The sequence below is a fragment of the Zonotrichia leucophrys genome, chromosome 2 (genome assembly GCF_028769735.1).
Source record: "Zonotrichia leucophrys gambelii isolate GWCS_2022_RI chromosome 2, RI_Zleu_2.0, whole genome shotgun sequence".
Classification (NCBI taxonomy): domain Eukaryota; kingdom Metazoa; phylum Chordata; class Aves; order Passeriformes; family Passerellidae; genus Zonotrichia; species Zonotrichia leucophrys.
In genome coordinates, this window is record NC_088171.1 from 67222111 (window position 1) to 67366289 (window position 144179).

The 144179-nt window shown below is 42.5% G+C and overlaps 2 protein-coding genes across 3 annotated transcripts; one reads left to right on the forward strand and one right to left on the reverse strand.

The window, feature by feature from the left end:
• The first annotated feature begins 3297 nt into the window (after positions 1-3297).
• Positions 3298-27724, forward strand: TXNDC5 (thioredoxin domain containing 5). Of its 2 annotated transcripts, none has more exons than XM_064705308.1 (10): positions 3298-3545; positions 8005-8154; positions 10937-11042; positions 12318-12414; positions 14707-14822; positions 16905-16991; positions 19602-19745; positions 22512-22600; positions 25342-25471; positions 26031-27724. In XM_064705308.1, exons 1-10 carry the CDS (start codon positions 3331-3333, stop codon positions 26151-26153), a joined length of 1257 nt encoding a protein of 418 aa, XP_064561378.1. In that variant the 5' UTR covers positions 3298-3330; the 3' UTR covers positions 26154-27724. The 2 variants fall into 2 exon arrangements, with proteins under 2 accessions (XP_064561378.1, XP_064561379.1); XM_064705309.1 differs by lacking the exon at positions 3298-3545 and adding an exon at positions 4004-4021.
• On the reverse strand, positions 27440-116231 carry BMP6 (bone morphogenetic protein 6). Its single transcript, XM_064705307.1, has 7 exons — positions 115808-116231; positions 52358-52550; positions 40087-40235; positions 38714-38911; positions 31099-31175; positions 29085-29195; positions 27440-28993 (listed from the first exon to the last, which is right to left on the reverse strand). The coding sequence occupies exons 1-7, from the start codon at positions 116229-116231 to the stop codon at positions 28844-28846; spliced, it is 1302 nt and encodes a 433-aa protein (XP_064561377.1). The 3' UTR covers positions 27440-28843.
• Positions 116232-144179: the final 27948 nt, after the last annotated feature.

Here is a 144179-nt window from a genome sequence, read left to right on the forward strand (position 1 = left end):
TAGTTTGGATCAGTCTTTGCAACAATCAGCTACCATCTGTAACTTTGTCTTTCCTAATGTTTTTTACCTCCTGATACATGTTCCCACCCAAAATGGGTTGCTGTGAGCTGCTCACCAGTGAGAAGCAATTGGAGCGGGCACAAGTGGTTGATGTTGGTGGCTCTTCATCCTCGGGGCTATTTGCCCTAAGTTTTGCCTTCTCAGCTGTTCCATAACATTTACTCTGGGACAGGCAGAGGGTGCAGGGAGCTGGAGTGAGGTGCTGGACAAAGTAATTGAGTTTTAATCAAAATGCAAATCAGCAAGCAGGAAACACTAACTTGTATAAGCAATATTAAACTTACAAGCATTTTATGGAGATGAAAGAGGTATTCTCAGAGAAAGAATTATTCTTATTGACAGTCCTAACCTAGCAGTAGTTCTGGCTAATTCACAAGATCTTAACTATAATCTGTACCTGTTCCTCTAGGGAATGTTGTTACATATTACATATTCTACAGGAAATGGTGATGCATTGCTGTCCCTTTCTCTGTGGTATGCACCATAGATAGAAGACTTAATTCCACGTGTTCATTAAAATAATATTCTAAAATAGCTTTTAATTAGTCCATTTTTAATTAAGGTAAGAAGATCTGTAATTTAAATGTCTATTTTTAAGTATGGTAAATGTACAGAGAACAAGCAGATCAAAAATACACTCCTGGGGAAAAGAAACAGCTCTCTTAACAACAGGAGGTACTTTCTGTGGTTAGAAAACTCACCTGGTTGTATCAGCACTTGTAGTCCAAAATGTCTGAGAATTAGTCATTCTCACCCTGTCTGATACTGCCTTTTCCTTTAGGGGATTTGTTGACTTTTTTCATATGCTGAAGAGGGAAGTAATCTGCATTTGTCTTTTTTTTATGCATAATTAGTCACTTAATTTGAACACCACAGAAAGAAATTTTGTTTAAAAAAGGGCTACTGCTTTGTATTTAATCTTAGTGATTTGAAATTAAATTTTGATTCAGGTGATTAGCTACTTTTCTGGACACTCTAGGTTTGTCCTTTTAGCTTGGCAATAAGTGTAGTTTTATCTTTTTGTAGTTGTTTCATGTATATGTAATAAAGAATTTTTGAAGAGTAATTTTGAGGCAGATAATAGCTTTAGAAAGCAATTAAAATTTTTCAAAGAAAAGACATCTCTAATTTTAATTTCTTTTTTTTTTTTGGAGAGGGGGAGGGGTTGAGAAGTGATTCTTGTTGGCTCTAAGGATGGCCTTTGTAGCATAAAAGTGAGCTGTGCAACCAGTCAGCACAGGCTCTAAGCAAAAACCAGCCCAGGAAACGGGATGGATGTTACACAAGTACTTGGGCAGCACAGCCAGCTCCTTCCTTGTGTTAGTCCTGTGGAAGAGGTGATGTTGGAGTGAAGCATTCAGTGATGGGATGATGTGGGGAAGAAGGAGTCTGGAGACAAAATTTGAAGCGAGCTCTGCCTGTCGGGGCACTTGACTACAAGCAGCAGCTTGTCAGCGAGCAGAGCAATGCCAGGAGGAGCCTGTCTTGCTGGTTTTGAGTCCTGACATTGCACCAGCACAGACCACTGCAGGTACAAGGGTCAGATACGTGCCTGCATGCACATGTGCATGATGAATTATTTAGTTTTTCATAGAAATGGACAAGGGGAGTCCCTGATTATTACCCACTTCACTATCACAAGCTCAAAGACTTGAAGTTCAAATCTAAACTAAAAATAATTGAAATTGAAGAGCATATAGAAATACTCTGGGACCTCCAACACAAGAAAGTTATGGACCTCTTGGAACAAGCCCACAGCAGGGCCACAAAGGTGCTGAGTGAGCTGGAGCACCTCTTCTATGAAGGCAGGCTGAGAGAGTTGGGGCTGCTCATCCTGGAGAAGAGAAGGCTCTGGAGGCACCTTGGAACAGCATTCCAGTGCCCAAAGGGGGCCTGCAAGAGAACGTGGAGAGGGACTTGTTACAGGGGCATGGAATGATAAGACAAGGGTAATGGCTTTGAGGTGAAGGAGGGTAGGTTTACATTAGATTAGATTTTGGGAAGAAATTCTTTACTGTGAGAGTGGGGTGGCTTTGGAACAGGTGGCCCAGAGAAACTGTGGATGCTCCATCCCTGGAAGTGTTCAAGGCCAGGCTGGACAGGGCTTTTCTATTGGGAGGTGTCCCTGACTGTGGCAGGGGGGTTGGAACTAGATGATCTTTAAGGCCCCTTCGACTCCAAATCATTCTGTGATTCCATGAAATACAACACCCCTCTCCCATGTTACATCAGTTTGCAGCTACCTCATACTGATCTCCTTGTTGCAGTATTTGCTGCTACTATTACTACAGTTTACTGATTATCATTACTCTGTTGCAGCTCAAAAACCCTCAAGCAGTGCGAGCACCCATTTGTTCCCTTCCCTCAGAAGTAAGGGAACCAAGCCAAGGGAATGGAGACCTCTTTCCAGTTGGGCAGGGAGCTGGGATTAAGAGCCTCAGTGGCCAGGCTTTCTGCCAGAGACACAGCACCATTACTGACCGGGCTGGTACCACCACACCTGCCTTCTCAGCACTCATTTATTGTGCAAAAAGATTCATTGCAGTATATGTGCATGAGTAAATATATATATTCCAAAATTATTATTTGAAACTTTAATATAAATCAACATCATTATAATGAATATAATTAATATAATTACCAGTATACATACTATAATAATTAATAATTAATAGAAATAGTATATATAGTTATATATAATATAATTATATGTATATAATTAATATATACTATAAAACAGATATTATGTGTTATAGAAATAATATAATATATATAAAATAAAGATATTATATTATATTATATTATATTATATTATATTATATTATATTATAATAATATAAAATATATATTTATAAATAGTATATTGAAATTGCTTTGTTTTAAATTCTAATATAGATTTATGGATCAATATAATCAAAATATAATAAAAAAATAGATATTATATGGTATTTAAATAATTTCATAAAATTAAAGATTTCCAGAAATGATCATGTTTCAGTATTAAAACATATAAAATCTGCAATTATTTTAGACTTTATTATGGATGTATAGAGCAATTTAATTAATGAGTAACATAAGAAATAGGTGTCGGGTGCTGCACAGGCAGCACGTTTGCAGAGTGCAGTATTTCCCGGCAGGAGGGTCCGGCTGTGCGTGCGGGGGTGCCGGGAGGCGGAGGGCGGGAGGCGGGCGGGGGCGGGGGCCGCGGGCGGGGCGGGGCGGAGGCGGCAGCGGCCGCCCGGGGCTCGTCCCGCTCTCTCCGCCGCTGCCATGGCTGCGTTCCGCTCCGGCCCGGCGTGGTGGCGCCTCCTGTCCCTGGCCGTGCTCGGCCCCGCGCTCTGCGGCCGCTCGGCGCGGGCCGAGCCGGAGCCGGGGCCGGGCCCGGCGGCGGAGGGGGACCCGCACGGGCGGCACCTCTACAGCGCGGAGATGCTGCGGCACGGCGCCGCCGCCGCCCCCCACTTCGTCATGTTCTTCGCCCCGTGGTGGGTACCGAGCGCGGCGCGGCCCGCGCCCTCCGCCCGCCTCCTCCCCGTTGACGTGGCGGGGGAGGCGGCGGGCAGGGCCGGGCCGGGCCGGGCTGGGGCGGCGGGGAGGCCGCGGGGTCGCGCTGCCCCGGGACTGGGGGCGGACTGGCGGGGAGGGGCAGCCCCGGGGCCGGGAGGGGCTGGGACGGGGAGCGGGACCCCCCGTGTGCTGGCCCCGGCCCGGCGGCCGCCCCCGCCACGGAGCCACGGGCTCGGCTGGGGTGGAAAAGACCTCTGAGATCATCAGGTCCAACCCAACGGCGCCCGAAGCCGCCCCGGCCGGGGTGCGGGGGAGCCGCTCCGGCGCGCCCCAAAGGGACCCAGAACAGTCGCAGCTTGGCCACCGTCACTTACTCACCCTGGGCCCCCCAGCCCAGCTCGCAGATGCTTTCGTTGCAGAATCCATGTTCTCTTTGCATGCACAAAATTTAAGGGTAAATTTGCTGTGGTAACCATCGTGCTGTGTCCCCGAGGCCTCAGGTATCCGTAGGAGAGCTGGAGAGTTATTGGGTTTGTGAGAGACCCACTGGGCTTTTGTCATGGACTGGTGCTTTTGGCTCGAAAATGGTTGAGATGAATGAGGGAGCAGTGCTTTACTGGATATTCCTAGTCAACAGCACTGTACTTCTCATGCCTGGGTCTTTCTCATGGTTGTTCATATTCTTCTCTTTTCTTTGCCTCTTCCCCTACCCTTTTTTGTCTTACTGATATCCAGTAGACGTTATTGGGAGTTCTATTGTTAGGGTTGTTAGGTTTCTTTTTTACGTTTTTATTTTTCCTCCCAAGTTTTCTTTAATCTAGATAAAATAAAGTTAAGGGAACAATGTGCAAAAGTTGTGTTTTGATCCAAAGTTATCCATTGCTACGCGGTGCCATTTAGGCGTATGAGAGTCTTTGAAATCCATAGTAGGAAAGCATTTTCTTTGAAAACTTTTTTTTGTTATTAACATTGACTTATTTATGCCATGTGAAAATGTTAAGTGAAAGCTTGAAAGAGCAGATGCCTTTGTTCTCTGAAGATCACAACAATGGGTGACGCCTGACTTGCTGGTGAAGGACTTTTGCCTGAGAGTGCAGTACGACCTGAGAAATGCCCGATATCTGTGTCTGTGATATCTGTGTCTATTCACACCTTGACTGACTCTTTCACAGGCATCCCTGAAACCAGATGAGCTTTCTCTTGTCCCAAGACACTTTTTGTAGGAGGCCCTCTGCCGAAAGGGCTGTTGCAGAATCCAGTGTATGCTGCACATCCTCAGCACACATCAAAAGGAGCGCTGGCCTTGCCCACTTGGATCACACTGTGCCCTCGGGAGGGCTGGGGATCTCTGCTCAACTTAAGTGTGAGGGAACGGTGTTGTTTACCAGATTTGTTGCAACTTCTCTGGATTTTCTCTGCATCCTTAGCAAATCTCCTCCAGATCTCTGGTCTTGGCCTCAGGGCCCTTGGTCTGGATGTCTGGCTCCTGACAGGCAGCAGTAGGAGCAGGTTTCAGGTCCAAGGGAAGCACAGAGCAAAGGGAACATCCAAGTACCTGAGAGAGTTGCTTATACCACTACACCAGTAGTTTAATTGTCATTGGAATTAGGGTGGGCAGCCTGACAGTCCTGGAGTCTGTGTTAGAGCCTCTTGCCCTGTTCTGAGGTGATGTGCTTATCTCCCAATGCTTCCCACAGGCTGTTGTCTGTAGTTCCTAGGCAAACAGCAAACAGCCCAGCATCCAGCTGGGATTGTCTTTCATATCTATGTGGGTGCTGCTAATGTTGCATCATCAATGCTACCAGTAAGAGCTGGGTTAGAGCCAGCACCGCCCCTCTCTTCCAGATTCTTGAAACAAATGTAGCAGAGGGCCTCACTCAGAAACAGTAGTGGCACTGGTGGGGTTCTACATTATTGGAAGTCCCTTGCCATCAGATGTCATAAGATTTTTGTTCAGAAGGCTGTCTGACTTGGTAGGTACACCTGGGGACAAAACAGGTTACTCTCTTGGTGACACAAAGTATTCTTAAGTTGTTTGCCATGCCAGTTCCATTTCTACAGAGGAGGGAGGTTCCCCTGGTTCCTCAGCAGGAAATCATCTCAACTGAGTAGTTTTACTTCATTATTTTGATTCTTACAGGTCTTTTCAACATATGTTCTTACTTGGTAAATCTGGCAAGCCCACTGAGCTGCAGCAGAATTGATCACCAGAGTTTGTTGCTGTTGAATAGAGCTCTGTTGGCTGGATTTCACTTCAGTTGGATTATTCTGTGCAGAGCAAGAATGGTTCTGGGCTGCTTATACCACGTCTGTGTTTTTAACTGGATAAGGATTTGAGCTGTACCTTACTGTGGAACTGCCTTTGCTGGCTGCAGAGCTCAAGTTCTACTAGTGGCCCCCAGAAATGTCTGTGTTAGTCTCTTTTAGATCTTCTTTTGTGCTTGCCAGTGGAGGTTGTGGATGATTACAACTTTCTAGATCATGTAGGGATAAAAGAGCAGAACTCATCATTGACACCCAGGTCTCCACTGTCCCCAGCAGCTCCTCCAGCCCCACTGATGTGTTGTAGAGTAGCAGCAGTAAAGGACTCTGTAGGTACATGGGGTTGAGGGAAGCCTGTGATATTGCATGGTCTTGTTCTTTGATTTTGCCCTCCTTGGTTTTATATATATTTCCTTGGAAATGTCAGAAAAAGTGTTTTCAGGACCATCATGTATTTCCTTCTATATAATACTGTTTTGGGTTTTTTTTCATACTGGGAATGACTAACTAGTCGATTACTGATTCAGATAGGAACATTTTTCCTGCTTTATTCTCAGTTTTAGCTTCCATAATCCAAAGAAGGAAGGAAAGGGGTGTGTATAGCAGAGATCACAGTGTTAGGTAGCTCAAGGCAGCTCTGTCGTGCTTAAAAAACAGGAGGTTAATTACTTGGGATTCCCTTACCTAGTTTTCCATGCTCTGTTCTCTAACACCAGCTAGTATTCATTTGGTGTTTTGAATCACTGCGTCTGCTAGGGGAAGGGATCAGAGTATCCAAAATCCTCCTCTTAATTCAAGCTCTGCGAAGGAGTTGACTATGGAGGGACTTCAGTCAGAAGTTACATGTTTAAGGAATATTTGATTTTAATAACAACACATTGTATCCCTTCACCATTCAGTATAGAATCACATAGGAGATTGTATTCAGCCACATCACAGGAGCATATGTCACCCACGGTACCTGACTGTTACAGGACCTTATTAAGATCAGGAAAAATTCTTTATCTTAAAGTAAAGAGGTTTTTTTGGTTGGTTTGTTGGTTGGTTGGTTTTATCTCAGGGGTTTTTTTGTTGGTTGGTTGGTTGGTTGGTTTTATCTCTCAATGATCTCAGGATAGAAAGGTGTGAATCCATGCAACTTTCCTACAAGTGTACTAAAAATCATTTGTATGAGTGAAATTATTTTAAGTCCAAGCAAAGTTCTCCAAAGTCCTGCTGGTGATGTAATTGTTACTTACAAAGTAGATGTTGTAGGTCATGCCAAGCAATAACTGCTGTCATACTGTCAGTCTGAGAATGCTTTCTGTTACTCCAGCTTTGTATTTCTTAGATGTCTTGGAGGGTTGGCAAAAGCAGACATTAAAGAGAAATGAAAATCCATTCCTTAAAACTTTCCATCATACTTTGAGGAATAGAGTATTGCTATAATGATTTGAAAGACTGGGAAAACAGTGAGAAGAATAATAGCTATTTTTTGCTTTTGGGTGGTGCTGTTGCAGGAACTGTATGAGGCCAGTTTTCTGTGTGTCTGCAGATATAAAGAGTTGATAGTGTCCGGCTGGGGCAGGAATGGGAGCATAGAATGGGAGGATTTTCACAGAATATTCTGAGCTGGAAGTGACCCACAAGGGTCATCAAAATTTTCAGAAACTGTATCACAAAATTGGATATGATGTTTCTTGACTTGTGTGTTACAATTCCTCTGAAGCATGGAAGTGCAAGTGGCCTTACAAAGTGGCTAGAAACTAATATGTTCTTATCTGCTGCTAAAAAAGGGGAATTTTGAAATATTAGAATGTAAGGAAAGCTGGGCACCCTTGCAGGTTTTTTCTAGAATGTTAGAAGACTGACAGGGCTTTGGTTAATAGCCTTACTAAGTTTGGGGGGTATTCATAGGATTTGTACTGTAAAAAGAGAGTAGCAAGAGATTCTCAAATCTTGATGATTTTTACATGAGATGTGTTTGCAGCATGCTGCAGTTCTTAATAGCATTTGCTGTTGCTTAGTGTAACAGTGCTTGAGTATGGAAGATTTTTGATGTAACTGATTTTACTTTTGATTTAAAGATTTGTTTAAATTTATGGAAACCACCATTCTGCATATGACTTTTCCATGGGATTATTTCCCTCTAAGTGGGAGCAGATATTAAACAGTATCATGTCCTTTCTGTCACAGGTGTGGACATTGTCAGCGCCTCCAGCCAACTTGGAATGACTTGGGAGATAAATACAACAACATGGAAAACCCACAGGTCTATGTTGTTAAAGTGGATTGTACTGTAGATCTTCCACTGTGCTCTGAATTTGGCGTGCGAGGATACCCTACGTAAGTATAGAGAGAAGTCTGCTCCTATTTTTCTTGTTTTAGTTTTCCATGATCCTCTGCCAATTTCTTGAAGCTGACTTCTAAGCTGTATTTTTGCTGGGTTTCTTTGTAGCCCTTTGGACCTGCTACATTCATTTGAAGCCTGTTTGCAATGTTGCCAAGTATCATGTGATACATAGTACTCTTAGGCTTTTTCTTTCTTTTTTTTTTTTTTTCTTTCAAGAAGCGGTTTTATGTCTTCGAAGGTGGCTGTGTTTAACTGAAGTCCAGAATTTTCCTGTTCTTTTGTGTGGGGGGAGTACCTCTTTCTGAAGCAACAGTACATTGTGCAGCTGTGATATGCATGACAGAGCTGGTTTCTACCAACAGTACTTTTGAAAGTAACTTGCCACAAGTTTTTCTGCCACAAGATTTTTTGTTCGCTAAAAATCTGAGACCACCTAAAATGCAATTACAAATGCACCCTTTGTAATTGTATTATAGGTGGTCTCTTGGATTTTTAGTGAACTAAGTGCTCGCAAAGCAATAAATGAATAGTATCACTTAGCATAGCAGTTGTGATACTGTGTGGATTTTTTTCTAGCTAAATTTGCTTATATTGGTCTAGCATTTTAAGGTTGCTGTGTTTATGCTGTTAACAAGGATGTATGTCTTACTGCCTCAGCTTTGGTGTGCAGAGCATGGTCTAGAGTATCTATGAGAGGTCAGTGCCTTTGGGTTAGATGTGTGTTCCCTTTTAAACTGACAGAAAAGGAGCAAAAGGATTTATTTTTCACTTGTGTCTTTTTAAACTTCTTGCAAATATTGATGGGATGCTTTCTGCTGCTTTATTAATTATTCATCCTAGTGGGGATAAGTGGAGATTGTAACCATGATTATCTGTAGCCCTTCCACAGCCTGTATTTTTCAGTTTCCTTCCCTTTGCTCACTTTGTCTGGTGTTTTTGCCAACCCCAGCAACAGCCTGAACTTTTCATTTGCTCCTGGCTGCACCCACTTGGACGCAGATGAGTGTGACTGAGTAGAAGTTGAGTTATAAATAGCACAGTCCTTGTTGAGATAGGAATTGCCCTTAAGGGCAGTGTGTGTCTTGCTTCCACTACAAATACCAAGAAAGAATGAATGTTACAGTTCTGTTTTCATATCTGCAGAAGTGAGCATTGCTTGTCATTGCCTGTTTGCATAGATTATATTATGGCGCTGTTCCTCTTGAAACAGAATGGCAGAGATTTTTGAATAGGAAAAAATCAATGGATGTGTAATTGCTGGAGGGTTTTTTCCCCTCCCTCCTCTTTAAGGTCATTGAATACATAGGAATAGTTAGTGCTTGCTTTTATCTATTCAAAAAGTTAAAAATAATAAGGCAATCATCTGCTAGACATAGAAATATAGCAATGAAGGGGAATTCATGGTAACAGTTCTCTTTCTATTTGAGTCAGGTTTGAAGTAGCTTGTTTCTAAAAACCTCCAGCAAGGGAACTTTCACAGTTTCCTCAGGCAGAGGTATTGCTGGAAGTCCAAGTTATGTTGATCCCTACACTGCTTTCCTAAACACCTGTCAAAGGAAAGGCTGCATTCCCTTTCTATCCCCACAGAGAAAAAGTGTCTGAGCATGTCCCTGCACTTTCTATCACAGTTGTCTCGGGACTACTTGGTGGTGCAAAATAAATATTCTCTCAACTGTACTAGAGAAATTGTACCCTTGTTTGCAGAAAATAAAGGTGCAGCTAGCTTTTTTTAAGATGTTACCTGAATTTGTTTTGTTACTTTTCAAAAAATATTGCCAGGGTGTGTGTTTTAGATATTTTTCTTTTTAATTTTTTCCCTTCCTTATTATTCTGATTTTCTGTTATCACAAGGAACATTCAAGAGTATCTTGAGAAGAAAATAACGGTGGGAGCTCCTATCTCTTTTGAATGTATTTGCATTATGTGGTTTTTAAACACTTTTCATATGTTCATTTCTTCCAACTGTGGAACAAGAAGAGAGAGAAAAACATGCCAAGAAGTTAACGAAGCAGTACAAAATGACAGCTTGTCAAGGGGAAGTGAGGGCTTGGTGACAGTAGTAATTGAAAGTCTGATTTTCTTTAAAAAATAAGACTAGGTCAGAATGCAGTATCATACCTTTATTAAACAGACTTCCAATTTCAACTTAAAATTTGCAGTAGAAGCTTTACGCAGTCTATGAAAATGTTTTGATGGCGATTAATGAATGTTGTAATCATGAAATCTGGATGCCTGGAAGAAGTCACTTATCCTCTTGTCCTATTGACTTGCCTCAGTGTGTTTTTAATCAGTTTAATACCACATGACAAGCCCTACACTGCAACAGCAGTCAGGGAACAAAAGGTGAGAAAGAAATTCCTGGGAAAATAAGTGCTAGATATTTTTCCTTTGGTGATGGAGAGAGGTGGACAAAACAAAATTGATGTTCTTTGATAAACTGAAATAGGATTAATAGAACTGAATGCTGCAATTTTAAAATTGCTTTTTCTTATTGATCAAAGTAATATTACACTATGCTGATTTTTAACTAAGTATGTCTTATTTTCTCTTTTAAAAATTTCCTTAAAGCTTACATGGGAAAGAAAAGGGGTCCTAAGTTCTAGCCATGACACTTTAATCTGAAAGGGGTGCCTGATGCTGATGTTAATAGTCGAGAGACCTGGTACTGCAGCCTGGGATGCATTGCCATGGATTAGCAAAGCACATTATCTTTCTGAGCATGTTTCCTGTGTGAAAAATTGTTGCCTCACTCTTCTCTATATTTTGACCCTTTAGGCTAAAGTTGCTTAAACCAGGACAAGAACCTCTGAAATACCAAGGCCCTAGGGACTTCCAGGCACTGGAAAACTGGATGTTGGAGAAACTAAATGAGGAACCATCTGTAAGTGAAAAGGAAATAATCTTTTCTGCAGGCTTACTTATCTATCATTTCTCTAAGTTAGGTTTCAATTTCCAGGAGGAAATCTGCTCCTGAGAATAAAAGTCAGGTTGCTGTATCAATCTGAAACAGCATACATGTAAGTCAGAGTAGTAATTAAAACTGTCATCCTGTGACCTGCTCTCTGTTTCCTGCTTTTAAAATTACAGTACATAATGCAGTTTTAATGCCTATACATTTGACATTTTAAGATACAGTCCTTGCTGTCAATTCATTTGACACCTGTACGCCATAATGTTTCTAGAGTGAGAAAAGCAATTTAGCTCTAATACATTATAAATTGCATTTGTGTTGGGCTTAATTACCTCTTAAAACATGGATGCCATCTTTAGCTGAGTTACTTTCTGATAATATTGTGCCTAAGAAAAGATTTAAAATGATCAGTTAAGTAAGATAGGCTAATACCATCACGAGGAAAATCCTTAAGTTTAGGGGTATCATTCACATACGGGAGCCAAGCCTTGCCTAAAATTAAATTTTTGATTGCTGTTTCTCATGAAGAGAAAGCTTTAGTGATTGCTGAATCACAGTTAGAACATAATTACATTTAAACAAACATTATATTTTTAATAATTGAACATTAAATACTAAATTATTTTAAGAAATACACGTTGAGGCTCCTAAAAATTCTTTTCAGCTCTAGGGTTAGAGTCTGGAAAATATTCACCTGCTTTTGCTGAAATGCTCATGAGTTTCTTGCAAGTTAAATGTATTAAGTGTTTGCTCCATTTCCACTGTTGCTGTTTTCCTGGAGCCATTAGGTAGACAGCATTCCTTCTGATATTAGGGGAGCAGAAAATAACTTTTGCACTATTTTTAAATAGCCCAGAGACCACTGAAATGGGTGTGATGGCAGTTGTGGCTGATGTGTGATGCTCTGGAGGCACTGTTATATAATTTAAGTGTGTTAATATATGGTGATGCAACGAATGCTGCAGCAATTACTGTGCCCTGTGACTGTACTACAGCACAGTGAAAGACTGGTATTCCACAGGCTCTGGTATCTCTCTTTTATGTGGCAGTCCTTTTCACCTTTTGCTTTCATGTAGTTGTTTTTAGGAAACATTAGGTACCTAAATCAAGCTAAATAAGGACATTGCTTTAGGAATTTAAAATTTCAGAGTCTATGGCACTATCAAGCAATGGTGTGATACAAGAAAAAAATTATTGTGTATTTACTGTAGAAGAGAAATAAAAGTTAATTTTTCTTGTGAATAGGACCCTGAATCTGATGTGGAACCACCAAAAGCCCCTGAACCTAAGCAAGGAATGTATGAACTCTCAGCAGACAATTTCAAGATGCACATAGCAGAAGGTAACTAATTTTTCCAAACAAGAGAAATTTGGTTACAGAGACATTAGTAGTGGGAAGTCTACACCAGAAATGTTCATTTTGAGGGCACCTCCTTCTCACTTTTATTTTCCAGTAATACCTAGTGAAAGAGGTAACTACATAGCAAACTATGTTAAAATGCTCTGGTTAAATTACATGTTGCAGACTGTAAGAAAGTTGAAGCAGAGCACTCAGAAGGCAGTAAAATTATGGTTGCTAATCCCAAGGAAGAAGCTAGTGGGGCTTGCTCAACTAAACTGTCTCTTTTCCTGAGCTCCTTGCTCAGTCACAGCCTTGTCACTTTGTGTTTTTGCAAGTCCCATTTCCTCCTTCCCTAGGTGCTGGTTTGTTCTTCCTCCCAGGTTGTTATTCTGGATAAGTGTAATCCACCCGCTTCCTCCTTCCAGCCCCCATCCCACTCCAGTCTGGCTCTTTATTTGATATTGTTTCATTTCCTTCCTCCAGAATTAATGTGGGCAAAACAGTTTGTCTGTTTGGCTATTTTAAAAAATATTTTGTCTGGAAGCTTTAAAATTAATGCCAGGAGGGATACCTAATAAGGGAAATTTCACCACTCACATGATGTTTTTTTAGACAATGAGCAAAATCTTAGAATACAAACGTTGGGCTGGCATGCCAACAGAGGATCCTACTTTCTCCATCTGTTATCTGAAAAAGAAAGGCTGGATAAAATTGTTTGCCCATTTGAAATCACTAGGGAAGTCAAACTAGAACTTCTTAAAGTAACCATTTGCTCATTAGAAACATTTTCATGTGTAAAACAGCATTTTGTGCAGCTAACTTAAAATTTCCCAGCATGTCTGATTTAATGTAGAATTCAAACAAAATTCTCAATTAATTTTCCTCTAAGCCATCAGGGATATGCTAAGCATTTGTCAGCTTAATAACCTTCTCAGACTGTAAAATTCAGTGCATTGTAAATGTTTTAAGTGTTTTTATTATGCACCCATTGGCCTTCATAGAGGAGACATTCTTATGGTCATATTACAATCATCTGTAAATGTGTTGTCCTCTCTTGACTTCAGTTATGAGAAATTCAGTGCTTAAATTTAATGTGACCCTTAGCAGTTACACCAGCAAAGTTGACCTCTGTTCTTAAACAGCCTCCTTTCACCTTTTTGCTCTCTGGGAAAAAAATAAATTATATTGTTTTCTATTGAGGAGAGTATGTCAGAGTACATGGTAAAGAATAGCTGATTTTGACTAGTGTTCTTATTAATTCATCGGAAATTTGATTTTGCAGTTTACTTAACCAGTACAGAGCATGTCAATCAGTTTGAAAGTCTTCCACATGCAGACCAGTCAAGTTAGAGTACACTATTACTGCAGTTTGTTTCCTGGTTATTTTGTATTGCCTTTCCTCTGACCTTCCTTTGTGGACAAGCCTTCAAACTAGAAATTATTTCAAGTAATATCATCCCCAAAGCAGTCTTCAAAGGATTATGAACAATTCTGTTAAAAAGAGCTTTTCTCCTGTTGCTGGTGTTTCCTGCAAATTAATTTTTTCCCACTTATTTTAATTAAGTTCATTTTTATTTCATTTAACAGAGCCTTGCCTTGATGTATGCAAAAATGTGCAGCAATTTGAATTAAATAACCTTAATTGAAAGAAATTGCATATTCTGGTACTCTTCAAACAATAATATATACTTTTTAACTAAACCTTAGTAGGAGATAGCACAGGAACCCTTCTCTGTGTAAAATGCCATGAACATCTTCTAAAGGCAGAAACTTCTGAGTAGTTGACATGAAAATTCAAAGAGCAGGGCAGAAAAAGAAAAATGGAAAACTGAACAACATTTTTCAGGTAATTAATGGACTTAATAATTTCTTAGGAAACATCATTGCATAAAGTTGAAATTTAATACTTCAATTTATGCTGCTATCAACATATATTCCTTGGTAGTTCTTTCTACTCTGTAAGAGAGCAACTGGTAGAATTAAACACTAAGGTAAATGGTTAGATTAAAAGTATCAGTTTTAATACCTCACTTGTTGGCTTGAGATTGTGAAGCTGTTTGAATTTTCAGGAAATTTGGCAACGCTGTGGGACTGCATACAGTATTGAAAACCTAACTGCTGAAGTATTTTGTCCTGGCCTTTGATTCACAGTGTTTCCTATCCTTAACTCAGGAAATACCATGATAAATTTGCAGCCTGAGATTAGTACCTCGGCTTTAATTGCAGCCAAGTTCATTCCAAATTAGCTAATTTTTTTTTCTTTTTCTTTTTTCTTTCTTTTTTACTTAAAAGGTAATCATTTCATCAAGTTCTTTGCCCCTTGGTGTGGTCACTGCAAGGCTTTGGCCCCAACCTGGGAACAGCTGGCTCAAGTCTTTGAGCATTCGGAAACTGTCAAAATTGGTAAGGTAGGTGAAACACTCTTAGTTTGAAAATATGGTTTGTGTCAACATATGTTTCAGCCAATAATCATGCCTTTTGTGCTATGATTTGCAAATCACAATTGTCTTGTTTGTCACCTCTTAAATCCTTTTATAGTCACAGTTTGTATTTTTGTTTTGAGACGGTCATGGTTTTTTTTCTCACACATCCACAGTTAACAGGACCTCCCCCATTTTAAGCAAAGCCTTGTTACAAACAGAGCTGCCTCTCTGCATTTCAGAGAGCTGGGAATAAGTCTGATACATCAGATGCAGGGAATAATATTTTGAGATTTGCTTTTTATTATTCATTTGCTTTGCAGAACTTGATAGACTTCAGCATTTATTTTGAGCGGGAAAGTGACTTCTAATTTGTTCTTTGCAGCATTAGATTCCTTAGCAAGCCTTAGCCCTACTGAGTATTTATGATGAGTTATTTCTTTGTTGGTTTTGGTTTCTTTTCCTCTTTTTCCCCATAAAACTATTAAAAGGTTTCAGGAGGGTCTTACACCTTAAAAATTGATATCTTGTCCTGCTTTACTATTTCCCTTAGGGTTGATAACCAGGTTCTGTGGTGTATTTACCATGGGAGCTTGTTACTTGTACGTGGAGTGACTACTGTGCAGAGGTATGGAGGTGGTCTGGCAATTGCAGTTAGTGGCTTTATTTGCTGACCCATACCTAAGTCCAGGTGGCTCATGATGGGAATCCCTCTGTGTCTGCCAACCATGGAAACTGGACTGGGCTCAACTTCCACGTCCCTAAACTTTCACAGTGGTTCCACTGGCCTGAAATACTGCATGGCAGTGATGTCAGTGCTGCAGAGGGACTCTCCCTCTGCTGCCTCCCCTGCCTCTGCCCTCACAGCACTTTCAGCTGCAGTAGGAGGGATGAGCTTAACTGTTTTTTTTTAATGCTTTTGAAAATCTCTTAATTCAGGTATGCTGTACGTGTACAGCACAGGCCAGCAGAGTTGAATTTTAGAGGAGACATACATATAGATATATATAAGCAAGTTGAACTTCAGAGAAGACACACAAATATATATATATGTTCAGATCTGGTGGTTATAAAGTTAGATTCCCTCTGAGAATGAAATATCAGAAGCTTTTTCTCCTTTGAATCTTTCTGCACTTTTTGATACCTTTGTTTGCTGTCTGATGAAGTTGCTTAAGTATCTTTATGAAGTTACCATTTTATGGTACCCAGAGAAAAACAAACAATAAATTTCCAAAATTTCAGTTTTAATCAGTTGTCTGTGGTGTTTGCAGTTTGTATTACTGAGAGCTGCTGTTTAATACTTCCACTAAGATTCATCTGGATGCCTAGACAATTTTATGTAACTGTATAGCTTGTGAAATATATCTTGAAGCATGTCTTGGCTAAGATTTTAAGTCTGTAAGTAAACAGGAAGCACAACTGTTTCTAAGAAGGTTGAACCATGACCTTCATCTAATCTGGGGGAATAGTGTCTTAACACTGTTTAATCTTTAGAATTGATCTTCGGTGAAAAGTTTATAAACAAGTAACTTTACAGACTATATTAGAATTGAATGTTGCTATGCACTTGGAGCTTCCCTTGAAATACAGTTCACTTGCTAACTGTTGACATGCCTTCTGAAGTCTTTAAAGAGTAGTTTTTTAAAAAATGGGTGAGCCAATATGTCTTCACTTTAAAGCTCTCTCACATTAGTGTTTTGTGTCTCATTGTCCATGTACTGATTTTATTAGCTGAGAATACCAAGTACTTTTTAATTGAAATATTTAATTATGTCTTCATTGTTCTTTGTAACTGCTACTACTTCCTTCTAGCCATACCTCCCTCCCTGATCCCTCCTTAAAAAAAATAAATAAATCAAACACACACAGACCCTCCCAATTATACAACCATACCACTGTTTGGAAGGCAGACATAATCATTCTCAAGACAGTACTTGGTACTGAGTTTTGCCAAGCCTTGTATTGCTTGTTCCTGTATTTTTCTGAGCTTTTAAACAAGGGAGGCTGTGATGCTTGTTGTATGTTTATTTTAGGCGCTGAATAGTTTTGGATTTTATTCCCAAAATGTAGGTCGACTGTACCCAGCATTATGAAGTCTGCTCTGAAGCCCAAGTTCGTGGTTATCCCACCCTCCTTTGGTTTAGGAATGGTGAAAAGGTGAGTCTGCAATTTCAGCAAAAAATCACACCATTTTTCTCTGAATAATATATGGACTATGCTTACATTCTGGAAAAAAAGTCTGCTTGTGAGAGAAAAGATATTGGATGTTAATTTGGGTGCTAGAAGAGGTAGAGTTTGTCCACAGATAAAGGTTTTTTTCTCTGTTTTGCAAACAACTGATACATGTTCATAAATCTGTAAGCAGGATCTCCAGTTATGCTACGCTGTGAGAGAATTCTGGGTTTACTTTATCATGGTATTTTACTTCATATGGAACACAAAAATATACCTGAAATAGAAATATTAAAAAGTATGTAATTTTCACAAAGTGTATCAGAAGGGTCTCATCCCTAAGTGGTGCCCATCTGCTGAGTGGCGTCTAGAGATGCAAATTTTCTTTTTTATATAAACCCAAACATTTCACATGACATTGTGAATGAGAATCTTGTGGGTCCAGTTAACATATTTCCTTGCAGCAATTCAGAGAACTAAATATTGAAATTATGGTAGATAAAATATTTATAAATACCACATACCTGAACAGCAGTAAATAAACATATTATAAATTGCAGAGTTATTTATAGTATATTTCACAATTTAAAGATAAGTTAAATATATTCAATGGATATTCAAAACAGGCGTGCAAGAGAGCCCAGGACTCCACTTGTAGCTCTTATCTGCCAAGTTCTTGGCAGGGGAAAGGATGAGGGGGTTTTCTCTCATTCACCCTGCGTTCCTTTTTAAACATTTACAGTATCAGCCTCGTTAAGTTTTGTTACATGAAACAGTTTAGTGGCCACTGCTTGTGGCAATTTTCTGGCACTCTGAAGAGAAACTGGCTGCAAGCACATACCCTATGAGGTTTGGTATAAGCACCCCTGTAAGATCAGACACTAGGGAATTTAAATGAAGCAGCCCCTGTGTTTTTGAATCCAAACCAGATTCACATTCAAGCAGCACTGCTGGAAGCTGAGGAAGTGCTCAAATCAAGCATGGTGGCAGGTTCAAGGCTAGAGGTTTTTTAGTTAATTAAACTTTAGTTTAAATATTGTAATAATTGGAGTTCCTTGGAGGTATTTCAATCAAGAGTGCAGCAAAAGAAAAAAAAATTACTGCTGTTGTATTTGGTAAAGCTGAACCTCAGCCATTAATCTGAACAATGTATTTCAGTTGACATCAAACTGTCTTTCCCCACTGGCAGTGTGGCATTCCTTGGTGGAATACAGCCACCAAAATCACATGTTCCTCCATGGGCTGATACAACATATCTGAAAAAACACAGAACAATAATCTGGCCCAGAAATTCCTGAAACTCTCTCTGGCAGCTATGATACTGGTCAGTAAGGGGAAGGAGGAGAACTGATTCAGTCATCCAGCCTTGTCTGTAATACCTTCACACCCTTTGCCATTACTGAAGTCTGGCATCACACCACTGCTGTTGGTACAAACAAACAGGTACAGGCTTCTTGCCAGGAAAGGGGCAGTAGTTAGAGGAAACATTAACAATTACAAAAGAAGGAAAATGTGTAGAAGGAGTTCCAATGATAAAGGAAAGCTGAAGAGATGTCAGTTCCTCCTTCTAATGTATGGAAGATTGGATGTTGTTTCTTAAAGAGTCTTCCTCATCTACAAGAGGAAATATATCTTGCAGCCCACACCACATAGGACCACATCTCAAGAATTCTATCCAAAATGGATATGTAATGCCTCAAAGATATGATCTCTCTTCTGAACAGGAAAATTAGTACTAATTTTCACAGACAGCCCTGAGGGCAATCATGCAAGAGCCAAACTGGAGAGGGCCGACAGTGGGTTTGAGACTACAAGCTGCTCACAAGTGCTCTGATTTCTTGTTCTGACAATCTCCTGATTGTCTTGTTCTCTGGATTTGGAAAGTACCTGAAATATGGGGAAGCATCCAAGGTAAACTGTGGCCTCTCAAAGATCTGGCTGGCTGACCGCTTTATGTGCAGGTTAAAAAATAGGATTAACTTGTGGGAGAGTGGTGCCATTGGAAATGTCTGCCCTGCAGCAGGCTGCTGTTGTCTCTTGCACCCTGGTGAATTTAGGTGCCCAGAGTGCAATGCCTTACTATTTGGGTTTTCCAAGGACTTGTGGCAAGTGTGTAGGCCAGAGGAATAACTGTGTAGTCCAGAGACAGGCAAGTTAAATTTTTCAGCCCTGTCAAAGCGCTGTGTAGACCTCACAGGGCTCTACACCCTGTAGAGACCAACAGAGACCACACCCAAACCACAGTGGGTATTGTATTTTATTGTTCCTTGTAGTAGAGTTAGATGCAAAAAAATAACTCTTGAAAAGCTGACTAAGGTGAGACCAGAGGGTCAAAGTGGAAATGTTTCCAAAATTTGCTTCTATGTTTTGAAAATACCTTTCAGTTCAAGGGAATGTTAGATTGCTCCCTTTGGGTACTGAAGAGTCCGTGGCAAAAGCTGAAGACATGGAGTGAATGGAATGTCATAGAGAAGTTTTAGAACTAGATATTTATTATTTGTTTGCTTACACTTGGCAATCATGTCTTACTAGTAATTATTTATTTGCTTTGTCAACTGCATATAGAAGGTTGCACAAACTATTTGCTTATTGTAGGGTGACCAGTACAAAGGGAAGAGGGACTTTGATTCCTTGAAAGAATATGTGGATTCCCAACTGCAGAGCTCTGGGAAGGAGCCACCAGCAGATAAACCTGTTGAAGCCCCCCCACAGCCACCTGCAGAGCCCACCCCTGTTGAGGTAAGTGCTCCAATGTAAGGTGTTGAGACTGTTTTAGCTGCCTGTCTGAGCCCTCCATGTGTTTCTCTCTCTCTGATAGCTTGACAGTTTCTGGAGGTAAACTGTACCAAATAATTCCCTGGTTATTTTTTTTGAGTAACTAATGAGTGGAATCAGATCACAAATCCTAGAGATACTTTTACTACCCTGATGAATTGGAGAAGGAAAAAAAAATCTGATTCCTATTTTATGGTTGCAGTAAGTTACTTAGATACAGGCATGAATGTGGTCTCTTTGGCCTATGGAACTGCTGGCACCTGGGTCTTTATGACAGCGCAGCTCACCACCATAGGGATGAACATTCCTTGCAACATTACCACTTGAATCCAGGGGGATGGGGCACACTGCTAAGCCCCTAAAATAAGCCAGGGTTCTATACTTAGAAATCTATCAGCAGAAGCAATGAACAAAGATTAGGAAGACCAGTACCAATATGGTAAGGTAACATGCCCTGTGACAGGAAAACTCCTTGGCGTTTGGAGACTTATTTTTATCTTGGTTGTTGGGACTACAGGATTATGTTGTGAAGAAATTGGCAGAAATTACCTTTGTACAATTGTAGTTAATGTCATATCATTTTCTGTCTTTTCTAATCCCGTTGGCATTTCATCTGCCATTTTTCTTGGAGATGAATGAAAAATTGGTGAGGCTGAGAAATTAGGGATGGACTTCAAACATAATTTTTCATGAAATGTGCAGAACATTCTTTCTGCCTATAAAATAAGGGAGAGGGATTTACGTTCCCTTGTGCTATAGAATGAACTTAAATAATTAGGCAAAAATATTATTAATATAAATACAGATTCTATGCAGCTTCTTACAGGAAAATATTACCTTTCCCAGCTGACTTTTCCAGCAGCATTACCCATCTTGGATAAAGTGGCTTACCAAACATTACAGACCACATAGATTTGCAATTGTCACACTCTTCAATTTTTATTTTCTTAATTGACCTCATATTTGGAAGATCCCAATGAGCTGGTGTTAGTACAATGCCGAAAGTAATTAGTTGTCTTTCTATTTTTATAGAAATAACACAAACCACATGTGACACAAATTCCCACTTCTGCCTTGCATTCACCAGCACACACACAAGGAAGAAAGGATTGTTGAGGGAATTTTTGCCAAATAATAGCAGACATAGTGCTGGACTCAGCTTGTCCTTACAACTTTATCTTCAGACCCCCTGACTCTGTTTTCATGAATTTTGAAACAAGGGGCCAGCCCCTGTAGCCAGCAAACACTGACTGCATTTGCCAGCAGTTGACCACAGGCAGCAAAGGCAATGAGTTCCCACTCCAAATGTGTGTCCCAGTGTTGAGCCCCTACTTGGATTCCCCCATGTCTTATACAGCCCAAGTACTTGCCAGCTGTAATGTCCTTTACAGCCCAAGTACTTTTACATCCATGAGACTTCTCTACTGCCAGACATGGCTAAAATCATACAAAAAATGATCCTGGTGGATTAAGGCAGCGTGACCAGCAGATGCTCAGATTATGTGATTGCATTAGATGTCTTTTTTTGAGATGCAAAGCTAAAATTGAGATATCTGATATTAAAATTATTTGTGTGGTTATATAGTTCACATTGCTATTCTGATAGTAATCTACAGAGCTTTAAAATTCGTTTTACTGTGCAAATCACGGGGAAGTTGTTACTAATCAGGTTTTCAAATTTTGTATTTTAGATTGTATATTATGTTTGGAACATCAGTTTTAGATAGCCATTTAGGAAAATCAGAGTAGAAGCACAGTGCTTACTTTTTGCTTCATTTAATTATTTCTGATAATTTAATAATTAGAAAGTATAAAAGTATAATTTCTAATTTCTTAACAATTATTTAGAGGTAATAACACTTCAGCACAGTGAAATAATTCCATGAACTAACAGCTATTTACAAAAATGTTTAAAGGTACTGGATAATCTGGATTTTCAAATTTAATTTTGGCTTCACAAAACTTACTGGGGTTAGAATAGAATTGATAATAGTGTTAGCTGTGATCTTGTTTTTCTCTTGCTTTCATTTGATTTTGAAGCTTTTATAGGCATGAGGTACATTTATTTGTTTTTAATCCCTCCCCCCTTAAAGGTCTCACACAAAAAATGAAGTTTCAGCTCCATGCTCTCATGTGAGAATGTAAGCAATGTGCTTTCCTCCCATCATTCCCTTGCTCCTGATAGTATCAGCAGTAGAAACATTTCCTGGCACCCATGCAAGTGTGGTGTTGTGATGTCCTCTTGACAGGCAAATCTGTGTTTCTGGTAACAGATTTTTCTGTGAATGCAATGCAGGGGAAGAAAGAACAGAGAGAGCAGCTCTTGAGACATCACTTGTGTGCCTTGAGTACCTAATTAAAACCTCAGATGTCCATTACCTGCTTGAAGCCTACTCCTCTAAGGGCCGTTCCTTGAAACATAGTGTATTAAAATTATGGTGATTTTTTAGAATTACTGAAAATTTGGATACAGGCAAATCCTTTGAAAATAGGAAAGCTTTGTTTCTCCAGTTATGGATGAGATTCAGTGTAAAACACTCTTTTCTCTGCATCTCTCTAGGGAAGGAAAGTTGCTGAGAAGTAAAAGGCAGGTCTGCTGCTGCTACTCTTGTTTATATTACCAACAATATTATCTTTTCCAATTCCAGTTTCCCTTTTAGGAATGTAAAAGCTTGGTAGACTGATGTTGTACATACAAAATGTTTTGACATATTTTTCTCTTTTTTTCAGGGGCAGGCTTCAGTGCTCGCTCTCTCTGAAAAAGACTTTGATGCAACCATTGCTAGGGGGATCACTTTTATTAAATTCTACGCTCCATGGTAAGCAGTTTTCAGCTGTTGCTGTTCAGGATTATTGCTGGCTAAGATGTGAGTGCAATAGTTGCTGTAGTACTGGATTTGTTGTCTGGATCTAAACTGTGAATTAGCTGAAGAATGTGTGTGTTGGCAAGAGTCACAGCAAAAAAAAAGCTCAGTCTTTTTTAGCTCCCTTGAGCTGCCTCTCTGTGGAAAGGCTGACACAGAAGCTTTACCATGTCAGCCTCCAGGTCCTGCTGGGGTAACAGGGAGAGTGAAGCTTTCTTTGCAGGTGCAGCATGTTCCTATCCCTGGGTTAGGGTTAGATGAGGGGAGTATATCGCCATATCTCAGTGCTGAGAAAGGAGAGGATGCTGGCCTTAGGGCACTCTCCAGACACATTGGGAGCCTCATTGGAGCACCTGAGTTTTGATACAGATTGTTGAGCTATGGATAATTAACTGCCTGTTACTCTTCAAATAACTGTCCAAAAGCTAACTTGCACATGTGACAATTTTAAGATGTTCTTAAGAGTATGTGCAGTATGTTTTTAGAGGGACCCAGAGCAGATGATGTAGGTGGAAATACCCAATGGAATGCCTTGGAGAGGGAAATGAAAGTCACGTCTGGCATCTGCCATTCCTGCTATATCCAGCAGAGCCTGGCACTCCAGATGGGTTAAGACCTCAGTATTACAAACCTGTAGAAGTATTTCCCCTTTTGTCTTACTATTCCCTTTCTGAAATAAAAAGAAAGTTTCACATTTCTCTTTCTGGTTTATAGAATTCATCTTATTTGTGTCTCTACAGAATTTAATGAAACTTGCATGCCATCTTGCTCATCCATTGCTGGTCTTTTAACCAACAGAAGGAAGCCTAGTGTAGTGGGAGAGATTAAAATTAAGTTGTATTTCACTGTGTGAAAGATAGCACATCTCTGATTTAATCACTAGCATTCCATTAACACAGTGTAGAAAATACAAAAAGATGTTTTGTTTATGTTACAAAAGGCCCCATTACAAAGCAACACAAGAAAATACCACCCATATTTAGATGTGCTCAGGCATCTCAAAATATTGCCATTTAACTTCAATAATAAGCATGAATATGTTTCTTAGTGTAGGCAAGAATTACCTGGGAGCATTTAATTTCACTTAAGCTCATTGCTGCAGGCTTTTCCAGTGTTGTCACCCTTTGCTGCTTGAGAACCACTGTTATGCTCTCTTCCACCTGTAAGATCTGCTTTTGGATATGAGCAAATATCTGCCACCACTGGGTTAAGAAATGTCCTGCCCATAGCATGCACACCCCTCATCTTTGACTGCTCTTTCCTCACTGCCTTTGTCCCTTCTGTACTCTGGGAGGGATTTAGATTGTGCCCATGCTGCTTCTGCCCCACCTGCAGAACTGGCTGGGAAATTCACTTCACACCTGTGCTCAAGAGCAGCTTCCAGTCTGAATTCTGAACCCAGGGCTTGCTGGCATATCTACTAGTTCATTACCTGGAGCAACTTTTTCGGGAAGAGTTTGAGATTAAGAAATTCCCCCCTTTTGATTATCTCTTATTGACAATACCACGTCCTCAACGAGATTATCACGGGATGCTGCTGGATCTCACAGATAGGATCAGTGCTGGATGGCAGGGGGAGAAACAGTGGTTTCAGGATGTAGAGTCACCAATGTGTGCTGCCTGGCTGCAATGCTCCGAAAGCCACCATTTAGGAAAATGCTTCCTATATTTATGTAACTCGTATCCTAGTTTTGGCTCTGAAAGTCAGGCTTGTGACTGCCTGTAGTGCTCTGCATGTAAATGACCATATTCTCTTCCAAGTGGATTAACTTATGTAGGGCTCAGCAAACACTATTATGTTGCTTTCTAGTTCTGCCCTTCAGTTAGTTTTGGATAAATATTAATGCTAATTTGCATCGTAAGCACAAAATCATTCTGTTCTCGTAGTTTTTGTGCGTGGTCAGAAATGCTTTTATACTGTCACTGTGCATTAACAAGGTAGTTTAAATATACACTGGCTTGCTTTAAGAAAACTTCTGCTGAGACATCTTTCATTATTTTTGTAAATGCCCTGATCTAGCCTCGAGGCAATTATGGGTCTGTTTTAATAACCCAATTAAGGTGCAGCTGGGTTAGAATAGTATGAGCAATGCAGATTTAAAGGCTAAAGCGCTTTGGGAATTCTTCTTAAAGGCAGTAAGAAGTTCACATTAGGAACTTGACTAAGCCAAGTTCAAAATATAAACAAAATGAATGCTAATGGTCGAGGAGGCCATTAGGAACTGGAAGAAATTTAATAGGGAAATTAAAATCTCATTTAACTAATTAAAACTCGGGCTATGTAGCTTTAGTATGACTGGCATATGCTACCTGAAAAATTAATTCTACAGACATTCTGTGTCTTCCTAAAAGCATTTTTGTTTCCAAGAGATCTTTTTTTTCCATTTAAACATTCTCTGTGCTTGTCTTTATTTGGCTTCATATTCCTCTGTGGGGTAAAATGTTAATGTACCGAGATCTAGAATACCATTCTAGGCAAGGCTAACAAAGGCCAGAAAGTACTTCAGTGCTTAACTTAAATAAAATCACTTCTTTTCTTAGCTCATTTACTGACATAATAGTGCAAGGGAGTTGGGAGGGCGAAATCATTAGGGGATAGGAAAGGCTGCTAGTTAAACTTACAGTAATTGCAGCAAGACAGTAGAGATAAAGTAGAAAGTGTATCTGTTAAACAAATCTCCCTCCTTTGTTTCTAGGTGTGGTCACTGTAAGAACTTGGCTCCAATCTGGGAGAACCTTGCCAAAGAGCAATTTCCAGGTTTGACTGATGTCAAAATAGCAGAAGTGGACTGCACTGTGGAACGTAACATCTGCAACAGATTTTCCGTAAGTGTGAAAGTTCTGAAATGAAGGGGACAGTATTGTGTACCAGATGTTGGAGGCTCCAGTGTGCAGCCCAGTTGGCTGCTGCACTCCAGGTGCCTGGTGACAGTACAGCTGTGGTCTCAGCTAGTCAATAAGAGGCACCTGGTGACATCATTTTGTTACTGAACTGTTTGTTCAGGCTTGGTCATTTCCATTATTGGACAAAGCTGGAGAAGTTCCTACTTTAGGAAGCCTCTCTGAAAACACTAAAGCTGTCTTGTGGTATCCAATGCTGAATTCTGTTCCTAGAAAAAAAGAAGTCTTTCAGAGCTGTTAGGCAGACAATTGAAGATAGAAGGCTGTCATTCCAAGAGCCTAGAGGAACATTCCCCATTCTCTTTAAAATGTTCAGAAATTGCAGGTTGGCATTTAAAGTTCTGCTGGGGGTTTGTTTTTTTAAATTAAAATGGCTTACTGTTTTGAGGGGTTTGATGGCTTTTCAGAATCAGGTAAATATGAGTGACGGATACAAGTTTGAACATTAACAGCAAATTTCGTTTTTCGTGTGTGTCTTTTGAAGGTCAATGGTTATCCTACACTTCTGCTTTTCCGAGGTGGAAAGAAAATCGGTGAACACAACGGAACGAGAGACCTCAAATCACTGCATAACTTTGTCCTGCGTCAGGCAAGGGATGAACTGTAATAAAAGTCTGGATGCTCTGTACCCTGGCTGTCTCTGTACAGTAGCTGAGGGATTTCTATCTTTGCTAATTTTTAAATAGTGTATTTGGGGGGGGTTGCAGCTTTTTTTGTTTCTTTGTTTCTAGGAAATTGAATGTACTAAACTTTGGTATCTTCCCCTTGTGTGTGTGTTAGAGACATGTGTGTGAAGGAAAGCTAACAAGTAGTTACTGTGCAAATCAAGAGTATTTTCAGCATTGGTAGTTGCACTGCATTTCTGCATTCCTGCAATGAAGTGTAAATGGTTTCCTTTGAGACCAAAATACGTTAAGAAAACCAACTGAAGGGCAGCAGTAGAATATTTTTGTCTTCAGGTTAGATCTGGTTAAAAAGTAATCCTTACAAACTGCTTACTATTACTAGAAAGGCAAAAGCTACAGCTGTATTTAGTCACTTTTGCCTCTAAAATCGTATACTTAATCCTTATTTGTCTTACTAGAGCTGCTGAAAGGTTGAAAACACACACACCTTTGGAAGATACCAGGCCACCATGAGCTGGTTGTTTCCTGTTAATCCTCTCAGCATGGGAGGTCTAGCCATAATGAAAGTGATGGTACTGTAACATGTGCCTGAACGTTACTGATGCCATAGTGTACGTGTGTCAGGTGCATTTCCATAGGCTGCTGCCATCCAGCTCCAGAGGCACAACTATGCTCTACTTCTCTAGAGCCAGAGTGAAAAATAGGTGCTGTTATAACTGCCCCGTTAATGGTAAATGATCAGTCAGATTCCAGAGCTAAGGATGTGTTTCCTACCCCCGCCTGAATCCAGACATTGTGCTGACCTGCTCCTTAGTCAGAGTACCTAGAAAACAACAAGTAATACAATGTTTAATTGTTTTTTCCATTCAGCTCTTCTGCAGTAGTTTAAAATAGTTCCCCCCCTCTTCTTGAGCCTTAATGTTTTTCCAAGCTGTAAGCATTGATAAGTTTGAATGCTAGGACCACACACTTTGTGGTGTCTTGGATTATAATATGAATCTATTCTTTGGTGCATAAGATGTTCCATGTTAGACTTAACCAAAAGCCAAAGAATTTACATAGCAGAGACTGTCATGATACAAAGGCAACAGCAAACCAAGGACTGAATTCTGCTGTCTCATGTGCACAGAAACTCATGAGGAATGAGGATTGCTACAGGCTAATTTGACTAATCTGTCAAGATGCTGGGTTTTGTCCATCATATGGAGTAAGTTGGGTTGCTTTTCTTTTTTTATTAAAAAAAAAAAGGCAAAACATCAATGAACTTTTAAACCAGTGAATTTCTCCTGGTTCTTCACTTCACTGTCTGTCCAAAACTTTTGATTCTGTTCAGTCTGAAAATGTGTGAAGATGAAAAAGCCACAGTGAAAGCTAAGTGTTGTACTGGCAGATGTATTGGATCAACATGTGTACTTCTGCCTTTCAGGAAGCCTTTATTATGTTTTTAACAACTTTCTAGTGAAGCACAATCTCATGAGTTTCTTGTATAAAATCAAAGTGGTACAATTGTTTACACTGAGATTTTTCTAAATAAAAACTTTTTAAAAAAGCAGTCTTTCTATAAATGATACAGCACAATGAATATACAGTGACAAGTGCAATAAATTATAGCTTGTATTTACAAGAAGCCTTTTAAATGCAAGTAGAGGTAAGTGCATTTAATACAAGTTTAATATTGATCAAAACAATTTGCTATTAGCTTCTGCTAGACAAACCATGGCTCTACGCTGCATTTCCTTTATACCAGTTTGTTAGTTGCATGAGTTGAAAAGGAAAGATTGCAAATTTTGTTGACATTCTGTCTTCCTGTAAACAAACTGTCCAGCTAGAGGCTGAATGGCCCCTAAGCTTTTACGTCTGAATTACAGCGAAGAAGTGTCCTGACTTCCTTCCTTCCTGGGCAAGTGGTGGTAGATGAGGCAGCTCCACGTGGGGAGTGGAAGGAAGCTGCATAAGAGCAAGTGTATAAATTTGTATTGCTCAGTCAGATGGTGAATTGGGAAGACCAGCCAGGGTCTGAGTTCATGGTAGTGTTTCTAACACAGGGTGCAGCCATGCCATCTTACACTTGCAAGATCAGAGTTAAACGGTGCTGGGAGCATAAGAGAACTGAAACATCTGCTTTGGCACAATTTTAGATGCTTACTGTCACGACAGATGTCAGGAGAAGACTAACAGTCTAGGTGCAGTAACTGGTCCTTCTGGCCAAAAGGATCTTGCATGAGACGTACACTCTACGTCTGAAGTACTAACACCACCTTTCTTTAGCTTCTCTGCCTCTCCCCCTCATCTTCCCTCCCTGCCCCCAAAGAAAGACCTCACTTGTTTTTGGTGTTGAGTGCTCAACTGGTAAAACTGCAGCACATATCCAAGCACCTGCTACAGGTCAAGCTTCTCTGTGAGATTAAGACCATCCCATCCCAGCCAAATAAAGTGTGTGGGCATTTTGCTGCTGCTGCTGCTGAGCTGGGCAGCCACCGTGGTGTAGGGTCAGTCTGTAAGGAGTTCAGCACCCTGGGGGTGGTCCCCACACCCCTTCCTCCCACAAGGCACATACATGGTGTTCTGAAGGATGGTTCATCACGTGGGCTTTTTTCCCCCAAGGTCATGAAAACAGGGAGGGGTGTATCCAAGTTCATGGCAGCATCACAGAGTCCATGTGAAGACTTTGTCAGTGACATCCACAAGCTCTTACTACCATATTCCTGTATTTCTTCAAGATTACATTAGAATTATCATCGAAGTAAAGGACAGATATGGCATTTAGTTTGGTAGGTGCACAGCATGGTTTGGGAACGTAATCAGGATTCATTAGATGAACCTGTTGCCAAGAAAGAAAACACAACTGAGACACTGGTATATTGCTTACAAATTCACCTGGTGCTTTGGCACTGAGCTGCCTGGAGACTTACCAGAGTTTGTACAATGGCATGATTGGTTGCGTTCATATGGGCGTTGAGTGGGAATGAGCACTCCCCATCACAGTAGTTGGCTGCGTAGCCTTTTGGAGCGATTATCCAGTCCTTTTTAGGGAAACAAACACAACGTGGTTCAACAGACAACTGCACACAATTAAGAGCAGCTGAAAATTTTCCACTAACTTCTTCCTTGAGGGTGAAAATGTGTTTTCACTGAAACTGCTCGAGTTTTAGTTGGGGTTTTTTTTTATTTCTTTTTGTGCACCACTTTTTGTGTGTCACTTTTCCATGGACACACTCATTTTAATGTCCAAAGAATTATGCACATCTATGTACAGCTCAACTACCATTAACTAAGAGGGATTTACCCCTAAAACTCTCGTTGGGTTGCATTGTGGGGATTGTGGTTTGGAGGCCTTTATTTCCAGCATTTCCTGCAGGCCCCCTGGCTGAAATACCTTTCCTAGGTTGAGTCACAGGCACAGCTGGTGTCCCTCAGAATGAGCCTAGCTTATACCCTCTTATAGAGGGATACTACTCTGCTAAAGACACTGTGGGAAATCTTGTCTGCCTAACAGCTTCTCCACAGCCAGACTCCTAAAGGAGGGGCAGGACAGCCAGCCTGAGCTGAGGTGGCCCCAGTGGCAACCTGAGTGCCATGCTAGGCAAAAAGGGGACTCTTCACCAAAGGAAGCTTGTCTGCTGCTGACACAAAAGAGCCAAAGGGAAATTAAAAGCAGCACCACAGAACAGGAGACACTTGGCCTCCCTCGGTGTTGGGTCACTGCAGATCACCCTGCAGAAGGACATGTGAGTATGTTTCATGTGCATGTATCTCTTAGGCAGCTTCCACTCTACCTGACAACCCCCTGAGTTTGCCTGAATTTTGCTTCAGCAGAGCTGAGCAGCCACACACTGTTGCTGTAGCTTCGCTAACCAAGTTTGTTCTGAAGGAAATAGCAGTGCCCAACTGCAGGGGGCTCTACCTTGCCTTGATCATTTTCCTACAAAAAGTAGGACCTGGATTCCAGGTCTTAGAATGAGCCCTGCTGGTCTGTGGCCTTCCTTTGGCAGCATCTTACCTTTCTGCAACCAGAATGGTGAAGGTATTACCTTCAAGATCATTAACTTCCCAACTGGAATCCACTTCCTGCCCAAAAGCAGGGCAAGTAAGATTAAGGAAGAGGTGGAATGTCTCTGCTCAAATGAAAAATCACCCATAAGTAATGGGGAATGGAGTCACCCTACAACCACAGTTGCAGCTACTGGGCTGGAGTTGACACATGAGCTACAAAAAATGCAGCTATCCCATTAGCTGAGAGGGGACTTGCATGTGTTGAGTATTACAGAAGCAGCAGGGACAGCCCTGGCATCCTGAATTATAACCTGGTAAAAACATTACCTAATAGAAATGGGACCTCCCTCACAAGTGCTGAATGAAGGAATTTAAAATAAATAAAATAAAAAGAGAAGGTGAGGGCATTCTTTGAAATATGATGTTTGTTTGCACTATAGCCTGGTTCTAAATAACTTACTTAATAATGACTTTCTGGCCTCATGGTGTTGCAACTAAACTCAGTCTTCAGTCTACCTACCGCAGACCATGCTAATTGTGGGGCAGGGATTGTGGAGGATTTCAAACAATGGCCAAGGTTAAAATCAGGGTGATCACTAGAAAAAAATTGAGTTAAAATCACTGCTTAACATCAGATTGTTTTCCTTATCGTTAGAGGTACACAGATATAAGCCCTTGCCCGTACCATGACTCCCATGAGTGACAGAGAATGACTGTATACTTGAATCCCATAAAGTATCAAGCTTTCTCTGGGTCTTATCAAATGTCACAACTATCAATATTTATTTGCCCTTCTCTGTGACTGGTTTTAGTGAGGAGGCACAAGGGACATTTTAAAGCATAATGGCAGACTCGAGTGGAATTACTGTGACACTGTTTAGATAACATTTCATAACAAAATGTCTGGTTTACCCAGAGAGAAACATCACACACCTGCCATCCCAAGTCTTGGAAGCTAACGTAAAGCTCATGCTTTCTGCACGCTGTTTTTAAGTCACTGCTGTTGTAATCTGTTAAAAGAAAAAGAGCAAAACAAGAATTAAGAAAGTAAAACAGGCTGAGCATTGCTGGAGGGTACATCTGGCCGGATGTGTGCATGCTGCGGGCTCAGCAGTGAGAAGTGATGAGCTCCCTCAGCAGCTAAAAGGATAAGGGTGTTGAGGGACATCCAAAGCAGGGCTGAAGCTTTTAAGATGCCTGTAGGAATGGAGGAACCCAAGTAACAGTGACTCAGTTATAGTAACTCAGCTGTCTTTAAAGTGCTTGGAAAACACCTCCAGTAAAATGACTTCTTAAAAATAAATCTACTTCACTACTACCCTGCATAGCCTGCATCTCCACCGAGTACTCACGCTCACCCCACTTCCTCAGCTCCCATTTCTGGCACGTGCTGCCCCAGGTGGGGAGCTCAAGCCGCACACACTCACTGAGAGAGAGAACTACAGCCCCAGGAAGGTTAATCATCACGTTGTGCTCCTGTACCAGTCTGCAGAAGTCCTCAAACAGCTAAGGTGTCCCATAGGCAGGGAAGCCATGTCCTTATTCCTCTCTGTACCTTATCCCAGTTTGCCCCACACTCTCATGTGACCCATGGCACCACCTCTGCCCCTGGACCTTGCTCTGAGCAAACCATGCTCTGAAAAACACATTTCTACTTTCTATAAACTGCTTATTTGCAGATGACACAGCACTTGACGTGCTCTCACCATTCATTTGCTCCTTATTGTCAATAAAGTGAGGACACAGGATGCAAAGACCTTCTCCCTTGCCCATACATTAACAATGTATGGGGATGTTTCAACCATGCAGGAGCTGCTCCTGATGATCCCACAAAGTACAGCTATTGACAGCAAGTGGAATTTCCCATTTATATTTGGAAAGAGAGGCAGCTTGGCATGTGAACACCTGAAACCACAGTGAGCAGAGGAGCTGAGCTGTGACAGAGGAGCCTTTCACCTCCAGGTGGCTGCACACATCCACCCTGATGGGTGGTTGCTGATTTTGTCACACCTCAGGTGGCTGCCGGACCTCAGCAGAGCAGCCACAGAAACCGCCCTTGCACTGAGGTGACTTGGCCACCAGCTACAGCTGCTGATCCTGTGCTTCGTGCCCGATGGTAGGCATGAGAGAAAGAGATGGCAACAAATTCAGCCAAGCAGCTTGGGAGCCAAAGTCACCATCCGTGTTTTCCTCCCATGCCTTTCCACAGGGGCCTTCTCCTCCCTCACAGCTCCCATTTGCAAGTACAGGCACTCCTGTCAGCAGGCAGATGCCACAGGCTGATGCCCCTGCCCCCTGCTGCCCTGGATCTTTCAGCTTACCAGCCCCTGGTGCCCCTAACATGGCTTGAAAGGGCACCCTCCCAGTGCAGCTTTCCCCAGATGCAGCAGCTGGGACAGAAAAATATTTTTAGTGATTTTTTCCTTGGCTCTGAATAAGCCTTTCTTTTTCTTCCCTCCAGCACCATTCCCCCCCCCCCCCCCCCCCCCCCGCCAGAAGTTTGGGAACTACAAATGCAAATATTTATTCAGAAGAAAAACTATAATACTAAAAGCACATCCAACTGACATTAAGGGCAGCACAGCAGTACAGCCGGGTACAGTTAACACTGAGGGCTGAAAAAACCCTACACCTCAAACCCAGCTTCCCAACCACCAAAGATTAGAGAGTTGTTTTTAGAAGCAGTTGGGTTTTAAACTCTGAGGATTGCATTTCAGCCTTTGAATAGCTTCACTTCAATCACGGATTTAATCAGGTGAGCAGAGCTGGTTAACAGCCTGCTGCAGCATAAACATTCGCTCTTCCAGCAGCACGCGGCAGCAAGAACGGAGGCGAGCCTCTCTATTCAAGCTTTCCTTTTTCAAACCAGACATACCCAGTAGAAACCAGGGTGTGGTGGTTTATTTCAGATGAAGCTTCCCAGTCCCTGGCTTAGCCCAGGAGCAAATTTCTACCATGAGATGTTTTGAAATGATTTGGTCATAATGAGGGAAAAAAAAAATATGAGAAGATGCTTTTAGTGATCAACGGCCTTCATTAAAACACCTGAGAACACAACTTCATTGTTCTTCAATGGGATATATAGATTGTTTAGAGGAAAACCATCTGTATTTGACAGTGGAGTTGATCTATTCACAACTGAGTGGGTAAAATTGTGCTATGTTCCAAATCTAGCTACAATTTACCCAGATCTTCTACAGGAAAGGGGAGAAGGCAAGGGAGGCAGAGAAAACAGGAGTGGGAAGGAAGGCTGCAAGCAATCACAAGTTTAAGAAAACACAGGGGTGGAAAAAAAGAGCAGCTTAACAAGGTACACCAAGCAGAACATGCTATGAACGTGTCCTCTCTCACACTATCCCCAAAACCTCGCCTCAGCTCACTGGTCAGAGTCACCTGATTCACACTCTGCAGGGAGCCCTGGCTGCTCTCCATCCAGGGCAGATGCAGACAGCTCTACCTCCTCACTTGCCCAGCCTCAGCCTTTGCTTTTCTAAATGTCAACACATTAAACATCCCCTCTCCCTAGCTTTACACTCTTCTCTGTTTAACCCTCACCCCAAGATCTCCTGCCCTCTTTTCTTGTTAAGTGTTTGACTATGTTTGCTTTGTGGGAGCAGTTTTAGCCCAACTTTAGGTAAGTCACAAACCTTTAAGCAACCCTTAGCAGTGGCTTTCTGAATTGGGAAAAAGATGCAGCAGTACAGATGCACATAATCATGAGCATTCCCTACAGTTAGGGGCCCAGCATATGCCCTACATAGGGCCCACATCCTGAAATCCCATCAGTTATGGGCCTGAAAAGAAGAGGAATACAGAGTCACAGGGTTTTGGCAGTGAGCTAAAGCTCACTGAGCTACTGAAGCTGGCTTCCACAACACATTTTCTGCAAAGCCTGGAAAGCAGCATCAGCCACCTCAGGCCAGCGTGCTCAGCTGTTTTAGACCAAATTGCCACTCGGGGTGGTTTGCAGTGCAAGATCCAACTGCCAAGAGGTGACAGGGATGGTGTCCCTTCCTGTCAGCCTTGCAGCAGGGAGCCAGGAGGGCCAAAAGCAGGCAGCCTGCAGAGGGGAAGTAGCTGCCACAGGGCTGGCCCACACTGCCATGGCACAATTGGCAAGAATTGCTCATCAGAGGCCTTCAGCATCTCTGAGAGCTTAGGGAGCTGCTCTGGGAGCTCCTGTAGGCTCATTGTGGGTTTAGTGAAATTGTCTCTATTTTTTGCCCTGAACATACCAATTCAGAAATGCTAACTTGGCACTTACAAGGCACTGCATTTAATCATGCTGCAAACAATTTTGTCTAAAACAGAGATTCACAAAAAGCTCAAACCCCTAGTTCTACACTTAAAAATAACTCCCGGAGCAGCACAGTTAAAACAGCACAGCTAAGATGGCTTGTCTCTGTGGTGTGTTTGCACTGAATGTTTTCTGCCTTCACCAGGACCCAGGTCTGACTTTCTGCAAGCACAGATGTTTCTCTTAAGGCTGGACACTGGCATGTGTGTTGCTGAAAAGGGTGAGAGAACAGCCTGACCCTAATGGTCTTCCTCCTACAGACACTTATGCACCCACCTTAGATTTCCTATAGCCTCTCCCACATTTAAGTGCTGGCAAAGAACATATAAATATTTATTGGGTCAATCCATCTGAGAACACCCTCGCTGCTCCCAAGGTGCCAGTTTACCAAATTCCACACCGCAATTAATTGCTTCTGTGATTCAAAATAGCTTTGACAGAGGTCTCCAAGGCCAGCCCCTTCTTCTTGGTGTTTGACTTTGGTGATTTGTCCGCATAAAGCTGGTGTAAACTGATCACACAGTTAATAACAGCCCACTTCAGATGAAAGTGATCTGCCTGGGTGGGAAGAAGGGGAGATGTCGGGCTGACGTGAACCTGCATGTGAAGGCACACACACAGAAATGCCAACCACGCTGCTCCAGTCTGCATCCAAACCCTGCACTGAAGGGAAAACTATACTGGAGGGAAGATTGGCTGCCAGATAACAAAGTTTATTAACAAGGCCCTTGCCATCACAAAAGCATTTGGCCTTATTTGCCTTCAGTGTTTGTGCATGCTGCCCTTTGCAATATCTGGTTCCTGTACATATGGGGAAATCTGTCTGGTGCAGTGCGCATCTGCTGGAAGGAAAGGCCACTTGAAGGGCCTCTCCATTTTTCAAGGAGCTCCTCACATCAGTCCAGGCGGCATTAAAGAGAAGGACCTGAAAAGGGACTTGGCTTGAGTTTCATTCAGAGCAGCAAGTGCAGCCCAAAGTCAGGAATTTAAATTCTCCCCACGAGGAGGGGCTGACAGGAAGGGATGTGCCTGGAGGCTGACTTGCAGAAGAGAAGGATTATTGCCACTGGAGAAAGAGATAGCCCTGTGCAAAACCCATAAATCATGGAGGTGGCTGAAGGGCAGAGGTTCACCGCCTGTTATGCTGGACAGTCCCATCTCTTTGTTCAGCTGGAGGGTCAGCATGAGTCTGAGAGCACGAGTTCAAGCCACTGCCAGATTCAGCTGAGCTAGGGCCTCCAGGCCCCGCAGACAAGAGCAGAGAAACACCTGCGGGCTCCTCACACCCACCCTGTCCCTCCATGGCTGGGGCCAGACCTGGCATGTGACTTCCTGCCTCAGCAGATGAAAATACTCCCTTTTCTTCCTGCTCATCCTCCTTCTGCAGAAGAATTGAGGCTCCAGGAACGCACTGACGCAGGACTCTATGTCAAAGCAGTTTGTAACCACGGGGGTTGCTTAGTTCTGCTTTATATGAGCCAGAGATAATTACGTGTTTATAACACATGGAAATAAGCATTCTTGGCAAAAAAATACAGACCATTGAGAACCTTGTGCCACAGACACAACCTTAGCATCTGAGCTCTTGGTACTGACTGCAGGACAACTGTAATTGGGGCTTTTTAAAACATACTGCCCCAAAACAACTCTCAGCATCTTTTGGGAAAGGTGTTCCTTTTTGGACTGAAAAAAGAAAACCCTGTGTATTGATTAACACAGAGGAAGGAAGTTGCAGTCTACACAAAAAAAAAAAAAAAACCATTAAAACTAAAAAGTGCCTTGCTCTGCAGAAGAGAAACTGCTCTCAAGCCCTGGTAGGGAGCAGCAATCCTCTTCCTTGGGGAAGAGCACTGACCAAAAATCTGACAAGATGTGAGATACAATAAGAGAAGAAGATGCACGTGCGAGGAGAGGCACAGAAGGGAACGGCAGCATCCCAGTTCTGCGCCCACTTTGGGTCCACATGCATCAGGGCACCCTAAGAGCTAGGCAGCCTTTAGGATAATCCCTGGGCTTGCCTTCTGCTTCATCCTGGGGCAAATGCTTCCTCAGCCCCATCATCCATCAGGATTCTTTTATCCTCCCAGGTTAAAAAAAAGAAAAAATCCCTGTGATCTCTAACACTAAAAACACTTTTTGGTCATTGGTGCCTCTTGGGCTGTTAAATCAACCACTTCTTAAAGAGAACAGAGTCTGAGAGTGTCACACTTAGAAAGGAAAACAAGATGATGTAGTCTCTCTTTTCTAAGCACAGAAACCAACCAAACATACAACTTAACTTTAAATTCCTCTCCTTTCCTGGCTTAAATCTACAGTCTCAACTATACCTTGTTGACCACTGTGCTGCCAAATTCCAGGTTTTAAATTAAAGCTGGCCCCAAAAAAGCACTCGAGACCACAGAATGCCAGCTATTTTCCCTTTTTGTCATTTTAGAATTTTATGACCTGATGTGTGGTGTAGTCAAGAAAGCAGCAAACTACAAATAGCCCTTTTTCCCCAACATATCTGCTCCCTCTGGGGCTTTGAGTCACATCACCTGATTTAATAGTGTGAAAATTTTGTTTCAGCACTGTGAAGTTTGCAGAGCCAGGGAGAGAAAGCTGGAGCTTATCCTGACTCCAAGTGCCACTAGCACCACAAAACAGCAGTGCAGCACGTAACTTTCCCAAAGCACCATGAATGCATTAAAAAATTGGCTCTTGTGAAGGGAGCACAGAAGCTGAGCCTACCTAAGTGGGAGAACTGCCTGCATAACAGCTGGGCTTACAACACCCAGCTGAATAAACCACCTGTGCCCTTGGCAAGCTCATCATGCGGGAAAATAACTCAGCAAGCAGCTACGATGCCCAGCTGTAAAACTGCAGCACAGAAACCTGAAGGAGGACCAAAGCAGGTCCCAGCAACTTGGATCCACAGAAGGTGTTCCAGTGGCAGATTAGATGATAACTCCTCCAGAAATGCTACGCTGGCACTGGCCAGCCTCCCCCAGGGAGGTTGGGCTACAGAACCAAGTTGTTCCTCCTGCCCTTAAAATCCAGAGGACATCTCACACCCAGCCGAGCCTGGCACTTGCATGGCATGGCATGGCATGGCATGGGAACCCACAGCCACACTGCAGGGTGCACCACAAGGACATGCAAAGGCCACCAGGGGCCAACTGCTGCTGGCAACACTAGCCCAGAGGGCAAGGCCATCACCACAGCGGGCTGGAGCAATTGAGCTGAGTCAACACACGGCCATGCACAAACCCTGGCTGCCAGCCCTGGAAGGGCTCCCAGCCTGGCGCTGCTCCCTGCAGCATGGAGCCACCTTGGGATCAAGCATGGCTCACCCACAATCCAAGCATGCAAGAGCAGGGAACAGCCTACATATTCTCACCAGCTAAGCATCAGCAATGCTGGTTCATCTCCCTCTGCTGTGTTTGGACATAGAATAAAAAATACAACTGCCTCTCTTCCTTGGGGCATAGTCATTTCTAAACATAAGAAAAGCAGGGATACTACAGGAAACAAAGGGGGCAGCATAAGCAAATTAATCAAGCAACTTGGAATAGGCTGAAATGTTTGAGAGGAAAGAAGGTACTCAGCGAATGATGGGCTTGTGGTAATGGAAAAGAGACAAGACTTAGAAGACAGAAAGCTCACAATTTTTGCCAAAATGTCATTGTTACTCTATTGCCCCACCGGCCCACAAGAGCACTCAAAAGGCTTCTGTAACAAACCTGCAACATACAACCTCTCCACAGCAAAACTTCTTTGCCTGCCTGGAAAGGTACTCCACCATGTGTACACTGATAAAGCACCTCATGCTGTTCTTCCATGTTTTTTCCAAAGAAAACTGAAAGAGGACTCTGCTGGGAATGCATACATGCAACACCATAAATCTCAGTGCATACAGAGATAGAGTCTTTGGAATACTGCACATCACAGGGCATAATTCTAGACAAATACTGTATAGCAAGCAACCTACAAGCGCAAGAGTTGTGGTTAAAATACCTCACCACCTTGAATTCAATGGATGCAAGTTCACATGGGGGTCTGGGCTCCATGCTGGGTTCAAGAGGACTCCTGTAAGTTTCATTACGTGAGACCTCCTCTCCTACAACCTTGCAGATGTAACCTATTACCCCAAGGAAGAGCATCCCACCTCACGACCCCCTTCTTGCTTCTGCCCTCCAAAGCATCCAACACCATTGCAAGACATCATCCCAGCTTGTTCTGCATGATTGATTACCCATGTTCCATGGTTACCTGTGACACTGGACACCCTGGAAACGTCCTGAGTCTGGGTGGAGCGGTTCCGGCTCTGCTGCCTGCGCCGGCTGGTGGCTGACCTCGTGGTGCGCAGATGAACCTCGCTCACTTTGAAGAAGGCCACCATGAAAGGTTGCTTGTCATAAGGGCCGTCTCGCCCTACCAGCCCTGCTTCCCTAGGGTTTACACTGAAACCTTCAAGCCAAACAGAAAACGGGGGAAAAGTTTGAGAAATGGTGCAGTTGCACTGCTCCTTTAAGCAACCAGTGTCTCCTCTCTTCTTGCTCATACTCCTCTTTAAACATTGAACATTCCTTTCCTGCCACCACAACCTATGGACATTTTTATGACAGCTCTCCACCCATGCTGGACAAGCCTTCACTGCAGCATCTGGTTCCTTGGTTCCCCTTTGGCACCTCCAGTCCCATTTTGGCAGCGAAGCTATATAGATAGATATGTAAAACACTGAACTTGATGTGTCATGACATCAGTCCTGCTGCCTGTGAAACACAAGCAGCAGACATGAGATTAGGAGATGTCTAGGGACAGCAGAGGGCAAAGAGATGGTGTGCTTTGGCCAGGAGCACAGTGATGGGCTCTCAGCCCAGCTGGGAAGGTAGAGTTTGGCACTAACATTTCCTCAGGGAGAAGTAGACAGCCCCTCTAGTCTTACTTGACATCACAGGTGTACTAAACTGCAGAATGAAGCAATAGAAAAAAACAAGGTTGGAGATTGGTTCCTATAGAAGATAGATGTCAGTCACCTTCTGCTCATCTAGATCCTCTCCATTGCTTATCTTCCAATTTCATGCACTTTTGCGGTCTCTTATTTTCTTTTCTTTTCCACCTTTCAAAGTTTCTGTAGGCTGCGAAATGCTGCTATTACCGCTGCCCCACACAGCAACCACATAGTTTCTCCAGCAGTGCTCCCGTGTCAGCTTTGATGAGATCAACAGCAGCCACAGCAGCCAGGACAGCTGACATAAACCCACATGGGGAGGTACACACCTCTGCCTTTTCTTTTCTTCTCATCCCCAAACCTCACCCCACATGGTATCCCAGTTCCATGCCCCCTTCCACCTCCAAGGAGAAACTGAGGCCCTATCCAAAGCCATCTCCACCAGCTGGCCTGGTACTCCTAGGGACAGCTGACCTCACTTATGGGGAAAGACATGTCCATCATGGGACAGCCAGGAGCCAACAGCCCGCCACCTGTACCCTCAGACATCTCGCTCCTGGTGTTGGCTGCAGCTGCCTTAGGAATGCAGAGTGCCCACCCTGCCTCATCCCAGCGGAGTTCTGCTAGCACCACTCCCAGACAGCATCCAAGAGACTGAGGGGAGACTCGTGCTACCTGGCCCATGACCTACCATCGCGCGTCACCACGCTCAGCTGCAGCCCCATGTTGTGCTGGGGGTTCATCACCCACATGTTGCTGGTGGCAGTGACGTCAAACTCCAGCCAGCCCTCCTCCGAGGCCCACACAGCCCGTGTGTCCAGCAGAAACAGGTCAGAGGCCCTGCAGAGAAGGGGAATGACAAGAATGGCTTTTGCTGTTACAGAAACAAAATCTGCAATAGTTCTAAGTTATGTTAGTGTCTAAACCAAAACAATGTCTCAAATCTGCCTGTTTGTATCCAGAGTTTTGCCATGAGACACACATACTTCCACACATGAAATTCAGGATTATAAAGGTTTTCACCATTTTCTAGGATGGAGGAAAGCAATCCTGCTCCTCAGAGCTGTCCATTTCTTCACCAGCAAGGGATGAGTACGGCACTCTTCTTCCTGAAGAATGTACTGCTAGCCCTGACATTACTTCATTCATACATTTACTACATTAAGAGCCAGTGGAACCACCAGCATGACCAGGCATTCTATGGCTTTTGCCACAGGGGTGTCATGGTTTAAGCTCCCCACACACAAACACAGGCTTACCTCAACTGACCAAAATAAAGCACCAAAAAACAACTGGCCAAGCATGAAACAGTGAAGGAAAATGGACCTCTAAAGGCTTCTAAAGACATTTTTCTGAGACTTATCAACAGCAACTGGATGCCTTGCTTCAAGGCTGCTGGTCTTGTACCACCTTCATGGGCTTCAGCTTCAAATGCTTTTAAGTCAATAACTTTTTTGCAGCACCAAGTACTCACCCAAACTCTATCCAATGAAATCAGCTGCAGAAGCACACAGAGAAATCCCATGTATATTTTCTTACTGTATTAGAGATGTAACTTTCCTGTGCAAGAAAGCTACAATTCCTATCCTTTACCTGTGGTCATCGCCACAAATGGATACTAGGTGTCAATCCCATCTTCCTATCTTTTCCCCCCTGGATGTTTTTTCCCTAACATTTGTAGATGAGGAAACAGGGTACCTGTCTCTCCTACCCACCAAAGGTTAAGTTCAGAAAAAAATTTTGATTAAGTTACATTTTATTTTTGGCCAACTGCTATGTCATATTGCCCAGCAGCTTGGTTTGCATGAGATCACACATGGAAAAAAAAAGCACTTAAGTGTACTAGAGCTCCTATTTTTACAGCATGGAGGCTTTCCTCCACCTCACTGGTAGCTGCACGCTGTGGTTGACTCAGCAGCCTTTCCCACAGGAGTCTTTGCCACCGTTCCTCCAGTGGCAAGAGGGCTCAGGATCAACTCTGACCTTCACCTCCAACAGCAGCAAGCAGCTACGGCCGGTCAGCTGCTCCATGCTTTGGAAACCCTAAGGCTGAGAGATTTGGGCTTTCCCAGGCAAGGTATTTAAACAGAAACATTGCTTCAAGGCAACTGCAAACAGCAGCTGCAGCTGTGACCACTCTTTCCCTCTCCAGTTTTAAGAGAGGAATGAACTTCTACATCATTCCCACCTCTGAATATGACTTAAACATTGGGCCTCTCCAATGCCTGAAGTCAACTATATCTGAAAACGGATTTTCCTAGCACCTGTTCTGACCTTCTTCCTCACACCAGTTGCTTCCTGAACTCTGTAACTCCTCTACACAAGGAACTCTCTAAGAGCAAACCTGAACATTGAAACACATGCACAGGAGTAGTCAGGTCTAAAAAAACACAAAGAGGAGGTCGAAAGTTTACATTCCCACTGCCTTGACCTTTGGGAAGGCACCTGGACATCAGAGAGCTGTAAAGCCAAAATGGCCCACACAGCATCATGTAGGCCACTCTCCTGAACTCCAGGCAGGATCACCTACTACCCATGTTGTTCCTGAGAGATGTTTGCCTGACCTGATCTCCTATATCTCCAGCTTCAGGAACTCTCTCATCTTTCCAGGAAATTGAATGGGCTTCATGTGACCTTTCTCCTCCTTCTTTTATCTAACTTAAATGTCACAACAATGCCCCCTTCTCACTACAGCAATATCTTCAGTCTCTCCTTAACAAGCCCTGGTTTATAGATTTTGACTTCTCTCATTGCTTTTTATTGACCCAGCTCAGATCAAGACCTCACTGATGCTGAGTACGGTGGAAGGATAATCCTGATACATCTCACAGACTGCGCCTCTACTCATAAACCTCAGAATACGATTTTGGCTTCTTCACAAAACTCACACTGTTAACCCATGTTCACCTTGTGATCTACTATAATCCTTGGATTCATGCTGCTGAGCTACAAAGGACACAGTAATTCCCTAGTCATTCAAATTTCAATGATTTTTCATGTCTAAATGCAACTTTTCTTTCCACCAAATCAAATTCCCTCCCCCCCCCCCACCTCAGACTGAACCTCCACAATTATCAGATTACTTAAAATACAGACTTGCCTTCCAATGGGTGTCCCCCATTTCAGTATCCTTCACAAACATAGTAAGAAAACTGCCTGATCAAAGAACAATTCCACCAAACAAGAACGAGCCACTTTATCCCAGTCACTCTCCCTTTGGAAAGATTTTTATTCCTCTGTAAAATGAAGAAAAATGGACCATCAGGCTTTCCAGTCCAGTTAAGTCTCTCCAAAAAGTCCCATACAGGACTGGTTTTCAACCAGCTCTGCTATTCAGATGACTTTTGCATTGTTCAACTGGATGAAGGTTCACCCCACAAGTATTTTAGGACATAGTGGATGTGTAGGCAACATATCTGAATACCTTTTCTTTAAGCCTCTTTTCAATCAACATTTGTTGCCCAAGGCTCAGCAGGCTGCACAGAACTGTGTATTATTACTAATTTCCATTTCGGCATGAAGGTTTTAAAAAAATATTCAGTCACCTATTTCCAAAGACAAAATTAGGGGGGAAGAAGGGGGGAAAAATTTACTCACATATAAAAACCTCCCAACAATTTAACTGTGTGTCTTTAACCACTCCTTTATATTTTTCAGAACAGAACTCTCGCATGTCCCCCCCCGCCCCTTAACAAAATCACCTCAAATTTGGCCAAGCAGTAAGTACTTGAAAATTGCTCAACAGAGATTCAGCTCTTAGCAACAAAATTCTCTGGAGTTCTTTTTGCATGCAGGGAACATACTTTCCCCTCCTTCCCCCCCAAATACCAGATACCATGAATCACCTGAGGAGAATCTGCCCTTTCTAGAGCTGCGTGGCTAAGAGATACCCTTGCTACTCCTGCAAAAAAAAGGCATATGATGTCTGATCTTGAAGTGGACACTGGGAAATCTCCCAGACTAGCCTCTGGCCAAAGAAAAATAGGAAGGAAGGTTAAAAGGAAAAAAAATGTCATCTCAGCCCCTGGTCAAAGAGAAAGAATATCTCATTAGACAGGGAAAGGTGAAGGAGCTTTTGCAGTCGCGAGGGACACAGAGACGTGCAAGGACTAAATGGAGAGACCTTGGATAAAAAGTCTGCAGAGAAAAAGGGATTACAAAGATTTTCATCTGCATAACAAGAACGAGGCCTTATAGCTATGTCCAAAAGATAAATAGTCTAGGAAGCAGTCAAACACCATGCTGAAGAGCACTACACATAAGTAGCTGCAAGCCCACAGTCAAAGCAAAATTTAAGAGTGAACAAGAAAGTGAGAAATATACTGAACAAGTCACACAAAATAAATTATTGAATTTCTAGTTATTAAGTGACAACATTGATCGTGTGCAGTGAGGCAGGCAGTGGCCTGCCAAGAGGAAGCAGCAAATGTGTATGTGGTCACATTCATGGAAGGGTGTCTAAAAGCTTCAGCTTTTGAGAACAACAGAGGCAAGATGGAACCTGAGGAAAACAGAAAGAGAGTGTGAAGAACAAGAAAATCTAGAAAAATAAAGGCTGGAAGAAATGTTTGAGCCAGCATCACTGAAGAGAGAGGAAGAAGTATCTGCTCTTAACATAGGCTGAAGAAAGCAGAGTCAGTCCAAAGGTTTAATGCCCAAGGAACCCCAGATGTCAAGGACATCAAAGGACCTCTGGCACCTCCTTTAAAATTCAGCCCACAGAAGATAAATTTCATCACCAAAACAGGCAGCTTCTTCATGCTCTCTGTCTAAACCTGCCCCTGGGTTTTTACACAGCTACTGCCACCTCATTGTCACTAAAGAGCCCAACAGTCTCATCTGGATGGGTCCTTTTACTGATTTCTACAGGAAGGTATGCTGCAGGCATATTTTTTATTAACTTTTTGTTATTAAAGGGAAGCAAGTAAATGGGAGAAACTGAGGTGAGGAGCTGAAACAACTTTCCTGATACAAGAGAGGATATTAAACAGGAAAATGCAAATTAGAGAGTCCCAGCTCAAAACAGGAGGTCTTTGCTCTGCATCAAGGCCCTGAAATACAGCTCAAGTCTCAAGAAATAGATGGGAGTGTTTCCATGGCCTTCAGAAGGCTTTGGAGAAGGACAGAGAAGCAAAGGTCAACGGAGCAATCACAAGTGGCTGCAATAAACAGAATGGAGTACACAGTTTACTGGAGGAAATATGGCCTGTGTAATTCAGAAGGCAGGATTTAGCTCCAGTGTCCTCAGAGAGCAGATTTGTCAGATATAAATATCAAATATAGCTACTATTCTTAATGCCAGCATCTCAACCATGTGCTCAGGGCATTTTTAGGAGAAACAGCTTGCATTTAGCTTCAGTGCTCTCCCCCTCTAAGAATAATATTTTGTTAACTGAAACCTCTGTGTAAACCTTTCAACAGAATTTCTCTAGGTGTTAATTCTTTTTAATTGAACACTAATTAAATTAGAATTCAGTCAAATTAGTAACCAGGTCAAGTGGTTTCTCTTAGTTACTATACTTAGTGAAATGTTCACATTAAAATAATTTCTCCGTTCTGGATACACATTACAACATGGAACTTTGCTACAGGAAAAACACCAAAGCTATAAAAAGCTAAATTTAAAGAAGCATCTGTTGAACTATTTTTTTTACTTTCCCACCCTCCCTGGCCTTCTTTCCCTGAGCAGACAGAAGTTTTACCAGGGAGACAGTGAGAACAAACAGAAATCTCACCTTCAAAATGACCAAGTTAAAGGTCTCGTATTTTAATTACATGTCTTGGAACAACATTTTTGGCCCAACTTCAAAGCTTGCAATTACCCAGGTGTTTAAAGGATTGTTACGCATCAACAGCCATTTACCAAAACATTAATTACTATAAGTCTCTAAAACTTTCCTCAGCTCAACCTTTTTGTTTACTTTTCTTCAAAGACAAGTTGACATAATAGTCTAGACTGCCTAGCAGCAGTTACTCAAAAGGGAATTTTGCACAGAAGTGTGTGGAATCTACATTTTAATTAATACACTTTCCAAATACTCCATACCTCAGGATCAGTGTCTTTAGTTTGTGATGACATCAACTTTCTCTAAAAATTGCATTATGTTCTATATATAGCAAACTAGCAAAATTATTCGCTCTTATCTACTTTCAATGGGCAAATCACTCTTACCCACAACTGACTTGATCTTGCAGAGTTGGATAGAGCTCCACACAGATAAAACTTTGAAACTACAGCCTCTTCAGACCTGTAGATCCCTCATCTTGCAGTAGATGTAAGCATTGCTTCAAATTTAAAAGTGTTTATTACTTATAGAATGGATTTTATGTGGAGCTCCCATGGCACAAGGTACTGCCAAGAGATGCAATACAAAACCTTAACAACTCAGCGTGTCCAAATGACCAGCACTCCAAAGACCTAACAGCAGCACAGGAAATTTAATCTCTCAGTGCTCCCCTGTACAGAGAGCCTCAGGCAGGGGAATGCCAGCACCTGGAGCCAGCTGCCATGGAAAGCAAAGGCAGTCTATACTGTTCCATGAGAAGTCAGGCTCAGTTTAGCTGCCCTGAAGAAGCAAAGCCACCTGTGGGCCAGAAGGCCAGGAGAGAGGTACACAGCCTGTAAGAGTTTCTTAGAAACAAGGAAGGAAATATGAAGAAATGCCAACCTACAAATGAAGCTGGTTCCATGGTGGAAGAGAAGACCAGCAGCTGGGCACTGATTTGCAAGGACTGAGAGCCAGCAGAGGAAAAAAGCACAGAATGGAGATGTTGGGACATTCTGGAGGAGGTCTGCAATTCAGCATAAGTAAGGGAAAGCCATCCTGGATGCATCCAGATATGGAAAAGCACAAGAAGGAATGGATAAGCTCAGCCTCGCATCTCCACTGCTCCGTTTAAAGAGTAATCCTGTGCTGAAAAGGCTGTTCTGTAACACTGTGTCCATTGCCTCCAGTACCAAAGTCTCCTGGGGCAGAGGGTTAAGTCTTCCAGACTCACCAGAGTGAAACCCAAGTTTCAGAGCTGCTTCTGGCAAAGGAAAATCAGAGCCTAGAACTAGAAGACACCAAGACTATGGGAAGTTCAACCTACAGGTCCATGATAATGCCCAGTAAAATCAACACAAATGTCTGGGTGCAAAGGTGTGCCAACCCATTCAGCTTAAATTCTTGAGCTTTACAGATATGAGGAATTAATATTTTACCAACTGGAACAGTTAAAGCGAAGAAAAAAATCATCCCAAGTCATAGGAATAAGAAATTTTGTTTTTTACTTTTTACTACAATTCTATAAGGAAAAGGGGCATTCCAGCTATAGTGACAGCTATAGTACTACACCTCAGAGTTTAAATGCAGTTTGAGGCATGAAGATGGGGGAGAGGACAAAGGGGTAGTATTTATCTTTGTCCATTAAGTAAAGAAATAAGGCACTGATATGGCATTCTTTAGTTTAGATAGAAAATGCCAGCTGGTTACGGAACCAGTATGTTTCACGCAGAATAACTCTGACTTTCAAACTGCTCTAAACCAACCAGCCTAAAACACAACAAATCACATACCCACAGTGGGAGCTGAACTGAGATGCGGACAGATGCCTCTCTATAGCATCATGGAAACAGCTCCATCATATACAAATATATGCACACTATATACAAATCTGACCCCAACTTGAAACAGATTGATGCTAGCTTTGTCATTTGTATTACACAACCCGTTCCAAAACCCAGTTGAGGAGGGTTATTTATTTTCTAAGCTATAAACACTGCAGTTGAATCAATTTGCCCTTTAGATTAGAAGCTCGGATCACATTTGTATAAATATCCTGTTGCAAAGAGGAAGACTTTATTACCACTATAACTGGCAGCTAAAACCAACAAGCGCTTTAACCCTTAAGGAATTGTGCTCCGTAGAACAGGAACACGGTCCCCAGGCAGTTGCTCTGCAGAGCACATTTGTGTCCACACATGTCTTTTCATGTAGGAGGAATCTTCCTTGACCATCATGTTCCCATATTTCATTCTGGGTGCAAACGAAACTGTTTAATAAACTGACCATTAATGTACCGTATCTTCCTTTGATCACTAACACAGGCCAGTGTGTTTTTCATAGATCAGTTGTTTGGACAGTGTGGGAGTGTTTTGAGGTCTGCATTAGCAGGATATTTACACTTGAAAACATACTGATGATCCAAACCAAGGACTAACATCTTTGATCAACCATAAACTGCCTTCCCTAGTCCTGACCTGACACCTCTCTGGGTGAGGGCATGGAAGTTTTGAGAAAGAAACTGTTTAAATAATGATCGGTTTTCAGGGACAAACTCATTTCTTCCCTTCCTTTGTAAAGGTCTTGTTTACATGGCATTCCACTCCCAAGAGGTACCAGAAATCACAGAGGGCTTTTTCTTCCACAAAATCAGTCCTGCACTTTAGACTCAAGTCCAGGTGCCAGGTTTAGCTGTGTGTTAGTACCACACAAGGGAGGAGAGTTGAGGCTGTGTAGCTCCTGCCTGCTGAAATTAAACAGTCCGCCAGATACAGCCAAGGTGGGACAAGCACCTGGAAGCTGACAAAGCTGACACCACTTGCCTTCCTAAACTAATGCTTTGGCAAAGGTCCCTGTTTCCTGCATGTTCCAAAGGAGGGGGGAAAAAAAAAAAAGAAGAAAAAGGTCCCACCCTAGTGTTCAAACAGCCCAGTCTCTTAAAACTCTGGGGTGTCAGAAGCTGAAGGGCAGCAACACCCGCCAGATGTGTCGCCCATTCCCTCTCCCAGCATCAGCCCCTACAGCCTGCAGCCTGTTCCAAAACCCAGCCATCCCCCTCAAAGCAAACCAGATGTCACCTCAGCCCTGCCTGGTGAAGCCTCTTCTCCACACAATCCAAAATGCACACCGTTGATGGCTGGCCACAAGCTTGACCCATCCATCCCGAGGATTTCATTAATCTCCTCGCAGTATCCCACTGACAGCTCCAGCAGTTTGTGTTATGACAAAACGTGGCCATTAACCACGGTTTGGTTAAAAAACAAAAGCTTCGTTTCTAGGCAGTATTTTTCTTACTTTATGAAAGGGTGGAAGGAATGGGGAGATGAAAATATTACTGACACAAGTGAGTCAGTATTAAAAATGTTTTCTTTTTTGAGAGAGAATGTACATAGACTACACTGTCAGCAATGTGAGTTTCTCTACCTGGAACCCCCAGAAGTATATTTTTCATATTTCTGATGGGACAAAGTCACATTTCTGCCCAGAGGTTTTATGCTATTTCAATCAGCATTGATCTCTGATCATTCATGCTCTCTTTCCATACATGTCTGCCTAGAAGACAGCCTCAAATGGCCCCCTATAGTCCCTAATATTAGCCTTGTCTACAGTGGCAAAAATCAGTTTGGTAATTCAGTAACTGGCAGAAGTTTTAGCCTCAGGCTTGGTTCCATTTTTAGCCATCAGGGAGCAGCCAGCAATGCCTCACGAATCCGTGCAGCAGCGCACATCTGGGCTGGAGTCACACGCTCTCGCTGTTACTGTCCAGATGAGCTTTTTTTTCCCTTTGCTCAAGTAATACTGAATTAAGCCACTTCATTACACTTAATTGGAGCCAAGGGATACTTCCAGGCTCTGAGCTTTGGTGAAGATTTGAGATCTCTTATCTCCTGCCCTGCCAAACTTGTTTCTTTGACAGAAGCAGGCAGGATCCTTTTTCTTTATTTTCCTCCCCCAGAGGTGCATGCTGCCTTTCCCTTGTAGATTCCTGGTTTTAATCCATACATGCCAGCTACCCTCTTAAGAATCATTTGTACCCAAAAGTATTTTAGGAGCTACCAATAATTGCCCCAGACAACTGTTAACCTCATAAACACCACAATTAACATTGTGTCTTTGTCTTTGAACTTTCTCGGCAGACTGAAAATCTTGACTGAACAGGCACCTTCTGCAGCCCTTAGAGATGAATTGTCCTGACCAGAAGGAATGTATGTCAGCACAAAAAGATGAAAAAAAGATGTGACACCGACTCCTCTCTCTCACCTGCTAGTTCACCAGCTAGACTTCAAAATTTTTACAGTCTCCTCCTCATGCAATAAAATGTCATAAAATGTCAGGAAATATCAGGCTTTCATTCAAAACCATTAATCTAAAGGAAGTGTGACCCAACATTTTTAATAGTTTTTGACTTTTTAAGTCAAAGGCAGCTGTTATTTTCTGGCTCATAAGATGTTTTCTAAAATTCAATAGAAGCCTTACAAATATTTAGCAAGTTCATTCAAAACCAAGTGCTTTCTTTTTCTTATAATCTAACTTTTCTTATAATCCAGATCAGTGTTCTGATCTGGAAAAGAGAACACGGTATTCCAAATTAATCCACTGAGACAAGAGGGGAGAAAAAAAAAAATTGGACTTTTGCCCCCCAGTAAAAGCAAGTAAGTGAATGGATGATCAAAACCCATAATGTCTCAAATAATATAGTTTCTTCAGGCATACCAAAATAATCTGAGGCATTTTCCTCCTCCATGCAGAGATTTTAGCAAACAGCTAAATACCATTTTTTAGTATTTGTTTTCAGGAATATTTAGAGGTCATATTCCACCCAGGTCACCAGTGAGGGTGAATGTTTGTAGCCAATGGAGTCAGACCTCAACTGAATGTAACACTGAATATGCAATCTGCAGTTTCTACTATCTTAACTCTTTCAGCATCTGCATATTTTTAATATAAAGGGGACAATTAATAAATATATATGCACTTTTTTTAACATATAATATATATAAAATAGAAAGCCTACAGCCTAAAATAGAAAGCCGTACAGAAAATAAAAGCCTATCCATGTATTAATAAAGAAGCACACATTTTCAAATATGATTTTATATTCTTCACATACATGAAAGAGTCCTTTAAGCTGAAAGGAAAAAAGAATGGAAAAGGGCATGTCCTTTCTACAGCTGCAGGAATCTGTGAGCCACATCTTGTCCACCTCTGTGAGGATGATGTGACAAGTCCCACAGACTCATCTGAAGTACAAAATGCTTCAGCCAAACGTCTCCCTCCTTCCCACCAGTAAAAGTAAATAAATAAAGCAGGAAAAGAAACAAAAAGGGAGCCTTGAGGGACTGGATGAGTCAGGGGTTAGTAATGAACTACAGACACTCATCCCTGGGTCAGCGGTTCACGCCCAGCCCCTGTCAGGAGGGACAGGGAATTGCTGGCAGCAGCCTGGGCCTGGAGGAAGCCGCGTTAGGATTCCCAGTCCCAGCGGCAGGATCCCCTCCGCATGGCCGCCAGCAACGGCAGAAGGGAATGGAAAGACCCAAAATACTCGGCAGCTCTTTGGCAGAAACCACCCTGGGGATTCCCACCAGGTGCTCCTGCCTCTGCTCTGTCCATAGGGAGACGTCTAGCACACAGGGATGGCCAGGACATGCAGATGCCAAAGGACATGTACCAGCTTCACAGTGCAATCCCATTTTGGCGTGCTTCTGGTATGGTGTGTGAAACAGAGATACAAGGTACATTGAGATACAGAGATACCAGCATCATTGCTGCACACAGCCACTTTCATAACAGAAAGTTTCTAAATTTGTTAGGGACAGGGTATACTAGGGGCCATATTCTGTACTTTATCCAATTCTTTATTCTCTTTTCCACATTGCCTTGCTTGCTCAGTTTACTCTGAAAAATGTTATATCCACATAAAAGTTGACAGTTCTACTCTGTGCCCTGCTTTGGTGACTGTCACAGAGCAGCATATCAATTTCTGCTATAGACACTTGGCAGAGGTTTCCTTCCTGCTCCAGAGGTGGGACCTCTACTTCTGCAATCTGAAGCAGACCGACACTTGCCATTTTTTCTGCAGTGTGTCTCCAAATGAACAATATATCTAACATCTATGAAATCTGCAGGACTGTCTGGACTTTGATCAGTTCTTCAACTGGACACTGATATAACTAACATCCTAACCAGCAAGCACAACACCCCAGGAGGCACTCCAGTAATCTCCAAGTTGAAGCACAAAGGGAGCACTGATCTCCCAAAACCCACACCTCCTTCCCCATCACCTACGTACCCAAGTATTTCTCTCTTCTCCTCAGAAGCCACACTCCCCACAGAACAACCACGAGCTATTTGATGTTGCCCTAAGAACAGCCAATAACCAAAGGCTAATCCCTCCAAATGGTACCAGTGGAAAGGCTGGAGAAAGAAGGAGCAGAAAGGAAAATGTCCATGAAGCCTTCCAAGAGAAAACAAATTGAACTTTTTTCAAACACTGCTGGTTTTGATATTTTTTTTTTTTTAATGCCTGCAGCAGAGGAACAGTTACAGTCCTGACAAGTTTCGGTAGAAGTAATGAAACACTTTTGTACCACAGCATTACTCTGACACTTAACTGACCATGTATTTCCATCTTTTAGCCTTACATGATTCCTCCATCTGAAACATTACTCTTTTAAAATTAATCACTCCATTTACACTTGTTTGGATTTTTGTGTCACAGTTTCTACCCTGCCTCTCTCACTTTTCCTCTTCTTATTGCCACTGAAAGACCAGAAATTATTTTGTACCTGTGGTCAGCACGTTGAATTTTCTTCTGCTTTATTTACTTCAATATAAGTCCAGCTGAGAGCAGATCAAGTCTGAGTTAATTACCAGTGTTTTTCAAATAGGCTGCTAGTATTAAGTTGAAAGGGGATATGTGAATTTTAGTACACAACAGCAATGCCAGCAGTGCTTTAAAAATCTACTACTTCTCAGCAGATTCTTTCTTTATTTAAAGACAAAGCTTGCAGCTAAGTCATGCCCTCATTCACACCCTACCATGCCCATTTCCCATAAGGAAAGGACCATGCAATAACATAACCCTGTTAACATGAACAAACCTACATTTATTTTTAGCCTTATCAATACTATTGCACAACCTCAGCCTTCTCCAGGACAGCAGTATGCGGCACAGAGCAAGCCCCTCTTGCATACCTGTTCTGATGTTCCTGCAGCACCTGGTAGATGCTGATAAGGAAGGTTTGGTTTTTAAAGCTTCCCAAAACGCAGTCCTTGTAGATCCGAAACTCAGCAGCTGTGACAGCCTCGCCCTCAGGAATCTGAGACAAATTAAATTTGAATTCCTTGTGGTGCCGCTGGTGAGGCGTGAACTCCTTGTCATACTCAACTGCAGATGGGAAAAGGAAAGAGAAGAAAAAAAAAAGGAACCATGACTAAAATTTAACAACAAAAGGGTTCTACATGCTGCCACCTGTTCCTTCAAAAAAACCAAGAATCTTGTTTTTTTCCTCCAAAGATAGCCCTGGCGAGTGTCAGGAAAACTTGTGCAATTAAAGCTTTTCAAATACAGTACTAAGTGAAGATGAATGTTCCTTCTCTCTAGCCAATTTCTTTAAAAAACAGGAAATCCAAAAGGAAAGTCAACTTTGACAGGTGAAATATGACCATGCATTTTGCTCCTGTGCAAAACTCTGAACCTTGTGATCACTCTCAGCATTTTCCACCTGTGGCTCTCCAGGTTCTTTACAGCATTTCCCTAAGTCTCATAGCTCTTTTCCAAGCAGAGAGACATGTAGCTCCATTTTGCTTTAGCACACACAGGCACAGGCAGAACCAAGTGACAGCACCAGGTCAACCGATTCCCTAAGTGCCCTAACACGTCCTGTTTTTCTGGCACCCAGGTTTGTACACTAGCCATTGGACCATCTTTTGAGTGAATACAATTAACATGACATTTATTTGAGGGTTAAAGCCAACCAGAGCTCCCCCTCCTTTGCAGAAACTTATTTTAGAAGGAGAGAGCTGAAGAGTGACCACTTTTAGTTTCTGGTCTTAGACCTCCTTGGGTACACCCTCAGGCACAGGATTTAAGACAGACACAAAGCAGAATTCCTCCTTCCATAGGATTTGCATTTTCTCTGTTTGAGGCTCCCTTCACAAACTCTGCTTCCAGTCCCACTCTTGTATTACTTGATTACATCTCAGTTTAGTCTGACTTTGATTAATTGTTTGTTATTTTTTCTAATTTTCTACTAGAAATTGCTTAAAACATTAACATATTATACAAACATACAAAATTACATCTTTACAGGCCTGAGGGGACAAAAAGTAAAAACAAAAAGCCATTCCCACCAGTGGAACTGAAGGAGTGGATGTCAGTGATGAATAAGTCACCATTACATTATCATTAGGGACATGATTACGTGCACAGGCAGCAAAGGAAGAACAGATCACTTTTAATGTTTGTCTTTGTGGCCACTTTTTGTTGTTCCCCCCTGCCTCCATTGAATCCATCAGACTGCAAAGGCGTCCACGAGCCTACTCTCACAACATCCCCATGAGGTAAGCAGCAATGCCTGTTCTCCAGCTGGGATACTGAGTCACCGGGAGAGTGACTTGTCCAAGGACAGGCGGCGGAGGCTTGCGGCAGAGCCAGGAATGACAGCCAGCGTGCCTGAGGTTCGGCACTTTACCCACAGGTTACCTCCCTGAAGAACAGACATCTCCCAGCTGCTGGAAACAGCCCATGGAGACTTTCCCCTCCACCTTGCCCAATTGCCTGTTCCTCCTCATTCTCCAGTCACAGTTTCATCCGCCCTCTCCCTTTTCTTTGGCAGCTCTTCCATGTGAGCTGCCTCATCTGGCTGGGTCCATGTCCTGGCTCCTTGTGAGACAGTTAGTCACATCCTTCTCTTTGAAGCTCACCTGGAAATCTTTTCTCCTCTGCATAACTGCTGCCAAGCATTCTGTGGGACACCACACTGGGAAATGCCATGTTAAAGGCAGCCACAAGGCAAACAGGCAAATTCTCAAACTGCTGTCAGAGTCAGACACTGCCGCCAATTTTGTTAGTCTTGCACTGCATCTGTCTGAGCAGCTCATATGTCAAACAACAGACAAATGAGGGTGATTGGGATCTATGGCTTCCACAAATGGGGTTGTGATACCCAGCACCTCCATCAGAGACTGCACCAAGGCCAATGAAGGTAACACACTCAATTCCAGTGCCACCAGGAATTACCTCTCTGGCTGTTGGTTATGGGTGATCTGGGCTTCCCTTTGGAGCACCTGCCCCTGTATTTAATGGGGATTGATTCCAGTAATACTGGACTGGTTGGTGTCACTTGGATGTACGTCCTCTGAGACAGGACCTGAGCTGCCCAATCCCTCCCCATCCTGAGGAAAGCCCCACAGGATGCACTTCCTAAAGGAGAGGAGTCATGTACTTTGAGAAACTTGTAAGCAGAGAACCAATGAGAAATGGTGTTGGGCCGCTTGCAGCAGGACATGCCCAGCTTGGCCCGTTTACTCACTGCTAAAAGACGAGAGGATGTAATTAATGGTGAGGGAATGTCTAAATCCAGGGCTTTGGAGAGGCACACGTATGAAGCAAGAGCTCTTGATTTAGAACTCGCTACATCCTCGCTCATGGGTGCAGTGAGCAGCTGAAGCCCACACCCCCTTCCGTGCTGCCACAGGGATGAGCTGACCTACGGGCGAGGTACAATGAGGCGGCTTCTCCCCAGGCTCGTGGCTGAGGGTGATAAAGAAGAAGCAGGAAGAGCAAGGGGAAGGACACAACCAGGATAAGCAACAGAACTCCATCAGGGTGCCAGAAAGCTAAAATTACACCAGAGACAGCAAAGGAGTCATTGATGCTTCCTGCCAGCTCTTGTCCTACATCCACATGTGATATGGTCTCTCCTTGCACACAAGAGAGCCTGGAGCTGTCCCACACAGCACAGAGCTCAAAATGAGCCCAAATATCACTTTTTGTTGTTCTTTTCTGACCTCAAGCCAGCTACAGTGGCCTGACCTCCACTCATCACCACAAAATGTGCAGTTTAAAAGGGATATAACCAAACTCTAGTCCTTTAAATCAGTATTTTCCCACACTCCTCTCCTAAAACGTCAAACACAAGTCACAAGAGGAAGAAAAGTCCACCAAAACAATTACCACAGAGTATGACAAGTAGCAGCAGGTATGATGCTTGACTCCAATTACCCTTTCTCAGTTTATAACTTGCCTGATATATTCACAATAGTATTTTCCTGTTTTTTTCAAACTTTCTTCCTTTATCCCTGTTCTTACCCAAATACACCACACAATCATAGAAGCTGACTCAACTGATTACAGGGGAAACATTCAGACTGATTTCGTTATCAGGCTTGGCAGAATAAACAACCCGAAACACACAAACAAGGAAATCTTTTTTTAATCCTTCAGATTAAGCAATTCAGCTCATTCTGTTAAAAGAAAGGCAGGTTTCTGTTATAAGAAAGAAATACTGCTAAGATGATGGTGTCCTCCTCCACTGGGATCAGTTCAGAAGTAACCCAACAACATCACAGGATGGAAAAAAGCCTACATTAAGCTTGTATGAAGCAAGTATAAAAGTTTAATGAGTTGGAAAGTTTTTCTGGCTATGTATCTTCCCATGATACAATGGAGGGTGGATATTTTTTTCTTTGTGGGAGTGGTGAGATATTTAAGTTCTATATACTCATTGTCACCCCATCAAGCTAATAATCAACTGTTTTCATTCAGCAAGACAGCTTAAAAATATAAAATGCCAACAGTCTTTCTCTGGGGGCTTTTTGGCCCCCTGGAAACTCTTCATTTTTAACAAAGAAGTCAAGTTTTAGAACAGTAAAAATTTGGAAAGGCATGATTCAAGCTGCTGGTTCCCAGGATTACCCAGTCAGGATTGCTATTGCATTACAATGCATCGGATGAGCTTGTATTTAAAGGACAGACAGCACACACCAAAATGCAAGGCAACAGCAAAAAGCAGAAATCATTTCTCAAGCTGCTTTCTCGTTCTTATTTTTTCCACATGAATACATTCGGGTCAGTCTGACCGGTGATGTGAAATCCAAAGCTAATTTCCGTCTGATGACGGACATAAGAATGTCCCAACTGTGCAAAGCTCTTGCAGGGAAAATCAGGCAGCTCGCAGCTGGGGCAGGTTGGAAGGTAGAAGCCCTGAGTGGTGTTGGGCCCCTGTAACCTTTTCCCAGAGTGCTGGCTGGAACATTAGGACCAAGCCAGGCAGAACCAGTCTTTGTGAGGTCATGGCATGAACTACAGCCTATAAAACTCATCTTCATGGTCAGACGGTATTATCCCAAACCATTACTATCCTTTTACTGGAGTAAGTCCCTGGAGGTTACAAATCCAGGCCTGCACATACCAGGGCAAGTTGGAAAAGGAGATGGCAAACAGACTTTAGCCCATCACGAGCCAGAGGGACTGCCCATTCCACCATGGGGGTCTGCCCCCATCCTGGCTGGTGGCTGCTCCTTTGCTTGCAATGCAAAGGAAGGTGTGAGCACTGGACATGGGACTCATCCCCGAGTTTTCACCAGAGTCCATTTCGGACCAGACTGCCAAAGTGCGCAGAAAGAGTTAACAGAGCAGCCTGCCAGTAGCTCTTTACATTCCCCTTAACAAATATTTTTAAATGCTATACAAACACAGCACTATTGTTGAGCAGTTAAAAAGGCAAGAATGGCAAAATTAGGGTTACTGTGGTTTTGAATTTTGTGTATTCTAATTCTAACCCAGTGTTGCAATAGCCAATTTCAGCACAAAATGTCCCTGGTTTAAAAATAGCGTGCTGCTTACAATACTTGTTACTTTAAAAACACTGCACAGAAAAAAGAATTAATTGAGAAATTAACACTCTATTTTGGCAACTATACCATCCTACTTCCATTTGACTGTGTAGGGCACACCTTGGACCAAAGGAAGCATAAGTCTAATGACAGCCATGGAAATAAATTCTCCTTCTGCATTGGAATTTTAAGCATTTCTTTTTGGATCTAAATCAAACCAGTATGCAGAAATAACAGGTCAAGAGCCTTTCCTGAGGAAACACAATTTTCACTTAGAACAGCAGCACCAAGTATCATATCTGGTGATTTTCTCCAGTTCTCAGCTGCTGAAAAAAGTGTTAGGTCAAGTGTTCAGGTGAGAATTAAAATACTGGCTTAAGAAAATTTCCAGTTCCAACTCTAATAAAACAAAGCCAAAAATACTAACCTAGAGCTCTAAAAGTAATTTTTAAAAAATAAATTTCCTATATAAATAATTATTATTTCCATGACAATGTGCCTCAGAGGGCACAGGGAAGGAGTGGGGTTGCAAATTAATAAGATAGGACTATTTAGGACATTCTGCATCTGTTCTGACCCCAGCAAAGCTGAAACTACTGAAAAATCTTTTGCACATCGAGATCTTGATTGGTGACTTGGTTTGCAGAGCCACATGCTCCAGGAAAAGTAGCCAGGATTCACAGCCTGCTTATGCAAAGTGAGTTTTGCATAAGTGTTCCTGAATTCAGTTTGAGAACAAATGTAAGTGGTTCCTATTTACTTCTCCTCAGCATGACCCGCTCCCAAATAAAATGAGAAAACATCTGAAAACTGGAATTGCTAACAGGAGATTCACCACCACATCTACATGATCAGCACAAAGGCAATTCCTCTGTATTCCATCACCAATTTCTGCTCTAAGTCAACAGCATTTATCACATCTGGAACAATGAAGCAGTGTATTATGCTTCAAATGCTTTAAGCATTACTAAAGCTCCAACAGTCCCCTCTAATAAATGGACCATATACATATGTGACTGATCTACTGCTGTGAACCTACAGTGGCATCACCAGAATGTCTTTAATATTGGCAGACAATAGCTTGCACAGAACAAAATTCATGTAAGCTTAATTTCCCCCCCCCTTGATCTTGGTCCACAGTTGCAAGTTGCTTCTTTTGAAGAAAAAGAGAGTAAGAATGGAGATTTGTACACCCAATCTGAATGATGTCCAACTTTAGAGCAAGACTTAGTCTTCATTTGGATCTTCTAATTTGCCTTCTGTTTCATAGTGGATCTACATGGATGGGGCCTGCAGCGCATTCCTTCTACTCTGAAGAGATGCCCACAATGTGCCTGAAGGCTTGTTTGTGTTTTCCAAATCCATCAGGTCAATCTAAAAAAAGATACCAAGTCTCCCGAACAGTCTCACATCTCTGACAGATGATCACAACTGCAGAAGCATTGTTACTGTTAAAGATTAAAGCTGACATTTCTTCTTAAAATAAGCAGCATTTCCTAAACACTGTTCTAAAAACTGCAGAGTATAACCCAAAGAGCACAATGTACCAGTTAATTGTCTTCAGAGAGGAAGGAGAGAAGACTAAAGGGCTTTACAGGTACTTTCTGCTGTTTAACAAGGAAACAGAAGTTACATTGCTCTAGGTGGACCTGCAGGTTCAAGAGCAGGTCAGCAGCAAAAGCAGATGTCTCCAGAAAGTAGTGAGGATGCCTCAGAAAAGGATCACTGCTGCCTGTTTTTCACACTTCCACGTATACAATGTGTGCCACTGTCACTTGGGCACCAAGATAAAGAGATAAGTGGTCCATCCCACTGCAGTGACATCCTAAATCCACTATGGACAAGACTGATCACTTTCTCTTTACTGTAAAGACCCAAAAGAAAGCAAAACCTTCCCCTTTCCAAAACTATGATTTATTAACAAGCCATTTCACAGGTGGTGAGTAGGACAATTCTTTAAAAGTGAAGACACTCAGATGAGACATTAAAACACAAGGTCTGAAAGCAAACCCTTCCTGCCCAACATGCACAAGAGGTGGGGAGATAATTTCTTCCCACCTTGGTCTCAGCCCAGCAACTTCAACTACCTTCTGCAAACACAGCAACTCTACACAGCCTCCTAGAATCTCCTAAAAAATGACTGTTTCTTTCATTTACCCCAGTCATGATGAGGGATTCATCACCTACATCAAGTCTGCTGCCCATTGCTCCAGCCGCTGCTCTTGTGCATGACAGATCTTCCTAAATTCCCCCCTCCCCCTTCATCCATTTCTGAAAAGCAGAATGAGCAAAAATAACTAACTCCAAAAAGAAGTAGTCCCTCTGCTTCTCAGACATTTCCCCTGGATTTTCAGCACAGTATTCCAAACAAACTGACCAAGGTTTGCTCTCATGAATAAGAGCATGTAAAAGTTAGCTGCAACTCCCTGATGAACTTGTCCCACATCCACAGGGACAAAAGGCAGTTTTTAAACATAAAACAAGGTCAAGATTCCTACGGTTCAGTCTGGCATTGCACCATTTGCTGATCCCTCTGGGTCCAGCTGAGGTGGGTTGGACACAACAACCAGCTGTGCAACCATAAATTTAATGCAATTTTAACTCAGTGCCCAGACACCTTTACAATAATATGAAGATTCAAAGCCAACAAATTCCAAAAGGATGCCTTCTTCAAAACAGCTCTAATATTACATCTGGGCTGACACAATATAAAGAGGAATTATTCCACTGGCTTTGGTGGAGTGATGCCAGTTTACAGCCAATGAAGACCTGGCTTTATGCTCAATAGCTGTGTGGGCCAGAAAATAATGACTCAGAAAATAACCCATCATTAATCTAATCCCAATGTAATTATGGAGATTAAATTTAAACAATAGCAAATCTCTCTCTAAACATAACACTCTACAGAAGAGCTTCAAAGGAGGAGGGGTTTTTACTTTTGGATCAAAAATTCAACTGAGCTCTTCTTTGTTTCTTTGTGCTGGGAATCAAGCTGGAATCGGCTTGTAAAATCAGATTAAAATAGTTGCACAACAGTTTCCTTTCAGGATTTTTGAACCAAAGGCAGTCTAAAAATCAAAATAATGCCCTAATCAAATACATAATACCCATGGGACACCAGAAAGTACTAGAAAGGCATTTTCACAAAGATGCCTACTGTATGGCTTTTCCACTCTGCAATGGGAAGAGGCAGCAGTGGGGACAGCCTTGCTCTAGCACATGATGGGAAAAGCTAAAGCAAAACTGAGGTGAAGGAGAGCCCTTGGCAAAGTGCTCAGGGAGCAGCTAAGCCAGGAGGCTGACTGCAGGCCACCAGCACCTCTGCCACTAGCACTCACTTTGGGGCTTCCTGGGCTGTCCCCCTTGAAATAACAGAGATCGCTTTGCAACTGCTTCCATAGCCGCCCCCTTCGTTCCTTCCCCACAGCTTCCCAACACAAATGTTAACAAAGCTGGTGTTTTCCTTCCATATGCTGGCACATATGGCAGGTCCCTGCACTGCAAACAGTGTTGTATCTTAGGAAAACAAAACATCTTATTGCTTAAGAGATGCCAAACTGCTTTATCAAAGGCACTACTGTTTGCATTTTTGTGGCAATATTAATGCAGTTCCCACTGAGAAGCTGATAAAGACTCTGCAAAAACACCCCTCTGGAAGAAGTGATCTGAAGCTATTTCTGTATTTCGTTTCCAAATAATTTGTGATTAAAATAATATTATGCTTTTCAAAAAGCATTTCTATTTCACAGCCAGGCTTCATGCGAGCACAGCCAGCTTGCAGGAGGGGAGAAGCCGATGCTGCCAGCCCATCAGCACAGAGACACGCTCAGAAGTGCTCTGCAGCTGTGCACGTGGTGGGAAGGGAATTCTCCTACTGCTCCTGCCTGCTTCCTTGGCTTAGCACTGGCTCCTGTGTCCATACCCACACAGCAACTGCCTGGGACACTCAGAGCTGCCTGCAGAAATCTTCTCACAGCGTTTCCCACCCTCCAGGTTTGCCACAGGTCACGCTGCATTTCCTGCTGGCACGGCCACTGGCACGCAGCTCCCTGGAAGCACAGCTGCCCTGGGTGCACCAACTGGGCCTGGAAATATTTTCAGAATTTTTTAAGTGGCACAGTCATCTCGCACCATCTCTCAAAATTATCTGTCCTTCTGCAGGAATTTAAGGCAGGACAGACCAATTGACTTGCAAGTTTGAGTTAAATTTCAAAATACAGGTTGTGCAAAGTGGGGAAGTTTTTTAATTTATGGGCATTATCCTCCCTGCTTTTCTTGCAGGTGAGGTTTTATGTTTGTTGGTATGACTCTGAATCAACAAGCAGTGAGTAGGAAAGCAGGCAACAGATGAATGTTTGCAATTTAAGATGCAAGTTTTCATTTTGTTGAGCACTCATCTCTTGGCATCACAGGCAGGTTTCAACTTTTCATTTAATAGCCCAGCTGAGAAAGATATCTCCAGAGCACAATGCAATCACTCTCCATAAAAATACTGTCCAGAGCATTTATAAATTTTTGGAAAAGATCAATCCAGCACTCAAGACTCAGCTACACAGAAGAATTCAGCCCTGCTCCAGAGGCTGTCAGGCTGTCCTGGAGACTACACCACCACTGTAAGGGCATGGCCATTGCTGACATGACTTGTGACTCCAACTGATACCATGAAATGCTGTTGCCTCACTTATTGTTCAGTATTTACTATTTTACATGGGGTTCCAATTTCAAATGACTGAATTAAGCAGCATCCAGCCAAAAGACCACCAAAGAGCATGGGCTTTGGGGAACGGGCAGGGCACTCTGTGATACAGCATGAAGGACACCAGACTTGGCATGAGCCAGAGAAAAGAAGATCCAAGAAAGGAGGAAGCACTGCCCCTAAGAAGGGCAGAAAGTGGCCGCAGGGATAAAAAGAGTAAAATCATGGTCTGGAGACCCCAGAAATTCCCAACCTCTAACATGACTACAAAGCAAACACTCTTTGTGACAGTCAAGGCAAAGAGATGCTACAGCTCTGAAGACTGAAGAGAGTGAATGCCTGAAGTGCCTGAAGAAACAATGAAGTGTTTTAAAGACTATTACTCCTGGCCATGTATATTTGTCCAAGGAACAGCATGGTGTGCTGGATTAGGACACTGATCCAGAGAAAGGGGTTCCAACATGCCACTGGGATGGGAGATTCTCAACCACCACTGGCATTGAACACGACCATAGCATTAGGAAAACTCCCTGTGCCAAGCAGAAGAAACAGCACCTTGGATGACATTGATCTACACAGAAATACCAGAGTACCTTTGCTAAACCCACTATTTCTCTTGCCACCCTTCTTATTTATCACTCTTTCCTCCCTGTCCTTCTGTCCTGGTCATCCTGACAGGTTCCCTGAAGGTTCAGGCAAGACTCTCTCAGGCCCAGGAAGCTGGCAAAGAGAGAGGATGGGCAAAGAAGGATGGAGGAAGGCAAAGGAAAGTCTCACCACTTCCACAGCCTTCTCCAGCAAAGGCAGGAGGGCCGTGAAGCTGCTCACTGTGCAACTCTAACACATCTGGGAAGTGCTCAAGAGCAGCAACCATGAAAACTGAAAAAAACCCCCCAGAAATCCTAGAATATTTTACAGCCCTTACAGCAATGTGAAGTAAGTGTTCCTCTTTCTGAGGCAATAACATCTTGCAAAGACTCTCCCCACACTACCCTTGTGTCATGATTTGCCCCCACTCTGCACGCAGCTAGAGACAGCCAGAGGCAACTCTTGGCATGCCTGGCTCATAAAAACCGAGATCTCCTGCCCTACCATGCCACTGAACTCCCTTTTTTAAATCTGTCTACTGGCCATGCCAGCAGGGTGCAGTTTGGGAAGTGACTTTTTTACCTCTGAAACCTCATCTGCTGTCAACCAACATAATGACGCTGCGGAGAGCCAAGCAGCCGTCAGACGTTTAAAAATTGCAGCCGCTGTGGGCGGTTGGAGCAGAGGTCAAAAAATGGTCATTAATAGTTTTACCTAACCTGTAGCTTTCAGCCGCTCAAAACACAGCCTTAAAAAGAAAAGAAAATGACATCACATAGCTTTAACAATCTGCTTAGGAGTAAAGAATTTCATTCCTTAAGAACAGAAATTAAGAAAAAAAAAAAAAAGCCTTGACAAAAAAGCCTGGTTTGACTAACAGCTTTGGTCTAAGCCTTCTTTTTTCATTATTTTTTTATATTCCCATATCCCACAGTGACCAGAAGCATACTTGGAATGTCTCTGTCCATCTGATAAAGCCATCAGTGGCGGCAGCCCTGCGCCGGGCCTGCGGGGGACACGGCTCCTATTCCCAGCTGCAGAGCACAGTACCCAGCCCGGGGGAAAGGCCAGGGAGATGCAATGCTTTGGGAATGATGGGAGACTCCCAGGCAGGGCAGGGAATCCTAGGAAAAAAGACTTGAGGAAAAGCACCATTAAAAGAACTATTAAAAGGGGATTTGTGGAATAATCCTTAGTTCCACATAGTTGGCCTGACTTACATACAGTAGCATAGCTGGGTAGTTCACCTGAAAAACATCCAGCAGGAAAAGGGACAGACTTTGCCAAGTACTACTTTTTTTTTTCCCTCGCCTTTCTCCCAACCCCCTTCACTTTCACCAAATACCCAAAGCAATCCTTGGGTCTCTAGGCATTTAAAAATCAAAAGTTGTCTATAAATGTTCTTAAAGTAATAGCTCATAAATTGACTCCAAAAGGTCTCAAGTTAACAAATAGGAAATGAATAAACTTCACTGGTTTAAAAACAACCTGGTATGTTGGCATTTCTGGCTTTCAGTTTATCTTGCCCTTTTTCTGTAAGTTATCAGGTTCCTGGAGACAGAATTTAAAATGAAAAAAAAGAGAATGTGTTAAAATTTTCAGCAGAGCTGCTTGCCCACAAATTAATTTTTAGACATTTGGCTTCTATATCTTCACTCCTTGCAATCATGTCCTGGCTGTTTGGCTACCCCAGCATTTCTCTGCCCCACCCAATCCAGCCTTGTCATCACTGATTTTATTTTTCCGCTCTTCTCTCTTAGTAATGCCCTCCTCTCTTGCCTTGATTGGTCACATGCCAACCTTGGAGAAAAACATCAGAACTCTTTCAAATTTGAGTATACATAAATATATAGAGAGAAATCAATTTAAATAAATGCCTACAACAAATTTCTTCTTAAAATACATCTTTTATCTTTTGTTGTGCCTGAAGTGCTTTTAATGTTGTCAACAACTAAATTACCCAGACACAGATTCTAGTTTATGACTCAGTTTATGATTTAGTTTGTGACTATTTTGCATTATGACTTTAGGCACATTGGTTAAAAAATTACTTTTTTTTTAATTTAAGTCCTTTAAAGAATTTTTTAAGTTACAGCAGGAGGGTAATGCTATGTATCTGACAGTACTAACAAGACTCCATGGAGACAGCTGCCATACTTACTCAGTTTTTATTTGTGTTTTAATAAGAAAACCATCAGCCATAAGAAAGTTTGGATCAGGTTAGCACATTAAAGCACACTTTTTATGAACATATAGACAGTGGGGAGAGTTGAAAAGCACCAGACTGTTAAAATGCAAATTTACTGAATCTTTTTCTCTCCTGCACACCAAGCCACCCTAACAAGTGAGGTTGTGGCTTCAGCAAGTGAATCTTTTTTTTAGGGCTATTCTCTCATAGACACAGCAAGACTAAAGCTTTTATAATGTTTGTAGGCAGAAAAAAAGGCAATTAATTATATGGCATGTCCTAGTGAAGAACTTCCTCCAGTCAAAATAGAACAGGAACCTCAGTGTTATATAATTGATGTTATTAGCTGCAGCTGCTATCATACTTGGAGAAATCTCCAACTCCGAAACAGCAGTGATGAAGTGCTCCAAGATGAGCAATAATATGCTTGATATTAAGGGAGGGGGATAAAAAGGATTCTAAAAAATGTGCTCTCTGGTACAGTAACAGTCTCAGATAATTGCCAGGCAGAAAACACTGTGAGATACCAACAGAAAAACACACCACATTTAAAGTGTTGTCTCCATGAAACTGAAACTGGGGAGGGGAGAAGTGGGTAGAGAGGAAATCCCTTATATTTGCTTAACCTATATGAATGCTAATGCTCACACGTGTGTTGTAACAAGATTGGGGACTTTGAAAGCTCCAATCAGTAGGTGCATGAGCAAATATTTATTCTGATCATTCCAACTCTCTGCGGTTTGTAAATCCCTGAGAAAAAAACCACTGCAGAACAAAGCAGTCTAGACCACAGAATCTGGCTACTGTATGCTAGTTGGAAAATTACAGGAAATAGACCAAGTCAAGAAGGGATTATTTGGTGGATTTTTTGTTTGTTTTCTGAAGACCTGTGACTACCTGATATATGTGCACTTGTTCGAGTAGCTGATGAGAATTCTTTTCAGCATTATTTCAAGCATAATCACTACAATATTGAATTCCACATGCTTGATGTCTTGGTGAGGTGTTGATGTATATAACCTTCCAGATTCTTTCTGACCCACACTTTTCATCTGAAGACATTATAAAAAAACCAACCCTAACCTGAACAATGTCGCCTTTGTATTTCAAGATCCTGAAGAGCTTGTAGCAACATTATTTTTCTCCCTGATACTCAAATGCATGGAAAGAATCACTCGATATCTTTCCATCAGAGGAAAATCTGAGATGGAAAATATTTTACATAGGTTTATCTTACTGGGGATAGCATCCATTCAAAGTATTAGAAGGTCTTTCCAACCAGTATTAGAAAACTTTTTTTGTGGGATGAAAAGAAAAGTTTCTGCCTTTACCATGTGGAAAATATCAATAGCTTGAGCAACTCTGCTTTACGCTGAGCCAGAAAGAGGCTGGGTTAAACAGAGCTCTCAGCTTCTACTGTAGGCACTGAGATAAGGCTGGGAACCTAAAAAAATCCTGGCAAAGACAAAATATTTTCTAATAAGTATTTCCATAAGAAATGCTTTTCTCATAATTATGCTTTTAATATTTTGGAATCTGAAATATATGTTTATTTTCTACTAGGGAAAACCAAAGCAAAAATCACAGTAAGCTTTTTCAGTGGGAAGAAATGTTAACGGCAAGATTTTACTCTCTCTACAAAAAAGCCTTGATACTCAACAACAGCAAAAATGATACAAACCTTTTTGAGTAACTATTTTAGCCTCATACATCTAGCTCAATTTTATGAAAAGTTTCTTTCCTCTGCCACTGCCTTTCTGCTGTTTCTTCAGCAGAGCAGCAGCAGCTGGGATGGCAGCCCTACATCCAATGCATTGTTTGTCACAGGACCAGCCCAGGCTGCATCTCACCCAAAACAGCTCAGAGCATGGGCAGTGACCTGATAACTAACCTTGAGATAAGGTTATTAGCCCCTGTGATTTGCTACACTCAAATGTTTGTTTTGGCTCAGTGTGTCACAGACCAGTCCTGTTTGGGCACCATGGGATTACAAAGCACAAACATCTAGGTCTTTAGTCAGGTATCTGAACAGTAAGATATTTCATAAAGGAGTCAACTGTACTCTGCTCACAGAAGAAAGAGTGATTGAAAGGCTTTGAAGAGACGGTCAAATGTGAATTCTGCTTTCAGAATGGATCAAAGGGAGAAATATTATCTAGTCTATCCATAAATAAATGAAAGTTTAGCTGGATTTGCTAAGGTTTTTAGTTTTGGTTACATTGCTAACAGCATAATGTGCACCGATAAACTTCCCCAACTAGTAGATGTGTAAGTGTGGAATCAAGTACATGCCAATTCCCTTTGAATAAAAAAAAGTTTTGCTATTTTAAAATAAAGAGAACCATGAATGCAATAGTTCAATGCCTTAACACTTACAACCTGCTGTTAGATACAAATAGCCAAGGCTCAAGTTAACATTCTGTGCTCCATATTCATGATGTCCTGCATGCAGAACAGCAGTAGAGGCTAAAGCTGCACTTCTGTACAGCTCAGGTAAAGCTGTGGGACATATTTTCACTATATTCTTCTTCAAAGACTTGCATTTCTTCTATATGTAGTTTTAATCTTTTCTTTTCTGACATGTGTCATGGTTTGAGCCTGGCACAGAGCCAGTGCCCCCCATGAAAATGCCTCACCCTGGTGTCTGCTGTGAGATGTGACCAGGAATAAGCAAAACAGGCTCTAACTTAAACATAAAGACCACTTTATTACTTAAACTACAGGAAAATAGGGAGAGACTATAAGGAAAAAAAAAAAGAAAAGAATTGAAAACCTTACAAAAAAACCATTTTCCTCCTCCCCCACCACCTGACTTTCCCAATCCAATACATTCTCCCAAAACAACTGCCCAGCCCGGCACGACACTTTAGTATACTCAAACATCAGTTCATGAAGAGGAAAGGAGTCCTTCTCGTTCCATAGGCTTCTCCTGGAAACACACTGAAACCTCGTGTGCTTCTCTGTTACTTCGGCACCGCCCGGAAGAAAAAAAGTCCTTCTGCCGCTTGTAACATCGTCCTTCCATGCCCAGTGCTCTCACCACTGACGGCATGGACCAGAGCTGCTTTTAGGGTTGTCTTTCAAGGATGCCTTGTCTCACTCCAAAAAGGCACAGTCTCTGCTTTGGGACATCTGTCCCCCCCATATTTTTCCAACCCCCTGGGGCCGGGGGGTCCTCACGAAGAACCTTCCTGGTTTTGAGGCACTGCCTCCCCCTAAATGCAGTCTGTGTCACAGGAACAACTGAGTCCATAGCCACGAGAAAAGTCCAGCCAAAAGGCCACTCCAAATCATCTCTCCCCATCCAATCATCTCCACATTCTTTGGGCCAGGTCCTTATCTTATCTCATCTCTTATCTCCCTTCTTATTCAGCTTCGAGGAGGATTAGCATTTTTGCAAGGCCCCAATCATGCAAGAAAGGGTTAAAAGTTTTCAGTCTCTGTCTGTCCTGGGACGAGATGATACTCCCACACGTGCTGCTGCTGCGGCCGGCCGGCACTCTCCCTCCCCCCTTCTCCTCCTGGCTGGCTGCCATCACATTCGGTGCCGCCGGCTCTCTCTCTCTCTCTCTCTCCGGGGGGGGGGGGGCGCTGGCTGCCCGAGGGCTCGATGTCTCTTGGGGCTCCGCCACCCTTCCATCCTTGAAAGCCCCTCAACCCCCACCTCTGTCCAGGCCCCTGGCCTACCGCATGGCCGCCCCTCCCCCGCCCAGCAGCAGCGGGCTGGGCGGGGGAAGAGATCTGACCTCTTCGCCCGACGATGTCCCAAAGAGGAAGTGCCAGGGCAGTGCCTTGCTTTTAACCCCTGTGTATTCTCGGAGGTGTGTCCAAACCCCACTGGCTACACCAGGTGTCAGTATGAAACCCAAAACCTTCATTGGTTTGACCACAGCTTCCCAGAATTCCCACTCCTTCCTGGTCAAACCATGACAACATGGAATAGTTTTCTTCTTAAAACTAGAAGTTTCTGAAAGGCTGTATACTCTTACAAAACCAGCACAGGCTGAATCAAAAAGTCTTTCGGACTGATACGTCATATACATGAATATGACATATCAGTCCAAAATACAACATATATTCCTTCTACCCCTACCTTTCATACCTTGTCCAAGGAGATACAGCTTACAAGTTCAAATATTACAAGTTCATGCATTAAGCAACAGCAAGAAACTGCCCCTCAGAACCCCTTTCAAATGCAGCCACATTTGCAAGGAAAGTTATGGTCTTGCTTGAATTCCACATAACTGGAAAACAGAGCTTTCAACAATCAACAGGGAATGTTACTGAATGAGGAGCAAATATTTCTTATTTATATTCCAATCTGAAATACTTCACAAACTTTATGGCTACCATCACAGCTCAGATGCCTTACAGGGAAGCATTAAATGATGAATGTCATAGGAACACACCCAGGGGTCTTGGGATCCTGCAGTTATCATAGGGCTAGAAATGGAGATTCCACTTCCAAAACCTCAACGCTTCCAAATGGATGCTCTTTAATGTCAGACTGGAACCAAAACATCCCAAAGTGAACATACACCACTGAAATCATATTTCACTGAAGAAAAAGGTTTCATGCTAACAGTATATAAAAACTTGTAAGAAAACACAGATTGCTAGATGGAAATATACAAATGGCCTAATTTCACCTCAATAGAGGGCAGAGCAAGCTAAGAGAAAGAGGGCAAGGAAACCTGACCCAGTTTCATAGAAGTTGCTGCTTTATCAGGTAGAATCCAAAAGTACACTTAAGCCATTCCTGGTAATTCACAAAGAACCCAGCTGAGATGAAACAATTATTAGAAACACAGACAGCCTTGGCCCTTCTGGTTTGAGCAAGAAGGCTCAACCAAAACCATGCCTGACACTCCTGAGTTATCTGAAGAACTGCAATCAAAGCAGTGCCCCAATTAAATGCTCTTTAGGACAAGTGCTGGAATAGCCACACCTTTCACAAAACTGCAAGGGGTAGATAAAGACTCATGAAAACCCTTTTCCATTCTTAAATCGTTGTTAAGAGACTTGTGAAAACACCTTCCCACAAAAAAAAACTTCTCTCGAAGTTATTTTACCAACTGCACTTTGCTTTTTTTTTTTTTTTGTCTTTTTTTTCCCCCAATAAAGACCTTGGAAAGACCTGGAAAACCAGAATGTAAATTTTTTTGCAGCTTCCCTTACAATGCTCTTCTTTCTACAAGATGAAATATTTTGCTGGCACCCACAGCAAATCTATATTTTAATACCAGTAGCATGATGGAGAAGCAAGGCAATTTAATGGTGGAAAATATTCTACTTGATTTTCCTCATTTCCCAATAAAATTGGCTGAACTTTATTTGGCTGTTCACCTCCACCAACTCAAGACTAACATCTGCTTTTTGGTCTATGTAGGTAATAGAAAGTTTCCATATATTTGGAGTTCATTTCGCATTCCTATAGATAGCAGAAAACTGTAAAAAAAGTTTGCATTTGCAGAAAATAGCATCCACATCACAAGGTACAGGAGCAGACATTCAGAAAGACTAGAAAATACATTATCAAATATTGCATAATGTACCTTGCTCAATAGCTATTTTAACTCCTAAAAATCTACTCTCCATTGCTTGTTTAGTATACATGCAGGCACTTGGTAAATTTTGATCAGGTTGCAAATGTTACAGCATAAAAAATGTGTTTTCAGGCCATTTCCTAACTTTCCTGTAGATGTAACTGTGTTTTATAGCTGGGAAAGGGCTCTGGGGCAGATGGTATGGCCAAGTACCAGTGTAGGTGCATTAATAAAGGAATGAAACTCTCCTTCTGATTTGATCAACATATGTAATAGGATAATCATGGATAAACTGCAGTTCTTATGCTTCTTTCTCCTGCCCACTGGCTGCACCTTTGCCATGACTCACAAAATATTGTTGGCATGTGGGTTTTTTACCCTCCAACCGAGTTGCTTCCTTCCAAGTGTGCGATCCCTTGCTCTCTCACTAACACCCACTAAACCAGCAGTAGTGGGACGGGGTATAAATGCTTGCCTTCATTTGGGTGATAAGAGACTGGCAGTAGATAGGTCTACACAGATGTTCAAATTCACTATTTTCTTGTTTGTTGAGTTTGCACTCACATCATGAAGGCCTCAGGTCCTCCATTCCACCAGTCATCTTCTAGGGATGGCCATGGCTTTGTATCCACCCAAAGTGCTACATTAGCTCCAGCAAGAGACACTTGCCCACATCAGGAAGGGAGAAAGACCTCTGTGGCACATGCACCCCATCCACTTCTCTTGCCTCTCAAATAAGAGGTCAAGACAATTGTTAGAAAACTAAATTCACATCATGTTAAGTCCTCCCTTTGTTCTAGCTACATGGACCAGGATGTTTGCATACTGCATTGTCAGAGTCTACTGGTGAGACACTGGGAGGAGAGGATGTATGTGTCCTACTCTCTCGAGAACCTGAAAAGTCAGAGTGGGAAACAAGTTACTGGTTCCCCAGTCACCCCCAGCACACTGACCAGGAGAGCAGTGGCAAGGACCTAGCTTTTTCTTACCAAGCACAAAGGTTCATCAAGGGAGTAAGAATTTTGGAAACATGAACTTTTTCTGCATGTTAGATTTAGCTTTGATTAACTGGACAAGGGGAAAAAGGCTTTTATGATATATACAAACCCAGTTGGAAAGCACATAAAATAGAATTTATAAAGCTGACAAAAGCCTCTGAGTGTGAAAATGTGAATTTTAGCCTCTTTTATATGCGCTCAAGGCTAATGAGAGGATTGATGCTAGAGCCTCTTTCCAGAAGTTTGACTGGCCACAGCAGTGTTCACGCAAGCTCAGGTGCCAGTGCTCTGCCAACTCAGCGCAAGCCCTTGGTATGCTGGAGTGCCAGGACATGGGCTGGAAGCACCAGCCCAGATCCCAGGAGGATACAGCTTAACTTCTAACTGCAAGTTTTAAGTGAGTTAGAAACATATGATGTGTTGGAGTTGAATGGGGTTAAGCCACTTGTCTAGACTTAGCCAACCACACTTTGAAATAAAGCCTTTTAAGACTGAGACTATTCAGTGCAGTATTTTGAAAGCTTTATGCTACTGTACTCAAAATGCTGGGGATGGAGTGAAAACAGAGAAGATAAATCCCCTTCCACAGGGCAGCTGAATCTGAGGTTTAGATCTACAAACAGTTTAAATCCCCAGGAAGAACTTGCAAATGCCCAGAATAAACTCCCTATTCTTTGTCTACGGAACCTTTCCCACTCTATCCCAGCCCAGATACAGCCTCAAGTTCAGATATAAACCCAATTCGCCAGCTGCAAAAGCTTAGAAGAGATACTCACAATAAACTGCCCCTCATTAAAAAAAAAAAAAAAAAAAAAAAAAAAAAAGAAGAAGAAGAAACACTAAACAAGTCTCTTGCCACTGGCTTGCTTGTGGACTCTAAAAATCCCTAATGGGTGGTGAGTGGGATGTGGTCAGTAGTCAGCAATGTCTCCTGCACACACAAACTTTCTCTGCAGTCCTCAAAGGAGAACAGAGGTTGTCTGTGTTTGATTTCTGAACCACATTTTCATCCTTTTCTGCCTGCACCCGACCACAAAGAAAAAACAGCATCCGCACAGTGCATTCTTTTCCCAGCTTGAGCTGCTCCTCCACTTTTCCTTGGGACAGCTCATTTGCTAAAAAGTGCTTCATCTCACAGCAAGGTAAGCTGGGATGCAAAAACCAGGACCACAAGCTTTATTTTTTGGGGACTGTCAGCCAAATTAGCTCTTGTAGGGATGTGGATCTATTTCTGTCTGCAAAGGATTATATACTGAAACCACTTCTGACAGTCCAAGTTAAACTGCAAAGAGGAGGAGGGTGGGGATGGGGTAGGGAGTGAGGTCCTTCCCAATGTATGGATCAAAGACAAGAGTGTATATCCTGTCATTGCTTGAAAGCACTGGAATTTATGCCAGATTATATGTGGTTTTCAAATTAAAAAAGAAGAAGATGACTCTCTGCTTTCCTTACAGTCTCAAGATTTCAGAAGTTTAAGGAAGCATAAGAAATAATGAGAAGCGGGTGATGCTGGTTACTGTGGTTCAGCCAATTGTCCAATTTCCCCTGCCTCTCAAAGTAAATAAAAATAGACAACTCCAGTGTTGGCAGGGAGGGGGAAATATCAACATCTTTCTAAGCCTTTCTGTTTCCTAAGAACAAATGTTCAAATAAAAAAAAAAAAAATTCAAAACCAGGATCTCAACTGAGCTATTTGTTCCACTGAGTCCAGAGCAACAGATTGTGACACATCAGCTTAATCTTCAAGACTGTGAAAAAGGCTCCTAAAGAAAGATTTACAAGATTCACAATCCTGTTTTAGAAACATCCCTCCATCAGGCCTTGCTGATCAGAACATTTCCTTTGACATTCAACAACAGAAGCTGTGAGAGGACCTTGAGAGATTCTACACCTAGAAGAAAATTGACCTTAAATTTTGAAACATTTAATTGATTGTGATTCCTTGTACTAAATCATACTAAAAATAAGCCACAAAGCAATATACACTAATTTAACTCATCTTCCCACTGTTTTACACAGCCACAAAATCAACACTGACATAATCCATGCCTTTCTGAAATAAATGTGCCAGCAGTCTAGGTTAAAGGAAAGGTCTGAATGAAGAATGTTACCACCAAAGAAATGTGTTCCTCTTAAGATTTTATACTGTAGAGACTATTGCATTCCTTTAAAGTTATGACTAAGGCAAATTGTCCACATGCCACTCCAAAAAAGGCAGTATATTAAGCAGTTTCTTAGCCAGTCTTTCCTGAATTATTTAGACTTAACAAGGAATGATAAACCATCACCAAAAGTGATATTCCTGACAAGGTAGAAGAAGACATCAGTTTCTTTTAGCTACTTGTTTTAGACATCTACATTTATCTACCACAGTAACAATGCCAGAAGTCACCAGAGATACTGCGTGGTATTTTGGAAAAGTTCATGGAAGGTTTTTAAAATGTGGGCATTAGGAGGGCACTCCATCATCACCTATTTTTTTGCCACTAAGATGGCAATAGAAACTGCAACCTTCACCCTTCTGGGTAAGGGCTTTTGGGGGCTTTGGTTTTGTTAGTTTGGGGGGGTTGTTGTTTTTTTTTTTCTGTTTTTGTTTTTTGGGTTTGTTTGTTTGTTTTGTCTGGTTTGGTTTTGGTTTTGCTTGATTGGGGTTTTTTTCAGGTTTTTTTTCAGTTTCAGTATATGACAGAAGGAAAGTAGAAGGTAAAGTCAGAAATGGGAAACTCCCAGTTGAGAAGTAACAACACTTTCTTGCTTGACTTAGGTTGGACACTTACTCTCCTCTCATAGCCCAAGACTGACATGTTTGTGTAATGTAATTCATCCTGGCAACCTTTGAGGATGCAAGAGAACAGAGACTGCCAGGACCACTCTGTGAAGAACAATAGGGTTTGAAAAAAATATGTTCTTCTGGCTTTGTTTCAGCCCTCCACTGCCAGCAGTAATAGCACACTATATTCCTTGAAACAGCTGAATACCAAGAAGTCCCAATCACAGACGTCCACAGGGTTAATTTTGTATTCTCAAGGACTTCAGTTTAAAATGCATTAAACATTAATAGTTTGAAATGTTATGAGCCATAGTGTTGACCTGACCCATTAAAACAGAGCAATCCCTAGGGGTGAAAAGCGTGTAGTCTTTTTAACCTGACACTTCACACTTCAGCAGTAATGAGACTAAAACCCAAATGAAGTCATGTGTCGCTTTGACTGGAGATAAACAGAGCTAGCTCTGCTTTATTTGATGACCTCCCATAGTGTGGGAAGGCTCAGCCTGAAATTTTTCACATACATATCTAAGGCATTGAAGCTCTTGTGACATTTTTCATTGTACAGTATTTTATGCTCTCATTTGAACCCTTTGATACTTCTCTCTGGGATTCTATTTTGCCTTAAATGGTTCTGCAAGTTCCTTTTTGAAACAAAGGCTGCTAAACTCACTGTTGATGCCATGCTTGTTTTCTTTCGTCATAATGAAGTCCTAAGTAATTGATTCATAGTCCTTCTCTTTACATGAAAACTTCAGCATGACCCTCACTGGGAAAGAGCTGGCTTCATTCCAAAGTATCTGATCCATCTGTATAATTAAAATGCCATCTATTTTGAACTATTTAAAACAGAGATAAGCTGTGAGAAGAAAAGCAACCTGGGTAATGCAAAAAAAAAAAAAAAAAGCAACCAACAACCCAACATCAGCATCTTAATGTCTGAACTCTGTAAAGTTATCGTAGGAAAACATTTAAGTCGAGTCTCCTATTCAAGGTAATCACTCTCTAGATAACAATCTCACCTGTACTCAATAGAGCCAGAGCCTTTCTCATACCTGTATATCAGTATATGATTTCAAAATTCAAAAAGCATGAGGCATGAACTACACATTGTTAGACATTTACAATGAGCCTATGTGTGACAGTCCAACTCACCAAGTGAGTCAACATCTGGCAAAAGCCAGTTTGTTGTATAGGAAAATATACATCTCTCCCTTCCTCTTGCAAAGCAGGAAAGCAATAGGACACTAAATATCACAGGTGGTTTAAGAAACATCAAGTTTTTATAATCATCCCAGAAAGAAAAAAATAAAGGAAAGCCCTCAGTGGCAGTTTCCACCAACACAACCACCAAAGCATCCTTAATAGAAATTATGAAGGAGCAAAGCACAGTTGAAGTGATGCTGGTTACTGTATTTCTTATCAGTTAATGGGAAATAACAAAGATTTTTAAATAAAACAATGCTTTTGAATGGTACAAATATGTGCATGCAGCATAATACAGACTTTTGTATGCAAAAAGTATTTTTGTTTCTTTCAAACAAAGTGAGCGAGGCAGCTGCTCAGCTCTTCTCCTGATATAGAGAGGAGTTTCAGGATGCTTAGTAAGTGATAAGAGGCTCCCCTGCCCAAAACATCACATGTCTCCAGGATACAGGAAAACCATATCAACCCTCCCTCCATTACTCCAAAATGTTCTGTTCCTCATGTGACATTAGCTAGGCAGGCTTTCAACTGTCATTCAGACTTTGGACCAGCAAGGCAGGCCAAAAAAATGAGGAAGGCAAAAACTTTGTTGCAACAGAAACCAGTTTCTAGACTAATGAATGACTCTTCTCTCATTGCTCTGCAAGGAGAAGACGGAGCAGTCAGTTCCCCAACCTGACAGCAAACAAGAATGGCTTCCAGGAGCTGAACAGGAAAGCCAGAAAAGGGATGAGCCAAGAATCACAGGTTCAAAGGGCAAGGTCCCTTATGTTTCTTAGGGGAAATTACATGATTTACGCAAGGTCAGGAGGGAGCCAAGGTCTGAGCCATGATCCAAATTCAGATGCTTTTGGAAGCTTCATTTTTGACACAGTTTAGAGTGTTTCATCTTATCAGAAGAGAGTCTGTGAGTCTGCCTTGAAGTTCCCAAATTATTAAGTGCTCAACTAACCACATGTCCTGCAATTCCTCTTTTCTTTCTCCCTTCAGGACTTTCAGGGACAAGTATTTCCCAGGACCCTCAATCCAGGCTGGCAGTAAACAAAGCAGGAGTGGTACCAATCTCCTGCACCTCAGGAAAGCACAGAGTAACCAGCTGTTGGGGGCAGTCTGTAGCCCACATAATGGCCCTCAGCTTCCCCCAGCACCAGCCAAGCATCAGCACACCCTGGCTCTGCCACAAACCTCCCAGGGCAGCTCTCCATGCCAAGAGGGGAAGGTTGCAACAACAGACACCCACGGCTGCAGCAGCACGGGCGACACCTCAGCATCCTCTGCATCAGCACACAGAGTGCAGAGGAAGTTCTCCTGCCCTTCTGAAATGTAATCTCAGCATGTCCAAGCAAAGACTATGTGCTGTGGCTCTGCAGAGCAATGAGGATCCAGTCCTGGGGAGTAGAGAAGTCACCCATGCTCTCAGGGCTTGTTGCCTTTTTACAGCCCTGATGTATTGAACACTGGAAAGATTTCTTTTTTCCTTGGGACTTTTTTTTTTGTGTGGGAGGAGGAAAGAGTGCTTGTTCTTAGGAAAAAATCTGTAACAGATTTTTGATGTAAAAGACTCTCAAGCATTTAATAAAGTGGAAAGTTAGTCTTTTTTTGGGAAAAAACTCACAGCATTTATAGCCTTCACACATCTATGCCAAAGTTAAACCTCTTCAGAAATAAACTTGGTGTTCATCAGGCAAGGATTAGGAGATCACAGAGAAGAGTGGGGCAAAGATTCTTCTTTACATCTCTCGATTACTATGCAGCTAGTGCAGTTCAGTGTTTACTAACAGTATTTTTACAGGTCATGCCTGAGCACAGCAGAAGACAAGTATCATTCCCCAGCATGGGGCCAGGACACAGGAGAGGAGTGATCACAATTTCTTGTGACATTCTCTCCTTCTCAGCCTTCAGAATATAGTCTGCAAATGGAGATAACTTTACCCCTGTTCAGTCTGCATTCTGCCCCACGGTGTCAGTGGAAAAGCTCCCTGGAAGGTGCTCCTAACCATCACGAGGCAGGGGAAGGTACAGCTGATGCCTGAGAGCACCACATGGGGTATGAGGACATACCATGCCAGAAACCCAGAGACAAGACCCAAAATTCTTGTCTCAAAATGCTCCGCATGACACATAAACAGACTAAAAGCTACTTCAGCTCCCAGCTAGATCAAAAGCAAGAAAAACTTTCTGGCACAATAAAAGAGAAAGCAAGCAAGGCTTTATCATATGATTCCAATCACAGACAAGAGGCCTTTCAGCCCTCCAGAGATTAGCTTGAATGAGCATAGTAGGTTTGGGGCAGAATAACTCTCCATTTCTTAGGAAGTTAATCTGTCTAATTTTGGAGGGGGCTGGTGAGGGGGTTCTCCTCCTCAGGAGATAAGCTGCTTTTATAGACTTGGCAATTCTTACAGCTGCCAGGGGCATTAGCAAGGCTCATACACACAGCGTGATCCCCTCTGCTTTCAGTAAGAGCAAAGCTAGAGCTGCTGGCAGCCCATTTTACAGCCATCGGGTCACACCACTGACAAACAGGTTCCCAAGCATTACCAGATTGTTTGCATTAGTTTACAGGAGACTTTCATTTGTGGTTTTGTTGTTTTGTTTTTGGGTTTTTTTTTAAATAGGAGGCAAGGAATGTATCAGCATTTCCCTCAAGCATAACTACATTTCTGACATGTTAATTGCTGCTCAGAAAGGCTGCAATTAGCCAAGCCTAACTTCATTGCTCTCCATGTCTATCATCGAAATCATAATTTCAGACCAATTAAAGGAGCCCCTCACCCACCTGATGAATCAGGCCAGGCTCCTTTGACACAAAATCCCTTTTGTGGTGGACACAATTACTTGAGGGATGATGCTGGCCCTGTCACCAGTTGGAACAAGGCCCTTTCTTCAATAAAATTTTACTGACAGAGAAGGTCTGCTTCCTGCCCTGATAGAAAGAGTACAAAACTACTTCGAGAGCATCTTTGAATGCCATCCATCCCACCTGCTGACTGGCTATGCTTTATGAGCAAAACCCCCCAGTTCATAGTAGCTAATGCAAAAGGCTACTCGCATTCAAACCTCCCCAGATCATTTGTGTCTTGCCATGCTTCTCATAATCATCTTTCATGTACTAGTGACCTAATATTTTGGCCACATCCTCATGATAGAATCTCTGAACTGTGGAGGTTAGAGAAAGCAGCAACAGAGAGGTCTCTGAACAGATCCCACTACCTTCCCATGCCTACTCTGAACAAGAACACCACATAACATAACATAACAAAGCAGCACAGCATGCCCAGGTGCTGCTTCCCTGTTGTTTGTCACAGATTTATTTCCCCACATGCATGGCAGAGTGCTGCCAAGATGGTCATAGACAGAGGAGAGACCCTGTTAGCAATATCCATTCTAATCAAAGGATTAAATACACAGTCCAATCACAGCATCTACCCTTACTCGTTTTGGATACTCACTGTAATTAGGATATCAGCAAAATTTGTCCATGATGGCTCTTTAGCTGCATGAAGTACATAAAACACCCCTAAATACATTTGCCTCCTACAAACTCTCTGTGTCTCTTGATCCAGATTAAGATAATCCTCAAACTAGGTAGGGGGTTTCAGAAGCTGCTGTCAAAATACAAGGGATTCTTTTCAGCAACACATCACTTCATAAACGTGGTTGCTGTGTCTGCCATAGAGAAAATAAGTTTCCTGAACAATGCACCCCCCCCATAAATTCTGCTTGCAAATTAGAAACCACTCCAGGGAGGTGACTATCTGTGTGTTTTTACTTCATTACTGCAGTCAATATACAGAGCAACTGTGGAAGGGTAGTGAGGTAAAAAGTTCTACTACTTATTTTGTCTCTTTCAAAATTCATATAGTGTTTTACTCTGAATTGCCTGAACAACAGTAATAAAACAATAAACTTACATTCTGGACCTTTTCAGCCATTTCTTAAAACTATTAATGAGTATATTAGGAAAAATAAATATGCATGCAACATGTGACTGGGAAAAATCCATTTGAAACTTGTCTCCTAGTAGATCAGAGCATCAAAGCCTAAATTCTGTCCCCTTCTGCCATGGGAGTAATTGTAACACAGGTACAGCTGAAGGCGAAATTTACTCCTAAAACATGGTAAAGAGGAAACCATTTTCCCTTCTTATCGATTTGCTTCTCTTTAAGAAGCACTCACACCCAACCAGGCAAAAAATAGCTTCACACTGCAAATTCTCACAGGTTTCTCTCTAACACATTTCAACAGCTCAAAAGACAATGACAAAGAGCTCATCTTCGGTCTAGCCAATAGCTGATTGATAACAACCAAAATAATGATCTAGTTGATAGATAACAATCAAAAATGAAGCTTTTAAATAAAACAGAAACAAAGCCTTCCACAGCAACTGCAGCCTAAGTTTGAAAAGCATGAGTATGTGGCCATTTTGATATAGGGAAAAGTAAGAAGGATGCCAAGGTGAAGCCTTAATCAAGGTACACACCTTCCCTCTGGAAGAGGGGGCAGTCTGTCATGTGAGAAAAACTGCTGCTGCTAAAACAAGGGCCTGCTATGGTTAAGGCAAAGTAAAAATGACCCCCAGTAACTAACAGCATCACTCTGGAAACCCACGTTTGGCTGCTGGCCCACCTCTAGAGTCAGGAACAAGCACAGATACAGCAGAGCAACAGGAGGAGAAGACCTTCCCACCTGCTCTGGGTGGTACCAACAGCAGCAACCAAAACTCTCTCTTCACACCACCTTCCTCAGACAAGGGTGCCCAGATTCCCAGCCACCATGGGGGTGGTAAAACTCAGCAGGAAAAAACCAACAATTTCAAGAAGAAAGACATGGAAAGCCTTTAGCTAAGAAAGGACGAAAGAATTACAACATAACTATATTTACTGTGAATTCAAGAACTCTTTTTTTTCTTCCTCCTCCTCCAAAGGCTTACAGGCTGAAATGAGAAAACTTCCCATGGGCCAGTTAAAGGCAGCATGGTTCTGTACAAAATGCAGGTGTTAGCCTGGGGGTATTCCTGTCCCTGAGCCTCACAGCTGAACCACAGGGGATGCTGTGCTGAGGATGACTCCTCCAGTTCACTGGAGAAGCCTAAGCAGAAAATACCACTGTTCAATCATGCCCTTTCCTACATATGACACACCTGCTTCCTCCTGTGACTAATCCCCTTTTCTGTTGTGGAAACATCTGGTTATGAAGACAGCGTGGGCATGGAGAGGCGGCTAACAGCCTACGGCACTTGCTGACAGTCCATAAACATGGGTAATGGGAAGACTGTGAAGAACAAATAGGCTGTCCTGCAGTGACAGCAGGATTAAGTACAGCCTGCCAAACACAGGGTCTAACCCAAAGGCCAACAAAATGAACAGGAGCTTTTCTGTACAAAGATGCCAAAGGCAGCCTTAGCAAGGGCTCAGTTGCACATACCTGGGGCAGCAGTGCCACTTGCAAGTCCCACTGCCAGCAAGGATGGCCACAGGAACCCAGCACCTCCTTAACTCAAGCCATGTGGGCTCAGATTCTGGTGCTCTTAAATCTCACTCTACAGAGTCTCATTTGAAGTCTGGGCAAGTGAAGCAAATCAGAGGAGCAACCATCTGCCTGCAAGCTGCTGCTGTCACAGAGAGCCTGGACTGAAACAGCTTCGTGACAAATCACACCACTTCCTAGATTTCTGTGACAGACAGAGGGAAGAGGTATTTTGGAGGATATTTTATGGGTGGGATTTTAAGAACACCTGAAGCCTTTTCAAGGAGTTCCCTACAATCCCAGTTGACAGAGGTATTCATTCATTCTCATCCGAGCATGTTCCACATCAAAAATCTTAATTCAAATCCTATCTTAGTTGGGACCCAAGATACTGTCCTCATTGTTCATGAAAGCACATGTGAACATTTAACACACAATGCAACACAAAGACAGAGTGAAAAAAGATATACTCCAACTTGCTCTGCCTAATGAATAAAATGTTCTCTGACCAGACAGTCAGGATGATAACAAAAGCTCACTTAATATGCTAACAAAAAACATGAATTTTGCCTTTGGTTTTTTTTACTATTGTTAAAACGTGCTTAGGCCAGTCTTCAAATACTTTTTCTGATCTCCATTTACTGCCTGAAGGCATCTCTCCAATGAGAGTTCTTTCCTCCCCATCTCCAGTAATCGTCCATATTAAAAATACTGGGGGTCTAACTATAAAAGCTGAATATAAGATTAAGTTTGTACATCCAGAGTTACAAGAAACTTCTTACTTTTCTTAGTGACAGTAGGCTTGTTATGATGCAGGTGTTTCCACAAAGATTTCTCCTTACTGGCCCTGCTGTGCTGAAGCGTGCCCTGAACAAATAAACTCTTGATGAAATGTTTGCTACCTTTCTAGAGGGGGACAGGGATGGGAAGGGCAGTGATTTCTCCCAGTTGAGGTTCTAGAAGAAATGTCAACTGGAAGCCATCTCAGGAGGAGTCCTCCTGGCCAATCCCTGTGGAAAGGCTCCTTAATAGACAAGAGGGACACAGCCACCATGTTCCCAGGTGGAGGAGAGAGGACACCAGTGGAACAGCATGGCAGGGTGTGTATTTCTGCTGCTCCTTCCAAACCTGTCTGCAGGACTCCTAAGGAGGACCAGGTAGTGCTTTAACCCTCCTGGTTTTGCAATGCAACACCTACATTTCTCCAGCAGGGCTCACTCCTACCAGCAACATGGGTTGCACCTTGCTTGTAATCAGAGGCAGAGAGAGAACTAGGAGCAGCCTGGAATCAAGGCATGTACTAAATGTCTGATCAAGGATGCCCAGTGGCAGTGTAATAATGCAGAGACCTCTGTTCATTTTCTGCCTGTGTTTCTTTGCAGACTGAGCTGCTGACAGTTGAGGCTGCTGCACTTAGGTCCAAGACTCCAGCAGCTGTGCCTCCATGAGCTTTGCACTTGTCCAGGCTCCCACCAGGAGATCTTTCTACCACTGCAACCTTCAAACCTTCCTCTGAACACAGCTGTAGAAATCCAACTGTGAAAAAATGCAAAGTATACCAGCAAAACAATGAGTTTCACAACTTAAAATACTGCTTTCACAATTTCCTATGAATTTGGGGGTTTTTAAACGTGACTCCAGACACAACAAAACCACCGTGCTTTACCATTTCCCTCTTCCCATTCCCATTTGAATTTTTGGCAAAGCTACTCACTGAATCTAGTTTTAATTAGACTGTGAACTCTCCTAGACAAGGATTGATCCTTATGTACAGTGCCTTGCACAACAGGAGAACGCCAGTTCAGATCAAGGCTTCCAGATGTCAGCATAAACCAAACAAAACAGAATGTTCATAAATTTCAATGCTTGGAGTAGCTCTTAAGGCATAAAAGGCCAGTCATGCATGCACTTATTTCACCAGGAAAATTGCCTTTCCAGTTTCAAGCCTCACAAAAGCAAAGGTAGTCCCTGAGAATTGCTTGAAGACTAAGGAATGGCAAAGATACATATTCATAATTTTACAGCCACCAATTGACATTTTCTTAGCTAATTAATATGCCTGCTACCAGCATAACTGAAAGATACTAGAGCATATATCAAACCGTAATAAGCTTTTACAATCAAACTGTTTGGATATGTAGCTCCCAAGTTCATATTTAATACGGTATAATGTTTCCAAGAGGGAACAATATTTTCTACTCTAATTCTATTATGTAAAAATATGTTTTCGCTGCCAGTGAAGCATATGGGACAGTTTTTCTGTTGTTAATAAATGAAGTCATGCAGTACAGATTTTCACATTTAGTATTCTGAAACTAAGCCCTTTTTGGTAAAAAAAAACTTAGCCAAAAATAATCCTAAACAGAAGTGAAATTAAGTGCTTTCCCATAATCTTTTCTAAAGGGTGAACTTCTACACAGTGTTTTTAAATAGTCATTGAAATGCAACAATCATGGGTAACAAAGCTTCTCAGTGTGGATCTTTCACTGAAGCCAGTTGGTAACCACTCTGTAACAGGAGGGGGTTGCAGAAAGAGGCTCTCAGGAAGATGCATGGTTATGCTTCTCAAGCTACACAGAAAAAAGCAGTGCTCTCATTCACTTGGACCCAAATGCTTCATCAGCCCTCCTAAATGGTATTCACATGCACAGCTTTTCAAGTTGTCTGCATTCCACTCAAATTTTAATGAGCCTTTTCTGAGTACACAGGTTTAAGTATCAGCTTAAGCTTCTGAGGTGTTCAAACCTAGATCAGAAGCAAGTAAATTTCAAAGGGGAGCTGTCTATTTAAGCTATCATATGGGCAGAACTGGTAAACCTGCATTAACTGAAAAAAGAAATCAGACCTCTTTTGTTATTAGGAATAAATGTGCCTCACTTCAGGATATAAAAAAATCCCAACTCTTACTGTTTCATTAACCTTAAAAAGTGGTTTTGCCCTAAAGAACACCTTCAAAAATATGAAAGACAAATACACCTTTCTAGCCTTATAATATTTTTCATATCACATCTTCTAATACTGCAAATGCCATAATAATGATAAAATCATAAGAAAAACTTTCTGCATAACTTTTTTGTGATACCATCTCAAAAAAGTAAACTCTCACCAGTAAACTCTCTGAAAAGTTTACTTCAGCAGCAAATAAGCTCTGAAACAACTGCTACAACAGAAAGAGACAAGAGCTCAAATCCTTCTGCTACAACAGAAAGACACAAGAGCCAAATACCCAAAGTATGGAAATGAGCTAACTAGCAAATGCCATCCCTGTTCTTGGCCCTCCTGACTCAGCAGGCAAAGAAATGGCATTTAATTTTGCATGACACCACATGAGTCTGGCATGTTCAGCTTTAACCCACTTAATCTGGCATGGGAGGTGCAGATCAGTGACAGTGACGTAGAAAAGGCAGTATTGAAAGGAGTGACACAACACAAACGCCAACAAAAAGCAACTTTCTCTTTCAAAAGCTAAGCTGGAAGGTGTTTCAAATGAGAAATCACCTCCAACCACTTGCAGAATGGTAGTCTGCTCAAGTGAAAGAGAGGGAAGGGTCCATCTCTGATGCAGCTGTGGGAGGAAACAACTGGGCAGCAGGCATGAAGGACAGACATGGCGATGTCTCCATCATGATTAGTTGCACGTCATTCTCTTTCATGGGCACTCTGACTGCAGCCCAGAGGGTGAGTGCCACCAGATTCCTGCCTCGACCCTCTTGTCAGGTATCCTTGCAACCTTCTGGCTTCCCTGATGCATGAGCACATATTGAATAGGAGCCCAACCCAATTTACCCAACCTCACGCATTTCATCACTGTCCCTGGACAGGAAGGACCCCAGCTCTCTGACCCTGCTGCTCCTCTGCCACAGGCAACCTCCACTTCACCCTCTGCTGAGGATCCCCAGAAATCAGCTCAAGCAGACAACTATCCTTCAGGCGTTGCTATTCCTCTCCAGGACACAAAGCTCCCTTGCATAAAAAATCTACTCCATTCAGATTTGATTTCTCAGTGCTTCTCCCTTCCATGCCAGAGCTGCCTCCACTCCCTGTGCTCTGCAAGAAGCCAGAGCACGATGGCCATTTATTAAAAGAGAATGGCAGTGTCTTGTACTTCCTTTTGCAAGACCACACAGCCAATTTAACTCGTCATTAGGGGTGGCCAGCTGAGCTCTTTCACAAAAGAATCACAAAATGCAAAATCATTTTACCACTTGTCTCTTTATCCAGCAATCTCTTTGGTTTGACATCCAACCTTCCAGCTGCTGCTCTGAGAGTCTGAACTGAAAAAAAAATCAACCTTATTTCTCAGAGTTGTGAAGATGTCACAAGAAATTATCTGCCCAGTCCAGACTTGACAAAACAATGACAAAAGAGCTGACAGGCGTTTGAGTTAACAAAGCTGCACCGGACCCTCAACCAACCAATTCCATCAGCATCCTCCAGAGACATCTGAAATCTGCTGTTATAAAACTTGAAACCTTGTTGGGAAAAAGCAGCCCCGGATTTATTGGCCCACACAACAGAAGTGAACATGGCAGTAACAACCCTGGAGCCTTCCAACAACATTCACTTTTCCTGCACTCCAATGAAGAAAGGAACTACCAAAAAAAAATTAAAAGAAAAAGCAGCAGATGAAATATATCCGTGATTTTGCAAACAAGTTAAGAAACAAACATCTTTGTTCAAAGGCAAGTGCAGAAAGGATTCATCTTTGGACTTCTTCCCCCAGAATGATCCACAGAAATCTGCCTGCTGAAAGGGAATACAAATGGGAAAAATCCATCTCATGAGCCAAGGACTGGTTATGAACGCCTGGGGATTTTTGTCAGCTGGCCAAAATGGACCCTCTGGCTTGTTTTCATTCTTCCTTCTGCCCACTACCTGCAATCAAAACTTTTTGTTTCAGTAGAGGACAAATCTCTGCCGAAGGCACATGAGGGAACACTGTGGGGGGATGACAGGAGCAGGTGAGCAAGCGTGCACTCCTCTCCAGGATGACAGACAGGTACCTGCCTTGATGTTTTAAGCCAGGGAGCTCATTTAAGGACCTGCAGTTGGACAAAAGCTATTGAGATGTCACTCCCTCAAGGCAGAGGACAGCTCCAGCCACCATAGCAGGGTCCTGGCATGACTGACCCTTGTCTCAAGTGCTTTTCCATCTTTTCCCCAGACCATTTTAGGAGAAGCTGCAGGTACATTAGCCCATCTGCCCACAGCTGAGCCTGCAGAGCCCCATCCCTGGGCCCACTGCAACCTGCTGAAGTGACCCCCCAGCAGTAGCAGGTGCTGCTGGGGGTCTGCCCCCGGGCTCTGTGCTACAGCTCTTATGGAGGGACCCCTGCCAGGGCTGTGAGCAGTCAGCTTTCCTCAGGGAGTTGATAAATAAAGGAAAAACAGACGAAAGAAGGAAAAAGCAGCTGTTCGGAAACGAACTGTAAAAACATCTGTAGTGCACCACCGACTGCTTCTGGCTGTGGCCACAGAGTGCTTTAAAGGGCCATGAAGTTCCTTCCAGCAGAGAACTGGAACCTGAGCACCCTGACTAGAAGGACACAGGACCAAATGGCACCCCCAACAAATAAAACCAGAGCAAATCAGAGGCATGCCACCGCAATGAACCCACTGCTTTTGGGGCCAGGCAAAAGAAGGAAAGAGTAGTTAAAATTATGAACAAGAAAAAGTCCTTAGTAACACTGTAGTTCACCTCCCACAGCCCCTTACAGGTGCTGATCTTTATGGAGAGTGGCAACAAGGGGAGATTTAAAAAAGGCTTTGTGGCGTTTTAGTTTATTGCTGGAAGGCTGGCGGCGGCAGCACTGGAAGTGGTTAGTTCACACACAGATGAACTCCATCGCTGCCTGCACTTCACTAGCTGACAACACACCAAAGAAACTTTAAAATCAATCTATTTGGCTTCGGTGCATATCATTCCAGCACAATTTTATGCATTTGCTTCATACCCAGCAGGAGGGGGAGAAAAAAAATAACAAGGTTCAAGGGTCTAAGTAGCTCAATTTATTTTTCAGTAACTAAGTTACCAGAGACTTGTAGGGCGATTGTATTTACTTTCTAAAGGAGGCTCCAAGTTGGCAGAGAGGTCTTTGGAAGTACATATTTCTTCACGTTCTCTTGATCTCAGTGTGTGGAGATTCACTTAACAGCTGTTTTATGTGCAAATATTTTTTCAGGCATGTCCTCCCCAACCATAAACAGATTTTTAAAGGAAACCCTCTTAAAAGAAGTTAAGAGACAACAAATCTCTGAGCCTGTTCTCACTCAGACCTGGAGAAGAGATTTGAGCAAAGCCCAGAGGGTCTTCACACCACAGAATGTCAAGGGGATATGGAGGGGGGTTGAGCTTTTGTTTGGGATTTATTTTTTCTTTTTTCTCCTTTGTTTTTAATGTATCAATACTGACACAGAAAAAACCAAGGTTCTGCTTTCTGCCCTGCTATACTTCATTCCTTTTTCTACATATACATGCATTTACATGGATTGATACATGCAATATCTCTATTAGGTCTACCTATATTTAACCTTAAAATTACAAAATTAACAAGGTTTTCTGGCAATGCAGAAGCAAGAGACAGTCACCTTTTAAGAGTCACAATGAAATCATGTAAACATTTAGCTGCCACACAAGCGAGGCACATCAGTATATCTGTACACATGTGTGCCTACAAGCAGGAATGAAGAATTCTGGAAAAGACCGAGGCCAACCCACCCTACCATTTTCTGGGGCACAGATTTAATAAAGAACATTTGGGGTAACTGTTTATGAACACATCTAAGAGCCTACAAGAAACACTTGAAGGTTCTTACCTCATACTACAAAATCGTTTATATTAACTTCTTCAGGTTCATTAGAACAAAAAGGGATCTGTAGACAGGACTTCTAAGCAAATATATAATTTGTGATTCTAAGGATAAACTGTCATGAATTCCAGCAGGGAAAAAAAATATGCAAAACTGGTTTTAAGCACCAGAAAAGGGGAAAAAAAAAACCCAAAAAGCAAACAAAAATCTCAAAACGAACAGAAGAAGAGGAAAGACAAAATGTGTTTTGAAAGGAATAACATTCAGCACAAAAGAAGCACCTCTGAAGCCAGCTGGAAAGGCAGATTCTAACTCCGAGAGGGGAGTCCCACAACCTACGTCCCTTGGTGGCAGAGACAGTTTAGGGGTTTCTCTCTGCCTTTCTACTTTCAGGATGCCATTCTGGACATCACATCCTCAATGGCTCTTGTTGGCCCCTTGTTGCACTGAGTGAAGTGTGTGTAAATCCAATCTCCAGGTCAGATCTGCAAAACAATCTAGCTAAACAAAGCAGAAGGAAATGGGATGAAAACCAGTATTAATGCTGATGCTGTGGTTTACTGCTATGGTGAATCCAGTTTTAAAACTCCTACTACTGAATTTTTTAAAAAGTGATAAAAAACCAAGACACAGGAAAACTTTCCTCTGGTGGTTGAAGCCTGCTCCACCTCTTGCTACCTATTTGAACTTGTATTGGCAGACTCCTGGCCAAGTCATCTGTCAGTCTGTGCCTCCCACAGGCAACATAAGGCCAACATAAAAGCACCGAGGCAGCATTATATCCCACGTCATCTGTTCACAGCTGATCCAGATCACATCCATACTGCAGAGTGATCCAGTCTGAGACAGGGACCTGGGGCCAGACCACAGATCCACAGTGGAGTCATTGCCTCACATCAATGAGTAGGCAGGGCAGTTGACAAAGCCCTGATGAAATCTCCTTCCTGCATTTAGCAGCGCCATTACCTCTTCTGTCCCAAGCTGTCAGCCAGTAATTAGGATCTTGCAGGTTGTTTCCATTAGGAGATGAAATTGGAGCCAGGTATAGAGCTGGCAGAAAAACAGCATTTCCAGTTGTCAGGAAATTTTCACTTCTTTTGAGTATGGTTTTGGGCTAAATTTGATGTACTTTTCCTGCAGCTGGGGATCATGGTTGAGAGTCTCCTGTAATACTTGTGCTGGAACTGGGGACCCCAACACTCCCATCACCTCCTGCCATAGGGGGAGGCTGCCACATGCAACACATTTCTCCTGGACTCTAGATTCAGCAGCAGCTCAGCAGCCCAAGGTATTTCAAGCGAAACAATGTAGGGTCAGCTACTCTTATGTCCTCCTTAATCCTTGTAAGTATTTCCTCAAGGTAATACACCTGACCCACAGAGAAGTTATCCCTGTGCAAAGCCCTGCTGTCCTGAGTAGACCAGAGGGCTCTGCTGAGTTCTCCAAAGTGCCTTTCACATCCCCCAAACTGCAATCGAAACTTGTATCATCTATATTCTGAACTCACAGAAGTAATGGGCGGTCAAAACAAAACTCAGCGTCTGAGACAAAATATCAGAACCATCTCTGAGAAGTGGGTATGGAAGAGGTAAATGCTCCATCTTGGAAACCCATCAGCCCAGTGAGTAAAGAGGAATGATACATTTCAGATGGCTCACAGGTGAACCAGAGAATCACAGACTATGCTGAATTGGATAGGACTCATCAGGATCATTGAGTCCTACACCTGGCTCTGCACAGCATTGTCTGCAAGAACCACACCATGTGCCCAAAAGAACTGCCCAAATGCTTCTTGAACTCTATCAGGCTTGGTGCTGTGACCACTTCCTTGGGGAGCCTGTTCCAGTGCCCAATTACCCTCTGGGTGAAAATAACCAACTTAAACCTCTCCTGACACAGCTTCAGGCCATTCCCTTGGGTCCTGTCACTGGTCACCACAGGAAAGAGATCAGCATCTTCCCCTCTTCTTCTCCGCACAAGGAAGCTGTAACTGCAATGAGGTCTCCCCTCAGCCTCCTCTTCTCCAGGCGGCTGAACAGACCAAGTGACCTCAGTCACATTTCATAAGGCTTTCCCTCCAGACCCTTCACCATCCTTGTGTCCCTCCTTTGGATGGTCTCTAAAAGCTTAATGACATTTTTTATATCATGGCACCCAGAACTGCCCCCAGCACTGGAGGTGAGGCTGCCCCAGCCCAGAGCAGGGCAGGACAATCCCTCCCTTGCCTGCCTGGCCATGCTGTGCCTGATGCCCCCCAGGACAGGGCTGGCCCTCCTGGCTGCCAGGGCACTGCTGGCTCATGTTCAGCTTGCCACTGACCAGGAGCCCCAGGTCCCTTTCCATGGGGCAGCTTTCCAGCCTCTCATTCCACAGTCTGTCTGTACATCCAGGGTTGTGCTGCCTGAGATGCAGAATCTGTGACCTTCCCCTGCTGAATTTCATACAGTTGGGGATTGCCTGTCTCTAATTTGTCACAGTCTCTCGGCAGGCCCTCTCTGCCTTTGAGGGAGTCAACAACTCCTCTTAGTTTTGTATCATCTGTGAACTTGCTCAGCATCCTAGTCCTGGATCCAAGTCATTTATGAAGATTTTGAAGAGCACAGGGCTAAGGATGGGGCCCTGTGGAACTCCACTAGTGACAGTCACCTGTCTAATGTCACCCCCTTCACTGTAACCATTTGTGCCTGACCTGTGAGCCGTTTGCTCATCCATCACATGATGTGTTGCTTGCCCAGGAGGATTCTGTGAGAGACACTATCAAAATCTTTACTGAAATCCAGAGGGGTTACATCAGCTGGCTCCCCTTGATCAGCAGGGTGGGTTACCTTGTCATACAAGGAAATCAGGTTTGATAAGCAGGACTCTCCTCTCATAAAGCTGTGCCAGCTGTGACTGATTGACTGCATTGTCTTTCAGGTGTTTTTCCATACCTCCCAGAATAATCTTCTCCATAACTTTACTGGGCACTGAAGTGAGACTGACAGACCTGTAATTTCCAGCATCCCCTTTCTTGCCCTTTAAAATCAGGACATGACCTCTCAAATTCATCAAGAGACATTTTGAGATTCACAGCAGCCAGCTCTTCGAGGATTCTCAAGGGGATGAGGGCAATTCATATCACACTCACTTTTCCTGACAGTTGCTGTGAAAGTTATCTTTCCAAATTTCAACTTATGAGAGGGAAAAAAGCAACAAAGACTCTTGAACTAGTTTCTTTATTTATTTGAAGCAGTCATCCCACCCATCAAGCACTACTGTTCTCAAGGTTAAGAATCCTTCAAGGATTTAACCAGCCAAAAGATCTTTTTCTCTTTTCCAGTTGTCAATGAGAAGCTTGTGAACAACCCAGATCTGTTAGTCAGAATAATTCATTCCACTCTTTTTTACAACTAATTTCCAAGGCCTGTCAGCTGCAAACAGGACATTCACTGCCATCCCATTGACTTGTTCCATGAACACTAAATCTGCAGCTCCTTTTCATTCACATATACAACCCTACTAAAATCTTATGCCAGCAACAGATTTCTAATTTGTCCACTCACTTGACTGCAAAAAAGCCTCAAAACAACAAAATTCTTGCAAGATCCAGAAAGCACACAGAAACACAGCATTGTCTCCCAGAACATAATGCACAGCACATAGACCAGGATCAGTGAAAGCAGCCCCACTGCAGGACTGCTACTTGGCAGTGGATCATCTTCCCTGTCCATTCTGAATCTGTAGGTCAGTGATGTCCATGGGTATCACTACAATTTATGCTGGTGCTCACTTTTTGGGTCATTTGAGGGCTTTCTAAGTCAGTCACAAGATCTTCCCACCAGAACTTGGCCTAAAAGAACCCTGAGCTAGGACTGGATACTTTAATTCAAAACAAAACAAAACCTCGAAACATCTGTTTGCACATTTTTGTTTTTCCAATTGTAGGTATGTCCAAACCAAACAATCTTGCCTCAAAAGCCCTGTTTGTGCTCTCATAACTCTAAGTCCATATTGATAACAGGTTTACTTTTTTCCTAGGTCTGTAGTTCACCCCTTGGGTATCTGCTCAAGGACCCCTAATGAACAGGTCTAGGACTGAAATAGCTGTTACTGGCACCTAGTTTTTCTCATCTGTGTAACACAGCTTGCCTGGTGCACAATCTGTCCAACAGACCAACAGGAAGGGGTTTCCTGCAGCCACAGTACAGCTGATGCCCTTGTACCATCAATATTGCACTTCATTCCATTCCCATATTGAAAATTTTATCATGAGTCTTATATCATACATCTTTATTTGATGTTATATATTCAAAACCCTTGAGTCAGCCACTAAACTAATCACAACTCCTTCTGGTATTAAATGACACATGTCAAGGTATCTTTCCAGACTTCTACAGGAGAATTCAGAACTAAAGAGTGAAAAGCAAAGAACAAAGATAATAACCAGCTTCCTCTTTTCAGCTGAGACAACAACATGAGGAGCTTGATCTTAGTTGCTCATTTCTGCTCTAGACATACACAAAAAAGAAAGGCTGGAAATCCACTCCCTAGAGTTTTCATGTGGGAAAAGGCTGATGGGGGCAAAAATCACAGAAGTGGTTGTGGGTCCCTGGTGGACTGCCCACAAGCTCATGCCCTGGAGGCAGGTGCTGTAAGGCAATAGGTGATCAAAGCTTCTCAGAAAAGAAAACCAGCAACACGCAAGCAAAAGGGACAATTTCCAATAAAGTCTCTTGATACTGCTCCATGACAAGCTCAAAAACTGAAGGATCTTTCTTCTTTCAATCTGCTCAACCAAAATAACAACAAAGGCTGATGGAGGAGTGAGGCTGATCCTACAGTCTGTGATGTGGTACTCAGCAAGTCAAACTTATTTATTTACAGCCCTAACCGGACAGAGTCTGATTGATGAGATCACAGAAAGAGCTGTAATAGACCAGACCAGGAACTCAGGCAGCCCAGAGCCTTGTTTCCAAAGGTGGCCCGTAAGAAATGCTCAGGGACACAGGCAAGACAACACAGGCAAGACATCACACTCTTCCAGCCATCAGAAAGCTTAGCTCTACAAAGGGAGTCTTGGAGGGGAAAGGGGGTGAGGAGGGGAAGGAGAAGAAATCACACTCACAGGACAAACTGAACTGGAACTGATCATAAGACACACACAGACTATCAGCCAACGAAAAATTGGTAAAACAATGAAGGTATAAGAATGAAATTAATGACAAAAACACATGTTCTGAGATAAAAATCAGAGAAAAACAGTAAAGGAATTTCTGAAGAGCTGCACAAGAAAAAGTAATGAAAAGGCAAGGTCAACCCTAAAATACTTATGCGTGACTGTATGAAAATAACTGATTTTTCAATTATTCCAAAAGGGAAGCAAAAAATTTGCTCCAAAGTGCTACAATCTGGTCTTTTTATTTGCACTCTACAAGCTAACCTTCAGAAGATGATACTTTTCACCCCTGGTGTTTTTCACAATGCATGACATGCGTGTTTTCTGCATAATTCATCTGGACTAACAGTTTAATCTATGTGCACTCTCTATCTTTCAGCTGATTCTTTCATTCTAATCCTACTCTGTCCAAAAAAGAAGAAAAACTGTTATGCAGAGATCCACTGATGAAAACAGATTCAAGAGACCAACAAGGTAGCTCCAGTTGGTAAACTGAGCTCACAGCAAGAAAAACCCTCCAAAATTAAGTAAATGAAAAATCAAGTTAATGAAAAATGATGTTTTCCATATTTAAAACATTTCCTTCAAGAAAAAAGGCTGGGGGCTCTTGAAAAATATGAAAGAAACTTTTGCAAATAAGCATCATATATGCCAGTAAAAGGATGGAAAAAAGAATCTTAATGGAAAAGGCACTTCTTTTTCTTCCCATTTTCATTTCTATTTCAATAGAAAGAAGAATGTCCTTAAAAAGTCCAAACCATAACACTTTAGCTCTTTTGTTAAAAAAGCTAAAATGTTATTTTTTTAAAAAAGACTGACCAACAATAATGCTGAAACCCAGCAATTCAACTCATGACAAGTCGTACTTACATAATACCAAAATTGTTATTTACTAGAACTAATCAAAAATACACGAGAAGAGTTACTTTCAAGCCAAATTGCATCTGCTCACTGTTGGCACCTGTGAGCTCAGACTCCAAAGTCACTGCAAGCTGGGGGCCCCCAGCACTTCCAGAAGAAGAGGCATGGAAAGGTAGTGCCCAGCCCTCCCCCTCAATCACATATGCTGCAACAAGGTTTGGAATAATTTTATATCTGTGGCAGGGATGCTCAGGCTGGTCCCAGGAAGTGAAGGGGATCATGCTGGCACCCAGTTCATCCCCAAGGAGGACTGGCCACAGGCAGGACAAAAGACAGCTTGGAGTAGGAACTCTGGCACTCAGTGCTTGCAAACGTGGCTGAGATTAGCTTAGAACACCACTGAAAGTCAACAGTAGCAAAATTACTCCAACTTCCTTTGCAAACTTGTCCACTCCCTCGAAATATCACTTGTAGGGTAATTCAGCATCTCAAACTCTTAAGAACACTCTTTCAATTTGTTTAATGCTGTTTTCACAAACAGCACTGCATTTCTGCAGCACTGTGCCAGCTACAACCAGAAGCTCAGCAGCAGCCTTACACCCCAACTTGCTCACATAGTGCATCAGTAATCCACCTCACTCACTCCTCCACCCAGGAATCTGCGCAGAAACATTCCTGCCTGACTCATCTGTTTCACCAGTCCCACATTTCCCTCCCCTCCAACACTGACCAATGCAGAGTCCTGGCCCCAGCCTCTGGCCACTTTTTCCACTTCAGCCTAACTTAGTACTCATCTGTTCTCACCACCACCAGCCAAGAACACGATTTGCCATCTGAATTCTTCACTGCCACGTATTTCAGAGGAGTCCACAAGTGTCCAAACTCACTCTGGCATCAGCCACCTCTCACCCATGAGGGCTCACAGATCATCAGTGCAAACCACAGCATCTACGAAGCCAACCCAAAAGTCACATTGTGAACATTGGCTGGACTGTGGTGGAGATTGCTGCTTTCTTCAAAGCTAAGAACAGGAAGATCCAGAAATTAATCCCTAAGACTGAGACCTCAGCATGTGTGTAATCAGCAAAAAGGAGGCTTAAATGGTAAAACCCAAGACAGCAAGGGTGCAACGTGGCACACAGCCTCCCACATTCATCCACAAAAATGCAAGCACCTCAGAATTACTTGATCAAATTATGAGCCCTTGCATAGCTGAACAGATAATGTTCTTCCACTGAGGCATGGGCTGTCTTCAAGTGCTGCAGAAAGCCCCCAGCAAACAAACTCAGAGCTAAGACCAATATCCACATTACTGTAAGAAACGGGAATGCATTTGCATTTCCAGACTTCTCAGGAAACTTTTGTCCATGTTCAACCCTCTTGGTCCCTGTGATTTCACAGTATGGACATCAAAATGGCCAGAAAGCCCATTTAGCAGACACAGGAAAATGTTCTCCTCTCACCTCCAGGGAGTCCACAAGCTCCCCTGTAGAATATACCATGAAATGCAAAGCCATGCCTCCAAGCCTCTGAAAGCCACAGCAAACAATGTGGGCAGCAAATGACAGGTTACCTTTACCTCAGTGACTGCTTTTTGTCACAAACCCTATACAAACTCTTGCTATCCTCCAAAAAAAAATATCTTTAAGGGGAAAGATTCCTTTCTGTCCATCTAGGCTTGGCACTGAAATAGAAATTTGCTTGGTTTCCTCCTGTTCAGTTAACTGACTCAATCCCCTACATGCTGTTCTCCAAAAGTGATTCTGAATATTCTGCTGAGACCAACCATCAATACAAGTCCATCACTCAACATATGAAATGATCACTCTGCTCTCCACCAAGTAGAGAGTTCAAAACATCCATTTATAAGCAGATATCCAAGTTAAAAACCCAGGCACCACTGATGTCTCATTTTCCATTTCAGCTGCACCAGCCTAAAAATGATTTCCATGTACACATGCCTCCCAGGGACATGGAAGCAAGATTAGGTACAGAAGACTACTCTGCCTGTACAGAACTAAACTTTGTACAATCCTTAGTTTTCCTTAAAGATTAAAAAACCACATAAATCTCTAAATGTGATATGAAATACTGTAAAATGCATATTCCTGCATATTGATACATAGCACACTGTATTTCAATTAATTTATTTAATGTGGGTATACACATACTTTTCTGTTCATCTCTGAGCATTTTGCTACTCTGTCCTCCACCCCTTTTGTTATTCCTGTCATCCTGTTATGTCCTCTTAGCAGTCAAGGGCAGAGCTGCCTTCTCTGTTATGTATTGGTACAACGCCCAACACAGACTTCTCATTACGAACTCCAAGCCCTGCTGTAAAAGAAATAGCAATTAAACCCATGAAAAAATAGATAAATTTCTGAAGAGAATGAACAACTTACATAATGACACAAATTCACAAAAATGCTGGTTTCGTGTCAGTCAGTGCTGCAGACACCAACTCCCTTGAGAACCTCCATATTTTATAGGGCTTTTTATGGCACGCTGGGACAGAAGTGAGGAGACAACAGCCCAAAGCCAGCTCTTAATTAAATGCAGATTTACCTATGCAGCGCGGACCGATTATTAGCAAGTTGCATTAGGAAACAGCTGGGGAACCAGAATGACTCTTGGTGGTCATGGAACCTCAGGTCACCTGAATTTAAAATAAAACTCTTCAAGAAAAAACTCTTCAGTTAGCCATCATTTTTTATTACCGGTATGTGGGACACTCCCTGCTAAAAATTCCTGCTTCTCTGGGTGGAGACTGATCACTTCTGAGCCATTTCTTCACTGAGTCTGAACCACCCACATCTACCAGGAACATTTATTGTGATGAATAGACCTATTAATACCAGCTTCACCCCACCCTATACTGCTTCAGAGTATGGAAACTCAATGGATGTATCTGGTTTTGGTTAATATGCCATGACTCTCAAGTTTTACAATGGGAAGAAGCAGAGGAAATACATTATGTATTTTATTGTAGAATTCTGGCACATTCTCCATCAAATGGAAAATTCAACCTATCAGGAATGCAATTTTCAGTCTTTGTTTACCAAATCTTACATCCTTCTTCACCCTTTTCCACAACAAATATTTACTCCTTTGTTCTTTGCCTCTTTACCAGGAAGAGCCAAGAGCAAGCTTTACGTCCTCCCAAGCTCAAGTTGAAGCCACATCCAAAAGGACAAGAAAGGGACAGCTACATGTGAGGCTTAGTGTGGGAAAAATCTTTCAGGAACAGTTTTGAATGTGGCATGGACTTGCTTCCACCCCCATTTTTTAAATCCTTCCCACATCTAACATCCCTAGACATCAGAAATTAAATGCTGATGTAAAACTCAAGGGTACTGAAACCTGATGAAAACTCTATGCAAGTTTTTGCACTCAGAAGAACCAAACACAAAAAGGCAACAGCTTGGATTGCTGTGAGCTACCCCACAACTACAGATCACAAATTTGGAGCAAAGAATATAATAATAAGTGAGACAGGGCAACCATCATAACAACAGAGTCAACTCAAAAGGACAGCAGAAGTGAGGAAGAAACTGAACTGCTTTAGTTATGAGCTAAAGGGCAGGCATACCAAGCCTAAGATGAGGGAAAGAAAATGCAACAGGCTTTCAAACCATATACACTTTAAACATAAAGTCTGACTCCTCAGGAAAACCAAAGGGTGAATTTCCTCATTCATAGGACAGCTGAGGCTGCTACAAGGCAGGAATCCAACACTACTTCCAGCACTTCACCAAAATGGCTTCTGGAGAGGGATGCCTCAGGTTCAGGACCTGAGGTGAGCTCTGCATGCAAATCAAAGTCACTTGTCTGCTTCCAAGGTACTAGAATAAAACTCTTCCTTTTCTGTGTTTCCTGGCACTGCAGGAGATGCTTGAAGGGCAGCTCCTTGGGGAACAAGGACTCCTTGACAACCTCTTCCAGAACAACTTCATTTTCACAATTACTAGTGTGACCAGCTCACACCTGTCCCTCCCAGCAAGGCAACTTCTTAACTACTTTGGCAACTCTTGCTCCTCCAGGTGGGAAGCTCCAAACACGTAATGCAGGGAAGGGCAGGAGGAGCCGCCAGTGCTTCATCTGCACTTCAGAGTCAACCAGGACCCTGGGTCAGGGCAGGAGCAGCATTGCAATGACTTCACTTTCCAGCACATCTGATAGTGCCATTAGCACAACTGGCTCCCAGCCACCTGAGTGGGAAAAAAGAACAACTGGACGCTTGTGAGGAATGATCAAATAAAAATTTAACGTCTGAATAAACAGACCAGAACACCTGGCAGAATGAGTGAGGTCCAGCCACAAGCACTGGCGGCTCCAGCAAGAGCTCCAGTGATGCTCAGCACTGTTGTGGTGGGGAGAAGCCCTGAGCTTGCTCCACTGGAGACCCTGTAAACAGTTTTGGGCCACTTCTTGGAAGAGCTCTTCAATTTATTTTAGATTTCCAGCACTTGCCAGAGGGAGCTATTGGGAGGCTCATAAAAATTGAGTTTCCTCTCACAGTGTCAACTGATGAAGTAGTCTTTGCTTCCTGGCCGCAGTCATTGTAGAGCACTACCGCCTGCTGTTACAGAAAGCTGCTGTGTGACAGTAAGCAAGCTGACACCTAATTGTTACATTTGACCAAGGGTTTTAATTAAGGGCAGAGTGTCTTTAAAATAAACTCTTAGGAGGCTTTGGCCCACATTCAGGAAAGCACTTAAGTATAAGCCTTAGACTGTCTCTATTCAGGAAAGCATGTGCTTAAGTGCTTTCCTGAATGCAGATATATTCCTGCCCTGGGGCCTTAAAAGTGCACTAAATAATAACATTTATTGCAATTTGACTTCACTGTTTTCTTGAAATATTTATTTAGCTGTTTCTTTATTAAGAGCAGAGTCACTTGAATTTTGTATCTATTTAACAATCCTTACTGCTTGCTGATTGCATTCCAAGACACAATCTGTAAATGCTGTTCAGTTAAACTCTAGGGCTTTTTCCCCCACTAGCATAAAGCTGTGTCATTTTCTTGACACACCAGTTACTCTAACACAGGGTACCTACTAGCCACATACCACTCAAAATAGTTTTGCATAGAGTTGGAGAACTTTGATGCTGTTCTCCACCAAATACCCAAGAAAGATATAAAGTCAAGCTTTATCTAAACCAACACTCATGCCTGGGGCATTCACTGAACACTATTATATACTATTGCTCCTACAAATAGTAATGCCTGTATTGTTTCACCAACATAGATGTCACAAGCCAGAATAAAAAGCCAAATTCCAACTAGCAGATCCTTCCCCCCACAGACAATACACAGTACCTTTGTTTCACATCTCTCACAAGCCACATCCAACACCTTTGCACTGCAAACTTTAGATTTTCTTTTAGATAGAAAGCTGAGAGGAGGGGAAGAGCATGTGAGCACAGCATGCACACATCCACATGAAAAACCGGGAGAAGAGGTGGGCTGTGCTTTGTCCTACTTAAACACTGATCCTGCAGTTTCTGAAACGGGAACTTGAAACTTGGGAAATGAGGACAGAGGTGTCAAATTTGTCAGTACTGCTAGAGCCCAATGAAGTGGGAGGAGATCATTCTTTTTCCTGTGCTCATCTGGCCCATAGGTACACTGTATCAGTCCCACATTTCCTGACTTACATCAACAATCTGAGCCTTTTCCTGTGGTCCCGTGAAGAAGTATCAGGTATTGATTGACCCAAGCTAAAGAGCCTCAGTGTCTCTACTTTGGGTCAATCAATACCTGATGCTTCTTCACAGGACCACAGGAAAAGGGCCAAGAGCCTGCTCAGACCCCATTACTGCCTTACTGACAATCTCTCACATGCTCAGGCTAGCACCAGTGATGAAATTTTCCTCAAATCAAAGCAGCATGAGGAGTTTGCATGTTAGGTATTTTCCCTCTGTAACACTGAGAACATTCACATCCACCTGGGAACACCACCTAACAGCTGCTGCACTGCTGTGAGGAGACCCAGGACACCAGTGACGCTGCTGATCTCTCCTGCTCCCAGCACATCTTCCCCACAGCTGCAGGCACTGCTTTTCACTTTTTCACTCCTACTTTTTTTTTTTTCCAGGGCAGCTGGCAGGAGTTCTGTGACCTCCTGGACATAGAGGAAAACTGGAATGGATTTCTGTGGAGCTTGCTGGACAGAATGCCTACAACATCTTCGTTTTCAATAGCTCTGAGGGTCGTTGCTAGTCCTAACATGAATTTACCATTCTAGTTAAGACTTGGGCTTTTTGTGTACACCACCACTGCTAATGAAAGTACCAACTGCTGTACTCTAGCTTACTACCTCTGCACTCCAAGCACATAAAGAAATGCCAGAGTGATGTAAAAACAGGACATTGAATGATTTAACATAATTTGCACAATGCACAAAAAAAAAAGTTTTCAAAGGCTGGGAAAAAAACCTGCAGCATTAATTGTCCTCTGGCTACGCAAAGAAGCAGATGCAAATATAGGTGTCCCAACTGTGACCAGCAGGTACTTAATTAAGGGAACATCACATGAAGACACATGCTTAATTTATTCAGGTGGCAAGGTTAACAAAATAAGCTCAGAGAATGAATGCAACACAAGCAGAATGACTTAAAAACTAAGAAAAAGCCAGTCAAGATGAACCACACATCTCAGTCAAATAAAGGAACAGTCTACTTGCTTTAAACTCCATCATAATTGGTTTCCCCTACCTTCCAAAAGCATATTTAAAAAGGAAAATAGTATTTACAGCTCAAGTTAAACCACTACCACTTTAATCAGCTGTTGTTTCAATTTTTCCTTAAGGCTTGTGTTTAAAGGCAACCCAAAGCATCTCAGCAGCCTTTTCACAAAACACTGCATTTAACGAGAAAGAGCAAAAGTCATTATGATGAAGTTTTGTAGGAGAAGACACTGCAAGAAAAGAAAGAGCATCATTTTCCTCTGACTTCTCTTCTGGGCACCACCAAACACAGACATCTGAGCCCTCACTCCAGCAGCTGCTTGAGGATGCACAGGGGATCTCTTGGACAAAAAGGCATTCAGGACAGATCTCCTGCCCCGTAAGCCTTGTCTGTGTCACACAGCACTGCTCTCGCCACAGTGAGGCACCATTACTACTGTTTACATAAGTCTGAATCATGCAAACTAGGAAAGATAGAATAAGAGGTAAAATAATCAAAAGCTGCATCAGCAAGAGCCGTGGTTTCAGTCAGTGGAAAGCCTTATTTTTAGAAAACCAGAATCTCTTAGTCACCATCCTTCAAATTCACTTGCCTGCACAGGCAAGAGCCATGACCCTCTCTCTGGTCCAGTCCATTCCTCCTTCTCCAGAGTTTCTCCTCTCATTCATGCCCATGAAATCAGGCATGCATGGCCAGCCCACATGATCTGCTGGATATGACCCACCTATATCCAGCTGCTGCACTTACTACAGCTCTGGTGGAGTCTCCCATATTTTGCTTGTGATTGTATCCAACATCCCAAGGGCTGGATTTTTTCAGGGGTCTTCCCCAGTTGTGCTTCACATCAGCCTCAGATAACCCAAGCAGCTTTCACAGTTCAGCTGCCCCAGAAAACACTCCAACATTTTTTTTCTCCTCGAGTACAGCTTGGGTTTGTTCATCAAGAAAGGCATAAGTAGCAATGTGTGCCCTTCATGCCACACACAGTGGCAGGCAAATACCCTGCAACCCAGCCAGAAATTATCTGAATTGCTGGATAATTGACTTAAAAGCTTGAATTCAAATCTAGGATGGCAGATGACATGCAATTTTGCTGAGGGTTCCCCTCTTATTCTCTCTTGCTTCTTTGCATCCCAGTTAGCCTGAACACACCCACATGCCCATGGAATTCCTACTGCAGCAGAGGGCAAGGCAAAACCAGTGGAGACCTCTGCTTCAGCAGCTCTGACACGGAGCTTGTGGCAGGGAGCAGTAAGACAGCAACAAGGTGGATCCCACCAGAACACCGTGGCAGAGCACGGGCCAGGTATCTTTCAGCACCAAGCCCTTGTCTGCATGACTTCCTGATGTGATTTTCCCACCTTATCTTTGGGATTCAGAACCGATATCGAGTAGCTTCCCACAGGCAAGAAGGCAGTGAGGCAAGAAAATCCATGACATGAGACAAACCATGAAACCCACAAGGGACAGCAAGCATCTCCTTCCAGACCACTACGACCTGGGCTTACTACACAATCCCTAACCTCAGCTGAAGTTTTGTCTGTATATGCTGAGGGCAACTTTTGCTGTCCTTACTCCTCAAATAGGAGCAGTGAAATATCTTCTCTGGGTAACTGCTGTCTCTGACTCTGGCAAAAAGCTGCACTTCCAGCAGGAGAAACACATTAGAAAACCACTGTCTGATATCAAAGCCTCCACAGTCTCTTAATAGTCCTTCATATTTTTTATAGCTTCATACAGTTTTAGAAAATTTTAATTTTAAATTAATTACTTTATTCAATTATAATATTTCTCTCTTGATTGCTGAGAGGATCTGTAGTACAAATCCAGGTTTTCTTCCATCTCAAATTGGTACAGTGCAAAGCCAAAAATGTATATGTTGCTAGCTGGAAAATAAAGTGCCCTTGATTCCTAACTTTATTTTGGACAGTTCACGCCAAGTTACTAAAAGCCAAATTCAGTAGTGAGAAAATATATATAGCTTCAACTGTTTTGTGTGGGTTTAAAGTACTATTTGCTTTATGAGTAAGAGATTCAATAATGCATATATTTACATAAAAATAGTTTTGACATTTAAGTTTACTTCTTGCCAAGCTGGTGCAAAAATGGAAATGTAAAAAGCATAAGCACAGAAATAAGCCCCTATGCTGTAAGTCTGCTATTTACAGGTAATTTTTTTTCCTTGGCAATAATACCTGAACGGTATGTTTTATAGCACTAGACCTAGCCACTCTGAGTCAATTTAGTGTTTATGGAACGTGCCAGACTGACAGTTTGAGATTTAAATGCTCCATGCCAGCCTGCAGTTGAGCTGGGGTAGGGGCTAGGAGAGTTTCCAGAACCCAGGCCACTGATGGACCCCAGTGGTGTTCTGCAGACATGACAAAATCCACGATGGCACGAGTCCAGCACACAGCAACGCGAACACCCAATTATTCCTCAAGCCCCAGGAGGCTTCTGAAGAGGGTGGCACCAACCTGTGCTGTGCAGGAGCATGGAATGACACACCAACCACAAGTCAAAGCCCCAAAATGGCTATAAAATGCCCAAAACTTTAAAACTGTTGTTCAAAACTGCCCTACTCTGCTAGCTCTGGGGATGACCATGCAGCAGTCCCTAGATAATGGATTTGATGGACAGAAGAGGTTGGAAACTTCTCTACTACAGTAACCAAGAGTCCTTTTTTTTTTCCCCCAGAGCAATTAGTCAGCTCAGGGATGTCAAAACATATAACTGGGCCATGAGACAAATTACAGTGTAAGTGCTGCTACTTTGCCAATGACCTAGCAGGCTTGACCCTGAGATTTCTAATGTTTGAAGTCTCATGTTCCTTGTTCAGTATTGCAGTACTTCTAAAGACATTTTAATTAAGATGAAGTGACAGGCAAAGCTACCTGCATGGATCCTTCACATATATAAACAAATAACAACAAAGCCCAGATGACCAAAGGGGTGATATATTTATATAAAAGAGAGAAATATAAAATAAATACATACAAATTCATCAAGCCTCTGGTGGCTAATTCACTCTTTTGCAAAAGTTCGTGACAACTGGCTCATCTATACTTAATACTCTGCAGCAGCTGAATGGTCTGACAATCAACAGTAATCTTTCCATTCTAAGCATCATAAACAGATGAACAGAAACAATTATTCAGAGCTGAGGATAGTCTTGATCCTTACTACAGCCTCATGTGTTACATATTTTTTTCTGCTGTGATCTCACTAGCAATGCATCACTGTTTTTAACCACTCTGAGCACTGATTCTACGTTCAGCAGCTGTGTTTGTTTACAGGGCTAGAAATTAGCACAGGACAAATGGACTTCATCCAACTGAAATTTTATTTTGGCATTTTCCACTACACTTCACAATATATTGGTCCTCATAGACCAATTATGTATTTGCCACTGACGCTGGCCAAAGAGAGTGCATAAGCAAAGATGGTGCTCACTAATACTACACATGGATGCTTTTATTGCTCCAAATGTGGGCTCCCTAATTACTAAGCACAGCCCAGTCACTTGTAGCCAGGAAAGTCCACTACTGTATTGTCCATACTTTTTTTTCCACTAAGAACATAAAGAATTTCATCATAATCCATCCTGCACTTTGCTAGCTCAGAGCAATGAAAAGAAAAAATATTTTATATTTAAAGGGACCTGCCTGTGCCCTTCGCACTTATAATCGAGTTCCCAAAGCCAACTCCAAAAGACTGTAAACCAGATTCAGATAAGTCAGCCCTAACATCATTTTCCATTTGAACATTCATGTGCTTTTTCATGAACATGTATTTCAAACCGAACAAAAGAGCAGCCCTTTGCCCCTATGCCCTTTTCATCTCCTTGACCATTACCTTAGCACAGAGTTGGGGGGTACTTCAGTTTTCCCCATCCTGCTCTAGAATAAACTGTTCAAGAGGAGCTACTGAAATCACTGAACATTGTGGCAAACACACCTGCCAAGTTCTCACAGACTTGAAGTGTAATTTTAAATGTTCACCCTAGTTATTCAGAATACATTTGTAAGCAATTTCGATTTATGTTAGAACTCACAGAAGAGACAAACATAAAGTGCTGATAAAAATACTCTGGATCTAGCTTTAAAAAATGTATTTTAGAGAAACTACCAAACAGTCCCGCAGGCACCAAATAATTTCTTCAGGCAAATATCCACAGCTAATCTTTCAATTAAATCAATAAGTCCTGATCAAGCATCTCTCTGGAGAGAATAAAGTTAAAAGCACTACGCAAGCTCTTGAAATGTTTTTTTGGGGACTGAAAATGCCAGGAATATTTGCATGGCATTTTATTTCTGAGGAACTGCCTCTCACTATTTTTAACTTTGTTTCATGCAACAAACTCTGATAATTTAAAATAATAGCAATGATGATGTTCTGACATCACAAGATGCATGAAGAACCCTGTCAAAGTAACATATTGCACTCTGCCATGTAATTATGTTATGTTGGAGCAGAGTGTTGGAAAACTTAGTATAATCATTAACTGAGTGCTGAATGTTTTGATTGTCAGACAGGTTGTATATGATGCAAATATATGACTCAGAAATGATTTCACATAAACATTTTGGTAACAGTATTCTGACTCATAACCTCCAACATAGAAAATAACAAGCTGCACAAAACATCTGTGCGCTCTGAGCAACCCCGGCTTGCAGCAACCTTCGCGAGTCTGCCGGCACAGAGAGACCAGAGGTCCCACTCCTGAGGACCTGGAGCTCAGAGATGGTGACACCTACCTTCCCAAAAAGAGCCAAACAAGGAGTGAGAAGTGCTGCCATTCCCACCGGGGATCCCTGGCAGAGAGCTATGATAGTTTATGCCATCTGAGAGCCTGCCCAGTGGGCACTGCTTGGCTTCAGTGCACAATTAACAGGGCTGAGATGGGAGGGAAGGTTTGTTGTTATTCCACCACGGAGCTTCACCATGTCAAGTACAACACAATGCACAGTTGTTCTTCTATTTATTTTTTCATTCATTAAGAGATGGACAGCTTCTTTCACAGCCCCCTTCTGAAGACAAATGTGCAGTCTTGAGTGACAAGAAGGATTTACCGTCTGTTATTTCAGAGGAGGTTTGCTATGTTTATTCTGGAGAGTGCCATGAATTAATGAACTATCTCTTCAAGCCTCAGTGCATCGGAACTGCCAGCTCTCTGGCTGCCAGAAGCAACAGACTGTTTTGGGACCCCATAAAACTGCTTTTACTGAGGCTAGAGATAGCAACAGTATCAGGCAGACCCAATCCCAATAGCTTCTGAAATATAAAGGAGTCATTATACCAACTTCAGCTGTTACTCTGCATTTTTATGGGGAGTTTCTCAACAAAACTGACAGTTAACTTGGAAGAACATCTACTATTAGCTTCCCTGCAGCATGGGCTTTATCAAAAGTCAACCAAACCTTCATTAGGCTCCCCAATCAAATGAAACGTGCTAGCCTGGGACCTCTTTCATCTCTCCTATGTTCAGCCGTTGGCAAGCATGTCTGAAGAGCCATGTCCCTAATGGAGCATGGCTGCAGAAGGCACAGACTGTGCAACACTAATGAGCAAGGTTCAAAGCAGGAAGAACTAAAGCCTAAGCCAAGTGAGAACCTGTCGGCTCCAGCAGATTCATGCTGCCACCTGAGAAAAGCCAGGTTTCGCCAGATAAGACCCTCTTGTTTCACTGGCTCCACAAGACACTGGAGGTCTGGCCAGGTCAATAAAACAGGTGAGATTGCAGGACCAGAAGCAAGAATTTCAGGGATCTCATCACAGCCCTCATCCACTCATAACCCCTGAGCCTCAGCTTAGTTATCTGGAAAATCAGTATGAGTGATTCATATTTGTCAGAGCACATGGAGAGAGTTAAATGATTATGAAGTGTTTTGAGGTTCTGAATAAGAGACAGGGTAGTATCTTGATGTTGTCTAGCAAGTAATGAGCATTACATATCCTGCAGAATGGAACATTTTTGGACAAGACAGCTGCTACAATCATTAAAGTGTAAAAACTATCACATGCAAGAGACAAGACACAGACATCTCAAAGAGAAAATCTAGTATGTTAAACAAATGTATTTTCTCTCCAGCTATCTTCCATAGCATAATAAGTTGGAACTTCCTTAAATATGAGAACTCTCTTTTTTTTTTTAAAGTCTCCCTTCATTTCTCTTCATTCCGTTCCCCCTCTGCCTTTTTTCTTTGTGGGTTTAAAAAAAAAAGATTAAAAAAAAATTTAAAAAATTGAAAGAGCAAGCCAAGAGATTCACAATCACCAAAGCCTGCAGAACATACAGTGAATTTTGGCAGGACATGCATGTTTATCCTTTTCATATGTTGTTTGAATTATTTTTATAAACAAGTCATTATCTTGCCCAGCCACTGCTTGGTCCCTTTCATGTCAAAGATGTTTGATGTTACAATAATTAAGCAAAAAGGTCTGCATGCTTGAAATGCTGTCTCAGGATGATGGTTTGTGGGCAAGAGAGGCTGCTGCTTTTCTAAAATGAAGGGTTTCTTTGCCAACCTTCATCATTTAAGTCGAGCACCTGGATTCTGTACTTGTGAATCAAATCTTTGTGTAGATATTAAAACATGAATTTCAAACCAGGCTTAAATTTTAGAACTATCCTCCTACTTTTTTGCATCAAAATTGTGCACACATGTCAAGGCTTGCAGAGAAGCCTCTCCCTGTTTGCACACAAAAGTTTTGAAGAACCAAGCCTGGCATCATTATGAAGACTCAGGTATATTAAAAGTGTGTAAGGCCTCTTCCTGCAGCACACCACCAGTGTGGCCAAAAGTAGTGAAGAAACATGAATGGGAAGCCCATGGTAAGTGACATGGGAAATGCTTCCTCCTGTTTTCCTGCAGAGCATCTGGCAATTAAAGACTGCTGCCTCTACCTCTGCTCATCTGACTTTGGACTGAAAGAGGGAGCTTGCGCCTCTGTGCCATGAGGAATTAAAGCTGTGACCACTTCTTTAATCCCTGATACAGAATACTTTTATCCAGAGATTTTAAAGCAGTTTGAAAAATATGGAAGTTAGGCTGCAGCAAGCGTTCATGTTCAAACAGCTTTGTATTATTACAGAGTTTACAAAGACAGAGGCAGACAAGTCTTTTGCATGTTGTACGCATTAGTTACAGTTAAACCTCATTTTCCAACTTATTTGGATAATTTTATTCCCCATAAAAATACTGGAATTGACTACTAAGAGCTTTACTCTTCTGGTTTTCTCTCTCAAGTGGTCTGGAAAGCCCAGGAGAGACAAGGATGCAAGGAGGCACATCTGTTTCACACCATAGCTGTTGACCCTTTCCTCCCTCCAACACCTCTTGGCTTGTGTGTGCAACTATCAGACCCTGCTCGTGAGCTCTAATCTGTTCTCATTTTTTAAGTGCTCTTTGTTGCCTGGTGTGGAGCCTAACACTTGTGCTTCAATAGACATTATGTCACCCTTCAGCCCTTGTACAAACAGAGTGTCTAATACCTTGACCATACACGCCACACGATGAGGTGAGCGACAAGATAAGAGAGCTGCAGCAGTACACTTCAACATAAACATCCCTGTGCATGCTTTAAACATGGCACATTTTACAGCGTGCACTTGATAAAAGAAACTGCAGATCTACATTTGACAAGATTTTGGGTTGAACAAATATAAATTCTTTAGAAGAGTGTTTGAAATAGCCAATTCATACATTTCTCACACTGCAAACAACCATTAACATACATGGAATAGCACATCTTTGGAATACTGTTTGAAAACACTCCCTCATTTACTATCAGGAAATTTGACTCTTCAGAACAAGTGTTAACACTGTCTTGTTTAATTTGTAAAGCTATTCAAGCCATGAAGTACATCTGCACATTCAGTATATTTCCAATACTGTGCTTCTGTTTTCATTTTCAAAATGTTTTTATTTATACACTAATATTTGACCTAAGAACGTTCCAAGTTTATATGGAGCCAGCTGTTCTAAATTCTGGTTATACTGAGCATTAGTGCAAAACATCAGGTGATATCATTGGATATTTTTAAGGGGAAAGTTCACAGGAAAGCAGTTATGTATTCTTGTGATTAACACCACATTGGATCAAAACAGTCATGTCTAGCTCTCTGAAAAATACAGCTACTGTTTTAGTTAGCAGAACACTTCGGCTCTGTCTACATTATCCTTTTTTGCCAAAAGTTCCCACTGTTGCTACCACTGATTCAATTCTGTCATTGTGCTATGATGAACACTGCTACGTAAAATAAAAAGAGCTGAAAGCAGTGCTGTCAAAATCTTTGTGCCCTTAACAACAAAATAAAAAAATAATCTCATTACATCACCAAAAAAACCCAACCAACCCAAAACGCAAACAAACAAAAAAATCCATTCCAAAACTCTACCCAACACTACAAGACTGTTTCTTAAGTAACTGAGAGTTCAGGAAATGCCAGCCCCAATCCACAGCAGTTTTTAGGAATCAAAGTCCATTACGAGGTATTAAACACTCCTACAATCCCACAGGGACTCAGTTTCTTTAATTAAGCTTTTTTCTCCTGCAGCAGCTGCAGCCACACGCCCTTCCCAGAGCCCCTGTGTGGGAGCCTGCTCGGGGTGCAAAGCACCAGGCCACTCAGTGTGCTGCTGCCAGCCACCCCTGCTGCAAGGGCTGCAGAAGGCACCACTCCTCATCCCCTGCCAGCCACGACTGAAGAAAAGGTGGAAAGAAACCACCCACTGAATGTTCTCAGGCGTGTCTCCTCACCCTCAGCATACCATCGCTACAGAGTCCCAGTCTCAAGTGCCTTCCCAATTCCCACTTAGAATTCCAGGCAATTTGGGCTAGAATGGATATTCAGAAGTCATCCAGATCACCCCCTGCCATGGGCAGGAACATTGTTCAGTAAAACAGATTACTCAAAGCCCCATCCAACCTGACTTTGAACAGCTCCATGACTGGGACATCTACAGCTCTTCTGAGGAACCCATTTCAGTGTCTCACTACTGCTGTTGGAAAAACTTCTGCCTTCTGTCCAATCCTAACCTGCCCTCTTTGAGTTTAAAACTGCTGCTCCATCAAACAGGCAATCTAGGTGTGAACCAAAACTAGGCTCCAAGAATCAGGTGGGCAGCAGACAGTTTCCCAGTCCTTAACCTCCATCTCCCAGGCTCGGAGGTCTGATACTTGCTGTAACAAATGGGAATCTCTAACCCATGAGCCCTTTTCCCCTTTGGGCAGTAGTGCTTGCTCTTTGCTTCACACTGCTATATAAATGGTCAAGTGGAAATGCTAAATGATTAGGAGGTGGGCTGTACCTTACAGCATAGCTGTGCATCTGCTGGGATACAGCAGAAACACACAATGGGACTGTTTATGTCCCAAGTAAATCATACCTTCCTGTAACCCCCTACAAGTTAGCAATGAAGCAAGATGACCTAAAAAGAATCGTGACTCCATGGCATGGAAAGTCTAAACACCATCTTCCTTCCTCCTAAATCACAAACACTGCTTAGAAGTTTATATTTAAAACTACAAGAGAGAGTGTAACCACTGCAATGCACCAGGCTAGACCAGCAAGGATCCACAGCTCCTTGGCAGAGGTACAAGCCTGCAGCAAGCAGTCCCAGCAGGAGCTCAGCACAAGACATCCATGACAGCTGCCCAAGTGATTTTCTGCTGAAGCCATGTTGAGCTGGAAAAAAATTGCCAAGAGAAACCTTTTTATAAAAAGTGGTTTAGCTTCATTTTTTTTTTCTGAGGGAAAGAACTAGGAAGTTCTGCTTTTATTAAAAAAAAAAAATTAAAAATAACCACAAAAAAACCTCACCAGCCCCATACCTGGGTTTCTAATGGAAAATGCAACTTTTCATTTATTTACAGATAAAAAATTTGGCTTGAAGTAATCAAGACTGGTTTGGCAATACTAGCTTTTTAAATTACAATAAATTGCTGTTGTTATTGTTGTTGCTGGAAGAAAAATTTGTGCGAAATGTTGAAGTCTAAGACTGTAAATTTTGAAGCTCTGAAAAGCTTTCACAAGACAGAAAATGAGCCTACTAATGTCACACTGTCTGCTCCCAGTAGTTTAGTCCAGATGACAATCAGACTTGGATAAATTGCTTACGTGAACATGACTCTCCACTCATTTCAACAGTACAGGTTTTGAAGAGCATTTCCAGGAGCCACACATCTTCCAGGGCTCTTGCCTAAGGCAGAAGGATGACTACAGTCCCTCAAATCCCAAGTCCAGAGGAACTGAGGACTTCTAAAAGACCATTTTCCCTTTCTTTAACTGTGCTGCCAGGCAGCTCCACACTAGCAGGCAGCTTGCAAGCAGCAGCTACTCCAAGGAGATTACATAAATGAGAATCTCAAGCTGCATCAGTTGAACAGCAAATATAAGGCTGTTCTTCAGCATTTGGGAATCTGTCTTGGCATCAAAGCCCACTATACAAGGCTTGGCAGAAGTCAGTAAACTCATTCCCATCATCAGTTTCATGATTTCTAGTATTGGCCTGCTCAGAACACACGTGGAGGACACTGCTCACATGCTGAGCAAGTGAGGCTGTACACAGCCAGCTGGCAGCACAGCCAGATCTGCAGCATCACACACTCCAGTTATTCCCTCTGAGTTGATGTCTTGACCTTTACAACACGTGGCCAAGAGTACAAACAGATGGGATGACACTATGAATGGTACGGTCCCATCAATCCAATCACGCAACGTCCCTGAGACATCTTGGTTGCCTAATTTTGTATCTCCCAACAGCAAGCACGGTGCTGGGAAAGAGGCAGGTGGGCTGATCAAATCCTTCAGATGAAAAAACTCACCTGCTTTAGAAACACATGTAAGGATGTTGGAGCACTGCTTCCCTCCTGTGAAAAGCTGTGCAGAGCAAAGGCATATTGCTTGCACCTAAGGTGCTATGGATTTGGGCAAGATCATTCCTAGAAGGAAATCTGGTAGGTAACCACTGCCAAAAAGATGAAAAGTCTGTTTGTAAGACATCACATCCATAAGATGCTGCTTTATAGGCAAGGACAAAGAGAGTGTGTTTGTACAACAAGTCTTATAGCTACCTCCAAGCAACTTCCTTGCATTGAAAGGGAGCACCCTCGCCCCAGCTGACACTTGAAGTCTTGCAGGGAAGATGGGGACTGCCTGGAGTTTGGGGATTCAAAAATAGAAGAAGAGTCTTTCCACCCCAACCCCAATTCAAATAATGTTGAAGCTTCAGGGCTGACTGCAGGACTGACTGGCAAAAGGTGAGCTTCCCCTCAACCTTTTGCATGAAGCCCTCCCAAGGGATCTGTAGGTCTTATGATAAAAGAGAAAACCCTCTCTCCAAAAGTGGATGTACAGTGAATCAGTGCTGCTAGTCTGCTACAAAAAGCCACAATGCTGAATAACCAGGTACCACACCCCAAAGCACACTTTTTATGATCCTTATCTCTGGCAGGTTTGATGGGTTCAGACTTTTCCTGTATGTCTATCAACAGCTCCAGATTCGGGTCACAGCAGAAACTCAGACTGCCACTAAATTCCTTGGGTTTGATTGTAGGAAGTGCATGGCTTTTTTCCTCTCAGTGTGGATGCCAGGATAGGAAGACATGGGTGAAGACCATGTTCTGACACAGGATTGCTTCACAGAGCTCCTCAGGGTACACAAATAATTCTGGATGCCATTAAAGTAGCAAAGTCTTTGAGAGCCTTGTTTTCTGCTGCTTCGCACAGCATGCACTACTCTGAAGACACCAGCTGGTGAAAGAGAGGATGCAGCACAGATCTCCTTCACATCAGCACTGATGAGCCTGAGAACACTGGGGTCAAGCTGTCAATCCAGCATCACTGCCTCAAGAAGTATCTCCATACCAACCCCACGCTGTTCTGCCAAGAGGAGATAACCTTATCTCGTGCCATGAGGCAGGTACATTTTCCAGATAGGAAACATTAATAGATATTATTCTCCCAACACTACTGTGTCAAGACATGCCACATATTTATATCAAGGCTATTCCTACAAGAAGAGCTGAACAGTTTCACAAAGACAACTGCTGGCCCACAATGCATTCCCCGCCCCAGCCCCACAACCCTGCTGTACAGCCATTTCCACAGCACAGGAGATTGGAACCCTGCTTCCTCAGTGAATCCATGCAGATATTTCCATCTGTGCTGGCTATCCAGATTTCCTATGTGTGAAATGAAAAGAAACAGGCACTTGTCGGACACTTCATCCTAATGAAAACACCCAAAACAGACACTTCTAGGATCATCCTCCCAAAGAAGGGACTAGATTTACCAAGGTCAGGTTATGTTTTCTGTCAAATTATGTTTTGGTATTTAACCTGATAGATTAAATTTATTATCTAAATTATCTGAACTGGTTTATATTTCATGTGATTTTGCTTACAATGGGAACAAAAAAATATTTCTCCTCCCTGATACTGCTGTCCAGGTGCAGTTTTTTTCATAAAACTAAGTGCTAAGCATCTCCTGGAAACACTAAGCTCCCCTATGATCAGTCCCTCTGGGAATCATTGCCCACACCACAATACAGACACCACCAGGTAAGCAAGATAAATCGCAGATTCCCTATTTCAAAGACTGATATTTCTTGTCCTCTCTGTAAGACAGCAACTCCCAGTGTGTGAAGAACCTCCACACTTCTGTGACCTTCCTGTTTCCCTTTAAAAAAAAAAACCCAAAACAAAATAGAAACTATCTCCAAGAACACTATCACCTTTGAGGCTGGGCATGCCTGCACTGCCTGAATAATCCGAAACTTCACCAAAGTCCCTCAGCTTTGCAAGACCTTTGCAAAAAGGACTCATACCCTGAGCACATATGGAAACATAGCCTTCCTCAGAGAGAAAACACATCTGCTGTGTCCCCAGGCTGAAGGATGTAGGTTGGTCAGGAAGGGCTGGAGCCCTGCATGTTTAAAATCAGCTGTGACTACAAGCTAGTGACTCTTTTTGGGCTACAGGGCTGGAAAAATTAAATGCACTTTTATAAGAACATCAACACTTGCAAACTTTCATGACAAAGTAGGACTCCTCTGCACAGCTGCCCTAGATGATGCCTTTCCAGCACAACAAGATGCATCAAACTTTTGTCTGGTTCTGAGCTGCAGCAGAAGCAGCATCAGCACGTGCAGGCAGGTCACCCACACAGCCATATTCACCTGCATACCCAGGTGATACCATACACTCCTCACCCTGAGAGAACAGCAAGGGCCCCTCCTCACATCTCTTTAGCAGTTGCCCCTTCAATAATGGAATGGGAAGTCTTTAAGGTTGAACACAATATTCTTCAGAAGTCAGTTTTAACTGAAGTAACTGAATATATGGCCACATGCAGAAAACCCCAACTAAAATAATTCTGGCAGTGTCCACTTATAAGCAGACTCCAGCTGTGAGTTTTCAGGGCTGTTTGACATGTACTTCATTGGATTAGTCAGTGTGCTTGAAATCAAGAATTCTTCCCTTTCTGCTGTGAACCTACCATCTCTTGCTGCATTTAATGCTTCATCTAATAAGCTGCTTTGACAGTTTACAAGCTGGCTTTCTCCCATCAAACCTTTGGTTTCTATATTGGAATATAACCTTAGGCTTCCTCTAGTTTTGCAAACTGAATTACTGTTAAATGGAAAAGAAAATGTCAATACACAGGTGAAAGACCCAAAAAACTCCCTGGTATGTCAGAGAAGCCACAGAAAACAGCCAAACAGCTGTTCAGTCCCAGCCCATCGATTTGTCAACACTCTGGTAACAAACAATCACGTTAAATGACATTATGGTTTATGACTTGGGATTTGGAAGTTGATGAGAAATTTCTACAGTTGATTCATGCTTCCTGAGACACATAACTAGCATTTCAATTGCACTATTTTACCACATTACATGAATAATTTTCCTTGTTGTTACAGAAGGGTCTAGATCCAAATTCTCAGAACTGATTTGAATCATATGAGTGGAAGGGGTTGTTTTCAAAAGAAACACATACTTTCAGATGATACCATCTAATAATACTCTCCTGGTGCTTTACAAAACAGCTAATTACCTTCTTAAGCACCACATGCTCACACTTATCCCTGAAATCAGCTCTTTAAGGAACTGCCTAGCCCCTCGCAGGCACCTTGTTTCACATCCCTCAAGTGCAATGTGACATGGGGACTGCTTATAGACAACTACAGTGAGCATCGCACTTCTCAAACTCACAGCTCTAAGTACAGCTCCTCAAAGTCCCCAGGGCAAAGAACAGGGACAGCAGCTCTGTGTATTCAAAGGACAGAGAGGTCTGGCGATGCTGGGAGGGAAGAAAAACAGGTGCCCTTTGGATTTAAAACCTGTATAGTATTTCCCAAATGTCAGCTTCTGATCTGAGACCACAGACCATGCCAGTTTCATCCATGACAATTTCAGGATGTCTCAAACACATCCGAGCTCTGAGATGGCAACACCACCTAAACATCCCCGAGCTGACTTAAAAGAAGGCAGATGAGACCCTGACAGCTACACACCTGCAGTACAAGGAGACACCAGGGCTCCAGGCTCCTGGAAGGTCTGAGCACCTAAGGCAGCTCAGCTGTACCCTTACGAGTTGTGGCTGCCTCGGTTTCAATGCAGACAAATCCCTCAACAACTATTTGCAACTCTTCTGACCTACCACGTGATTTCCACCAGGAACAAAAATTAATCAGCTCCTGTTCTCGATGCACAGAGCATGGCACACACCTGTACCAGCACTTAGAGCTCCGAGAAATTTCCTGATGCAGTGACATAGCCCTGCTCCAAACGAGTAAACACACAACAAATTCGGTTTGTTTTTGTTGTTGTTTTTTTTTTTTTTTAAACAAGACAAGCTGTTGTAGTTCTGGCACACAGCTCTGGCAGCACAAGTAAAAAGGCAAAGTCTTCAGCTGACCAGCTAAGACACTTGAGCTTCACAGGAATTCCCTAAAAAAAGGAACTGTTATTTGCCAACTGAAATATTTTCATTCTCCACATTAGGCTGAATCTAATTACACTGTTTCCTTACAATTGCATAGTACTAAGAGCTCCTCTAAGTAAAAAACTTAATGATTTTCCCACTGCAATGCCTGCCTTAGAGCCCTTCACATCGCTGACAGGATGATTTGTTTGAAGAGCAGGTTGACGTCTAACAAAACTTAATTTAAGATTTCCACATGACACAGACTTTTCTCACGTTCCCGTGCTATATCACCAGAATAACCTACACAGAGTAGTGCACATATTCACCACCACGCTAACTCTGACCCCTTAAAATAAAAACAAACAAAAAATATTTAAAAGTGAGAAGACGAGGACAGTGTGAAGTAGTGCGGATACACGTTGTTCAAGCCCAGAGTCTTGAGTCTGGTATCTCTGGGCTGCTGGACCTCGCATAGAGAGAGTGCAACCTGTACTCCGGCATGACCCCAGCTCTGCAAGAAGCAGCCGAAGGTGTGCTTAATTCTGAACTACTACAGGCTCTGACCACTATCATCAGAACAAGGAAAACTAAAAAAATTATTACTCTTTTTTTTTTTCTTCCTTCCTCTCACTCCCTCCCCCCAAGGTTTTGCATGCTGGGGTACATTCTGTTTTGACTGCTTGCGCGAAGTGAGCTGCCCTCCTAGCCGAAACCCGCGCAGTCCAAGGTGGGTCCCAGCCGGCAAAGTCCCGAACCCGTCGCGCCCCACCGGGGAGCGACCGCGCGTCCCCGCTGCCCAGGCCAGGGGTGTCCGCGGGACGGACGGACGGACGGGCGAGCGGCTGGGTGGGCTCCGCGCATCCCAGGACTCCCTCCCTCTCTCCTTCCCTCACTCACCCAGGTTGACGAAGCTCATGACCATATCGGCGTCGTTGAGGAAGGCGCTGTCCTGCGGGCTGGGCAGCGGCGGGGCAGGGGTCGGCGGGCGGCCCCCGCTGTCCGCGCCCGCGCTGCCCTCCGCGCCCTCGGCCAGGGAGTGGTAGAGGTCCAGCATGAAGCGCGGTGCCGCTCTCAGCCGTCCCGGCGGCGGGGCCGGCGGCTCCCGCGGCAGCGGCCGGGGCCGGTGCGGCAGCCCCAGCACCGAGAGGATCTCCCGCTGCATCTCCCGCTTCTCGTGCGACTTCAGCCGCCGGTAGAGGAAGCCCGAGCCGGCGGCGGCGGGCGGCTCCCCGCCCTCGGCGGGCAGCGCGGGCTCGGCGGGGCGGCAGGCGCCGCTCAGCAGCGCCCAGCAGCAGCACAGCCAGGCCAGCCGGCGCGGCATGGCGCTCGGCCGGGCGCAGGCGGGCGACGTCCCCGCTCCGCGCTGTCCCCGCGGGCCGCCCGCCGCCCTCCAGCCCTGCCCCGCCGCGGCGGGTTCGGCCCGGGCCGGCGGGGGGCGGCCAGGCCGGGGGGGCTCAGCGCTCGCCGCCGCCGCGCATGGCCGCCCGCGGGGCAGCGCGCTGCGGAGCCCCCCGCGCCCCCAAACGCCGCTCAGGTGCGGCGGGGCCGCCCCCGGCCCGCTGCGGCCGCTCAGCGCGCCATGCCCCTGCCCGGGGGATCCGCGCCGGGCCGCGGGGGCTGCGGACGGCGGGAGAAGGAGCAGGGTGAAGAGCGGCAAACTTTTCTCGCTGCCAGGGAGCGAGGGAGGCAGAGAGCGAGCGAGCGGCTCGTGCGGCTGCAGCCCCGGTCCCCGCGGGCTGGCCGGAGCGCGGCTGCTGACAGCGAAGGCAAATCAGCAGCGCGCCCGCCTCTCTGCGGGGCGGGCGGCCGCTCCTCCGGGGCGGGGAGCCGGCGCAGGTAGCGCGGCCCCGCGGGGGCGGACCGGCGGAGCAGGAGCAGGAGCAGGAGCAGGTTGAGAAGTGTCAGCCCCGTCGGGTGTCGCGGGCTCGCTGCGCTGGAGTGGCGCTCCGCCGAACTGCGGCTTCTGCCGCCGGACTCTGCCGGCTTGTTACTTGTTAAAGGAAGGGTTTGGGCCACCCTTCCTGCCCCCAGCGGGTGTTGGCTATTTGTCCTGAAAATAGGTGGAGTTTTCTAAATGTGAATAAGCGTTGCGGTTTATTTTAGCAGGTTACGACATATTACACAGCTTTTTTTTTTTTTTTTTTTTTTTTTTTTTTTTTTTTTTCTGGAGTATCTTGGAGAACTGAACGTGAAACTGTGGTACATGGCTGAGACTACCCAGGTACCCCATGCCAGCCCTGATTGATGGAGTATCGGTCTGCATCCTGTGGAGCAGGCTATGCTGCCAGAAATGAACATACCCCCTCCTACAGTAATGCTGCAGCTCTGATTTCATCACTTTCATCAAAGAGTAAAAAACAAACAAACAAAAAAAAACCAAAAAAACAACCACCAAAACCCGAACACCATCCATCATTCCAATAACAGCAGTTTGGTTGAGGGAGAGGCAGCTCTTCCATACCCTGATTTCTGACTTCATGGACCTTCCTCAGAGTGGATGAGTAAAGCCAGTCTAGTCTCACTGAAATCAGTGCAATTGCTCTAGGTTTCAACTGGGATAATTTCATAGGAGTGGGCCCGAGAATAATATCTGGACCATTTGAAGTCGCTGGCAAAATTTCCATTAACTTTATTAGAATCAGAATCTGGCAATAAGCTCATAGTCAGCTTCCCAGAGACACAGCTGAGAATATTCAGGGCAGAACACAGTATTTTCAGAAGTGGAGGTTACACTGAGCCTTCACATCTCTGAAAGCAAGGTTACAGATGTGTGCTTTAACTGCACCAGTCAAGAAACACTGTAATGCTGGATATTTAAAAACTTGTTTTGATAGGAAAAAGGGCATTAATTAGGAGATTTCAGAAGTGGAGGTTACACTGAGCCTTCACATCTCTGAAAGCAAGGTTACAGATGTGTGCTTTTACTGCACCAGTCAAGAAACACTGTAATGCTGGATATTTAAAAACTTGTTTTGATAGGAAAAAGGGCATTAATTAGGAGATTTGAGCATACAGTCGTGGGGGTGGGAGGGAGGGTACAAGTTGCTTTTGCAATTGTCTTTTTTTTTTTTTCCCAGATTGTGAAGAGACTCAAAATTTGAAAATGGGGGTGCATGGGACAGCACAGACCCAGCATGTTCCTTTTGGTGTAGTGGATCCCACTACCTTAATGAAAGAGGTCTGTGTTTCCCGGGAAGGACTCAAGAAGGCAACGTCCAGGGAAATTTTTGTGCTGTTGGTTCATTTATTCACTTTTCTCAACACAGAGCAGTGGGGCTGCTTTTGTTCGATGAGACTAGGGCTCACTCCCAGAGAGGTGGTGAGCAACACACCTTTCCTTCTGTACGGCAGTGTGGGATCCTGCTGGGAAAACCCAGGTTCCCAGGAGCAGAGCTTGGTGCACAAGCTGTCTCCTTTGTGAGCTGAGAGGGATGCAGGACATTTTGCAACTCCTTAGGAAGGGCGTCTGGAGGTTGGGAGGAAGTGCAGGGGCCCTTAGGTGAGTGAGGGACGTTTCCTAGGCAGGTACTTTTCCCGCAGGTGGTGGGGGAGGAAGGAGAACAGCCACTTCCCACAGACATTCACTTCCCGGTCCCCGAGCTCGTTTGGGTGTAGCTCCTGCCGCTGTGTCCAGAAGAGCTTTGTAGCCTCGGCTTCCTGTTTTGACAATGAGAGAGGGAAATGTCCCATTACACGGTTATTGCTGAAGAATGAGCATTTCCATCCAAAGTGTCCCCTGCTTCTCTCCAAGATAGGAAGAGATTTAGCAACAGACATTGCCAAACTCTGGAGCAGCTCTTGCGTGTTTCTGCTCCTCTGATTCTCACACATGTATCAAACCTTCATGGTTTTAATCTGAAATAGTAGTTACTGCAATAAACAGCAGCTGTTATAACAGTTGGAAGCATTTGGGCACCTGAGTTTAAAGTAGTCTGAGGACAGGGACACACAGCAAACCTTCCAGTAGTTCCCTCTTAATTTACTTTGTTCTGGAGGTAAATTCCCTCATGTAGATGGGAAGCTAATGCCCTCCTTAAGAAGTCATTGCAGCTTATTAAGTTTAAGTGCTCCAACTTTTTCTCCAGAAGTGCTCTCCAGAGTTGTACACTGCTTATGCCTGGAAATACCTCTGTTTGTGGATGTGAATGCTTTACTGAGGGATTAAGTTAATGCTATCAGACCTACGAAAGCTACAGTGTCACTCAGCAACTCAATGGGGCTGAAAAGGACTAGGTCTCCTTCCCGAGTCACTCTCTCAGATATTCCTGCCATCTGAAAGGGCAAGTTTCCCAGAAGGATTTTAGGATTTTGGATAAGAGCTGCATTCCTAGTTCTCTGGAGGAGCACACAGGCTCTGTATTCTACAACTACTACATACAGACACACACGTTTTAAGAGTTAAACATAGATTTTAGAGCTACCGGCAGGACTTTGGATTTTTCGCAGCCAAAAAGCCCTTGCAGCATACTTGCCGTCCAAAACTCTATGGTAACAGGTAATTTCATTCGAGTTTTCGCTGTCAGATCTTCAAAAATGCGGCGTCCAGGTTTTTGGGTATAGTGCAAGTCACCAGCTTTCCCTGCTCATGACGGACATCTGGCGGCAAAGCGGAGAAACTCGGGTCTGTTCCTCGAAGTTTCCCTCGTTGGCAAGTCAGCAATAAAACACTTCTTTGTCTCTCAGACAAACAAACAATCAAAACCAAAATCAAACCAAAATGAAAGAAACCGACAAAAGAAACCAACTACCCCCAACCAAAACAAGCAACACCCCCTTCTATATAATACAAAAACGTCTCCTCCATCCCCCAGACCAATCTCTATGTAATTTTCTGTCCTTAAGCCAAACTTTAGTCTACATTCAACCCCACAAGTGCTCAGTGCTTCATGAAGGAAGTCTTTTATACATGACCATGAACAGAGCCTGTACCCCACAGAATACCCATCCCAAGGTGTGGCATGGGGCCAGCAAGGATTACCTACAGCTGTTAGCTTCTTCTGATAGTGACAGTGTTTAGATTATATGCAATTAAAAGCTGGGCTACCTGTTTCTAGTCAGAGAGGATTTACTGGATTTTCAGTTGTCTACTTTTATCAAATAATTTCTTCCTCTTCTTTAAGAAAATTAAGTTTCCTCGTTTTATGCAAAAGTTGTGAGGAGCAGTTCAAGGCACATGAAATACTGAAGGAGTAAAGAGATAGTTCACTTTAGCTGGAAGCCTTCAGAATAAAAAGAACTAAACAACAATACAAACAAACAAAAAACCTATAACAAACAAACAAAAAAATAGTGTTTTCATCACAATGCCTTAAAATACACTACCTCATCTGTACTCATGAGGAGAACTATGCAAAATTTTCATTAATTGTCTCAGGTACTGGGATTACACAACTCTACCAGAATTATATATGTTAAATTAATTTTTTTCAGGATTAATAAAATACTGTTGAATAGAGTGGAGAACTAACTATTCTAGTGATCCCTTCTCCATCTCCTGAGCATAGAAAAGACACAACTTTGCATTCACACCTTCCCCCCAGATGAACCACTGGCTTCCAAAGCGCCTGTGACAAACACAGGCTCCTATGCTCATGGGGTCAGCAAGGACACTGCAGTAAGGGCAGCTTTGGTCCCCACACTCATTTTGCCAAACAAAGTGGGTATTTTTTTTAAAGCTACATGGAAGAGATGTAAGCAATGACATTTGCTTTCTAAAAAAAACCCCAAACCCTATGTTGTACATAATAACATGGCTGGAATGAACTATTTGCAGCACTGCACTTGGAGAGGTTGAAAATGCAAACATGCCTCCTAATTTTAGTGTATCGGTTTCCAAAGTCTGCTTGTGCAATGAGAAAGAGTGGTTGAGTATAATCTTAGTTCAAAGATTGAAGCAGGCTAAAAACAGCATTTGCTATGAAAGCTCAATTTTTATTTTTTTTTTTGCTTGCTGAACGAACTTTCTCCCCTGCAAGTAGAGGCAGTTGAAAAATAGTAACATCATCTTATTTGCACATAGCAAACCACTACTCTCTTTACTCAGAAATCTGATCTAAAAATATTGAATGGTAATTTCCCAGATCAGAACACTTTAAAAAAATGGTTATTAATATCAATTCAATAACACAACTGGACTGCTATCCCTGCAAAAGCAAACAGTTAAAAGTGAAATAAGTCGCAGTGTGGGGTTCACAAACAATTCCATCTCTGTTCCAATACTGGCTCCATCTTCACCCTACCAAGGATGTATGAACAATTGTACCTTAAATTTTATTTGAAGTTAACAGTATCAAGGGAATTGATACTGTTAACTTCAAATAAAATTTAAGGTACAATTGTTCACCTGAAACTGCAGCAATTAAGTAAATATGAATATATTGCATCACTGATATAATTTTTCAGGGTATTTTCATGGTATTTGCTTTTACTTTCATTTTTGTTAGTGGTATCTCAGTGAAAGAACTGAATTTCTTCTGAACAATGAAAACTAGAGAGGTACCTGGCTGCAAGAACCTCAGTGCTGCAAAAAGAGATGACAAGAGGAGGAGAGGCCCTCACTCCATCCTCTGCTGGTGCCAGCTGGGGAGCCATCAGCCAGTGTCCCTCCATGAGCGTTGTCTGGCATACTGAATAGAAAAAATGGACACCAGTGGTGGTAGCTCACAACAGGAGAATGAGCTGTAAGACTCTGGTTTTAGCAAGTGGCACTTTGCAGCACTCTGCATTAGCCAGTTACCAGAAACAGTGCATAATCTCTACCTCAAGGTGGTAAGGAAAGGATCCAGCTGTATTTCCCACATCATGGTGCTTGGGTACTCACTGTTCATCCCTCTGACTATCCAGCTCCTTTCAACAGAAGAGGAGGATTGGGCAGTGTGCTTTGCTCGAACAATTCTCTTCCACTTCTGCCTCGTCCTGCTGCCAGCTTTGAGCACACACATCCCTCTGAGGCTGGTGTGCTCACACATCCCTCTGAGGCTGGTGTGCTGCAGACAGGCACCTACAATTGCTTCCCAGGGCTGAACACTTGAGCAAAAAAAAAAAAAAAAAACAAACCAAAAACCAAGACCAATGACAATGGTTAAGGAAAGAACAGCTGTTAAAATTGCTCATAAACACTGCAGAATGGAGCTGGAAAATATCTGGGAGAGAAAAAAAAAGAAAGGTTCTGAAATCTTATTTAAAGTAACTCCAGTGAGGTCTGCTCTTACCAGTGTTCAAAATATGTCTTTTCAACAACACTTTTCAATAAAATTGGGATAGACTCAAGTAGCATGAGGCCACAGTGGGGACTGCCAGATTATTAAAGTTTGAAAATACAAATGCCATTCCCAGCAGTATCCTATTTTAAAGTCCACTGTACTCAAACTGCCTTTCCCTTATCTATTTGCAAGGGGCAAGTTTTCAAAGACAAAGAGTCCTAAACATCCTCCAATAATAAATGTAGAGACCTTTCCCAACTGCTTTGGTCTCAGTTGCTGTTTTGTACCAGGAAGCCCAGTGGCCTCACACCCATCCCACCCTGGACACCTCCTTCCTGCGTGGGGCAGCTGCAGGAAGCCTGACAGGCAGCTTGGTGCCTTTTCCCATCCTCAGCCATCTCCAAGGCTTCCCCACTGCCACCATTACCCCTTCTTTCAACAGAGCTGCCACCAATGGCTTTTCTGCCTTGTGGCCTCCTCTAGCTCTGGGGAATAAAACACATTTCCTACAGTTCTTTGCTACTTACTAACATTCAGTAGACACCAATAGCTTTCATTCACTTTTGCTTTAAAAGGCACCTCATACAGTGCCAAATCAAACATGGTATTTTAGGAAAAAGCAGGGTCCCAGAAGACACTGCACAGGGCAGCAAGTCTACAAAGGCATTTTTAGGCATCAAGAACTGTAGCAGCTTAAAAAAACTTTTAAACCCCTGTTGTCTTATAGCTGAGCCTTTTCTTTCATACATTTTTCTTTCAAGCACTCCCTCATCCCCCAAAGAGAATATTTTTCATTACCTGTACTTACTGTGACAGCTAATAGCCTTACGGATTAGTTCCTTAAGGGAACTGACTCAGCTAAGAAGAAAGAGGGCATGAATTCTTCCCAAACACAATTTAACATTTAAATTTAAGAGGTGCACATTGAAATAATCATTTTGTTAACAAGTCAGGAGAGGAGCTGAGGCAAGCAGCAGCCATATAGCAATTTTAGCTTAAAAGATGCAGCTGCCATTGAGCACCAAACAAGCTTCCATGCCAGCTCAAGATGAGGTAACTCAGAAAAAAGAATAATCTTTTTTCTTTTCACAGGAAATGTTTAGAGGCTGATAAAAGATATTTTATCCATGTGCCTTCTGGAGGTAGGCAGAAACCACAGAGAAAGAGAAGCGGTTTCCTTAGACACTGTTAGAAGGAAGCCTTGTAAAAGAAAAAAAAACCCCAATTTTTCTGTGTCCTTAGTGTTCTCTAAATTAATAAATTTCCTCCTTGGTGAGGCAGAAGTGATAAGCAGCTAGTAATTGCATTGCTTTTGAGAGGCTTCAAGTTTCCAGAGCAACAGCATGCCTGTAATGCAGGGCTTGTCTTTGTTGCACTGTTGGCCCAAAGAAGAGCTCAAATTTTCTGTCTCAGCCAGCTTGCACACAAGCTCTGAAGTCTCTATCCCTCCTGCAGGATGTCAGCAGCCCAGATCTTGCTGGGCCCCCAGGGGATGCAGGCTGAGAAGCCATGGCTGCTTCTCAGGGTAGGAAAAACCAGCTGGGACATGGCCACCCGGTGTCATTGGGCAGCATGGATGCTGCCTGGAGCCAGCGCATCCACACAGGGCACAGGCTCACTGGCACTGAAAAGCAGGCAAAGCCTTCCCTTGCCAGACCCAGCCCCTGCAAGTCATTCAGAAGGGAACTTGGGTAGCTGATCTGCTCCAGGTTCACACAAGTCTTTGTTCCTATGTAAAAGGATGACTCGCATGGGGTGGAAAGAGTAGCCCCTAATGTATTGTTGCTGTTTTCATATTTGACAAGTACAGTACTATAATAAATAATGTAAAACAATGAATAAATAATGCCAACGAGAAGATATGATTAGCTTAAAACTCAGTACCTCCAGTGTGCAGGATGCCAGAGGTCAGACACCAGAAGCGGCAGAGTTGTGTTGATGTGGTGTCCTGCTGCTCTGCTCAGACTTTCTAGATGGATGGAGCACTGTGACCACCCTCTATCTCACTGAGCAGGGGTGGTGGGACAGCCTCTGAAGGCACACCAATGCCTGCAGGACTCTCACTCTGTTCTGAAGTTAAATGTTGTTGGGACTGCTCTCTGAGAGTGCCCTCCCACCAGACAGGGGAGGCTCATGATCATGGCACTCCTCCCTTACTCCCCAGGACTGCCTCTGGTCAGTCCCAGCACCCACCCAGCTTGGGAGCCACTTGAGATGGCACTGCCTGGCCCAAGGTGAAGAAACACCCAAGAACACTGCGCTCAACCACAAGGACAAACCTGTCCCAGGACACAACATCATAAGCGGTCTCTGCTTAATGTATGGGAACAGAAGTAATGTGGGTTGCATGGGATGCAGGCTGGATGCTTCCTGAGCATCCTTCATGGCAGCCCTGGGAAGGGCACTGCTCTTGGCCCTGGGCAAACAGCGACATTTTGCGCTGTTGTGAATTAAAAACACTATTCATTCCAAAATATACTCATTTCAAAATGCTACCTGAGGTTTGGGGCAGTTATTTGCAAACTGCTGAGCAGAGCTCCCAGTAGAAATACAGCATTTGGCTTGGGAAGGAAACATTTCTAAGCTAACTTCTGGCTTAGAGTAATTCTATTCTCTTACGACGTCTTTATTTCACTCGGCTTTGAAGAGATAGAGGAGTCAGATAATTAATTATAAAAGACAGTTAAAAAAAAAAAAATAACCAGTCATTCCAGCATCTTGAAGCCCGAAGACAAAACTGATACACCAGTGACAGCATATGGGCCCTTGTTAGTGTGGAACCAAATGCCTGCATCTGATCTCCATTAGAGAAGTCTCTGTTCACTTCCCTCACCCAAAACGATAGGAAAACCCATTTAATCTTCTTCAAACCATACAACAATACTTGGTGAGTTTTGTTTCCTCCCATGTAAAATAAAATAAAGCAGTAAAATATGATAGCAGTCCATCAAGTGATGTTCCAGTTTCACTTATGTGATGTTCAGAACAGTTTGTGGCAATAAAAGGAATGGGTACTTGAATGAGGTATTATGGTCAGCAGCCTGTGGGAAGATATATTTAGTTTGAATACTAATAATAGCCTAATAGCATCAAAGCAAGATAATGGAATGTGACAGATGTTGGATGTTCTCTCTTTGCAGTGTGCCAGATGTATATTTTAAATTACTGTTTGCATGACGAAAGGGCCAAGAGGCCTCACTTTTGGATTCAGGGCGCTCTGAGGCTGGGCTCTGCAGCAAAGAATGCAATCCCATTCTTGTGGTTTAACCCCAGTCAGAAACCCAGCCCCACACAGCCACTCACTCACTCTGCCCTGGTAGGATGGGGAAGAGAATCAGGAGGGTAAAAGTGAGAAAACTTGTGGGTTGAGATGAACACAATTTAACAAGCAAAGAAAAACAAGGAATTATCAGCTACTTCTTATTTTCAGGCGGGTGTTTGGTCATCTCCAAAAAAGCATGGCTTCATCATGGGTAACAGTTACTTGGGAAGACAAATTCCATAACTCCAAATATCCCCCCTTCCTCCTCCTTCCCTGGGCTTTTATATGCTGAGCACAATGCCATATGGTCCAGGAGATCCCTTTGGTCAGTTGGGGTCAGTTGTCCTAGATCTGTTACTCCACAATTTCTTGTGCACCCCCAGCCTACTTTTTGACAGGGTGGGTCTGAGAAGCAGAAAAAGCTGTACGAGCACAGCTTAGCAATAATGAGAAACATCTCTGTATTATTGACACTGTTTCCTGCACATACTCAAAATGCAGCTCCATGCTAATTACTGTGAAAATAACTTTATCGCACACAAAACCAGTGCACTCTCCCTAAAAATAGAAATGGCAAGTTATTTTTATCATGTGCATCAATGTTTTTGCATAGCCTAGAGCATCCTTAAAGGTGGCATTGTCAAAATGTTCACATGAAACCCATTTATTTCCCTGTGCAGGTCATCCAGCAGTGAGCCTGGCTGTGTGGAGCAGTGCTTGGCAAGGTGCTGACTCCAGGCTGGCTGCCTGGACTGAGATCCAAAGCTCCTGGGTGATCACTTCATTTGGGCAGTCAGACAGTGCCACCAGCAATTGGAGGAACCCTTTCCAAGAACAAATGCATACATATACTACAGACGTTTTCTTGGAATTATGTTACTGTCAGAAATGCTCTGCACAATTGAGCACTATCATTAGGAAGCTTTTTTAGTATTTGCCCTTCAGTTTTACATTTGAAGAGGCAAAAAGTTATATATAATGTCAGTTGCAGGTTCATGTTATAGAAAAAACTCTGAAAAGGAGAGTTGACCTCTGTATTTTACTCCCACCAGTGATATCTGATACTCATTTCCATGTAATTTGTCTGTCGTATGAACTAAGACTGGATTTCTAAACTCAGACAAAGCCCTTCACAGACCTTCACAAGTACTTATCATTGATCCATATTATGCCCTGCAATATATTTTTGTAGACTTGATGCCATCAACAAAATTTTACAGAAGCTGTAAATTAGCAAAATATGGAATTAGTGCTACAGACTGGGAATTTCCAGCTCACATCCTCTCCAAATTGTTGGCTCTTGAAACTGTCAGAAGGAAAATACAGAGACCTGCTGTAAGTCTCTGTAATCCATGCAGTAAGACTTGCCTTTCCAAAAAAAACTCTCCAGGTTGGAGCTGTGTGGGAATTAGATGAGATGATGATGTTGTTGGGAATTATTCCAAAGGGCCAACATGATCTTCCATACAGCTACTCTGTGATTTGCTAAATGACTGTGGTCTTTGCTCTGACATCAAAGTTCCCAGGAGCTGCAAACAGTAAACACACAGCTCACCTCTGTCCAGCATAATATCATTTGGTGCTGAATCACTCTCACACCAGAGGACAACCCCTTTAGGCCTTCAACTGCACCCATCTGAACTCCTACCATTGTTAGAGCACTCAGATGTTCCAGCACTTAATGAAGTCGTTCTTACAGGTCTCTGCAGGAAAAAAAAATCTATTTTCACCCAGAGAACTAAGGAACAAGGAGAATAAAATGTCTATTCCATGGTTAAATGGAAAAATGAGAGCTGAATCCTGGTTTTCTGGTTCCCAAACAGTTCCCTAAACATTAGCCTCTTTTTCCTCCAATAACAGATTCAAGATGTTACAGGATTCTGACATATGGATTTCCTCCTGCTGCCAAAGATTTTTGAGCATTTGGGGTTTGATCAGCCACTGTCACCACCATGTTTCTTCAAAGAGATGTCCTGAAGTGTTTTCTGATGAGCAGCTGCAAACCAAAACAGGGAGAAAGAGAAATGGCTCACAGATCCTCAGAGCTACTACGCAGATATGTGGTTGGGATCAAAGGGGACTGCAGATGACAACAGCAGTGCTTAAAAGTGATTTTGAGAGTTGCGTTTTCTTGCACAAAGTTTTATATAACCACACCACTTTGTTCTCAAATACTTGAGCAGGTTAGTGACAATGAATGAACTGTAATCATTATAACATGACAACATTGAAGCCAGTGTGGTGAAAGTGCTTTGTATTCCCAGGCATCCTACAGTCATCATCATCTTCAATGTCTGACCATAACTCAGATCCAAGAGAGTATTAGAATGAACTAGAGTGCCAACAATTGATTAATTAAATGCCTCCTTGATCAACTACTTCCTTTACACAGAGGCCTGTGTGGTTATTATATTACACTGTCATCATTAAATCTTTGGCTGGATAAGGCAGAGTGTACAACCCTCTGTTCCATGAAGTACAGTTAGAGCAATCCAGCACCAGAAAATGTGGATGTTTTTGTTCAAATCGTATGTGAATTTAAGAAAATTCAGCTAAGATATACTAAGCAAACAATAATAACAACTAAGGTAAACTTCCCCAGCCACCAAAGGACTCCCCAAATGCCAAGGGAGCAATTTCCATAGGACACAGACTACAGTTCTCCCCTTCTTGCTCTCAGGCAATTTTTTCTTTTTTTTGCTTTCTTAAGGCATCTCAGCATGGTGTAGACTCTATGAAGTTTCCTGGTAAATGATCATTGAGGTACAAATAAATACAGGTTTGGTGAGAAGCTCTGAACTCCTCTGACCATTAGTAGGTAGTGCTGTCCATTTGCTGATGAACATGGTTCCATGGGAGAAAATGCGAGCTCTGGATGTGTGACCCAGTGGGAAACTCAAGGATATACAATGAGCCATGAAAATGCCACCCTCCAAAGAAGAGAGACAGGAGACAGAGATTCATCAATTCCCAGATCCCATATAATTTCCAGCAGTTGTTGTACAGCTAATTATTTCTCATCCCAAATTCCTTCCAAAAATGACATGGGCTTTACTGCTCAAAATAACAGAACTGAGTATTGCAGCAAGACTGAGGCTTTCTGCCCCCTCCTTGAGCCCTGCCTCTTCCCAGCACCCTGTTCCTTAAACTTGCCTTTGCTTCTGCTATTCCTGCCTGAGATTCCATAATCTCAAAACTCCAAGCCTTCCATATCAAATTTCCCACAAAGATAATGAAAGAAAATGCATCAATAATATGTTTTCATGCATTCTGCTTCCACAGGATTTCCCACATATCTCTGTCCTCCAAGGATGTGGTAAGGAAAACACTGGGACTAGGGGTTTGCTTTGCTGGATTATTAAAATGGAAAATGACCTTTAATTTCTCTTGTGAATAAGCTATCATAATCCTTTGTGCCTTACCTTTCATCAGACACATATAACAATTTTTATTTCTATTTTCATTGTCTCTGCCCAATTGAAAAAAAAAACTTGACAGAGTCTTAGTTCCAGGACATTTGTTAGTTGTGGCTGCAATTGCTAGGCATGCCTTTAAAGGAATTTGAATTAACAGTTGATCAACTTAAATTAACAGTAACTGCACCAATGAAACATCCCAAGCCTTGGTAACACTGTAGTAAACTATTTACTTTTGATTTTTTTCCAGGGCAGAGAAAATGGGAAGAATTGCAGAAGAATAATGAGACATAAGGAGTGCAAGACCTGGAGGGACTGGATCAGGAGGGAAAATTGAGTGTGGGTATCGCCAGAGATGTGCTGCAGTTCAACAACAACAACAACAACAAAAAAAAAACAAACAACAAAAAACCAACCAACCAAACAAACAAACAAAAAAACAACCAAAAACCCCAATGAAAATAAACAAAAAAACCCCAGAGTTCAGGAGAGTGAGCTACTGAAATCACTTCTTGTCTCAAAATTGAGATGTTCCAACTACAAGCTTAAAGATACTTTCAGCATTATATTCAAAGTAATTGAGTGTAACTCACTTAATAACCAATTTTCATTTGTGTCACTTAGGGTGTATTTGTCTTTTTCAGTAGCATCTTGGCCACTGCAGAGTGGACCTAATGGTAGACCTTTCTCACATCCCTTCCCAAACTCACCATAGCAGCACTTGAAAATTACTTCTTTCTTCCCCTATTGATGGCTCTGACTGATTAAAAATCATTTTGGATTACTATATATTAACAAAATCCCTTGCTAACATTACCAGCACATGCTCAGGGTCCACTCAAATTCAGCCTCTTCGCACTTTTCACTCTACTAACAGAAGTCATTGCAAGGTTTCTTAATTTTCAAGCTTACCTTAGGAAAATGACAATTCAAAAAGCTGACCAAAAAAAACCAAAATAATAAAAGTAGTAAGGGTGGAAAATCATGAGGGCTTAGGACTTATTCTCAAATAGGTTGACAATCTGAAATTTTGCAAACCTAGCTTACATCCAAACCAGACACTGATAAGTTTAAGAATGGGATTTCCAGCAAGATAGAGGTTTTACCAATGTAAAATCTGTGTATGTGCATTTGTACATAGAAGTGGCTGTGAGCCTAAGAGCATTTTCAGATACTTAGCATGTGCCTTTTCTAGAGAAACTTTCTCAAAAATGCACTGAGATGACACAGAGCTCTCCAAAGTGTTCTTTTCTCCAAAATATATCAGTCAGGAAGAAAACATATTTCCAGTCCACCAGCACTGCACACTTGCCTCTTTCAACAGCTCCATGCTTAGGAAACTTTTCATGAGGAAGAATGCCTTTGAAATGTTCTAAACTCCCATACACATATATACATTTATGTACTATTTTGGTATTGTACACAAGAAGAATCTAATTTTACAGAAACACAATTCAGTGGATAAATAGAATGGAATGGAGGATGCAAAGATTTCATCTGAGACCTCAGATCTGTGCCTGACCTGAAGTATTTGCAGCAAACTTGACCTTTGCAGCAATCTTGTTTGCAACTAATCTACATGCTGATTCTGGGTTTTGTTTGACCAGTTTCCAGTTTTATCAGTAGAGTTTGATTAGCTTAGTGGAGACTGCTGCATAGTGACACATCTCAAACAACTACCAATGCACTAAAACTCAGCAGTCCCATTTAGTCAGACCTCTATGGGAAAAAAAGTAACTCAATGGGAAAATAGGGACTGTTACTGCTTGTCATATAGTAAGCAGAGAGAGCCCTCTTTAACTGCTCACAACCAAAATTAAGGTATAATGGACTAGCAGTTAGAAAAAAAAAAGTTTTGCTTGCAAACTGAGAAAGAAAGTGAAGATTTTCTTACTGCCTTTTCTATAGATTCACTCTTCAGAACCAAACTGAGCTTTGAATTAATGCACAAATCTGACAAAGGACAAAACAACATTTAAATTACCATTGATAAATGTCCAGCCAAAAGTAATTACTTATTCTACTGTGGCTCATTAAGAAACTGTTCCATTAAAGAAGAGTTAAATAATGAAGGAGATGAGAGATTTAAGGTTAGGGGAGCTAATGCATAAATGCAAAAATGCTTGTAAAATGCTCAGATTGTACTTTTTAAAGGCATGATTTTTCACCCTGTTTCCAACCCACCTTAGTTCTCCCTAACATCTCCTCACTGATGAAATGAATCTTGCCTTTTTTGCCTGTCTGCAGCTGGAAGGAATCAGGCCGGCTACAAGGGGTTGCAGGGGGATGGTAAAGGGAGAGGGAGAAATGGAGTTCAGAGGACTTAGCTGAGCACCACCATGGCTAGTCCAGCTGAGCTCAGAGAGCAAGAATATGTGGAGACAATGGACTTGAGCAAAGAGTGTTAGAGGGGGGTGGATATTGAGTTGCAGAAGGACCTCAGTGCCGTTATATAAAGTAGGAAGGCTAGAATAGGGTGACAATATAAAACTGCTGGGCGGCACAGACTGTATTCACATAATTAGGCATTATTCTGCATTATGGTTTTGGCTGAGTACCCCAGCCCCATAATCCTGTTGCTACCATAATGAAAGACAAAAATAACTGATAGAAATCATCTCAACATCTTAGCTTGATTTCTCCTGTTATGCTCCAATGTCACATTGCAATATCTCTGCAATAATTAGACATAAATGGACAGTGTTGAGCACCAAGAATCACTGATCATTTAATAGAGAAATAACCCGTATGATTGCATCCCATGGCCAGCCCACTGAGTTTTACACTTCTACCTTCCTCATTTGTAACAGTCTGTTCATTAATACAGCTAAATACTTGAAAAATTAATAATTATATTTTTAAGAGGGAAGAAACGGAAGTGTGACACTTCAATGATCCATGCACACCTTAAACAGCCCAGATACTTTGCTTGGTAGAAGTATGTTGAGGCTAGAACTCTTAGGATAACATGAATAAAGCATCTGGAAAACTAACTTTGAAGCAGCAAACCCTCTGTATTAGTTACATAGCTTTGTCTGTCAAAAACCAAGAGTGATCTCCAAATGAGAGGAGCTGCTACAAATTTCAGATGATACAACTGCCCTGTTTCCATTTCAACTGGAAAAGCCTACTGACCTGGCTGGCTCTAACATTACCTGAGGTGAGACCAGAAGAGATACAGTGTTGGGTCAATAGATACTGATACCTGTGCATCCAATACTGATACCTGTGTATCTAATTCAAGAGTTTGCTTTCTGAAACTGTATCCACCTGCATTGCTTTTTATTAACAGCCCATTATGAATGTGCCTCTGGCAAATTCACAGCTGATGGAAATGTAGCCATGTCCCTTGATACTGTCCAAAATGATTTATAGAAATGGATAATGGGGCATACACCAGTGAAGAGGTCAGAAGCAGTATAAAAATCCCTTGCCCAACATTCCCTGCCAGTAACAGACTGGTTTATCCCAAATTTCTTTGGTAAAACAGGAATGTTTCCAATGCCAGCTCTGAAAGCACAGGCCACTGTTTTTAGGAGCATTTGACTCTTCAATCCGTCTTTATTCCTCTGTGAGGTGGCATGGACAGCTCTCCTGACATCTTTGCAGGAGCCACACTGGAAGGTGCTCCACCCATAAGAGAAGAAGAGTGAGTTATGTCTTTTCACACACCAGACAAACTCTGCACCCTTGCTTGCCACCAACATTGCATAAAACCCCAAAAATGTCATCTGAAGAATTGGTTCAGGAGCTCTTGCTGCATGCTTTGTCTTCCTTGTCCTTGCTAAGATCAATGTCAAGCATTTTTCTGGGCTTCAGTCTAACTCTCAGCCCCAGGAAGACAGGATATACACATCCTTAAAATCTTTAGGTGACACCACACATGGACAGTGGTAATTACTTCACATTCGTAGTGGAAAAGTTCATCTAAGTGGGAAGTTTTGTGCTGAGGAAGCCTTTTTAGAGCTAAGACACAGACTACCCAAAGCTTGTAAAGCTTCTAGAAAAACTAGAATGAAATTGGGTAGACAGAGACATGATACAAGAGATGACACAGATGGCATGACACAGATTGGGAACAAAACTACAGATTAGGAACAAAACTTTTTTGTCTACAAGGCAATAGTCATGACGTTCCTACTTTATAAGCATCATATTTGGACTGCCCAGAGCTACTAAGCTTGGGATTTTGTCTAAGTTTCCTCAGAGAATTTGCAAGAAGACATAAGACAGCAGAAAGTAAAGTCCAAGGATGTAATCAAAAAGAGCAAAAATGTAACTGAATGCCCTGTGATGAAATTAAATTTGATAAACTCTCAGCTTAAAAGATAGAAGGACACCCAGTCAGAAACATGTCTTTCTGCTGACATACAGAAACACAATTTTATGAGAGAGAAAAAACCCAAGTATTTCAGAAGGCAATTTATTTATGGCTTAACAACAATTAAACCAACTATTATTAAGTTAGCTGAAATGAAAAAGAAATCACTGGCAAATTGGAAAAGAACAACCCTTAGGTCAATATGACAAATTTGTTATCCTGTGTGTGGGAAAACATCCCTTACAAAATTTGAACTTCACAGCTGGATGAGAACACATAAGCAAATTTAATGCAGAGCATGAACAGTTGGTTGTCACCATCCACAACAATGTAAAATCAGGGCACCCTACATAAATGAGAGACAATCAGCCCCTCTCCATTTAAAGCTGCATAGAAATCTGGATTTACCAGCAAAACTAGGATGGCTCCTTGTAATGCCAGGCCAAAGCTTTCCTGAAGATCTACTCAAAGGCACTGAATATTTGAAAAGGGTTAAATGGCAAATCTGAGAATCCCCTCGATCTCTCCATAGCCTCTGCCTAGCAGCATTGCATTTCCATTTGAACTACAAATGACCCTGTACACACAATCATGTAATTCATATTTATATAAACAGAGGGTACAGTATGTATAATTTGAAAGATTTCTGGGAGGGGATGCATCATAACTAAACTCCTACTTTTCCCTTGAGGAAACAATCCCATTTGGTTTTAGTTAACTTCAAAGGACAAAAGTATTTTTCCTTCTGTGTCAATAATTTAACAGAAATTTGTCATTTCTGTCCACAAATCCAGCTTTCAGAGTTGCCCTATCTCAGTGACACACACACCCACAAGCAAGCCCGCAACGTCCCCCACACCCCCACACAAACACACAGAGAACAGCAACTGCAGCACAATGAAATGCTCCTGCAGCAATTTCTAGCCATGGAAATTGAGTTTAGTTTCACTGACTTGCCAGAAAGCTCTCTGCACTGGGGAGTTGTATTTCCAAGCACATACCATGGGACCAGGACCTTTGGTGACATGTTGTTCCAATTTGATTGAGGTTGGGTTGCAGGCCAGGCCTTTCAAATCATAACCACCACAGAAATTACCTCCTACAAAACACTGCAGAAAAGTGAGACTGCAGCAGCAAATCTGGGAAAGCTTCATTTTAGAGTCAATGCAGCTTTAAGCATTGATAACATTTTTTTCCCCTCAGAGTTTGTCCAAGAACTGTTTTGGAGGAGGCTGAAAGGACACTGTTCGCTTTCATTTGGAAATTTATGTGCCCTGATTGCCTAATTCAGAATTTGGGGGAGGAAAAAATTAAGTATGAACATTTAAAGGAACAGATTTGGATTAGAAAACATCGCATATAAATCTTAGACAATCATCACTTTTTTCCAACCCATTCACTGTCTTCAGCACAGAGCTAGAAAGGCATTCTTTTCAAAACAAATTAATAAAAAAGTGCAATGATGTCTATTGTCTATAATAAAGCTACAGTTTAATTCATAGCAACCCAAATTGTCCCAGTCCTAAACATCTGCAAATACATTAACCAGAGATGCAGCTGTGCCTCAACAGGACCAGCCTTAGCTGTGGGGGATGCCAGGTTGATACTCCCATGGTTTCAGATCCAGGGCAGCCAAAGCCTCAGCATGGTCACTGTCCATCTTCCCCAGCTGAGCTCTGCTCAGGCTCCAGGGCTAATTCTCCAAGTGTTTGCTTCTCTGCAGAAGCTGCTTCCTCACTTTGAAACTGATTTTAGGTCAGACTACAGCATTTCATGATGAATTATAATGTTTGATAGAGCTGTTAAAACATAGTAGGAAATGTTAACAGCTAGAAACATGTCCTTAAGTGTATCCTAATCATGTATCTTGCTTTTAATTGTTTTAGTTTAATTTAGAAATTAATTGAATTATAAAATTTCAGAGGGTTTTGGGCTGTATGAATAAGTCATATTTAGAGATATAGGGCCATTAGAATGGAGTAGCTTCTTTGACATATCATTGAGATTACACTCATTCAAACTCTCTGGAAATCTGACTCATAAAGTAGAGGTATTAAATGGGAAGTAACATTTTTATATGGCTCATTCTGTCAGCTGTATACAGTCTAAGCAGGAGAAGGAAAAGTACATTCTTACTTACACCTAGAAGTATTTACACCACCATGGAAGCACAAAGGTCCTTATAAAGGTATGTTATATCTAAAAACTGCAGGTAAAAGTCAGAATATTTTGAGCAGCTTGCTACATTAGTCCACTTCTCACTAGCAGCACGGCATGCTCAATAACATCCATTTCCTTAAGACCGTAATATACTAAATATTTGTGCAAGGGCTTTTTTTACATCTATTAAATAGCTAGTTGGAAAAGTAGTGAGAGGTAATGAAGCAAGCTCTAAGCACTAATGGATATAGAAGAGGGCAGAGGAAAAAGTTGCACAGGCAGCCTTAATTCCTCATTCTCATAGCCCAAGAGTCCCTCTTTCCAATCTTTATTTCAGCGCTCTCTAACCCAAGGCAGCAATGAGGAGGACAAGCCTTTTCCTTATTGTGGGTTTGCCAGATGTTCTCCAGCACCTGAGGGCCTTTTTGGTTGGACAAGCATATGTCTCAGCATTTGTTACAGGAGTCATGAATCACCACTCCTAAACTTTTAAATTAACGGCGCTGCCTTCACCCCAAGCCAGCAGCTCTGTGCATGGAGCTAACTCCAGTGCTTGTACGAGGCTCTACCCTGGCAGCAGCCAGAACATCCCTCCACAGGGATAGGACAAGGCAGACCAAGACAAAATCTGACCCATTGCTTTGCAAGCGGACTAGTCAGAATCCATGATCGCAACAACACAGGATGAATGGAAAAAAACACATCTCTCCAGGGTAATGCAAACCCATCCAAACTTCATTCACAGATAAATATTCTTCCTCTTTGCTGGGATTCCTATTGCTTGGCTACTTCTCCTATGGGATAAAAGTGGGAGAAGAGAGTGAGTACTTCATCTTCCCCCAGGGAAGAAAAAACCCTTTCCAGATATGGATGCATAAAGGAAAGATGAAAGAAAGAAGCCCACATGGGCTACTATCTTATAGGCCATCTAAAGCCAGGTTACAAACATAGATAGAAATAACTGATTCAATATTTTAAATTACTTTTTTTTACACTGTGTACATTGAGCTGAAGCTTTATCATTCTAAGTATAACACCAAGAAGAGAAAATTAAAGAGATTTTGCTTCCCTGCACCGTGACCAATGCAAAGCCACTGATCCTTAATGATCAGTGAGGGATGTTCTGCTCCAGGACAGGAATTCTTTTGGAAACACAGTTTGTGGATTGTCAGTGAACAGGTCTTCCTGCCAAAAAGGTTAAGAATAAATTCACACCTTTGGGCTCTCTTGTGAACTATTCTTGGGCATGTTGGGAAAGATGATGATATATTTCTCTGAGCCCTCATATTGAAATAAGGCCCTTATAGAGGAAAAGGCACTTATATTGAAAGTGGGAAACCACATATAAACATGTTGCGCTGATTCTTTATCCTTGAGATGATCAGAACAGAGTTTAAAAACATCCTCAAGAGAAGAGAAAAATATCTCAGCACACAAGTTCATTCCAGTGCTGTGTCAGATCAATAAATACATATGCAAATCTCTCATGGAACTTTGGAAGACATTAAAAGGGAGCACTTCATTAACAGGATGCTGAGAGTCAGCAACAGCTGTATAAACCTAAACATCTACTTGCATTCCAAATTCAGAACAGATTTAAAGATAACCAAGGGTTTTTTTCCACCCCTGAATGTCAAAGAGATGCTGATATAAAATTAAGTTCTTATTCACATTTACAGCAGGAATGAGGTAAAGGACATAAGGGATGTAGAAAACTAAAAAAGGAAGGAAATGGGGGAAGAAAAAGGGCATATTCTGACTGAGCACCCAAGAATTACTGTTCAAGAGTATCAAATTTGTTACTGTGAAAATGCCACAACAGTGTTCAAATAAAAACCTGGATAAGCAGGTTTTTAAAATGACTGTGTCTGAAGGAGGCTCTTGGGCTATAAAACCACTCACTGTGGACCAGATCTAGTAATGTTCAAATGTGTGTCCTAGACAGGGCCTTTAAATGTAGAAGATTCCTAGGGACATACAGGATCAGGCAAAAACCACACAGTTTTAGATACACGCACATATATATAATCTATCCATGTAACAAAATACGGTGCATGGTAACACGCAGGAAGGCAATGATTCACTTTCCAGTACTACGTCCAATGAACCATGACATATAACATTTTTTATTTCTTGGTGGTAGCTGTCAAAATGCATTTACTTTGGGGAGATGAAGAGGGAATGCACAAAGAAGTGTAGAATAATTATGTGTTGAAAATTAAACCCAGTTGTCTGAACTGGGAAGAACAATATAATGTACCAAAGGAGGTCTAAAGTGTTTTGGCCAACAAACTTAGAGGTCATCCAAGACAACATACTTTGTAAATGAAAGGCAAAGCCAGTTTTTTGTAGTGTTCTCTTTACCTCTGTTTTTAAGAGTTTAGATCTACATTTAACACGAAAAAAATTCATAGTTTAGTTTATTCGTATTATAGGGCTGTTTCTCTTATAACTACCCAAAAACTGTGGGTTATGTCTAAGGACACGGAGTCAGGCCCACATTCTTTGTTCATGAATGTTTGTATGTGCAGAACTTCAGAAAGAACAAATTCCCATTCAAGAGTGGCATGAAAAAAGGCACTTTCTCTCTGCTTCAGAACAACAGCAGTAAGAGGATTTGAAGAGTCATGAAACTCTAACTTTCCAGGATGTCTGTGGAACCAGAGATATACTGGCCAAACTTTTAACTCCCAGTTTGTGTCCTGGATAAACCCACAGGACAGGCTCTCTAAGGGCTCTGTGTCAATCATATGGAACACCTGAATTACAGTCTGCTCTGCCAGAAATTCCTGCTAAGGAAGCAGTGGGAAGACATGATTGTCACTGTGGAGCATTCATACAAAAATCCCTGAAAGGTCCAGAAGTGCCAAAAATCTCAGTGCTTCAGTGACCAGTGTTGTGACAAGACTAGAGGGGTATAGCATGCGCTCACAGTGATTAAGAAATTGCTTCCCAAAAAGCAAACACAGCAATTAAATAAGTTGCTTGCTGTGCTGATGGGGGAGATTCTTGCCTATCAGCAAGTTATCAGCATTGCAGTGATTTTTCTGTTAATCTGTCCCATGTTCTTTCCTTGTACCCTGACTGATTATGCCCTGAAGAGATACTGCATTCCACAAAGATGTTGAAAAGAGAACAAGCATGGAGCCAAAGCAAGCCTTGCAATGACTCGTGCCAAGATGAAGGGGCACCCAAAGGGAGGTGAGGCGAATGGTGTAATCTGAGCATTCTGGACCACAAGGGAGGATGGTATGTGCTCCTCAAGGCTGTCCATATACCACAAAATATAAAGAGAGACTGCAGGCAGGGAACAGCCATGTTCCCTGCATTTTAAGGATGGATACACAGAAAGAAAACTGAATACATTTCCAGAGTCTTTTCACAGGGTAAACCAGAATTATACCCCCTCCTAATCTGCAGCCATATTTCCTCATCACTGGGGATATATATTCTCTGTCTATGCAACCAGGCCTGACAGAAGACTAAATTCTTCTTTGAGTGGCTAAGGTATCATTATTTTTAGGTTCTGCAAGAATACTCAGCTGCTGATTAAACCACAGTGATGGAAATCAGAACACACAATATACTTTGGTACCAGATTGTATGACATCACAAATTCTCCAGAACATACATGGAAAGCAGGAACTTACTTGCAGAGTGTAACAGACAGAATCATTGTAAAGGTCTGCAAAATTCAATGTTATAATGTTCTCATTTTAGATAATTTCTGTGCTATATATAATTCATACATATGCTCCAAGAAAACAAGCTGCAAATCACACACAAGTTCCTTTTTTTCCCACCTTTTTTAAAAGTCTTTTACACTAAATTACATTGATTTTAGGACTTGCCATACCAGTATTTTCCAATTCCTTTCTTTTATCTTTTTTTCCTTCTGGATAAAAAGTGGCATGGTTTTGAATAGGCACATTAGTATTGTGATTGTGTCACAAGTATTATAAGGTAGAATAAGCAACAGCCTGGAAAATGAGGAAAAAATGAATAGTTTAGCTCGGGAGGAAATTCTCAATAACTATGTGACATTCCCAGCATTTTTCTTTCAGAATGCTCAAGTTGAGGTGTTTTAGAAAGGTTTCTGGTTTTGAGGTATGTTAGAAACGTTTTCAGTTTTTTCTAGTTAGGTGGTCAATACTCCTTTGCATTATATGTGTATCTGCAAGGTATCTCAGGCCACACTCATCCAGACACTGAAAAGAGTTAAAGGCTTCCCCTACCTCACTCCAAGGATGACAGCAACTGCACTCAGACAGAAGCTCCGCCTGAGCCAAAAGGTCACGGTGACAGACTAGTCCAAAGCAGAAGCAGAGCAATTTTGCATTTGTTGACATTAGACTGTTTTAGGATGCCATCAGCATCCAAAACCTAAGAAAAAATTTTCCACAAAACAAAATCTTGTAACTTACCTCTTAAAGATGGCAACATCAGGAATACATCTATTTTTGCAATTAATATGGTGTCATTCTAAATTACAAGAATATCTGTGTTTTTCAAGGTTTTGGGGTTAGCTAGCTTTTCAGGAAACAAAAAAAAAGACATTGTGAATGTCACTACAGGAACCATGAGACATGATGGAAGAGGACAACAGCTAAATTCACAGTGTCTTACACTATGGAGGTAAATGAAGATACTGTCTACAGATATTTGGCCCATCATCATTTTCTTGAAGTAAGGGGAGATAGAAGTGGAGCTGTTCTTCCTGAAGCTCCACACTGTCTCCTCTGACACTCATGTGATGACAAACCCAAAGGCTGGCACACTTACGTTTTTGTGTGTCTTTGGGAAGAAGGGTAGCATTGTGAATGACCCACCTGGCCAATATGGGAAAACCAGTTGCTGTAATCTTTTTGGACTTCAGCAAAGCTTTTGACACTGTCTTCCACAGGATCCTTCTGGACAAAATATTCAGCCCACAGGTGGATAAACAACACATCATGTGATAGATGAGCAAACGGCTCACAGGTCAGGTACAAAGGGTTACAGTGAAGGGGGTGACATCAGACTGGTGACCTGTCACTAGTGGAGTTCCACAGGGCCCCATCCTTAGCCCTGTTCTCTTGAAAATCTCCATAAATGACTTGGATGCAGGACTGGAAGGGACACTGAGAAAATTCACAGATGATACAAAACTGAGAGGAGTTGCTGACGCCTTCAAAAGCAGAGAGGCCTTGCAGAGAGACTGTGACAAAGCAGAGACATGGGCAATCCCGAGCTGCATGAAATTCAACAAGGGGAGGTGACAGATTCCACACCTGGGGTGGGACAGCCCTGGTTATATATAAAGATTGAGAAATGACATGCTGGAAAGAAGTGCTGCTGAAAGGGACCTGGGGCTCCTGGTCAGTGGCAAGCTGAACACGAGCCAGCAGTGCCCTGGCAGCCAGGAGGGCCAGCCCTGGTCTGGGGGGCATCAGGCACAGCATGGCCAGGCAGGCAAGGGAGGGGATTGTCCTGCTCTGCTCTGGGCTGGGGCAGCCTCACGTCCAGTGCTGGGGGCAGTTCTGGGTGCCACAATACAAAAAAGACATGGAGCTATTAGAGATCATACAAAGGAGGAGAGGAAGGACCTTGAAGGGAAGCTGTATGAGGTTTGTTCAGCCTGGAGAAGAGGAGGCTGAGGGGAGGCCTTGTAGCAGTCTACAACTTCTTCCCGAGGGGAAGAGGAGGGGCAGATACCAATCTTTTAACTCTTATGACTGGTGACAGGATTCCAGAAAACAGCATGAAGCTGAGTCAGAGTAGATATAGGTTGGTTATCAGGGAATGGTTCTTCACCCAGAGGGTGGTTGGGCACTAGAACAGGCTCCCCAGGTGAGTAATCACAGCACAAGGTCTGACAGAGTTCAAGAAGTGTTTGGACAATCCTCTCAGGAACCTGGTGTGCCCCTTGAGGTGTCCTGTGCAGAGCCAGGAGTTGGACTCAATGATCCTGATGGGTACCTTCCCACTAAATATATTCTATTAGTCAATGATTCAATGACTTACATCACAAATGTGTCCCTTGTTAATTGCTATACTGCCACATATATGACTTCAATTCAAATAAAAATCCTAGAAAAGCTAAGATCCCAGCAGGCTGAAACCAGCAGGGTATATCAATCTGCAGTTACCAGGTAATAAGCTATTATACAGTTGGCTACATTACTTTTCAGTATAAACCAAAGTAAAGACAGATTCAAGTTTTCGTTTGCTTTTTCATTTGATTCACTAAATTTAGCAAAATGAACTTCAGTGGAGAGTACTGGTTTGCAAAAACCTGGCCATCTCCAGACTTAGAACTGTAATGCTAGGCTGGGTGTTTGATCTGCTACTTTCCTGAAGCAGATCTGTTTTCTTTCAAAACTGACAGGAAGATTGGATTTAGACATTTACTGTTCAGAAATACTGAGTTCCACTCATTCAATTTGTATATTTACAGTCTGTTGAAAATTTACCATATAAAAATGAATTCATCCATTTTTATTCATGATGTTTCAAAGGCTAATAATCACTGTTTAATACTCTAAAGTGCAGATCTTATGAGTATATACTTATCCATTTCTTTCATACTATTTTAAATTACAAAAACTAAATTCAAACGCTAACTTAGTTAATTTTGGGGCACAGTATGCCTTCAATTTACTCTCTGTGCATTTACAGCAGCGATATAATCAGCTCTGAGGCTACTTTCTAAGGTAAACCAGAGGAAAAGAGCATACATGTAAAAAAAAAAAATAGAAGGTAATATAATAATAAGGACAATTAGTTGTAAGTGCTGGTCCATGCAAGGTGTCATTACTAAGATTTTAACCTGCAAATGTAAATAATTATCTTTGAACTAACTCTGCAGGGACTTTGGTAAGCATTCTTAATACTTTAATGATGAACAATAGATAGAAATATCTCATACCCAAACAACATCTGGGCACTTAGTTCTAATTAGCAATTAATAATATTCCTCCCTGATTTGCTGTCTTTGCTTGACAAAACATGAAATGTTCTTTGATATATTCTCTAAAATGGGGTGCAAGGCTGCAGTTTCCAGACTTAGGGTTTAAGTATTCCCTGTCCACTATTCCCCTCCTAGATTTTTGAGATAACAAATATATTATGAAAAAGAGGTAGACATTAAATAACACTCACTCTTCCCGTATTTTGGCTTTTGTATTTCATGAACCTCAGGTCATGGCTGCACTAACAAGTGGAGCAGCCCTAAATTGTTGGGGCTGAGCATGAGATGTCTGTGCTAAGCACCTTTCAAGACTGGTTACTTGCCTTTAGTTCTCATGTGCTCCCACGGATAGAGCACTGGTTAGCAGGTGGAGCACAGCCACTGGAGAGCATCTTCCAGTTCTGTGTGGTGTGGAAGCAACCTTGTAAGTTGTAGACATGAAAGTAAACCCAGTGAGAGAGGACATTCAGGAACTGGGCTTCAGAAACACGTCCCTGCTGCAAAAGTAATTTGCTATTTGAGGGGCAACCTGTGTTTCATGCTCATAAATGTGAGCAAAGTGTGAAAAAGAAGTCATCACCAGAGTTTTCTGCCATGTCCCATGAGGTATGCCTCCATGCAAGGACAAAGAACACTCTCAGAAGTCAAACAGTTCCCCAATCACTGTAAATAAAAGAATTTCCAGATTAGACTCCTTGTGGGAGATAATGCAGGAAACCACACTGTTTTACAATGGATGAGGCTCAGATACTGAATTTTCTGATTAGCGTGCTTCTCTATATGTTTAAAAAGAACAAAAATAAGACTTACTAGTTCAAAAGAAATAAAAGGTGCATTTTGCTGCAAACATCAAAGAAAACCAGTATGGCATTTAAAAGTGTTTCACACAACCTCAACTTTAACATGTAATTTTCAATATTTAAGTGGACTTCTAAAAAAAATGTTAATTATTTCACAACCTAAGATTTTCACATGACCGTTTTCATCCAGTTGTTGAAAACATATAGGATTGAGAGGTTTCTTTGCCTTAAGTAGGTTCAAACTACATTTGATGATTCATTTATGTAGTCACATTTTAGGAAGGGCAAGGAGACCAAACAAGAGTAAGAAAACCCCTCATTTGGGTACTTTTATTTCCTAGTGCACAACCATTTTAGCATCTTCAGTGATGAGGAGATCAGAGGGTTGCTTTGTTGTTTTGGTTTTTAGTACTGGAAAATCCAAATTTCAATTTCCTTAGGAAAAAAAATAAACAAACAAAAAAAAAAGAGGAAAAAATTAGTCTCACAGTGTTTCTTTAATTTTTTTTTCATTCACTGTGTGTTAAAGCCTCTCCTTGACAGCTAACAGTGTTAAAGTAAACCCAAACTATTGCTGGCAATTGCCAGATGAATGGCTCTGCCAAAGTGGAAGGCAAGGATTCAGCACTGTTAGAACCCAACTCTCTCCCAGCTATCCCTAAGGAAGAATTGGTTCAGTAAAAACTCCACAAAAGAAAATAAGAAATAGAAGTGGCATTCACAAATAAACACCTTAAAGTGCAGATGCCACCTAAGGGTAAGAACTGGACTGGGGCTGGACAGAAATCAACACTCTGGGGATGCAGGAACAAGAACAGCCCGGCATATTTTTCTCGGTGATGATTTTCGTCATAGTGATGAAAGCCTTCAGAAGCTTTAGCAGTTGTAAGGTGAAGGCTGCAAGACTATATTCTCCTGCAACTCACCCTAACTCTTTTACATGGATTATGAGAAAAGCCTGTGTTTTTTAGTTCTTTGCAAGTTCTTTTGCAAAGGATTGCACTTTCTGCTTTAACTGTGATTTGTTCTTGACCAGCAGGATGATAAATTAGAGTGCTCAAGTAATTGGAATTTTGGAAAAAGCCAAGCACCAGCTGGGAATGAGCTAGGAGAAAATTAGTGTCCGCTTCAAGGCCTCAGACACGCAAACTGGGAGGAC

What these genes read in the sequence shown, in the direction of transcription:
- TXNDC5 (XM_064705308.1), top strand. Translation starts at nt 3,331, where the DNA reads ATGGCTGCGTTCCGCTCCGGCCCGGCGTGGTGGCGCCTCCTGTCCCTG. An exon ending in GTCATGTTCTTCGCCCCGTG is followed by an intron (nt 3,546 to 8,004) that starts GTGGGTACCGAG and finishes TTTCTGTCACAG; the next exon opens with GTGTGGACATTGTCAGCGCC. An exon ending in AACTAAATGAGGAACCATCT is followed by an intron (nt 11,043 to 12,317) that starts GTAAGTGAAAAG and finishes TCTTGTGAATAG; the next exon opens with GACCCTGAATCTGATGTGGA.
- BMP6 (XM_064705307.1), bottom strand. Translation starts at nt 116,231, where the DNA reads ATGCCGCGCCGGCTGGCCTGGCTGTGCTGCTGCTGGGCGCTGCTGAGC. An exon ending in CAGGGTGTCCAGTGTCACAG is followed by an intron (nt 31,176 to 38,713) that starts GTAACCATGGAA and finishes TTCTTTTAACAG; the next exon opens with ATTACAACAGCAGTGACTTA. An exon ending in ATGCCATTGTACAAACTCTG is followed by an intron (nt 28,994 to 29,084) that starts GTAAGTCTCCAG and finishes TCTTGGCAACAG; the next exon opens with GTTCATCTAATGAATCCTGA.